Source organism: Canis lupus, chromosome 20 (genome assembly GCF_048164855.1).
Source record: "Canis lupus baileyi chromosome 20, mCanLup2.hap1, whole genome shotgun sequence".
Classification (NCBI taxonomy): Eukaryota; Metazoa; Chordata; class Mammalia; order Carnivora; family Canidae; genus Canis; species Canis lupus.
The window spans coordinates 46,725,694-46,869,872 of NC_132857.1; the positions used below are offsets into that span (position 1 = coordinate 46,725,694).

Sequence of the window (144,179 nt, forward strand, 5' to 3'; positions counted from 1 at the left end):
GGATGGATAGAGAAGGTTTAAAAAAAATAAGATAATAAGAATTCTATCACGTTTACATTCTAAGAATTAAGATATTTCTCCAAACAAATGCAAAGACTTTCATTAGTGTTTTTCTCTCAACAATGCTGGTTGAGAGATGACTTGAAGGCAGAGTTTAATAAGTATTCAAATATTTCTGTTTATGTCTCTCTTACAATTACAATATGTAATCTTATATTGACTTTGTGCTTTCCAATTAACAAGCTATTTTTCCTGCTTTCTTCTAATTTTTCTCCTCAGAAAATTTTTGCTTACACAGATTATGGTTTTTCCTTAGTTTATTATGTATAACTTTATGATTATGAAAATATTAATAATAGCTACCATTTACTGAGTCTTAAAAGTACTCGCCAATGTTTTGCAAAATGGTTGGTATAGATTGTCTTATTACTTTCTCACATCATCCCTGGGAAACAGCCATAATTATTTCCACTGTGCAAATCAAGAAACAAAGCTTAGAGAGGTCAAAGTAATGTGGTCTAGATCACACAGCTAGATGTACTGTTATGCTTGTCTGAATTCTAAGACAGTGCTATTCTCCTACACTCTCCTGGCTCCCTGAAATGCTTGCTGTCTCAGTGATCCTCACAGGAGCAACAATAATGTTTAGGGTATGATCCTTGCTTATTTTGAAATGTCCCATGTCTTGCAAAGTATTAGCATCAGGACTCCTTGCCACACATCTGACCGACGGGGGGTGGAAGTGGTGCTGGGCTTGTTATCCATCATGGTTCAGGTGGACCAACAGGACCAAAGACCTATTATTTCTGGACCTACCCATTTCCCCTACAGGCTTGTGAGCCCTTCAGAGGCAGTGACCATGTATTATGCATTTTGTACCTTTTAAATGTCTTATATACATAAAAGGGCATTTAGGGAACATTTCTTGAATAATTACTGAATAGTAATATTTAAAAATAACATCAAGCTAAGAGACTTTCTTTTTTTTTAAAGATTTTATTTATTTATTCATGAGAGACCCAGAAAGAGAGGCAGAGACACAGACAGAGGGAAAAGCAGGCTCCCTGCAAGGAGCCAGATGTAAGACTCTATCCCAGGACCCCGGGATCATGCCCTGAGTGGAAGGCAGACACTCAACCATGCCACCCAGGTGTCCCACTAAGAGACTTTCTTACGGTTATATAAGTAGTGCTAAGCTTAGGCCCTACTTAGTTGCCTTTAAAGAAAAGAATGTCGTGGAGAAAATTTTGAAGATTTACCTATATAGGGTGTTACTTTAGTATAAAAAATGAAGGTAACAGTGCTGCCATCCCAGCCATAGCATTAAGATATTAATTCTCAATCTCTCTCCCTTTCTCTCTTGTTTTGTTTTTATTTTTAGTTCTCATTTTTTGAGCACTTATAATGTGCTGGGCATTGTTTGAACTGTGAATTGTGTCAGATGCATTATCTTATTTAGCAGTCCATTTAAGGTTGTGATCCACATTTTATAGATGAGAATATTAGGATTTGAGAAGTTAATAAATTTACCCGTAGTCAAGTAACTTGTAAGTGGCCAGGATTTGAATCTAGGTCTGTGTTACATCAGAATCCACATTCTTAGGAACTGAATTGTAGTGTCAGGATTCTTTTAGAGTCCCAGAAGAACTGAGACTTCACAAAGGGGTATTCATGTGTAGGTTGGACATGTTTTACCACTGCCCTTGTTTCAGATACCACCCCCACCCCCAACTAGTTCGGTTAAAGTCTGTCTGACTTAGCTTTCCAGATCACCAGCTCCTCTCCAGGTAAAGAAACCCTGGCTCTAATCTGGAGACAGCCCTCAGAAATTCAGGGAATCATCCACATGGAGAGGGCTGGTTGCAGCCCAAGAAGAATCTCAGGGCACACACAGCTTGGTAGCCTGTCTGCCTGATGAGAAGGTATGATTTTAAAGGAAGAGTCTCCCTAGAGCCAACAAGAAGTAAAGCTCCCATACTCCTGGGTACAGGTGATATACTCTACCCATAGCAGGAGTTCAGGCAGGTGGTAAGCATTGGCACCTTCCATCTGCCTTTTGGGGGCGTGGGGCCCTGGTGGTCTCTAGGGTCTGAATTGACTCCTCTGAGGACTCTGCTTAGGTCTTATTCCCTCTTTGCTGACCTACAAGCTAATTTCTTACTTTCCCATATGCCATCCAACTGTCCCCATTATCTCAAACGTGGGGGTCTTTTTTCACTTTTATTGGCAGAGAACATTTCTCTTTCCGGTCACTTACCTTCAATCTTTTGCTTTTGCACTGCAAACTTTGTCTATCCCTTTGACTGCCTATTTTCCTTCATCATTTCTGCTGTCATCACTTCCTTGCTGCAAAGAATGCCCAAGATGCTGAGTGAAGGAAAGAACCCAGGGATAGAAGGCAATAGCCTAGAAATGAACACATGAGATACCCTACAACAATATTATCTTGACACACACTTTGATATGAGATGTGACTCATCTGGAGGATAGTAAGTTATCCACTGGCCTATGGCAGAGAGGAACTCTGCCTCTGCCAGTGTTCTGGAAGAAACAGAAAGTGTGGTCATGTGAGATCTAGTAAGCTTTACCTTGAACATCATCTAGGAGGACTTCAGGTTAGGGTTATCAGATTTAGCAAATAAAATACATCATGCTCAATTAAATTGGAATTTCAGATGAATTATAATGATTTTTAGTATATCTCATGTAGTATTTGAGACATACTCATGTTACTTATTGTTGTTTATCTAAAAGTCATGTTAATATGGCATCCTGTATTTTATCTGGAAAATCTATCCTGAGTTCATCTGGTTAAAAATGAGTTTATTGATCTAGCTTATAGGTATAACCAGTTAATACCAGTATAGCTCATGCTACTTGCAGGTAAAATATGTTTTCCCTGCTTTATTTATCTGGCTACCTTTGATGAGGACTTCTCATCATTTGGTTGGCATTAATTTGACCATATCCTAAGCGTGTCCTGAGTCTTGAGTCTGCTTGCTTTCTGATCTAATATAATTATCAATTAAACACCATTTCTGAATTAATTACACTAACCATCTGAGCCTTCAAATTATTCACAACCTAAGCAGGTGTTCACCTGGCTGTCTATCATAACTGTATCTCACTGGCCCTGGACCTATCTGAATGCCTGTCAACATGACTCAACTAAAGGTAGCTGTAGATGGACTGGTTCAGAAATGATGAAGGGATTGCGTCAGTTATCTAATAAAGAATCACAAAATTCCAGTGGTATGCAACCATAAAAACATTTAGCTCCTGGGTCTGTGGGGTTCATCTGATCTGGTCTGCTCCCTGGGATCTGACCTGTGCTTGCTCATGCATCTATGGCTGGCTGTGCCCCTGCAAGGTAGAGCTGGTGAGGTTGGCTGGATTTGTTTACAGGTCATCAGGCTGGGGGCTGATCTAAGATGGTCTCACTTAGGAAAACTGAAATGTCTCTTGCCTTTCCTCTTGGAGGCTGACCTGCTCTCATAATACCAGCAGAGGGCAAGAGAGAGCACATATGCCCAGAGCTTTCTAGCCTGGGCCTGTGTCACATCTATTAACATCCAGTTATGGTATCAGTCCAAGGTCAAGGAGTGGGTTAACAGGCTGCTCTTTTAGTATGAGGATCTGCAAAGTCACATTACAGAGGGAGTGGAGGGTGAGGAAAAAAAAAATGTACTATCAATTTGACAAGAAAACCATAGATAGTTCAACTTCCCAAACTCAAGTAATTTAGAATTAAAAAAAAAAAAAGATATTACCTTAGTAAAAAAGTAGCATTAAGTGTGGCCCTGAGGCAGGTGACAGGGACAGAATATGGGGTTGGAATGAAGTCAGGGTGGCCAAAGCAGATCACTGCAAGCATGAGATTAACAGGTGGATAAAATAGGAGATAAACCTGGAGAGTTAGGGCGGGCCAGAAAGTACAGGTCTTGCTGGTCTTTAAAAAAAATAATCACTTAGTGAATCCTTGTTTTATAATTATTTTACAAAATTCATAATGGTTTTGTCACTTATCATTGGGTATTACTTTCTGCAATTGTACAATGAGAGATTGCATTAACTGAAAACTTAATAGCTTTGGGACTAATCTAGCTAGCAAATGTGGATTTATTTGGGCCAGAAGAGTGTTAATTAATTTTTTTAATGCTTTATGAGAGTGCTGTTCTTCAAGTTTCCACAGAGTTGTTATTCTAATCTTTTAACTTGCTGCTTCACACATTTATATTTTCTACCTAGCTCTCAAGGCATTTAAGCTTGAAATTCCTTAGTAAGGTAATTTTAGTTCTCTCTCAATTCTATATTTCTCATATCAGGGAAGGACGGGTATAAATCTAGGGTGGCACCGATTTGAGAGAGAAAACAATTAGGTGAAAAAAATTTACATAATCCCTCTGGAAATATCAGTGGATCAAAACAACCTCAGGTTGGCAATGAAACAACCCAAACAAGTTGCTTAATTAAAAGAGCCAACATTTTGGGGGCCAAGATGACAAAGGATCCTTGTCTATTTGTCCCAAGAGAAAGATACTAATAAATGAGAATACAAATGAATAAGCTGTGTAGAAATTATAACTAACTGAAAGCACTATAGGACTAGGATCAGGGAATATTCTTTACCTGAGTATCTTTCTTTTATTTAAATTGAACTCTGAATTTCTTAAAAGTTCTCTACTGTAATTACTTTGAAGTAAATGCCATGATATCTTTGAAAAAAGAACTGTATGCGGAGATGAAGCAAAGGATCCTTGCCATCTCAAATTATACTTTCCATAAGTGAGAACATATGTTTTAGATGTAACAGATTTCAGAGAATTATCTTAGGCATGGTACGCTAGAGGCACACGGATTGAAATTCATAAAAGATGCAAACTTGCATGTCTATATGTTGTCTGCTAGACAAGGGAATTTCTTGCCAACCTTTGGCTTTAGAGTCTCCTACAATGGTGCATCCACATCTGTTGTATGAACCAATGGAAAAATCAGGAAGATGTTTCAATCCAGAAGATTTTCACTTGTAGGGCAGTCAGAATAATATTATTTAAGGTGTAGGTTATAAAATATGTTTATTCTTGCTGTTTTAGAAAGATATTAGGTCCATTGACTTTTTACTGGCCAGTTGGGAAGCACCTGAGACAGTTTGAGGTGAAGAACACTGCAAGCATCACTTACTGAGAATCAGGAAGAAGTAGAGAAAGCTGATCCTTTCTTCACACACAAAAGATAATTGCAGTCATTGAGAAATAGATTTTTAAGTTTTGAGTTCAGCTGATAATTCCAAATTGGGAACTAGGGGAAGTCAGCAGATTCTATAAAGGATCTGTCAAAGGTTAGACCTTTCAAAGATAGGACCAGAACACCAGGCAGGGGCAAGTGGGACAAATTCACCTACCAACTTACTAAATGTTAGGGAAATACTTAATGGATGAAGTGTGCCCATCCAGGAAATCTACTCTTTATTTATTTATTTTTTAATTCACTTTCATTCACTTATTCATTCATTTTAACATTGCCAAAGTAACTTTTAGCTTAATATCTATGTGATTGCCGCATAATAGAAAAACAGTAATTATTTTGAGTGAAAGAGTAAAAAGAATAATAAAAAATAAAAAAATAATAATGATTGTAGGAAATACAGAGAAGCAAAAGAGGAAGGCAAAAGACAACCCATCACCATTAATATTTTGTTTTGGAGTTATACTATACATAATATTTGCTAATCTTTTTTCCCCAGGTATCAGTTTCCATGATACTAAACGTGCTTGCAAAAAACTAATTTTTAGCCCCTGAATAGTGCATTCATATTGTTTCTAGAAAGCAATTTATAGATTGCCTACAAAAATCTCTAGGCTATTAATCTCTTTATTTTATAGTCCCCATATTTTAATTTATTTACATGATTTCAAAATTCTAACAATATTTGGATTATGCAAAGTATTAATGCTCATTGAAAAAATTTCAGATGTACATAAAAATATAGTCTTTTCTCAATTATAAGATAATAATTGAAATTTACAGCAATATCTAATAACATTTTTTAGGAAAAGATATTTTCTTACATGTGTTTGTCAATTGTAAAACACAATATGATTTTAGAGTGAGCGGAAACATATATCTCAGATTTGAGGACTTACAGTATTAATAACAACCACCTTGAGTATGTGTGAAGGATAACAAATGTACCCAATGGTGCCAACAACCACCAGAGGCTTATGAAGGAGGTATGATGCTGGTATTATTATTTTAAAGAGAAGGGAATTTCATACTTAGAGATGTTAAAAACTTTTCAAGATTACACAAAAAGAGGTAAAATCTAAACCCAGACCCATCTGAAATGAGAAAGCATTTTATTTAATTTAATTATGTATATATAACAGATAGATAAATAAAATATCATATATAGAATACTTTAAAACAAATATGCTATATTATAAATAATATATGTAAGAAACATGTTATATATAGCAGATATTATATATACATTAGATAAGTATGTTATTTTATAATAGTAATAAAATATTTTTAAAGTATCTATTATATAAACATATAGAACAAACAATATGCATGCAATAAAAATATATAAAGTTTGCCATTTTAGTAATTTTTGTGTATAATTTAGTGATGTTAGTTACATTCGCAGCATTGTGCTAGCACCATTATGTATTTCTGAAAGTTTTTCATCACCTCAAACAGAAATTTCATCACCATTAAGCAACAACTGCTCATTTCTTTTTCCTCTCAGGCCTTGGTAATCACTATTTTCTGTTTCTATGAATTTGCTTATTGTAGATATGTAATATAAGTGGAATCATCTAATATTTGTTCTTTTGTGCCTGGCTTATTTCACTTGACATAATGTTTTAAATATTCATCTACATTGTAGCATTTAACAGAACTTCATTCCTTTCTATTGCTAAATGATATTCCATTTTATGTATACATTATGTTTTATTTATCCACTCATCTTTTGACAGATACATGGGTTGTTTCCATATTCTGGTTTTTGTGGATAATGTTGGTGTAAGTATCCCTATAATATATCAGGAGTGGAATTGCTGGGTTAAATGGTAACTCTGTGTTTAATTTCTTGAGGAAACACTAATGTTTCCTCAGTGGTTATATCATTTTATTTTCCTAACAGAAATGCAGAGGGCTTCAATTTACGTTTTTGCCAACACTTGTTATTTTTTATTTTTTGATCCTAGCCATCTTAGTAGGTGTACTTAGTAGTATCTCATTGTACTCTCATTGTACTTTGATTTATGTTTTCTTAATGACTCTTTATATTGAACATCTTTTGATGTGCTTAGTGGCCATTTGCATATTCTTTGGAGAACTGTTTATTTGGAGAAATGTCCTTTGTCCATTATTTTTAAAGTTATTTTTATTTTTGTTGTTGAATTGCAGGAGTTCTTTATATATTTTGACTAATAAACTCTTATTAGTTATATGATTTGCAAATATCTTCTCCTGTTCTGTGGATCATCATTTTACTATCTTAATAATATCCTTTGATGCACAAAAGTTTTACATTTTGATGGGGTTCAAATTATGTATTTTTTTTCTTTTGTTACTAATGCTTTTAGTGTCATATCTAAGAATCCATTGCCAAATCTGAGGTTAGGAAGATTTACTTTTATGTTTTCTTCAGGTTTATGGTTTTTACTTTTTTTTTTTTTTTTTTAATAGGCCTTTGATCAATTCTGAGTTAATTTTTGTATATGGTATGAGGTAGGGGTCCAATTCCATGTTTTTTGCATGTGGAAATCCAGTTGCCCCAGCACCACTTGTAAATAGAGACTGTTCAAGTGAATTGACATGACACTTCTGTTGAAAAATTAGGTGGTTATAGGTGTATTGTTATTTATGGCCTCTCAATTTAAATCCATTGGTCTATATGTTCATTCTTATGCCAGAATGATACTCTTTTGATTACTGTAGATTTGTAGAAAGTTTTGAAATAAGGACCAGTGAGTCCTTCACTTTTATTTTCAAGATTGTTACAGTACTCAAGGGTCCTTGTAATTTCATGTGAATTTGAAGTTTGACTTTTCCATTTCTGCAAAAGGGCTATTGGGATTTTGGTAGAAATTGCATTGAATATATAGGTTACTTAGGGTAGTTTTGACATCCTAACAATATTGAGTTGTTCAATCCATGAACATGAAATCTCTTTCCATTTATTCAGTCCTTCTTTAATTTCTTTCAGTAATATTTTGTAGTTTTCAGTGGTACAAGTCTCACCTTCTTGATTAAATTGTTCCTAGGTATTTTACGATTTTTGATGGCCTTGTGTATGGGATTTCTTTCTTAATTTCCTTTTTGAGTTGCTTATTGCTGGTGTACAGAAACTTAACTGATATCAGTGTATTGATATTGTACCATATAGCTTTGTTGAATTCACTTTTAGTTTTAGTATTCTTCTTATATTCTTCTTTCTTTACTTTTTTTAAAAGATTTTATTTATTTATTTATTTATTTATTTATTTGAGAGAGAGACAGAGCATGAGTGGGGGAGGGGCAAAAGGAGAGAGAGGCAGACACCCCACTTGTAGGGAGCCAGACTTAGGAGATCCCAGGACCCATGAGATCATGACCTGAGGCAAAGGCAGATATTAACTGACTGAACCAACCAGGTGCCCTTTCTTCTGTATTTTCTAAAGTAGAATTTAGTCATTTGTGAATAAAAATAATTTACTATTTCTTTTTTAATTTGGATGCTTTTGTATTTTTAGTGAATTTATTATTATTTTTAATAAAATAAAATTCAACTCTAATCTTATCACTCAGTGGAGATAATTGCTGACAACTTGACAGATATATTTCTAGATGCTTTTTCTCACCATTCATCCATCTTATCATTCATATTCTTATCCATATTTCTTTTTAATTATATATAATATGCATATATTTTATATTATATGAATATCATATATATTATAGTAATGTATATTTAATATTACATATTTTTCCTTAGGAAAATATCCATTTTATTTCTGGTTGCAATTGCTTATTTAGACCTAACAGAACTTTATGAAAATCTTCAATAAGTCAGCTCTTCAGTTTGAATTTTTCCTAATGCATTATATTTATTATTTTATTCTTCCCACTTACCTCTAATTATTTTTCTAGATTTGTGATTTAAACTTTTACATTTATTCATTCCTTATTTAAAAATAATTTCAGATTTTTACTTGTCTGATTATAATTTTAATGATTTTCCATATGTAGTTTTCTCATTGTAGGTACATTTCCTTTACCTGTAATTGCGGTTGTACATTTTACTTTGGCTTATGAATTATTCAGGCTGTTTAATTACTGTTGGTGAACTTTTTACTTATAAGTGGAGATGGAAGATCTGGTCTATAGTTTATGATAATTGGTAGATTTGTCTCCACTCTCTGTAATTTAGTTAAATGCTATGTTTGAAGATGTTTCTTGTGCAATCAACCATTCTAAAGCCTTTCTAGTGTACTTCTGATCCACTGAGGTGGCATTACCTTCCTACCCCCAATTTATGCTGGAAATTTACTATTTTCATTAGATTCTAAGTTTGTTTTTTTTTTTGTTTTTCTTTCCCACATTGACCCCCCCCTTAAAATAGAGATTTTGACTCTTTTACTCACTGGACTGCTACCACCAATCTGGTTTCCTTTTCTGCTTCATAATATTTTTGAGAGGACTTTCCAGGAATATAGCTAATAATTGCTAGAAGTGGGAGAGAGGGCAAAAGACCACACGCTAACAGTTCCAAATAGTATCAATCAAGAGTTGTAGAGATGACTACAATTTTTCTCACTAGCATATCCCATGGTCTTAGAATTTGGGGAACATATGGTAATGGAAGAAGACAACAACCCTCCTTTTGTCAGGCATTCTTCATCTTGTGAGTGGAAACCAAGATATGCCGTGGCCTGAAGATTGTGATGGCTCCTTATATTTCTGTCATATAATCTACTGTTACTGTTATGAATCTTTTGTGGAATTGTCCAACAGTCCTATATTTAGATTTAGAAAATTTCCTTCATTGTGAATGTTTTTGAAGGTATTTAGTAGGCATTTTTGAGAGATTATAAAAAAAAGAACTATTGGCCAGATGATATTTTTGAACTTAAAGATGTTACATGGAGCTTCTTAAGTGTACATCTCAGAGTCTGAGAGTAAATGCAGTGTGCTCATAGATACTTAGAGGTAGATATACTTAGAAAAATCCAAATGATATAAAACAATTGAAGCAGGTTAGCAATGCTCTCAACACTCAGTGCCAATGACAGGTTTCATTAAAATAACTTGTGTCACTTAAGAAAAACTGGTTAGAAAAGAATATGACTAATGTGTAACTAAAGGTAGAATAATAAAATATATAAGAGCTTATTAGAGATAAGAGACATATGTATAAACTTTAACCAAGTTAAATATTAGAAGTCCCATTTCTAGAAAATAGGAAAAGTAGATATTGATTTGCTTTAGTAAGCATTAACTAAACATTTTTGTTAGAGCCTTTAAGAAAATTAACACACACATTATTAATCTTCAGATATGATGTATTTTCAGAAAGTTGCCCTATTCATAAATTTTCAAGAAAAGATCTGTGGCAGATTGTATTATTAAAGAATGGGAACACTATTTTATTCCTTCCCCTGTACACCACTTAAAACAAAATCTTGATACTTTTCCTATAGGAAGATTGGGAAATATTGTTTTTTTTTATTCCCCTTAAAATAGGACAGACTTGTAACAATAGCAATAGTGATGTTATATGACATCTAGAGCTAGGTTATGAGAGACAGTATAGTTCCTACCTGGTTCTCTTGAGTTGCTTACTTTAGAAACTCAGCCACCATGCTGTAAGAAAGCCAGTCAGCCATATGGAGAGGACACATGGATGTGTTCTAGCCAACAGTTCCAGCTGTATCAGTCAGTATCAACCACCAGACATGCTGTGGAAGAGTCTTTGAGTTTCCCCAGATGATGCCATGGGAAGCAGGGACAAGCTGCATCCCCTGAGCTCTGCCCATATTATCTCAGGTTACAGATCAACATAAATGATTATCGTTGGATTTTGTTGCTAAGTTTTGGAGACAGGGGTTGTTATACAGCTATTGTTGCATAAAGGGGATAAGATCTATTATATAATCAATGGTATAACCTTGCCATGTCATTATGGATATTTCCAATTTGCATGTCAAGTCTAGAATATATATTTTAAAAATATCTAAAATATCTGACCCAGCCTTCTTAAATATTGAGAGACTGTTGTATTAGTCAGCTGGTATGGACCAAAATATACACTGAGGAACTTAGATAGAAACTTTAGAACTTAGGTAGAAATGGAACATAATAAAACCACTTCTGAGAGAGTATTAAAGAGCAAAATGGTGAGGTCTCTGGTTCTGCTAATGTTATACTACAGTAATTTGTTGAGTTGCATAAAACAACTACAAAAACACCTTTTTTAAGGATAAAACATTAAAATCCTTCCCCTGAGTTTGGAAATGAAGCAGCGATGCCATAATTACTTCTATCTAACTTATACTATAGTCCTGATGTAATAAAATGAGAAAAATAGGTGTAATTGTGAGAATTAGAAAGTAGAAGTGAAGCTTTATTCACTGAAGATATGATGTATATGTATAGAAAATCCAAAATATTTTATAGAAAAATATAATTAAATTAAAATTTTAACAGCATATAAGGATCCAGTTTACAATATAGTATATCCATGACATCAAGCACTTTTGCTTTGCTTTGCTTTCCTTATAAATACTGTGAGGAAACTAAGTAGTTTAGAAGCATACATTGGACTTGTTTGGGACCTTCATGCCTTTACTAAGTTATGTCCATTTGTGGAAATTTTCCTTTTAAGAATTGATAGAAGGATGGATGTAAGTGAATCTGGGGTTATATCCCTCAGCAAAGCATTCAAGGGTGACTTTTATTTATTTACTTTTTTGGATAATTCATTCTAAAGTAACATTTGTTTTCCCAGAGATAGTGAAGATATGGGGGGGTAGGGAAGAAAAGCACAAATGAGTAGACTGACTCCCTTATATTCAGCATTGTGGTAAGTTCTGACTATAATGACATTCACTGGATGTTGTGGTTGAATTGTGTCCCACTAAAATTCCTACTTTGGAGTCCTAACCCCTCAGTGCTTCATAATGTGAGGGATCAATTTTGTCCTATTTCTGCCAGTCTTCTCTCCAGCATTAGACTCCCCTCTTTAGTCCAATCCTCTTTTATTTTTATGACTTGGGATTGTTTGAGGTTTTCAGAATGGAAGACTTCCATTTATTATCATTAAAAAGAGTTGTTGTGGATGTAATTAATTAAGATGATGTCATATTGGAATAGTGTGAGTCTCTAATTTAATGTGATTGATGTCCTTATAAAAAATACACTATAAAAAGAAGGCATGCTCATAGGGAGAAGACCTTGTGAAGATTAGTTATGCTACCATAAATCAAGGACCTACCCAAAGTCAGGAGAGAGACCGGGAACAGATCCTTTCCTAGAACTGTCAGATGGAGTATGGCCTTCCTGAAACCTTGGTTTCCAACTTCTAGCCTCTGGAACTGTGAGACAATATATTTATGTTGTTTAAGCCACTGAGTTTGTGATACTTTATTATGGCAGCCACAGCACAATAACATCGTGGACTTGTGAGTCTGTCAATATTACAATGACCTGAGATATATGACCTATCTATTATTTATATGGGAGAATTATCCTTCTGAGCATTTAGCAATAAGGCATGTACTTTGATTTGTTTTCTGGGAAATAGGAACTGGTGTGCACTATGGTATCTGTGAATTTATTCACTCAATGATTATTTGTTTGTGTACTAAGTGCAGGTCTACAAGATTAAAAAGATAATCTAAACAAATGTGGCAACTGCCTTCAAGAAGTTTTCTGTTTAGTGGAGGCTATAGATATTAAAGACATTGTCAAGAACACATATATACAACATATGTATGTAAATTTACTGTCCCTATTATCACTAACTGGGATAAATATTGTGAAGTAAGGGCTCAGAATACTCTGATAGAGATAATAGAAATATCTAACCTAGCCTTGGATGATACACTTCCTCAAATGTCTGGGCCCGTGATATTTAACTTGAGATCTGAGTGATTTAATGAGTTTACCATGAGGTTGAAGATCATTCTAAGCAAAAGAAACTGCATGCGCAAAGGCACTAAGGAATTAAGAATTAAGAATAAGCATGGCATGCTTATTCAGGAGCCAATAAAGAGGTATAAGTAGCATTCAGGGCATTCTGGGCCATGCTAAGTACATTGGTCATTGTCCTTAGGCCATTGTAGTTTTTAAAACAGAGCAAATCATTACTACATTTATGTTATAACTTTAGAGTTTTAACTTTAATATTTATGTGCATTTTAATACATATATATTTTAAATGACTTACTCATTACCAATTATTTCACCTCTAACATCTTTAAATGAGAACAATTGCCTAGAAAGATTTATCGTATTTATCACTGGTCTTTTTCCATGCTTTGTTTAACATCAGATCTCACTTGTGCTTCATGCTTGAGGATTGGAGATCTACATTCCAGTCTAAACCACTTTCCCCCTTTTCCCTTGTCTGGATCACCACTTGGATGAATGGGTGGGGGGGAAAGGGGCCCTACATGAGAGTTTTCTAAGTACCACAAAGCCATATATACAAAGTAAAAACATAAAAAATAATATAAGAAACCTATTTTATCCTTTTATACTGTCTTCAGTCATCTTTTCTGTAAGGTTATATAATGTACCACCCTTTTGGCTAAGACTTGGTCTGTGGAAGTTCCTGTTACTATATTAAAATGTTGATATTCTACATGGAAAATGCCATTTATTATTGAAGATCATGCTATTGATTCTTTACAGAACAAAATATGGGATAGATAACTTATCATGGGCATCACCTATTGTAAAAACATCTGGACTAGAACAGACTTTCCCAGGAAAAATGTTAACATTTACCATATTCTATCAGAATTCTTCAAGGATAAGGAAGCTCAAAAAGAGAAGAATTAAACGAAGAATTAACGTGCACCCAAATTTACTAAAAAAAAATAAGTTTTATCCCTGGAGTTATCAAATGCTTGCCTTGACAGTTTTTAAATGTTAGGAATCATTGGACAGGCTGGGAACTCGGTCTCATTGACCCTGTGATGACTTTGAAAGTCCTGGAAGTAGCAGTGTGTCCATTGGAGAACCTGGAGATTCAGTTTCATGAGCTGGAGGATGCAGCACCAGAAAGGGGTAGAGGTAACTGCTCAGATGTTCTTCCGACCCAATGCTACACATGGCTCTGCTTCAAAGTGCTTGCTAACCGTCAGCCAACTGTGCTTTGGGAAGATGAATGACTTTGTTATACTTAAGTAAAAATAACTGGGAAGAAACATTGTTAAAAACAAATAAGAAATCATCCAACAAAAATCCAGCCTTAGAATACATGCCAGAGCCATAAAGAAATGCTTAGGGGATTATCCCCCACAGTGCTGTTTCTCTCCAATAAAGCAGGTAATTGAGAGCTAACCATATTGATTTTGGATTCAGCTCTAGTCAGCCACACTAATTAATGAACTTGATTTGATATTTCATACTTGGACTTAGGGGCTTATCAACACATTATGCAGATTTATGGAAAATTGGACACAAATGGATACTTGGAACAAATAGCCCTGATGATTTTTAAAATCGGTCTGTAATATTTTACCACTATTTTGGATTGATGATTTTTTTCCTTGCATATCAGAGCTTTTCTAGGTACCCTTTGGCTTCATCCTCTCTGGGTTATTTGAAGAGTTCTTCATTCTCTCTCATTTGTGGGGATTGGATCAATTTTGTCCTATTTCTGCCAGACTTCTCTCCAGCATTAGACTCCCCTCTTTAGCCCAATGCTCTTTTATTTTTATGACTTGGGATTGTTTGAGGTTTTGAGAATGGAAGACATCCATTTGGAAAAAAAAAAAAAAAAAAAAAGTAGAGTTTGTTAATGATCAGGAAACAAAAATAAATAAATAAAGTCTTCTTTCCAGTGGCATATGGCAAGTCTGCACTTGACACCAGATTTTTAAAAAGAGGTAAATGTTAAGTATCTCAGATTTGGTTATTTTTGACAAAATCTCTTTTACAATTTTAATAGGTAGTGAGCTTTAAGAATGTCTACAAAATATGATAAGTTGAGGGCATGGGGACAAAAGGGAAAGCAACTAAACTGCGAGTGAAGGAGCTGATTTCTGTTTGTAGGTCAAACATGTGTTCTTGCTTAGAGGGACAGGAGTAATTGTCAGGCCAGTTGAGGGTGAAGGAGGCTGGAGACACTGGCTGGCTTTGACATAAAATTATACTGTCTATCTTTAACTTGTCTGTCACATGTATCAGTCTTTCTTTATTCTTTTCCTCCTGGGCATCCTGAACTTCAGTTGGCCTGATAAGTCTTCTGGCTCTCATCAGTCTGATAACCCCAATTTCAGGATGAGTGATAGGTCTTCTATTAAAGACAAATGGACATTCAGATTGACCCAATGGGGGCACCTTGCTCAGGGTTTTGAAATTCATTCTTTTGATTATTCGTTTCAGTAAGCCAAGAAGGCAGGGTTAGAAAGAAGGTACAAATGAGAAATCTTTCTTTTTCTTTTTTTTTTCTACCTCAGTTGTCAGTCAATGGGACACTTTTAGCTTTCAATTCTACTTTCATTTCTTTCCATTATCCATCTTTTCTATGCCATTTTTCTTCCTCCATTTTTTCCCTCCCCCTCACTTTTTATTAAATCTAGATCTATTTATACTCAACGGTATACAAGATAGAGGCAATTGCAAAAAGATAGGAGGAGATTGGTCTAACAAGTTCACAAGCTTTCTTGATGGATTTCATTTTCCTATAAGAACCCAGTAGCAGCTGAGCTGATTGTGTTTAACTTGTAGGCTTAGGTAGCAGAACTCAAGTCACTGCTAAACCACAGCCTTCAAGGAAGGAGCTGGGAGTAAACCCCTTGATCTCTCTCTCATCACACCTTCCAGTCTCTTCTGGGGCCTTCCTTTGGCTAAATTCAAACAGAAACCAGAAGGTATGAGAGCCTGGTTTATATTGTCTACTGAGGTCAGACTTTTCTGCCTCAGAGCAGGATGAAGAAAAGTAGAAAATAAACAGAGGAAACAAGATAAAATATGCACAATAGGGCATGAGAAGAGGAAAAGGCAATTACGGGAATTTCCATTTTAGTTAGACCTAGATAACCTCATGCGGGCACATCTATTATTGTTTCCTTTCTTTGGGACCCCTCTAAAATAATGGTTTATTAGCTTTATGGCTATGAATGACTTTTTTAGTTAAGCATGGGTTTGTGCCTAACATTATTCTCTTTCTCCCTAATTTCTGTATATATTCTTCTTTTTCTTCTCCATTTGTTTCTTTTACACCTTATTCGGACTCAGTGCATGTCCAGTCTCTTCTACTGCTGAGCTTCATTTTCGCCTGCTTCCTATAGTATTTAATTCCTTTACTATTCATTTGACACATTACTGTATTTTTCTGGGACTTTAAAAAATAGTGTATATGTCCTTTTTGTCTGGCTATTTCTTTGTGTCTCTTGTGCCCTTAAAAGTTAATGCTTTTAAAAAATGCAGACTAGTATGTTTGATGATATTCTGTTAACATGGGAAACATAAACCACGAAAAACTGACAGCAACTGCATACTCAAAAATAAGGCTTAAAAAATTCCTAGAAACTAAAACAATGCTCCCAGTCTTCTATATTCTTGCTACCAGGTTATTTATTGCTAGAACTTTTGAATCCTACTTGGTGCCGCCAGGCAGACTCTTGATCCTGCTCCCTTGTAGCTATGTGACCCAGTCAACCGATTCTCAGCTTCTTCAATTAAAATTGGAATAATGATACCAACCTTATAAAACTTTTTATTTCAAGAATTGAATGTGATATGCTAAGAAAAGCATACTCACCCACGTTTGCTGTCACACACACTCAAAAATTTTCTCAAAAGTTTAAATGAAAGCAAGGGTCCAACCTTGTTATTTGTAAAAATCATAGACAAAATGAAATTCAAATCGTATTCCAGAAACCATATAGAATAATGGAGGTCTTTAAATTTCCTTGAATGGACCAGTCTCAATTTATATTTTTCTATTTTCATTTTTATAGTGTATTGTGCTGAAAGCCACAGATTTTTACAATAAAGACAACACTGAACATCTCTCTCTCTCGATCTCTCTCTCTCCCTTTTATCCACGTGTTCCTTGGTTTTCTCATCAACCTGTTAGGTCTCTTTGCTTACTTCCTCCCTCACATCTCTCTCCCCTCTCTTGGGCCTCATAACTCTTTCTCTTGCATGGAAGTTAGATTGTTCCACGTGAATTTCACTCCTATGAAAGGGGCCAAAGGTATAATTCAGTTAAGGAGAATGTTAGTGAAACCATTATTTCCAGTATCAAAGAGCACCTGAGTCCACAGAGCTCCCTTGCTGTCTATTCAGCCTAGAAATCTCAGTACTGCATTTATTAAAGTGCATTTAGTATAAGCGAAGTATCACAACATATCTTCTTTAAAAATAAAAACCAGGTTTTCAAAGTCAAATTTGTTGAAAATTTCCTCTTAGAGATACAGTACGTATATTACCAAAGAGAAGACTCTGAGAAGTGTACAGTAAAAAATAACAAGGTTATCTTTAAAAATAAATTTTGAATCCATTACTTCCCAAACTGAATTAACCATAGGCTAAGATTGTTCCCTATTTATATCTTACAAGATATTTTGGGAAACTCTGATCTAGGTCATATTGTATAAACTATGGAGAAAATATTTTCTTAGCAGCTGACATAACTACTTTTTTTTCTCTCAGGAAATGGACTTTTAGTTGAAATTTCTGCATAACATAGGATTGAGATGAAGGGCATTGGGGTAGAAAGACCTGATGATTGGACAGAGGAAGGGTCAATTAAAAAAAAAAAACAAAACAATGAAGACTGGATTGCAATGCAATTAGGATTTGGGGAAGACCGAAATATCTAATAATTAATTTGCTGTGTGACATGGATTATAATATTCTCCTTTCCCTCCTCCAGTTTTTTTCTTTTGAATCTATAACATTCATTAATGCTTTGTGAAATTTATTTGATTTTGGAAAATGAGATAACATACTAAGTTCTGTTCCATGGCTAATACATGATAAAAACAGAGGTTACACATAGAAGAACAGATACTCAAACTTCTGTGGAAGAAGATCTTATTAATGAAAGTCGTAGTACTGAATGAGATGGGAGCATTCTAATTTGTCAAAAGAGAAAAAGCATTCAGATATGGGTATGTGTAGGGAGAGATTTTGAGGACAATATTCAGTTTGGTGCTAAACTTCCTACATGTTATCCAAAATATTCCTCTTCTGCATTTTCCTGTCAGAGTGATTGTCCTGTTTCTTGTGATTAAAAGCCAGTAACACCAAAACATCTATTTCAAGGACTTCTGTTCCTGTAGCACTTGTTTTCAGACCCCCAAATAAATATCTGTCTAGGTGAAGAAAACCTATTTTCAGTGATGTAACAGTAAAAGTTTAAAAACAGTCCCTCTGAGCAATCAAAAAAAAGGGCTCTGATTTTTAGTATTTTCCATTTTTGTGGTATAAGTACTTCCTTCTACTGTGGTCAATTTCAAACTACTAGTGTTGGGAAGAGATGAATGGTAGCATGTTGATCTATAGTATTTATATCATCCAGATACAACAGATATAAAAAAAAAAACTTTAAGAGTATAAATAATAGTAAAATATTTAGAAAGCCTGAGTTTTGAGTATTAATTTTGTTAATTAAAAATTACAGAATTATGGATTTATGTAATTTATTTTTATTTACTTTTAATAATGGGTGTGTTTAAGAGCAGGGTTACAAAATTCCTGAAGATTGAAGGGTTGGCTCTTATGTACAGGTATGAGCTTCCAGCAGCATATTACTGCCTATATCCATAAAAGATGACTTGAGGATTACTAACAGATTTCTCTACTTCAAATTATCTTCCAAGTTATCTCCTTGCCCAGAATTCATAATGTTTCTTGTTTTTGGCCTTAACACCTTGGATATCCATGATAAAATGTAAATGGATTGCCCTGGTGAAGTAACTGATAGTTATTGAACCTGCTTCCAAGTGAATGGAATACACTCAGATGATTGATACGGTGGAGAAAGATGAGAGAATGTTTGTGGTACATGTGCTAGTGCTTATGGAGGGCACACACTGAGAAAGAACCAGAATCAGAGAGCTCTGGCATGCTGGATGGAGAAAGGTCATACTCAAAACCCTGACTTCTAAAATGTTTAACTACAAACATTGGAGGCCATTTTTATTTCTGAACTGTGATTCGAACTAGTCATGCTTTGAATACAACAAACAAAAAACCAAAACCTTCTTCACATACTTTCAATAAAGCAAATCAACATTAATTCTATATAGTCGTTTTGGTTCATGAAGCATGTGACAGAACAAGATTATGGCTATAAAAATTAACATAGAAATAAATGATCCCAAGAGGAATCCGTGCTTTTGGAGAGGGAAAACAGGACTGATCCATAAGGATTCCCAGGTTCTAAGTACCTATTTTTTCCCCCTAGGACCCTTTTCTTTCTTTGACATTTTTGAGGTTACAGCCAAAGTTTTCGCAGAACAAAAGTTGTATCATTACAGAGTCTCTATAAATATACCAAAGCATATTAAAAAGGGAGTTTGCAAGGTCTGATTTTTGCCACAGGATCTTTAAATGTGAAAGACAGGCATAATATTAACTAACTCTCTCAAGTGCAAATACATGTAATGAGAGCATGGTTTGTATTCACACACCTAGTTATCAATCTTTTCCCATAGATTATAAACTTTATGAGAGCAGAAATTGTTTTGTTTAAAATATTTTTACCCAGTGTCCAGTGCAGTGACACCAAAGTTTCTGTGCAGAAGACACAAGTCAGAACACTCAGTTAATATTTGTTGGATGAATGAATATGTGTTACCTTTGACATAGTGTAATTCAGTTAACTTAGTCTCGATTAGGTTTCTCCATTTAGCACCTGTGTGACTACTGACAAGAATTGTAACATTTCTATGTCTAAATTAACTTGCCAATAAAATGAAAATCCTAATAGAATTGCCTCATATGGTTGTATTGAGTTTTAAGTGAGGTAGTTAACATGAAGTCTTCAACTCGGTAGTGTGTGACTTTTGAAAAAAAGTCTTAATTGATGTTAGCTACTATTGTTCTATCCATTGACAAAGAGACATGGACTATATTTCTTGCCTCCAATGGATAGTGTATAATAAGTACAATCATATCCAAGATATTTTATTGTGTTAATACACACCTCAATTAGGCAGTAAGCCCCAGGATTTTGACGTTAACAAAAATGATGGGAAAATCATGAAGGTTTCTAAAATTTTATCAGCATGAACTTGGAGAATTACTGAGACTGTTATGTTAAAAATTATTTTTCATACCCTCTGATAGCTTAGCATATAGTATAATAATATGGATGTTCTATAAATGTGAAATGAAAACATTTTATATTAACTGTCAATGGGAAATAAACTCTCAGGTTAGTACCTGTGAAATGCTAAGCTTGGCTTGTTAACTCAAATGTGCGGCTATTAAACTAAGGGGCAAAACTGGATTTCTTCATGATCGTTTCACCATTTCTTATTTAAATATGCTTTTAAAATTCAGACCATCACCACCTTAGTGTTTGACATAACACATTTGGTTGACTTTTATCTCTAGCAATAATGATGGTTGAAAATATCACTACCGTTATGCAACAAATTGTATGTTCTTGTGATGTGCCCTTAAGCAGCCTGTCTGCTAAGTAGAACAGCAAATTACTGGACTTAGGTAATCTTTCAGCAGCTTGGTATTTGTATGTTTTTAATTTTCAAAGCAATTATAGAGCCTTCTGCTTGAAAAGCCTGTTGCGTAGCAGGCAAATAGAAAAGATTGTCATTACTTCTCTTTAAGTCTTGAGATACATTTGTTTTGCTGGGAGACAAGATCTTTGCTGTGTAGTTGAGATCCAAATTTAGAACCTAAATTCTTTCAAAAATTTTCATGCAGACTTTAGATCTTTCCGTGATTTAGAAGAATTTTTGTCTTTCAGAATGCTGAAGTTAATATTATTTTGTTGAAATTATAAAAGGGATTGAATTGTAAAGTGAGGAAGGGGTTGTTGAGAGAGTTGGAAGTCACAATTAATTCAGTAGCGTGGAGAGAGCCACGTCTGTGGGTTGTCGTGAGGGAGGTCGGTGTGAATTTCTGTGTATGCCAGTGCAATCTGTCGGTCACATTCTCCAAGTTTGAATATATATACTTTCTGATCTCTTGCAGTTCATGTCTTTTAACTAGTTTTGAAAACAGTGGGGATATGAATTTGGTATATGTTAACACTGGTGACCATTATTGCAAATTGATATTTTTCTATTCATAGGTTCCCCACTAGTTTTACAGCTTTAAATGATAGGAATCGCATCTTGTAATTTTCACTGAACTTTAGGCACAGTGTGCTCTGCTTTTCTCAAGTCTGCTGCAATGTGATGTTTCTTTGCCAGTATTCCCTGCAGATCAGGCGTCAGGGTGTCATTTTAGCACTGACTTCATGCAGAGGCAATAAATATGAAACAGTCTCTGGAAATTATAAGCAGAATCTTGCATAATTGATTATGGCTGTAATTGGTGATACCATTGGTATAATGTTCAATATTCCCTGGAAAAATATTAGTCAGTCCTCCGAGTGAATGAGAGCCAGGAGAAATATAGACACCACTATTGAATGGGTCAAAACCTGTCTCAATGGAAAAATGTTTGGTACATTTAATCTAACATGTACAAGGGCATCAACCCACCAGTATTGTTAATTCGGGTCTACTTCTGGTCATAGGAAAGTGATCTTTCTCTCTAAAGGTGGGAGGCCTCATTCCCTACATGTAACTCTTTGATAAATAAGAGTTAGTTGGTACCTAGCTTTTCTTTGTCATAGCTAGGTTGAGTCAAAAGATTTGAGCTTTTAGAATGCATCACAGTTCAAACATACTTGAATACTTCATTTTTCCTGAGTTTTGTATATATATTAAGTTTATGTTTATTTCATAGTACGGCTATGCACATTTGTGAGATGTGACATGAAAACGAACTTGGCTGAGTGGCACATAGCACACATTCACCTAAGAGCTCATTGTTCATGGTTAGGTAAAGCCTAAGACACCCAGCTATGATGCTCCTGTTCTATGCATGCTGGGAATATCTACTGAAAGCTTGAACCACCCACTCACTATTTCTAGGTTTTCATCACCTGGCTCAGTCAGTTTCCTTTCTGATTATAAATTCCAGATAAATAACATTGCTTTCTTTTCTGTGAATATGAGTGATTTTTTTTTTCTTTCTTGAGTCCTTGCTAACAGAAGTTCTCTTTCCTAAGAATGCCTTTTAATCCTGTTTGCTTAAATAAAAATTAAATCTGTTTTTAATGCTTCGGTTAAATTTTAACCTGATCTATGGGCATTCTTTAGTAACTGGAAAGCATGGAAAATAGGTAATCTTCAACAAATATGTGCTAGATAAATTAATGAATGAGTGAATGAATGAATGAATGAATGAAGAGTTAGAAGGGATCAACCATTCCAAATTCTATGATGTTTGCTCATTCCCACCTGGTCACGAATGTAAAATATCATTTTATCTTCTTTACAGGAGTAAGAGACTTGTGGGTAGAAAATGTGTCATCAGAATCTTTATAATTCTGTAGAAAAAATAAATTAGTTGTTTGTAAGAAATGACCAGTTTACTCAAGTCAAACAGTAGATTAATTACCATAAATGTGGCCATAGACTTCTCTTCACTATGTATTTTGCAGAACTTTGGAAAAAATATTTAACCTCCTGAGCTTCAGCTTCCTTGTATATTAAATGAGGTCACTGACTAAGGTAATCTTGAAGAAAATTTTCAGTTTTGGAAATATGATTCTAAAAGAGAAGAAAAAATATATCTGAGTAAGACCATATGAAAGTGGCAATGTACCCCTAAATATCCATATAATGGAGTTTTCCTAATGTGTCAAATACAGGCCACTGAGCAAATTAATGTGGAAAGTGGGAATCAGAGTTTAGTGACTTGCCAAAGGCAGAAACATTTACTAGAGAAAATGATTCTACCAGAAAATACAGAGCTAGTAAAATGGGTGAAATAAGTTATATCAGTTAAGTTTCTTTATGTTGCAAATAAGAGGTAAAAATTGAATGCAGCTTCAATAAAAAAAGAAATTCATCAGCTTCCATAACTGAATAGTTCATAAATTGCCTGGTTTAAGGCAAGACTTGGTGTTATAGCTCTAAAGATTTCAGAAATGATCTGTTTTTTCTTTATCTCTTTTCTTGCCTATGAATGACCATGGCAACTAACAATACCCTGTTAGATGTTAACACAATGAAGTTTGAATTCCAAATTTCATATTTTACACCAAAAAAGCCAGAAAGAAATGGTAGCATTATGGAAGTGATTGTCCCAGAATTCCCTGATAAATGTCTCTTCACATTTTATTTGCTTTATTTCAGTTATGTGTTGCTCTATGAATCATTGCAGTCAGGGAAGTAAGATACTTGATAGGCTTAATCCAATCAGGGCCTATCTCTGGGGTCTGGGGTATGGGATCAAGCCACAATGACTAAAAATCAGGGAAAGAAGATTGTCTAAAAAAATTTTAGGAAAACTTTTCAATAAAGAGGGGGAAATAGATACAGGAGAACCAAACACAGATAATCACTAAGAAAGTCATTTTCTTTGTTAATTTTTCTCATCAAACATTTGCTGAGTATGTACTATGTAACAAACACTGTTAGCAAGTAGGAGCTCAGGCTACAGAGAAGGCAGTCAGCAAAACCTATGTGTAAGTGAGCAAAGTGCTCCCTCAGGAGAAGCACAGGCATCTCTTTTATGGGGCACTGATCAGGAGCTGGGCTAATTACCTTATACTTAAATTTTAAAGAAGTTGAATAACCTGCTCAAGATCATGCTAATAACACTAGGCCAATCATATCATCATACTACCTAGCCTTTGCTATTCACCGATTCTAAGCAAAGATAAATTTGTTGCAAGGAGTTCAGGTCATCATATATTCAAGAAAGAGATGGATGACCAGGAGTCTAAAAAGAAGAACTAGACCAGTTCTAGTGAGGATCTCACTAGCAGGGATTCATGAAAACACTTTTTAAAACTGCTGTCAGATGTTGTACTGGCACAAAAACAGACACATAGATCAATGGAACAGAATAGAGAATCCAGAAGTAGACCCTCAACTTTATGGTCAACTAATATTCGACAAAGCAGGAAAGACTATCCACTGGAAAAAGGACAGTCTCTTCAATAATTGGTGCTGGGAAAATTGGACAACCATGTGCAGAAGAATGAAACTAGACCATTCTCTTTCACCATACACAAAGATAAACTCAAAATGGATGAAAGATCTAAATGTGAGACAAGAATTCATCACAATCCTAGAGGAGAACACAGGCAACATCCTTTTTGAACTTGGCCACAGCAACCTCTTGCAAGATACATACATGAAGGCAAGGGAAAAAAAAGCAAGAATGAACTATTGGTACTTCATCAAGAGAAAAAGCTTCTGCACAGCAAAAGAAACAGTCAACAAAACTCAAAGACAACCTACAGAATGGGAGAAGATATTTGCAAATGACGTATCAGATAAAGGGCTAGTATCCAAGATCTATAAAGAACTTATTAAACTCAACAGCAAAGAAACAAATAATCCAATCATGAAATGGGCAAAAGACATGAACAGAAATTTCACAGAGGAAGACATAGACATGGCCAACAAGCACATGAGAAAATGCTCCGCATCATTGACCATCAGGGAAATACAAATGAAAACCACAATGAGATACCACCTCACACCAGTGAGAATGGTGAAAATTGACAAGACAGGAAACAACAAATGTTCGAGAGGATGTGGCGTTGGTGGGAATGTGAACTGGTGCAGCCACTCTGGAAAACTGTGTGGAGGTTCCTCAAAGAGTTAAAAATAGACCTGCCCTACGACCCAGCAATTGCACTGTTGGGGATTTACCCCAAAGATTCAGATGCAATGAAACGTCGGGACACCTGCACCCCGATGTTTATAGCAGCAATGTCCACAAGAGCCAAACTGTGGAAGGAGCCTCGGTGCCCATCGAAAGATGAATGGATAAAGAAGATGTGGTTTTGTATACAATGGAATATTACTCAGCCATCAGAAAGGACGAATACCCACCGTTTGCTTCCACGTAAATGGAACTGGAGGGTATTATGCTGAGTGAAATAAGTCAATTGGAAAAGGACAAACATTATGTGGTCTCATTCATTTGGGAAATACAAAAATTCATGAAAGGGAATAAAGGGAAGGGAGAGAAAATAAGTGAAAATATCAGTGATGGTGACAAAACATGAGAGACTCCTAACTCTGGGAAATGAACAAGGGGTAGTGGAAAGGGAGGTGGGTGGGGGGTTGGGGTAACTGGGCGATGGGCACTGAGGGGGACACTTAGCGGGATGTGTACTGGGTGTTATACTATATGCTGGCAAATTGAACTCCAATAAAAAATAAATAAAATATAAAATAAAATAAAATAAAATAAAATAAAATAAAATAAAATAATAAAATAAAAAAATAAATAAAATGATTTCACCTAAAAAACAAACAAACAAACAAACAAACAAACAAACAAAAACAAGTGCTGTCAGAATGATTATGGGCAACTCTTACACTAGATGGTGACAAGAGAGCACTGAGGAGGGTAAGTGAGTGTCAAAGTATATATCTATGAGACAGTGGGCTTTGGATTGAGTATTGAAGGAGATACACAGATGGAGAAGGGGTAAGAGCAGACAGAGGTAATGTATAAGAAAGGACACTCACGCCTAGGGGTATGGAGGATCAAGATATAGGCAGGGGCTTTCAAATAGCTTCATGTGGTTAGACTTTAGGCTGTATGTGGGGAACTGATACGTGTTTACCTGGCAAACTAAGCAGGTGTCCAATTATGAAGAGCCTTTTATGTAATGGCCAGGAGTATGGACTTCATCCTTCAAATAAAGTGACTCATTGAAAGATTTTAGTGCAGGAAGTGACATGTTTCAATTTACATGATTGGCATTATAAAGATAATTAGAGGAGGAACAGAAAACAGATATGCAGAAAATAAATTGGTATCAATGGATAAACAAGAAACGAGAGGAAAATAGAAAGTCTATCATAATACCCATATTTCATTCTTGTGTGATGATACGGTCTCATCTTAACCTATCTCCTAAAAAAATGGAGGAGGGAAGGGCAAAGAAGATCAAGTTTGAATGGGAAAGGAAATTTTGGATATATGCTTTAAATGCCTTCAAATGAAGATATCTAGTTAGAAGCTAAGATATGAATTAGATAAAAGTTCACAGAATCGACAGTGAAAATATAGGGGTGACCCAGGAAGATACGTAAAGTGACAAGAGCAGAAGGCTAAGGATGGCACATTAGGGAATATTAACATTTAAGGGTGGGTATGAGGAATAAAATTTAGCAAGACAAAGGGGAGGAAAATTAGAAGTGTTATCTTAATCAGGATTACCAAAAATACACAAAATATTAAAACAAACAAACAAACAAACAAAAAACCCCCAAACCCACCAAAACCCAACCAAATAAACAACAGTATTAAATGCCACCACAATTAGAAAAAAAATATCAGAGAACTATTGATTTTGAGAAACACATGAGTAAGTAGCCACATCCAGGGAGAAGTTCTGTAGCTTGGTAATAGCAGAAATCAGACCTTAGGCTGAGGACAGGAGGTGAGGAAGTGAAGACATCAAGGGTTAACTGGTTCTGCTCAAAGTTTGCCCACACGAGGGAAGAGAAAGAGGGTGGCAGGACAAGGGAAACGATGATGAAGGTTTTCTTAAATGGCCAGTATTTGAAAATAATTGTATGCTGTGCTTAAAAAAATATCAGGATGAAAAGGCTGTGATGGAAGGAAAAGAAGATAATTGATGGAAAGAAGTCCTAGAGAGGGAGAAAAGAGTGGGAGCAGTGGCAGTATTAGGCTTGGACGGAGAGAGGGGTGTATTGATTTCAGTCCACAGGCCAGTGACATTTGGCTCTGTCATCATTACAGACTTGAGTTTCTAAAGAAGAAATTTCTGAGCATTTAGATAGAATTGTGAAAAGTCATAATGGAGGCATTTATGGGTTATAATACCCATCATGGAAGATATTAATGTCATATTAGCCAGAGTGGAACATTTTATGACTTCATTTAGGAGGTCTTATTTCTAAAGTGGGGTATTGGCATAAAGGAGATTTTCACTCTTAATGTTTCTAAAATTTCAAAAACACCAGGCTGGCCTGATTCTCTCCAGATGCTGTTTTTTTTGCTTATCTAATTAAATCCAGATGCATGGTCCAGCTTGAAAACAAAAATAGGTATGATAATTATTTAGCTGTAAATTGCAAAGAAAATGATTTACCTCTGTGTCTGAAATTCACCAAAAGAAATAAAATTCAAGTATTTGTTTTGTTCTTCAGCTGCACCTGTGTTTTAGGAAGTGCGAAGCAGTATAAGAAAAAAAATGAAATGGAAAAAACAAGCCCTTATGGTTTCATTGAGTTAGAAGTGTGTGTTTTAAGAAAATAGTTCATCTGCAATGTGGTTTGACACCCCATTGTTTAAGAGAACTCTCTGTTGCTCTATTGTTTCCTTCCTGCAAGCTGATATGCAGCAGGAAGTTCCAATGTTTTGTTTTGTCATTGGAATGAAAGGAGGGGTAATAGAGAATTAAAGGAACCTATGAGAGTCCTTGTCTCTTATTTAAGTTTGAATAATTTCATTTCTGTATGGCTGCCTTTTAATGACAATGATTTTTAATTATTCTGTTCCTTACTAAAATGTCCTTTTGTTATTTCTGCTTTAAACTTCATGTGCTCTCCAACACACACACCCTATTTTTTTTTTTAATGACATTGTCTATATTTGCAGAGACTTACAAAGTGCTTCTTTATAGGCTCTGCCTCTTAGCTAGGTTAGCACCTGATTTCACAACTTTCTCTGAGGAATTTAGTGTAAATTTTCCATCAGAACAATCCAACATATGTGTGCATGCGTGGAGTGTGTATAATAAGTTAGCCTTATGGTGACCAACCATCCCAGTTTGCCTGGGACTGGGTTTCCTGGTATGTGGGATATTTTGTGGTAAAACCAGAAAAATCTCAGGCTGACACCAGTTGGTTTCCCTAACTAGCTAACCACCATTTTTCTTCCTTATACACAGCCAGATTTACCCTTGAGGGGATTCCTTTTCACACTGACATAGCCTGATAGAGTGAACAGAGGCTCTTAACACATTCTCCACTAAATAGTAAATGTCCCATTTATGTAATTGAAAAGGAAAGCAAAGACTTTTGATAACTGCAGTTCTGTGTTTTCTCCCTGGTGGATTTGTGGCCAGACTTATAATTCCTGATTCCTAGGCAATTCCCAAATTACCTTGGATTCTTCCAGTCTTGGAATTCATTTCTTTTGACTATACTCCAAAAACCTTAACTGGTATAAATGGTTGCCATACTTGGAATCCAAACTACAATTTCTTCCAGAGTGTTTGTCGAAGAGAAGGAATGCTGTCCAGGAATGTCTAGAAGGATGAGCCTAGTGATGGAGCTATTTTATATATGAAGTGCCCAACAGGCTGCTCTGCAGCAGTGTTCACCCCTGACTCATCAGAGTTCACAGGAGCAACAATAGTTCACATTCCTCACTTCCATCCAAGGCCTGTGCCAATCAATCTACTAATTCTGCTAATTCAGTTCTCTAGTGATAAGGTGGTAGAGAGGACATTGTTCAATCCATGCCGACACCTTACCGTTAATGGCTAGGAAGGTGTGCTTGAATTTTTCTGTCATTAGACTTCCCTTTGTCTCTATCTAATTAATTTGAGTAGACCGCTAACCCAATGCACCAACATACCTGTCAACACTAAAAACAGTAAAGGCTAAACACTCAGTGGGATGCTAAAGAGATTTTTCTTGCATTTTTACCTGGGGTAGAAAAACTGGTTGAGAACTTCAGAGCTGGGAGGTGATTGCTAAAGCTGCTTTTATGTTATTCTTTTATACCAATACTCACACTCTCAATTCTGTCCTAGATTGTTCATTCTAAACTTTCTAATATCTGTTATATTCTCTTAGAATTCAAAGGAGAGAACATTTTCAAGTGTTCTGAACTTATCCTCTAGCAGAAAGACCATTATGCAGTAAATAGAATTGGTGACTATTTGAGAGAAATGTAGATAGTACATGCAAAATCATTATGATAATTTCTAAGTCTCTGCTCCCTGGGGAGCAAGATGTCTTTTATGGCTCTCCTTTAGAAGCAGTCGACTTCTAATACCTGATGCTGTTTCTTTTGACTTGTGTTTCCTCTCACTTAGCCTTATTCTTCTTATCATAAAGTATTAACAATTATTTGAAAGATGTGACTCTTCTCAAATTAGGTGCCTCAAAGCATTGCATCACTGAGGCATGTTGAAGCAGTGCGAATAGTGGTTAGGAACTTCGGTTCTGGAGCAAGACACTTCGGTTTGCATTCAAGATTGTCGTTTGGCAAATGGGCAGGCAATGTAAGCCTCAGTTCCCCAACTGATAAAATAATGATAACAATGGTACCTACCTTGCAGGAGCATATGGATTAAATGTGGTAATATGTGTAATCACCTGAAATGGTGCCTGGTGATATATGTAAAATTGTGCATTCAAATGTGACAGAGAATTCTTTGAGATCCATGAAACCCAGTAACCTAAATAGTCCTTAGTCGGTAGACATGAGAAAATGATAAACTAAAGATGTATTGGATTCTTGGAGGTCTTGCTAGAAAGCTCCAGTGGGAGGGAATTAGGAAGTGACTTCATCTTATCTTTTATATTTTATCTTATACTTTACCTTACACTGTAAATCTTATATGCACACCTATTATTACTGTTATACAAAAACAAGTGAATTTGGCTTACCTTTCTGGATCTGGTCCATGATTTTTCTCATGCTTTATTTCTGACTCTACTTTCCTTTGTTGTGAATTTGGGTGTTATGTGTACGTTCTCTTTATTTAAAAAAAATTCTTTAAATTTCTTTTTCCTTTTTTAAAAAAAAAATTTTAAAAGGATAATCCAAATTAAATCATTCTATCCTCAGTAGTAGATCTATAGTTTCCCTCAATGGGAAACATCCCCAGCTGCCAAGAGATTATGTAAACTAACCTAAGTGTTCGAGACTAAAGAATCGTGACATATCGTATCAACAAATAGATGTGTAACTGCCTACTCTAAGCAACAGAAAATCATACTTTCCCATTTAAATAGTGAATGTCTTTTTCTGAGACATAAGTAATCATTGCATAGATTGAAATACTTCTGTGAAGAATAAAGTACTTGATTTTGGCTGGAGATGAAGTTGTGATGCAGGACAGAATAAGAGAGTACTTTTCCTGGTAGATGCGGTCTATAGCTACTGAGTTAGGTTTGAAGAGAAAGAAATTAATTTCTTTTGGGATTTTCATCATGATTATCATTTAGAAGATTTTTGTTTAATGTCTAGTTACACGTAGCGCTGCACTATGTGAGCTAAAAATAAAGTCTTAAACAACTTTTTAAGTGCTTATTGTTTGAGATCCTTCAATTGGACTATGAGATACCGTAGATGAAGGCATTTAAAAGCCCACTGTCATAATCAATATAAGTGTTCATTAATTGATGCATTAACTTACTCATTGTATTATTGAATGTGTACTCTGCAACGGGCACTGTTCTATGCTCTACAAGTTCAGCACTGTGGAATAGACTACGGGTGACCGATTTAGTATAGATTATTACTTTTTTTTCACTAGCAGAAAACTGACCTTGTTTAGTGTAATTTGTTTAGATAAAAATAAAACAAACAAAATCTTAGGATTTACAGCAACTAGAGTTGACAGCATGATTTGGTTCTGACCAGTAGGGTGGAAATGAATACCTGTAGGATGGATCTTCTAGGGAAATTGTCAGTTTCTTGCTTAAGGATTCAGATTTAGGTAGTCCATGCCTTTACTTTGTCCTTTCTTCACTTTCTTGCCTGGACCTGGCATGTAGTGCCTGAACTATAGCAGCCATATAGTGTCATCAGAATAAAAGGCAAAGAGAGCTTAGCAGATAGAAAGAGCATGGGTCCCTCTATCACTTCTTTGAGTTTCTGGACTATTTCTGGACTACTTGCTTCCAGGTTTTCTGTTGTCTGAGAAAAATAGGCTTCTTTTTGCTTAAGTGTCTCTTATTAGTTTCTTTTATATGCCGCCAAATATAATCCTTGCTGATACAGGGAATAAAACACACAAAGTAGTTGATCAACAATAGGCAGAATGGTGGGAGAAGTGATTTATTTGCTATCCTTAGTAGGGGATACAAATGTTTACATAAGTGAGCCTGGATTATGATTTTGCAAAGGAACAATGTATGAAATATACTTTATTAAGAATTTGAAAGCACATAGGATTTGTTATAGGCTCAGTGGTCTGTGTGTATTTGTGCCAGTGAATTATGTTTGGTCGACCTAAGCCTTTTAAAAAATATATTAACCAGATATATTTAACCAGTTTCTCTCCTGTTAATAATATAGAGGACACCAATAACAAGCTATAAACTAATAGGGGCTAGGCAAAAGGAGATCAGAGGTGGTATGACATTGTTTCTACTCTTGAAGAACTTACTATCTAATTGGACAAATAAAACAAATACATAATACAAATTAAAAATACTTAATACGCTTTATAGTATATAGAATATGAAACTTGGAGCTTATAAGTTCTGTTAAAGAGGAAAATAAAGTTAGTTCCTAGAGACACAGTAAAATAAGGAAGGTCTCCTAAGCAAGATAGGTCTTGAATAAATTAATTTGGTGGATGGAAGGACGGAAAGAAATGGAAGAATATTTTTGAAGTTAAGACAGGTTTATACAAAAGCCGTAATAAGAGCAAAGCAAGTCATTTATATACAATATGAATGTCAACTCTCCTGGAGCAGAGATCCCAGAAATTAAGGTTGTTGAGATTCAGAGGCCATGATAAGGGAAATATATCTGGGTGGGGCCCAGATGTTTCTGAAGATTTCCAAAAGTCATATAAGAGGGTTTGAATTCTATAAATAGATAATGAAGAGATAATTTCTTTTCCTCTCTCATTTCAATAGAAAAAGTTGCTTTTCTGGAATTTGTCTATTTTGTGTCCTTCTGGTTTGGTCAAAGTGAAGCACAGAATTAAGTAAGAATGAAATAATACATATCTGAGATTTACAACTTAATGAAATTGGAACATTTTAGTGGAAAATTCTACATCGTATTTATCTCTCCACCCATCCCCAAATACAAAAACAACACAACAAAATGATTTTTTCTTTCCCTTATCCCTTTCTTTCTATTTCACTCTTCCAGTTTCCTTTTTTATTTTTTATTTTTTTTATTTTTAAGCAAAAGGTTTCTTGTACATCAAATGGCTCTTTGAAAACAACATGCACTGAAGTAAAAGCAGGTCAGCCCTAAAGGAAAAGGCGCACTTATTAGAGAACACACAACTGTGAATAAAGAGAGGGAAGCCTTTCCTTCTATGAAGAAAAAGTTTCCTAAAAGGGCAAGGAATGCTTTTGAACCCAGTGACAAGACTGTCTTTTAAATCCCCAAAAGGTCATATAATAATTGAGATTCAGTGTTTTTTTAAACAGCAACTTCTACTAAGTGAACTAGTAAAAGTGAAGCACTTAAATTAACGGAACTGAGCATAGACCCAAACATCCTTAAGGCAGAGAATGACTTTTGCTTTGACTCTCTAAACTTTCATATCCCCAGTGACCATGAGCACATGCCCCAAAGTCATTGCAGCTTAAGCACAAAATACATGAACTATTAGAAACAATTTCAAACTTTGGTTTTCATATTTCTAGAGCTGTTTCTTCACAACAACTTTGGGATTTTTCTCCACCAGATTCCCTACAGCCTCAAAATTCTAGTCCTATCTCACATTGCTGATTTCAACTATCCTCTCTGGGAAGTACTTCTTCCCACTAGCATATATTTTTCTGCTTTGAAGTCTTTAGTTATATATATATATTATATATATATATATATATAATATATATATATAAAAAATAAAAATATATATATATAAATATATATATATATATAAAATATATATATTTTTTCCCTTTACCTGGATTGAGATTTTTACCTGATCAAATACTAACTTCTTTCAGTACTTAGCTGAAAGCTCTAATACTTTTGTTCCATCTCATGTTATGCATTTCCACTTGGAGCCACATCTCTGTGCAGAGATCTTTGGCAGGCCTTCGCCATATACCCACTCCTGTGGCTGGTGTCAGATTGACACTTTCTGTGTCTCTAGGACCAATAAGAGGTGAAGGGCAGTTATGTGAAGGATGGCATTCTCAGAAGTGGGGATGAGTTCTACGTAGACAGAGTTCCACCTCAGATGGCAAATACGCTTTATAAGTTGCCTCTGGCTTTTTCTCTCTAGTGACAGCTTGCAGTTTTATTTTACTTAAACCCATTGTGTTCTGAGATAGGAGGTGGGGCATGGCCATGTGCGTAGAATCTGGAATTTGTGAAGATTCTCCCATAGCTCCCAAGTTGGGTTAATCCAATCATGAATCTTTCAAGTGTCCCCTTTCTATCATTTGTAAAGGTCAATAGGATGCATGCAAATCATACTGCATCAATCCCTACTAACGAATCACAGAGAATAGTGATTCATTGGAATTAGCTGTCATCATGCAAAGATGTCCTTATAAATTGGCAATTCACTGATTTCCCATTTGTAAACAGAGAATTCAATTAGAAGAAATATTCCATTAAGAAGGAATTTTTTTTTAGAGGAGGTAAACACTAATTGAGGCTTGTTAAGATTTTAAAGATAGGAATCAGCACAATTCAGTAAAAGAAAATGACATTGACCTTGGTTTAATTGTTCCTGGATATGTAACAATCAACAATTTTTCTCCGGTCATAATATGCATCCAAAAAATAAAGAACTTTAAGAGAGCTGTCCTAGAAAAAGTAAATGATGCTAGCCAGAAAATGATTAAAAATAGAGAAGGGTCATGGAATTAGCAGGAGATAAGACAAGTTGAAATATATCTGTAAAAATTAAATTGTTACAATTGTTACAAACACAAAATGTTCTGATTAATGAGGAAATGTGAATTTTTTATTTTGGTGAAATTCACATAATTTAAAATTTACCATTTTAACTATTTTAGAGTGTACAGTCAGTGGCATTTATGACATTAACAATGTAATGCAATCATCGCCACTGTGAAGCTCTAGAAGGAAACCCCATATCCATTAAGTAGTTTCTCCTGATATACCTCCTTCCCCAGACTGTGGAAACCATAAACCTCTTTTTTTTTCTCTATGGATTTCTCTAGTCTAGATATTTTGTATGAATAGAATCATACAATATGAAGTTTCTTGTATCCGACTTCTTTCACTTGGCATTGTTTCCAATATTCCTTCATATTGCAGCATGTATCAGTGACTCGTTCATTTGTGGTGGAATAATATTGCATTGAATGGACATGCTGCATTTTGTTTATCCATTCAGTTGTTGATGGACTTTTTAAGCGATTTTCAGCTTTTGACTATTATGAATAGTGGGGCTATAAGCCTTTATGTACAAATTTTTATTTGAATACCCATTTCCACTTCTTTGGAATATATATCTAGGAGTAGAGTTGCTGAGTAATATGGTAATAATATATGCTCAATGTATTGAGGAACTGCAAAACTGTTTTCTTTAAGTTGAAAAGTTAGGTTATTGATTGGAATTTTTTTTTTTTTTTCATGTAGGTATGTTGGCTATAAATTTTCTTTTGAACACTGCCTTTGCTGTATCCCACGAGCTTTGGTATGTTGTGTTTTCATTTTCATTTATCACTATGTATTTCCTATTTCCCTTGTGACTTCTTTGACCCATTTGTTGTTTAGAAGTATATTGTTTAATTTCCATATATTTGTGAATTTTCCAGTTTTCCTTTTGTTATTGATGTTTGGCTTCATTCCATTATAGGTGGAGAAGATAATTTGTCTTCCCCTTTAAAATATTATTGTCACAAATTACATCATTATACATTGCCCAATAATATCAATCTATAATAATTATTTTTTAAGATTACTTATTTGAGAGGGATAGAGAGGTGGGGAGGGGCAGAAGGAAAGGGAGACAAAGAATCCTAAGCAGGTTCCATGCCCAGCATGGAACCTCACACTGGACTTGACCTCATGACCCTGAGATCATGACCTGAGTGGAAATCAAGAGTCAGGTACTGACTGAGACACTCAGGGGTCCCTAGATTTATAGTTATTTTTAGGCATATTCTTTAAAATCATGTAGGAAATAAAAAGTGGAGTTACCAACCAAAAGTACAATAATGTGGTTTTGGTATTGCTTAAGTATTTACTTTTACCAGGGATCTTTATTTCTTTATAGCTTCCAGTTACTGTTTCTCCTTTCTTTATGGATCCCCGTTATGTGTTTGGTGCATGCAATAGTGTCCCAGAATTTTTCTTAGGCACTGATCATTTTTATTATTCAATTTCCTCTCTCCTCCTCCAACTGGATAATTTAAATTGATCTGTTTTTGGTTCATTGGTTCTTTCTTCTGCCTGCTGCAACCTGATATTGAACTTCTCTAGCAATTTTTTTATTATTATATGATTTCTAGCTCCAGAATTTCTATTCGGTTCCTTTTCATACTTTCTATCTCTTTATTGATATTTTCTATTTGGTAAAACACTGTTCTCCTTATTTTCTTTAGTTCTTTGTTTGTGATTTACTCTATTTCTTTGAACATATTTAAGAAGTTGATTTACAGTCTGTTTAGTACATCCAGTGTCTGGGCTCTTTTCAAAAGTTTCTGTCAATTAGTTTGTATGTGTATGCATGTGCATGTATGGGCCATACTTTCTTATTCCATTGCATTTTTTTCTTTTTGAGATTTGGTGACTTTAAATATTTTAGTGTGGTAAATTTTGAACTCAATTCCCCTCTCCCCCAAGAGCCTGTTGTTACTACTTGTTGTGGATTGTAGTTTATTTGTTTATTTATTTATTTTTTAAAGATTTTATTTATTTATTCATGAGAGATACACACACACACACACACACACACACACAGAGAGAGAGGCAGAGACACAGGCAGAGGGAGAAGCAGGCTTCCTGCAATGAGCCTGATGTGGGACTCAATCCCAGATTCCGGGATCACACCCTGAGCTGAAGGCAGATGCTCAACCACTGAGCCACCCAGGCATCCCATGTAGTTTGTTTATATAGTGACTTTTCTAAACAGTTTGTAAGGACTGCATTCTTTATCATGTGTAGCTACTCAGTTTTATTTTCTATCAGCAGAGTAGTTAGCCAGTTATTCAGAGACTTTCTTTAAATGGAAAGTCAAACTGTAGTAGTTGCTGCAGTCAAAACAATACCAACTACTACAAAAACAACTACAACAATCTTCTGGTCTGTATAGATTGGTTCTGCTTTAGGGCACTCCTTCAATGCTTAGGCTGGCTGTTTATGTCTCTGCCTTAGCTTTCACTTCCTGCTTACATGTGCCTGTCAGTCAGAGGTAAAAACATATCTTCCCATGTCTCTTCTGAGTCTATCCTGGACATGTGTCCGGCTTTGGTTTTCTAGATTCTACTGTGTATGCAATAATTTTTTGAAGATCTTATTCAGTTTTTCTTTATCCTCTTTCACAACCTTTCCTTTCTCATTATTTTTGGTTTTCTTACTTCTTGCTCTGCCTTTTATCTGTTGCTCCATGGATCTGTGGAGTATATTTGCTTTCCATGCTTTCAGTAAAACCCTTTTCAGGGGTACCTGTAAGCTCTGAGGTGGGTAAGACAAAGGAGTATTCCAGAGCTGAGCTCTCAGGGAGCCATCATACAGTCAAAATATACAACAATAATCTTTGAGAACAAGCTCTATATTGTTCCCTCTGGCATCAACAAACTGTATGAGAAGTGTGGGTTGCCACGTCATTCCCACCAACCGGCTGGGAAGGGAAGGATGGTAGAAAGGTAAGTTTAAATGGTTTCTCATGTAATTTCAGTGGCTTTTTTCTTCATTAAGCACATTCTTGGTTCTTTTAAAATTTTTTATTAGATTTCAGGATCCCAAAACATTTGATTTTGACAGTTTTTGCCAGGTTACTTATTGCTTTGGTGGAAGAAATTGTTCTAAAATTCCCTAGTCTGTTATTTTCAGGGACATCATCCTTGGAAATGACTTTCATATGTATAATAAGAAAGAAGAGAAAAAGTTAGAAGCATTAAGAAGAAAGAGAACAAAGGTCATTTTGATAGATATGCTGTTAAGGGTGATTTTTGAAATTGTCTTCCGGAGTGAGGAATTATCCATGCCAGACAAGAGGTCCATGCTGGTATTGGGAACTAGGTACATGGATGCTGAGGACTTCTATGTGATATTCAGAAATAGGATGGGCCACTGTGGAGATTAACACAAATTATTAAGGGCACAGATGTCTACACTCAGCATGTAATTTAAACTCTGAGTTGTAAAGGTGATTTGTTCTTTCTCTTTTTTTTTTATCTTGACAAAATCAAATTAAGGTAAATTCAATTCTACCACAATATTTTCTTTTCTCCAAAACCCTCTTACAAGCAAAACAAACGTATATCTTAGGCTTTCTGGTCTGTCTCATTTCCTCAGATGTGAGATTCTGCTTCTAAATTAGATTAGAGCCTGTGTGAACAAACAAACTGAAACTTTACTTGACCTTTGGTTATATTCATTTTTCCATGTGAGGCTGTCTAAATTTTTTTTTTTCTCAACTCTGTCTGTCTCTGTTTTTTTGCATATACATCCTACAACATCAGACTGCTGATACCTGAAAGTAAATGATTTCAAATAGTCTCCAAAGTGATGACATTTTTTTGAGAAAATTCATGGTAGTAAAGATCAAGTTAATACTTCTCTAAATTATGTGGTATTTAAGTTTAAATAAGCAGACAATGGAAATGGAGTTGTATTGGGATTAAATATCCCAGTAATAGTTCCAGTTCCATTCCCATCTACCAGTGTGATCTAGGGGCTTTAGTCTTCTTAGATATAAACACTGATTGGCCCTTTGGTATATCTTTTGACTTGAGGAATTAAAATGGCATGACACTTGCAAAGAATTTCTAAGATCTTTGTGGCCAAAAGAAGGTTTAGGGGTGAGGCCAATAAGGAAGGCTTATGAGTATACAGTGATGGAAAATGCCTACAGAAAGGCACAGGATTCAGCTATTAGGGGTCTGGAAGCCATCTCATTGAGTTCCAATTAATTATGGGGCAAGTGTTGGTTTTCCTAGGGGTTTTTTTCTTCCACTCTCCCCCCCCCCCAATTTTTTTTTTTAATATTTTATCTATTTATTCATGAGAGACACAGAGAGAGATGGACAGAGACACAGGCAGAGGGAGAAGCAGGCTCCATGCAGGGAGCCTGATGTGGGACTCGTTCCAGGTCTCCAGGATCACGCCCTGGGCAGAAGGCGGCGCTAAACCACTGAGCCACCGGGGCTGCCCTCCACTCCAAAAATTTAATAGTTATTCTTCAATATTATTAAATAGTAGGGTCAACTTTCCCTCATTTAAACTTTGTTCAAATAGGAATCTAAAGAAGGTCTATACATTGCAATTGGTTAAGTCTCTCTCTCCCCCCCACTTCTCTTTAACAGCTTTATTAAGATATAATTCATATACCATGCAATTTACCTATTTAAAGTATACAATGCAATGCTTTTTATTATAATCACATGGTTGTGCAACCATCACCACAATCGAATTAAGAACACTTTCATCAACCCAAAAATAAACCCTGTACTTATTAATAACAATTTTTCATTTCCTCTCAACCAATCCATAGCCCTAGGCAAATACTAATTTGTTTCCTGTCTCTATGGATTTATCTGCTGTGGACATTTCATATAAATGAAATAAAATCATATAATATGTGGTCTTTTGGCATCTTTTACTTAGTGTAAATTTTCAAAACTCATTTATATTGTAACATATATTATATTTCACTTCCTTTTTTTGCTGAATGATATTCTATTGATGGACATTTGGGTTTCTTTTATTTATTTTTTTAATTTTTAATTTTGATTCCAGTATAGTTAGCATACAGTGTTATATTAGTTTCAGGTGTATAATATGGTGGTTCAATAATTCTATACATTACTCAGTACTCATTATGATAAATGTACTCTTTAATCCCCATAATCTATGTCACCCATCCCCCCACCCACCTTCCTCTGCTAACCATCAGTTTGTTCTCTATAGTTAAGAGTCTATTTCTTTGTTTCTCTCTCTTTTTTTTCTCTTTGTTTTGTTTCCTAAATTCCACATATGAGTGAAATCATATAGTATTTATCTTTCTCTAACTAACTTATTCTGCTTAGCCTAATACTCTAGATCCACCAATTTTGTTGCAAATAACAAGATTTACTTTTTATGATTGATTAATAGTCCATTATATATATATGTTTCATACATATATGATATATGTTAATATATATATATGTTAAAAAAGATAATATCTATGATCTTTTGCCCATTTTGATTGAATTATTTGTTTTTTTGGGTGTTGAGCTACATAAGTTCTTCATATATTTTGGATACTAACCCTTCAGATATGTCACTTGCATATATCTTCTCGAATTTAGTAGGTTGTCTTTTAGTTTTGATAGTTGCCCTCACTGTGCAGAAATTTTTTATTTTGATGTAATCTCAATAGTTTATTTTTGCTTTTATTTCCCTTGCCTCAGAGACATCTAGAAAAATGTTACTATGGCTGATGTCAGAGAAATTACTGCCTGTACTCTCTTCTAGTTTCAGGTCTTATGTTTATGTTTTTAATCCATTTTGAGTTTATTTTTGCATATGATGTAAGAAAGTGGTGTAGTGTAGTTATATTCTTTTGCACATAGCTGTCCAGTTTTCCCGACACCATTTGTTGAAGAGACCTTCTTTTCCCCATTGGATATTCTTTCCTGCCTTGTTGTAGAATAATTGACCATATAATCATGGGCTTGTTTCTGGACTTTCTCTCCTATGCCATTGATCTATGTGTTTATTTTTGTGCCAGTGCCATACCATTTCAATTCACATAGCTTTTAAAATATAGCTTGAAATCTGGAGTTTTGATGCCTCTAACTTTATTTTTTTCAAGATTGTTTTGGCTATGCAGTCTTTTGTGGTTCCATACTTAGGATTTAGGTTCTGTGAAGGATATTTGTGGTACTCATACATCAATCAGACTGATAGATCACATTAATAAAAGACAAGAGCCATATGATCCTTTTGATTGATGTGGAAAACAATATTGGACAAAATATAGCATCCTTTCTTGATTAAAACTCTTCAAAGTGTAGGGATAGAAGGAACACACCTTAGTATCATAAAAACCATCAATGAGAAGCCCACAGGGAATATCATTCTCAATGAGGAAAAACTGAGTCCTTTTCCCCTAAGGTCAGGAACACGACAGGGATGTCTACTCTCACCACTGTTATTTAACATAATACTAGAAGTCCTATCCTTAGCAATCAGACAACAAAAAGAAATAAAAGGCATTTAAGTTAGCAAAGAAGAAGTCAGACTCTTATTCTCTGCAGATGACATGATACTGTATATGGACAACCCAAAAGACTTCATCCCCAAATTGCTAGAACTCATACAGCAATTCAGCAACACAGCAGGACACAAAATCAATGCACAGAAATCAGCTGTGTCTTTATACACTGAGACTGAATAAAGAGAAATTAAGGAATTGATCCCATTTACAATTGCACCAAAAGCCATAAGATACCTAGGAAAACCTAACCAAAGAGGTAAATGACCTGTACTCTAAAAACTACAGAATATTTATGAAAGAAATTGAGGAAGACACAAGGAGATGAAAAAACATTCCATGTTCATGGATTGGGTGAATAAACACTGTGAAATGTCTATGCTACCCACAGCAATTTACATTTCAATGCAATTCCTATCAAAATACCATGGACTTTTTTCACAGAGTTGAAACTAATAATCCTAAAATTTATATAGAACCAGAAAAGACCCCTGAATAGCCAGAGGAATGTTGAAAAAGAAAACCAAGGCTGGGAGCATCACAATGCCTGACTCCAAACTCTATTACAAAGCTATGATCATCAATACAGCATGATACTGGCACAAAAACAGACACATAGATCAATGGAACAGAATGGAGAACCCAGAAATGGATCCTCAACTCTATGATCAACTAAGCAGAAAAGAATATCCAATGGAAAAAAGAGTCTCTTCAACAAATGGTGTAGGGAAAATTGGACAGCTACATGCAGAAGCATGAAACTAGACTATTCTCTTACATCATACATAAACTCAAAATGGATGAAAGACCTAAATCTGAGACAGGAAACCATCAAAATCCTAGAGGAGAACACAGGCAGCAAATTTTTTGAACTTGGCCATGGCAACTTTTTGCAAGACACATGTCAAAGGCAAGGGAAACAAAAGCAAAAATGAACTATTGGGACTTCATCAAGATAAAAGTTTCTGCATCACAAAGGAAACAGCCAACAAAACTAAAAGGGAACCTACAGGATAGGAAAAGATATTTTCAAATAACATATTAAATAAAAGGCTAGTGTCCAAGATCTATAAAGAACTTATCAAATTCAACATCCAAAAAACAAACAATCCAATCAAGAAATGGGCAGAAGACATGAACAGACGTTTCACCAAAGAAGACATAGACATGGCCAACAAGCACATGAAAAAATGCTCCACATCACTTGCCACCAGGGAATACAAATCAAAACCACAATGAGATACCACCTCACATCAGTGAGAATGGCTAAGATTAACAAGACAAGAAACAACAGATGTTGGTGAGGATGCGGAAAAAGGGGAACCTCTTTCACTGTTAGTAGGAATGCAAGCTGGTACAGTCACTCTGGAAAACTGTGGAGGTTCCTCAAGAAGTTAAAAATAGAGCTATCCTAAGATCCAGCAATTGCACTTACTGAGTATTTGCCCCAAACAGTGGATGTAGTGAAATGATGAGACACATTTCCCCCATCAGTGTTCATAGCAGCAATGTCCACAGTAGCCAAACTATGGAAGGAGCCATGATGTCCTTCGACAGATAAACGGATAAAGAAGATGTGGTCTATATATACAATAGAATATTACTCTGCCATCAGAAAAGGTGAATACCTACCATTTATATCGATATGGATGGAGCTGGAGGGTATTATGCTGAGTGAAATGAGTCAACTGAAGAATGACAATTATCAGATGGTTTCACTCATATGTGGCATATAAGAAATAGTGAAAGAGAGGAAAAATTAGAGAGGAAGACAAACCATGAGAGACTCTTAACTCTGAGAAACAAATGGACGGTTGCTGAAGGGGAGGTCGGTGGGGGGATGGGGTAACTGGGTGATGGGCATTAAAGAAGGCATGTGATGTGATGAGTACTAGGTGTTCTACTATATGTTGGCAAATTGAATTTAAATAAAAAAGGAAAAAATGTTGGCATTTTGATAGGGATTGCATTAAATCCATAGATTGCTTTGGGTAGTATGGACATTTCAATAATGTTTGTTTTCCAATCCATGAACATGGAATATATTTCCATTTGTTTGTGTCATCTTCAACTGTCTAATCTTTTTCTTTTTTTCCAAAGTGCTTGTATGCAATTCAGCTCATTTGCAACATTTAATAAATAATGCTTGGACGCAATAATTTTCTTACTTTTTGGAGAAAAATAAATTTAAATGTAAACCTTATTAAATAATGAGGTTTACAGTTGCTTGCCAAACAACAATCATAAAAGATAATCATGTTTAAATTTTCACGACTGACTTGCTTTTGTTGTTATTGAACTATACATTCCTGGTGTGATTCTGAGTTACATAGCTATTCCAACTAGAAGCTGTTGAGATGTCACTTGGGTACGTATTGCTTTTGAAGTCTCTTTTGGCTCAGAGTTAGTGATAACATAGGTTACTCAGTCTCTTGCTTTGGATGTAGAAAGGTAGGAGAGTTCAAACATTTTTGAAGGTTTTTTTTTTTTTTTTTTTTTTTTAATCTACACCCTAAAAGGAAATGTTACTGAGATAAAGAGAAACATTTCATGAATAGTTGTGTCAGCATAGGAGCATGTTATTTTGGGATAAAACTTATGAACTTTTTCTGTTGTTGTAAGATATTTTAAAATACCATAAAAACAGATGAAGAGAAGATGTTTCTCTTAATTCCAATAGTTTTCTTCTTCCTGTAGTGCTTCCCAGGAGTCAGGTTTAGAGTTGAGCCTACTACTACACTGTCTAGTTATTAATGATTCTATTTCCTCAGTGGCCCAGATAAAGTTATAATCATTTTCTTCCTGTAGGTCTTCGCTTCAGTGAGAAGATGAGTGAAAATGGATATATCTGTCCTCAAACTGGTAACAATGTCTCACCTTCATCCTCTGCCCCAATTTATCTCTGTCAAATAGAAGTATTTTTGTTTTCATCTAAAGACTAAAAGAAGGAAAAGAAATATTCTCTTTGTGGATTATGTTAGTCCAGAGTAAAGTCAATCACTCTGCCTTATTAAATGGTTAAGAATAGAGAGAAAAAACTACACATTCACTGAGTGATGAAATGTTTCCTGAGAACAGAGGCAAAGGCACTGGAGGCATTTTAATAAATATATATTTTTTTTCTTTTCTATTCAGAATTTGAGAACAAATACTTTCCCAACGTTTTGAAAACACACCTGGGCTTCCAGGTCTCTGGTGCTTTGAAGTACAAATACTACAATAGCCATTGGGATCCATGTTCTATCAAATCTATGATCTAAAAGTGGGATAGGGGCTGTTATAAAATCATAACTAATGAGCCTAACTGATATTTAATCCACATGAAAGTGCCAAGGGCACCCTGATCATTCTCAATTGATTTAAGCTTTATCAAAAACAAAGCTGGGTTAAATCAAGGATTGACTTTGAAAGAACACTTTGAGGTTTAACAGTGGAGATTAGCCTATTGGGAGAAAATAGATATGCTAAAATTTTGTTTTGTGTTTAGCCAATATGCCAATTATAACCATTATTGCAGTAATAATCTCCATAAGAATTGTGGTATAAAATGAATCCTTTTGAGTTTCCTTGAGTATTTACAAAAATAAAATATAAAATAAAATAAATTAAAATAAAATGAAATAAAAACAAGCTCGAGTCCTTTAACTTTGAATTCAAGTCTCAAGAAAAACCAGAGTTTCTCTGCAGCGAGTCCAGGCTTTAGTAAAGGCCACATTATCACTTAAGCCTTCCTATGGTCCAGCATATCTAATCATATTTGTCATGTTTTTGGCAAATGGAAATGCTGTATGGAATCTTTGGAAAGCCCTAATTCAAAGCCCGAAGATTTTGGAGAAAATCTGTATTGCTTCCTGCAGTTGTTTTGAGAAAGAGCTACTGGATTGTTACTGGGCCTTCATAGAGATTGAATTCCTAACCAAGAGACATCAGGTAACCCCATGTGCCATCATAAGCTGGATGTTTTCTGACATACCATAAATTTCCGCATGCTCAGCAGTAATATGTCATTAAAAGAAAATGATCTATAAGAGTTTGAACTAAGACAAGTCCTGAAGATATGAGTAATTACCCATATGCTGATACTGCTCAAACTGGGCAGCTATAGCCCCTCTTAGGGGTGCTCTCTGTATGCCAGAGTGAAAGAAATTCCTCCCACTGTAAAAGCCCTAACACAATTCCTATGGTTGTCCACTATGCCTGTAATGAGGGATGGCTAGAGCTAAGGATTTTCACTGATTTATGAATAATTACTAATGTTATAGCTGGATGGTCAAGGACTTGAAAGAAACCAGATTTAATAATTGGCAATAAGGAAGTCTATGGAAGAAAAGGATGGACCTCTCAGAATGGGAACACACTGTGAAAATATTTGTGAAATCCATGTGAATACAGATCAAAGTTCATCCACCACAGAGGAGAATCTTAATAATCAGGTGGACAGAACAATACATTCTGTGGATAACCTTTTCCAGTATGTTCTCTAGTGCTTATCAACTAACTCTTGAATCAAGTTATCATGGTGATGGGGATAGACTACACATGACTTAACAGCATGGAGTTTTTCTTTCTAGTGATGACCTGACTAATGAACTGCTTACTACATAATATATCAATAGCAGAAATTAACATTTGGTCCCCAACATGGTACATTCTTCAAGGGGATCAGCCAGACAGATTGATTATATTGGAACATCGTCATTGAGGGAGTAGAGACTTGTTCTCATTCTAATAGACACATACTCTGGATATGGATTTTCCTCTCCTGCTGCTTTTGAGAGCATCCCCATCTGTGGGGCCAGAGAATACCTTATCCACTATCATGCCATTCTGTAGCATTTCTTCTGATCAAAAAACTGACTTCATAGCAAAAGAAGTATAGCAACAGCTTACGCCCATGGAATTAACTAGTCTTTCCACGTACTTCATCAACCAGAAATTGCAGAATTAATAAATATGTGGAATGGCTTACTGAAGACTCAGTTCCAGTGCCAATTGGGAGGCAACACCCTGGGAGGATGTGCTTCTGACATACAGAATGAGTATATATTTGGAAGCAGAGACCTTTACATGATGCTGTATCTGCCATAGCCAGAAGACATGGACCTGGGAATCAAGGATGGAAATGAGGGTGTTTTTTCTCACTACATAGCCAGTAATCTCCCTGCAGAATATTTGCTTCCTGACTCAACAACCTTGAACTCTGTTGGCTTGGAAACCTTAGTCTTTAGGCTGGGCTTGCTTCAACTATGGGACATAATGTTGGTTCTATTGAATTAGAAGATGAGACTGCTACCTGGCCAATTTAGTCTTTTTATGCCACAGAGCCAACAGGTAGAAAAAGGGGTTATTCTGTTTGATGGAATGATTTACTCCAATTACCGAAGAGAAATTGGGTTGTTGTTACACAAATGGGATAAGTAAGACTAAATCTGAAATCCAGAGGTTCTTCTAAGGATCTTTTAAGGTGTTTCTTAGTACTTCCATGTCCCAAAATAAAGATTAACGAGGAAACTACAGTAGCACCCCACCCCTCTAAATGGCAGCATGATTGAGAAATCAGATCTTTCAGGAAAAAAAGGTTTATATCACTCCACAAGGTAAAGAATCTTGACCAACTGAAGTTCTGGCTAAGGGAAGGGAAATATAAAATTAGTAGTGGAAAACAGATGCAATATATATGAATTATATTCTTGTGAGGAATTACAGAGATGAGGAATATATTAGCTTTATATAAATATTTTTGTTTGTTATATATGTTTATTGCTATATTCTAATAATGTTTTTCTCTCATCTCTTTTTAATTTTTATTTTATATACATGTTGTTGGAGGTTAATTTTAAAATTTAGTTTTAGGCAACAGAGTATTTTCTGGAATTGTGATAGAATTTGGGAAGTATTTATTAAAGGTTGTAATGGATATAATGACTATTGAAATTGTGCTTCTCCTTATTTTGGGGAGCAAGCAAGAGCTTCTTTACTTGTAAAGAGAATATTTTTATCTTGTTAGAAAATATAGAAGAATTTTGTTATTGCAAAGAAACACGTGTGGAAATGTGAATATGGAGGCTGAGTAGCCAAATTGTGAACTGTCTGTCCTTTTTCGATTCACCTTCATTAATTCCTCTGTGATTATGAGGATGAGCCCTGTAAATATTTATTTATTTATTTACTTGCTAGCTATCATGAGAGGGCACATCAGTGGAGGGACATTGGGGCAGAAGAGTGCTCTGATGTGCTTCTCTTGGCAGGCTCCCAAAGTGTGCACCACTTCTCCATCACCAGGCTCTTGAACTGCGGGTTGAGCATCATCAGCTCCTGTCCTGCAGGGGTTTTCTCTAGGACCCGGGGCCTCCTGCACATGTGACCATCAGTATCTAGCAGCAAGTGGTCTCCCTGTCACTCCCTTGGACACTTTTGCCCCCAGTTCTGAGGTACAATCTCTCCCTGTGGGGGGACTTTTCCTGGCATTTCAAGTTCTGAGAATGTGTTAACTTAGTGAATGTTCCAATCTGTATCTCAAGCCCTGACAGTGTTGGTGGGATATGTCTGTGCCCCTTCCATGGATATTCTCTGTATCTATGCTATTGCGTTTTTTTAGTTTTTTTTACTCACTACTAGAGAAACCCTTTGTTTTTTTTTTTTTTTAATTTTTATTTATTTATGATAGTCACACACACACAGAGAGAGAGAGAGGCAGAGACACAGGCAGAGGGAGAAGCAGGCTCCATGCACCGGGAGCCCGACGTGGGATTCGATCCCGGGTCTCCAGGATCACGCCCTGGGCCAAAGGCAGGCGCTAAACCGCTGCGCCACCCAGGGATCCCGAGAAACCCTTTGTTGTGCCATTCTCTCTCTCTCTCTCTCTCTCTCTCTCTCGCTCTCTCTCTCTTTTTTTTTTTTTTTTTTGCCTCCTGATTGGATCTTGACTGATAGAGTTGACTAAGTGGTTTCCTGCTTGACTTAAAATATAGCATACCAGAAGGACTCTTGCCCTTGAAATATTTTCCATTACCTGCTATAAATGCCTGGAGTTTCATATCTGCAGACCCATTAGGTTCATAGATTTTTATGAATATCTAGATGTTGGTTCTGTGCTATGTGTTGGGAGGTAAAATAGAGTCAGTTTTCATTCTGCAAGGCTTGCAGGGCAGACATAAGAAAAGTCTTTTAAATTATATATTTCCAGAGAGTTAATAGATTTAGCCAACATATAAACACTAATATAAGTTGACTTATGTGTTGTTGTTTTCCCTTACTGGGCTGTTAACTAATATTAATGGAATCAAGGTATAGGTGACGTTTTGCTTGTTTTAGGTTAGGTGCAATGAAAAACAGAAGGGAAAAGGGTAATTAATATTCAGAAAATTTTCCAATTCCAAAAAATCAATTACGAGCTCACTGGTAGGAAAATTGGAAAATATTAAAAAAAATATGTAAAGTTAAAAGTTTTAATATTTATTCAGCTCCTTCCATGAGCCAGGAATTAGACTGGATTCTTTTACATATTTTAGTTCACAAATGGTCTAAAAACTACAAATTATGCATATATGTACTTTTTGTTTTGAACAGATGATGAGGTTTATATTCAGAAATATTAAGCAACTTCCTCAAGGATTCAGAACTGGGCTTAAAAGCCCATGACTCTACCTCCAAATGTCATGCTTTCTCATTCTGGAATACAGCCTCCCCACATTAGTCAGTGAGTCTCAGTCCCAACCCAGTGATAAATATTTTGACTGACTTCTTTCTAATCTCTTACTATGCATATGTAAGAGATATCTGCATTTGTAATAAATATTTCAGATATACTATGCATTTAATATTGCAGCCTTTTTATTTTTAAGGTTATATCATATTTCTCCACATCTTTAATAATGGCTTTGCAATATTATTTTACCACTCTATGAGTGGTTGAAATTTATGCTCTAACCACTGTTTTCACTCTGACAAATAACACCTCATATTTTTTTGTGAATCCTTTGATGCCCTTAAGATGATTTTTGTAGAATAAATTCCTAAAGGTGAAATGATAAAATCACACATTACAGCTATTTGTAATGTTCTTGACACACATTGCCAAATTTTTATTGGAAAGATTGTAACAAAATACTAATAATGAATGAGGGTGCATTGTATATTTTTGTTTTAATATATTGGTTAATTTCACTGGGAAAATGTGGATAACATTATTTCAATAAAAAAGCAGTTAATATATTTTTTAAAAACTGAGTTATCGCTGAAATTAAGGGGAAGTGAATTATATTATCTTTTGTCTTGATATCTTTAGAAGGTCTTTTGCTTTATAGTAGATATAATAGACCATTTTATATCTGTGATTGCTATCTTTGTTGAAAAATTTTTAGGCCTTATATTTGCTTTGAATTTTGTTTATAGCATTAATACTGTTTCTCATTTTTGTCAAATCTATTAACAGCTTTGTTATTGATCTAACTATGGTTAATTTTTAAAAAAATGTCTGCAACAACTAGGGTTCATATTAATATTGCTTATGTTTTTCTTTTTTTATTATTAAAATATTTACATTTAGCCTTTGATCTTGCTATAATATATTTTGTTGTATAACTTGAGGTAAATGGTAAGCATCCAAGTCTTTTTTGTTTTGTTTTATTTGTTTTTATTTTTTTCTCTATGAAACAAAATTTTAATAAATAGCTCTAATGAATAAGAGGATATTTTAAAGTGATGGAATAGTTGGTTATGTCAGACCTGGCTGGGGTCCACCATTGAGAAACTTAGATTAAAAAAAGGTCAGCATAGGACAGTAGGTTACATTGGAGGTGAGGAGAGTGATAAATAATATCCTGCTGCCATTTAATGACTGCACAATGCATCAAGCAGTTGGTTAATTGTTATTCACATGTTGTTTATCTCACAAAATCCCATTAATTGTATTTTATTATCTTTGTTTTAAAAATGTCTGGGGATGTCAGTAAATTAGTCGGTTAGTAGACTTGTCCAAGGTCAGTAAACTAGAGAATGTCAGAACTAGCATATGTGAAGCATGTACTTTTTAATTTGAACATTTTATTGTGAGTATGACATGATTAAACTTTTTATTCCAAAAGTTTATGTAATATAAAACTGTATAAAGTGATATACTTAAATACCCCTCTGTTTTCAATTTTTTACATAAATAGGACATTATTATTCATTCAACAAATATTTAGAGACTGCCTACCATGTTTCAAACTCTCTTTTAGGGTATTTCTGATTTTGTGGATAGTACACTTGTTTTTTCCTTTTAAAGATTTTATTTAAAAAAATATATTATTTATTTATTTATTTGAGAGAAAGAGAGAGAGTGAGAGAGTGAGAGAGAAAGAGCATAGGTTGCAGGGAAGGGTAGAGGTAGAGGGACAAGCAGCCTCTCTGCTGAGCTGGGAGCCAGCTCAGGACTTGGTCCCAGGATCTTGGACCATGACCTGTGCCCAAGGCAGATGCTTAATCAACTGAGCCACTCAGGTGCCCTGTGGATGGTACATTCTTGTATTGTTCAAAATTTGTATTTTTATCTTGTTTATAAGTTAGTAAGACTTGGGGCACATGGGTGGCTCAGTGGTTAAGCATCTGCCTTGGCTCAGGTCCTGATTCCTAGATCCCAGGATTGAGTCCCGCATCGGGCTCCGCACAGAAAGCCTGCTTCTCCCTCTCCCTATATCTCTGCCTGTGTCTCTCATGAATAAATAAATAGCATACTTTTTTAAAAAGTTAATAAGACTTGTTTTGAAGACTTTGGCATATCTGTTTTTATGCCTATCTTTGTAGCTCTGAATCTGATTCTGTCTTTTGTCTCTCTCCCTAGCATCTTCTCTGCGCATACTTTATTCTGCTTAATGGCTCCATAATATTTCACAAATACATATACTCTTTATAATTACTGATGAAAATTTAGACTGATTCAAGCATGCAGCTTTTAAACATTTCTGTGTAAATATTTGTATACAAACTTGTGAGAATCTTTTAAGATAAATTCTTAGGACTGAAAGTATGGAGTCAAACGGTTTGTTTTGCATTTAAATGTATAAAACTATTTTACCAATTGACATTCTTATCAACATTGTGGGAGAGTTCTCATTTCCTTTATTCCTTACAAAAATGGATTTTATCAGTCTTTTGAAATTTGCCAATCTGAAGTAGGAAAAATGATGTCAATGTGTTAATTTACATTTCCCTGATTCCTTCATATTCGGCTACATTTTTTCAAACATAAAACATTTATTTGATGAACTGTAGTCAAGATGATGCAATACAGAACCAATTCTATTTCTTCTTCCTGCAGCCGACTTTTTGAGACCAGTCCTTGAAATCATTCTTTGCCTCTGGATGAAATCTGGAGTAAGTGACATAGATTTTCTGGGTTATTCTTTCAGAACATTCTCATCTCAGTAGTTTCAGAAATTCTGTGTTGTATAAGATCGACACCAACGCTTGTTACTCATTTTAAAACTCTTCCTCTCTCCCAGCTGGAGATCTTTAGTGGCCGAGGAGCCATATTTTATTAACTCATCTCTTCATTCTTCTGTCTCCCCCATTCTCAATCAATTTTTCTAGCCCTTCAAAGGTTGAGTTTAGTGTGAAAGAGGATTAGGAAAAAAGACACAGTTCCATTATCTTGGTAGACTTAAAATCTCTGGTTAGTGTTCTCTTGGCAATGGGTATAAAAACCACAATTGTTTTGTTTTTCTCTGTGGGAGGCTTTTTTCATGTCCTTGGTATTTCCCTCTGAATCGAGCCGCCTTGTTCTGGCTTCCTGAACCTGAGTGACACCTGTTCTCCATGCTCTGGGTTTTGGAGTCTCCTTCCCTTTTGCATCCTCAGGCTGTTTTTGAGAAGAATCCCCCTTTTAAAGTAATATTTTATTAAAGCACACGGGCCACACAGGAAAGTAGATTCTTAAATGTACAACTTTAGGATTTTTCCCAAAGTGAACATATCTGTGTATTTACCACTCAGATGAACACATAGAACCTTGCCATCTGAACAAGAAGACGTCTCTCTGCCCTTTCCCAGTGACGGCCAGTCCTTAACATAGTCATTGCCTTGGTTTGTAAATAGTTTTACCTGTTTATCTCTAATAATTTTTCTTTTTTTTTTTTTTCTAATAATTTTTCTGATGTCAGAGCCCTCTTTATCTCATTTAGTATGGGGTCAGCAGCGCTCCTTTGGTTAGTGTTTGCATCACACACTCTTCTCTACCCTCAAACTTTCAACCTCTGTGCCACATCTTCCTAAAGCAGCATGTTTGGTCATATTTTTAATAGTCTTGCCATTCGTTTCAGTTATCCAGAATGTTATTTTTGTAATTTTATTGTTCATATATTGAGTTTAAATCTATCAGCTTCTGATTTCTTTAAAACTATCCCAGCTGTTTTATGTTTCTTCTTCTCTCTTTCTTTTCAGCTACTCAAGTATATTTGTTATTCCATTTTCCTCTTCTATTATGTTGTCAGTTTCATATTCTTCTACTACTATTTTTTAATTGGTTACTTTTGAGATTACAACAGGCACAAACTTTTTCAAGTGCTTCAGGAATTTACTACCTCTTACACATTCTGAGTAATGCAGAACACTTAATTCTCAAAAAACTTTAATTCCATTCAAGCCCTCCTGCCTTTGTATTTTTGGTTTCATGTATTTTATTTCTACTTTAAATCCCTCAGTATATTATTATTTTAGAATTTGTATTCACCTTCAGTTACCCATATAGTCACCATTTTTTAAAGATTTTATTTATTTATACATGAGAGACACAGAGAGAGAGGCAGAGGGAGAAGGAGGCTTCCCGCAGGGAGCCAGATGTGGGACCCAATTCCAGGACCCAGGGATCACGCCCTGAGCCAAAGGCAGATTCTCAACCACTAAACCACCCACATGCCCCAGTCACCATTTTAATTATGGAGTTACATCATTCTTTCCTGAATTTCCACGGTCTGTCAAGCATTGTATTCCTTCTGGATGAAGAAATCCTGTTCATCCTTTCATCTTGTTAAGTTTGATTGGCAAGATAATTGATTTATGTCTCATTATTATCTGGGAATATTTTTATTTGATATTTGACTTTCAGTTGGCTTTTAGCAAAATCATTTTATTGTGCTCTATCGTCTTTTCTTTTAAGAAGTCAGCTTTTAGTTGCAAAATTGCACCTTTTAAAGCAAATGTTTTTCTTCTATCTTTCCTTGGTTCTGTATAGTTTTACTCTGATATACTTAGTATAGTTTTTGTTGTTGTTGTTTATTTGCTTGCATCCTCTTCGGAGCAAATGATACTTCTTTACTCTGTGACTTGGTATGTTTCATCAATTCTGCAAATTCTTAAGCTATTAGATTTTTCATATTAATTCTCTGCCTCTCTCTCTCTTGAATTTTTTTTGAGACTCAAGTAATATCTATGTAGAATTTTTTCATCTTGTCTTATGTAACTTTGAGATCTTTAACCCTTTTCTATATTCTTTGTATTTTTATATTTATATATAATATTTATATAAATATTTATATATTTATATATTTTATATTATATTTGCTTGTTTTCTCCTCTTCGTACTCAGTCTGCATATGTTCCGTTGCTCTATCTTTGGGGCACGAATCCTCCTTGCACGAATTAATTCCATCAATTACATTCTTAATTCCAGTCAAGTATTTTTCATATCTAATGTAATCTTAGTTCTCTTATAGTTTATATTTCTTTTGAGAAATTATTTATATTATTATCTCTTTTCTTAAACAAAGTAATCATTCTTGAATGATATCTATATCTGATAACTGAAATATCTGAATCACCCTGAAGATCTCTATTTCCTGGTTTTGTCTCATGTTGTCTTTAGATATACTTGCTGTTTTTTTTTTTTTTTTTTGCTGGTTTTTGATTGAATGTCAAGTATTATAAATTAACTGTAAACAGTCTAAATTATTCTTTATTCCATCATAGAATATTATTTTTATTTTCTGCTAAGCAGTTAGAACACAATCAGATCTCATTAATACAAGCAGTGATTAAGTATTTTCAGAAGTTTTCTGTTTCAGGATTGCTTTTACTCTTAGAGGATCATCTTTAAGTGATCCAAACTGAAAATCTGAGATTTTTGCAAGGGTCTCTCCATCTCCATCTCCTTATTCAATTTTATTCTCTTCCACCAGGTATTCTCTTCCATTTATGGCAGATTTTTGCCATAAATCTGCTTACCTTCTCTGCCTCTTACCAGCTGCTTTTTCAGCTTCTCTCCCTCTCTCCTGAGCTGCCTAAGAATCATGATGCTTTGAGGAGAAAGATGATCAGATTTTCAGATTCCTTCTCTGTACTTTGCCTCACTCCTGGGTCATGGACATAAAGTTCTGATTTGTCAGTATGTTCTACCCTAAGGCAGCTGCTCCTCTCTCTCTCTCTTTCTCCATTTCTTTCTTTTTATTTTCTTTTTTTTTACATATTTTATTTATTCATGAGAGACAGTCAGATAGAGAGAGAGAGAGAGAGAGAGAGGCAGAGACACAGGCAGAGTGAGAAGTAGACTCCCTGCAGGAAGCCTGATGTGGGACTCGATCCTGGGACTCCAGGATCACGCCCTGGGCCAAAGGCAGAGGCTCAACCACTGACCACTCAGGGGTCCCTCTCTCTCTCTCCATTTCTTAGTCTTTCTACCCTTACTGCTGTTTACAAATTATCATGGGATGTATGGTCAGCCTCAGGGAATTTCCCTTCTACCTGGAATCTCAGCCTCTCATATTTATGCTGCCTTTATAGTTCTTTCACGCCCTTAATCAGGTGATTTTTGTATTTGATCCAGCTTTTCTAGTTATTTTTGATGACTTCAATGGTCTACCTCAGAATAACCTATCCTAAGTGAAAGCTTGTAGGTTTCCTTTTGTGGTAATCCCAGTCTGATTCTCCTTCCCATGATCCACTTCTACTGACCTCTGGAAGCCTCTCACCTTATTTGAAGTAAAGAAAAGACAGCCTCTCCTAACTTGCTGAAAAGCTACTCAAATTGCACTAACCATTCTTTCCAGAGAAATTTCCCCTGAGGCTTCTTCAAATTCACTTCTGGACAGACCAGAGAAGGGTGTTTGTCTCCCGTGGGAACACATTTTTGCCTGACGCCTTTGCACATCTCTTCATAGCACTCTGTTTAGAATGAGGGATACTTGAAGTCTATTGTTTTGTCATAGTTTCCTGAGTTTCTTGGAAACTTTGGGACAGAAAAGTTGTGTTTGCCATCCTGTTGCATATTTGTTGGCAATTTTAAATTCTTGTCTTTGAGTTGCCTATTTGTATTCTTTAATCATTTTCTTCAGCTAGCTTTTTTTTTTAATTTTAAAAACTAATTTGGTGTTATTTAGTGTTAACTAGTTTCCAAATATGTTTTTTAAGTTTGCCACTTATTTTAAATTTTATGATATCTTTTTTACAACAGGTGTGAAGTAGAGGTCTAATATTTTATTTTTATTTTTCAAAATGCATCCTGCTGGCACAAAACCACATAGTAAATCATGTATCTGTTCACAGTCATATAGTCTCTCCTTTAACTTAAACTGCATTCAATCTCTTTCTTCAACTTCCAAAGCAGAAATTAATAGCACCTAGAACAGTAAGATGCCTATTCTTTTTCCAATATTGATGCTCTTATGTTCTTCTTTTTCATTTATTTAGCACATGAAAGATAGAGTGGAAACATCAAATAGTCATAGTATCTAACATATATTCTGATATTTTTCTTCTTTTTAATCATAATCTTCTTATACTTTTCCTTTTTAATTATTAAGTCTCTAATATGCCAATGTTAATGATATCAACCATTGTTTTCGGTAAGTGTTTCTTAAATAACTTCAAAGATGTTCCCATTTATTTCTGTCTTAGTATGGTTAGCAATAGCTTTTTTTGCATCCAGGTTGAGAATAGCTTTTCTGTATCCATGAAGTTGATTTTTTTCCTTTTACTATCTTGATGCAATGAGTTAATTTAATAACGTTTTAAAATGTTAAATAAGCATTGACATTCTTAAGAATTTCTTTAGTATGATTTCCAATATTTTGTTTAAATTTTTATAATTTTAGAACTAAGCAGTATATCTATATCATCTATTATCTATCTATCTATCTATCTATCTATCATCTATCTATCATCTATATGCTATTCCTGTCTGCTTTTGAGATCATGGTGAAGTTAGGTTCAGAGTTTGTGCAGGGATGCTTTCCACCTTTTTATTCCTTATTCTCTGAAATGGTTTGTAAAATAAAAGAATCATCTTTTTGTTAGACACTAAAAGTGAGTCAGCCTGATGCCTATTTCAGGGATAGATTTTTATCTAGAATCTCCAGTTGCTTCTAGGTGTGTTGTACTGTTTCATATTTTCTTTCTATTCTTTAAGGCAATTTTGGTAATTTTCATTTTTCTAGGAAGTCATTGATTTGATCTGGATTTGACAATGTGTGAGTACCTGTGGCAGTTCCAAGTGTCAAACGATGGAAAACACTTGGGAACCCTCCAGATTTTCCATAATTTGCTTTTCTTTCCATCTTATCTCTCTTACTGCTTATTTTGGTCACATGGAATTTTACTATCCAATTATTACTTCTTCATATTATTTAAACATTAATTTATTAGAGGATTTAGTTTTTCACTAATAGTTGTTGTATTTTATATTTTTTATCTACCCTGAATCCATATTTATATGTTGTGTATAGTCTTAAGCAATTTCTTCATACATAGTCTTTGCAACTTCTTAAATGTTCTTATTTTTTCCTCACATTTGTACATTAACTTAGTTGAGGAACTTGAGGTTTTTCATTTTTGTTTTTGTTAGCAATTAAAGTTGTTGCTCCCTTGTGATCTAGCGTCCAGTGTTTGTAATAAAAAAAAAGTTGGATACCAGTTTGATTTTCTTTATTTAATCTCTAAAAATCTTTTGGGTTTTCTTCTTATCTTTCAAGCTCTGAGATTTTACCACAGGATTTTTGCTTCTTTGGAGAATAGAGATTCTGTTTGTTAAGCTTGATCTTTCTATGTCAAGGTAATGGTTTTGGAAGACTTGTTATCTTCCTATCTATTTTGATTTCCAGATCCTAGTGGATCTGGTTGTTCTGTTTCCAGCAATATCTCTGCCAATTGTCAATGGCAGGCCAGCAGCTCATGAAAATGTGTGGAGATATCCCATCTTTTTTATGGTCAGTTGTTACCACAGACATGACCTTGTCTCTCCATCTTCAACTCACAGGTCCAGCCTAAGAGCAAAGGCTGGTGGTGCCTGAGGCATAGAACAAGTCCTTGCACTTGCACTATTCAGCCACCTGGCCTGGCTGCTTCAAGTGCAGTTCCCAAATTAATCACCATCATAGATATCTTAGTAACCCTTTCTTTTTCTTGTGTTCATTTTCTATACTCTGAGACCAGAAGTCCCCGATACTCTCTTATTTTCATAAAATACTTTTAGACATTTTAATCATGCTTTTCTGAAGTTTTTATTTCTTCATGGATTATATCTTTCAACAATTCTTCAAAAGATTTCTGTTCTGTTGATGGCTCTCTGTTGTTTTGCCCTCCTCTTATTGATTTTTCTTCTTCTTCTTCTTCTTTAGCAATCCAGTGTGTTACTTCATGGTATTTATAAGTATGGGGCTCACTTTGAAATCAGTATTTGGAAGGTGAAAGTTAAGTACCAGAACAGAGCAGAGGGGAGTGGCAGAGAAATAAGGTATGGAACAATGTGATTATATATCTTCTCTCTGTCAAAAGTTTAAGGGGAGGCTAAGCCTGTCCACTATTAATTTTGCCTTTCCATTATCTTATTTTTAGCAAAGATGCTTGTTCAATCTCTCCACATTGCAACATTTAATATCAGCACAGTCTGTGGAAGCAAAATATCTTGATTATAAGATTACTAGTGAAAACAATATTTTTTGAGGGGCTTTCATTTACTCTGACACATTAGTGTGATGATATCTTCTCTAAAAAATTACTGAATTCACACTATTCTACATCTACTAAAGGATTCTTTGTATCAATAAGCTGCAAACAGTACAAAAGGATTCTGTCCAAGAGTGCTTGCTCCCCAAGGAACTAGACATTCTTTTTCATATTTAAGTCTAATAATATATATTTTTTCATGCTTAGCTTAAAAAAAAGCGGCTACCTCCTGGGTTTTTATTTTTGTTTGTTTGATGCTCAATAAACATGTTTTGAAAATCAAACAGTATTGCCTCTAATAGAGTTTTAGTCTCTTTCTATCTGGTTGTCGAAAATAATTATAGTGACTGGGTCCTGGGTGGTTCAGTCGGTTAAGTCTGGGGCTCTTGATTTTGGCTCAGGTCATGATTTCAGGGTCCTGGGACCCAGTCCTGCATAGGCTCTTCCCTCATCAGGGAGTGGGGTTGAGGATTCTCACTCTCTCCCTTGGCCCCCTCCCTGGCCCCAATCCCTATTCATTTGTATTCTCTCTCTAAAATAAATAAAAAATCTTAAAAAATAATCATAGTGACTTATAGCATTAGGCAAGATTGGGTTAGAGTCCAGGAAGAATTGGTTTTAGGTAAATGGTTCTCAATCTCTGAAAATGATGGAATCTCATCTAGGTGTCTTCAAATATTGCACAATTATTGTCTATTTTTATGGATGATTGATGTTTTAGTTGCATTCCACTTAAACAACAAAGAAACCTGTTTTATACTGTCTTAAGCTGAAGTACAGAGGTAGGGTGGCTTCTAGATTCTCTGGAATATGTCCTAATCCATGTTATGTCCTTATCTAAGACTTCTATATAGATTGCTGTAGCAGTTCCACATCACTCACCTAGGTACACCAATACCTAGAAGAAGTCACCTCATTCTGTACCATTTTCCTAGAGGTCACCCAGAAGACTAGCCTAAATGCCTCATTAGGCAGCATTGGTTTACATGCTCATTTCTAATCCAATCAAGGGGAATGGAATTATTATGATTAGTTTAGACAACATGGACTCTCCAAGATGGCGTCATGTTCCCCTGAGCTATATGTCTTTGTTGAGATGGGAGCTCTGTGAATTTGATTAGGCAAGAAGAAGGGGGTCAAATGGATATTGGGCCCACTAAATATAATAGTGTCCAATATATTAGTAGTAGGGAAACAAAATGGATTGAATTTTTTTTAAGAAATGTTTTTAATTAAAAAGAATTAAACTGGTTATATTAGGGAAAGCACAATTTCTGTAATCTAAGAAGCAATTAATAGTGAAGAACAGAATTAGATACCTTTTTGGCTGATGATGTATTTTAAAAAGCATCCCTTATTAAACGATGATGATAAAGCATTTGTGAGCAAGGTACAGCATGTAATAGATATTATCACATAACTTATTTTTTCCTGTTTTGACCCCCTAGATACACAAGACATACATAATATAATTTCCATATTCATAAGTTGAAACACTTTCACTGTTTACTTCCTTTTATTACTTACTTTCTGAAGATGCTCTATGTATTTCATTAACATGATTGCATTTGGGATCAAATGTGTTCTTTCAGAGAAAATAGTTCATGAAGTATATTAAAATGCAAGTATATTTTTGGTATGAAAAACAAAATACAACTGGAGAGAAATAACCTTCAATTTTCAAAGAATCAACAGTTTTATAGGACACCTAAAGAGTAATGATCCTTGATAAGGACTTAGGAATTTTATCAAGTTTTACAGAAATTTTGAAAAATCTGGAATGTCACCTCAAAAATCTATTGTAATCTTTGTAATTCTGTGATTCTTGCTTCTTTTATGAAACAAAGGATGCTAATTATTTTGGAAAGCATAAAGTTTAGAAACAGGAACTTGGTCCCAGTTAAATTTGGTAGTTATCTCTCTAGCCCAAATATGAGAATGTATATACTATGACCTACAGTTAAGGATCCTCCAAATACTACCAGGTACTCAGTTTTACTCTACATTGTAGAGTCAGTGCAATCCTTTGGGAAAACCATAGTAGGTATTTGGTTCTATTCTGAAAAGGCTTTATGCAGATCTTTTCTTTATATAATCTTTTTGTTTTGTTTTGTTTTAATTTTTTATTTATTTATGATAGTCACAGAGAGAGAGAGAGAGAGAGGCAGAGACATAGGCAGAGGGAGAAGCAGGCTCCATGCACCAGGAGCCTGATGTGGGATACGATCCCGGGTCTCCAGGATTGTGCCCTGGGCCAAAGGCAGGCGCCAAACTGCTGCGCCACCCAGGGATCCCTCTTTATATAATCTTAAACTTTCTGTTTTGATTCATATCAATTTTAATGGAATCCAGGGAAGCCTGGAGGAAGTCTGTGATCACGAGGAGAGAGTTGGGGGGACGCCTGGGTGGCTCAGTGATTGAGCATCTGCCTTCAGCTCAAGGTGTGATCCCAGGATCCAGGATCGAGTCCTTCATTGGGCTCCCTGCATGGAGCCTACTTAGCCCTCTGTCTATGTTTGCCCTCTCTCTCTCTCTCTCTCTCTCTGTGTCGCTCATGAATAAATAAATAAATCTTTAAAAATAAAATGAGGAGAAATGGGGATACGCTTCCAGTGCTGCTATTGCAGAGCCTTGGGTCAGACTTTGGCAAAATTGTCAAGATAATAACATGTTTGTCTCTGGTGATAAACATCTAAATTATATTGTGGGCCCCATATCAAATCATCTTGAGAGGCATATTAGTATTTTCACCATTGTGTTTAGAAGATAACTAGGAGTAACATAAAGTCATGATTCTACTGCCAGTAATTTATAGGCCCAGGACAATGTCATACTGAAGATTTGTTTTAAAATACTGGCCTTTTAACATCTGAAACATTGCACCCTAGAGTGACTGCTCTGGCATATAAAAGCATATAAATTGCTGGAATACTCCCCAAAGTATACCATTCTATGTAAATCCACAAAAATGGTGTGTCAAAATGATGTTTATTTTTTCCTAGTTGTTTGAGATGAACTTAGTTGCTCTGAGCCCCACCCAATATGAGGCATGACAACTACCTTCAGATTTATTTTCAAGAAACTTCCATGATGGTAAAGAAACTGTGCCTGGCATAGTCCCTAGTAAGCACTCACTACATATTTTTTGAAGTAAAATGCAAAACAAAACAAAAAACCTCCACTTAAGTCACCTTTAAGACAAAATGAGAGAAAAGAGATCCACTAAGAACTGAAGGAAAAGGAGACACATCATAAGGATGCTGCCTTTAGCAGTAACAACATCTTTAGTTTATACAGAATTTAAATGAATGGAGTCAGAGCTCAAGGCTGCTAGAAATTTGTGAGGATAGATAGAAGTATGAGAGGATTGAAAAAAATAAAATAAATGAAATTATAAAAATGAATATTGTAAAAAGTTATTCTAAAGAGCATTTTGTTTGTATTTATTTCTAAAAGCTAAGCTGTGGTTTACAAAATTTAGTGTAAGAAAGAATCAAAGAGGGGGTTAGGTGAAAATGCTTTTTTGAGGGGATTGTGATATATTCTCATTTATTCTGATCCAATGGGTGAGAGTTTAGCAGAAAATCTACATTTTTAACAAGCATCCTTGGTGATTCAGAAGCAGGTGGTTATGCAAACTTATTTTGACACTGAGAAACAATAGTCTGTGTATAGGATTTAGGGATAAATAATTAGATTTTTCATGTATTAAAGGTTGTTAATTTTATGTACTCTTAAGAAAAGATGTACAGGAAAGAAAAGTTGGCAGATCATAAAATATCACTTCTAAGAGAATTTCTAAGATTTCATCTACTTTATGTACTGAATGTTTGTGTCCCTCTAAAATTCATATGAAGTGTCCTTGTGCTAGTATCTCAGTGGCCACATGAAGCAGATGATAACATCTAACTGGCTGGGGGTGATTTTAGGCTTTTGGAAGAATAATGGTGATTTTTAGTGAAGTCAAAGACTTTGGCACATAGGCTTTCTGGGTAAATGACAAGGACCACAGCCAGGCCAGGGCTGCTTCATCCATCTAAGAATCGCACAAATGCTTAATATAATTAGGAGTTAGATCACAATAAAAGTGATATGGACAAACTTTTCATCAGTCTCAACTCTTCCAGGATCTAGAGTCATTGCTTAACTGAGTGCTATGGAACCAAAATGGGGGTCAAACTTTGGTATTTCTGAAAATCAGGCTAATGAGCTCTTAGACCATTTATAGATTTTGTCCTTCATACTAAGAGTAGGAAATTTTGAATAAAAAAAATGGTGCCAATTATGTCACATTTTATAAAGTACACTTATGTGGAAAACAAAATGTTAAATTTCTTGTCTTTGGCTTCAATTCCATTTTAAAAATATATATTAAATGCCAATTGTGGGGATCCCTGGGTGGCGCAGCGGTTTGGCGCCTGCCTTTGGCCCAGGGTGTGATCCTGGAGACCTGGAATCGAATCCCATGTCAGGCTCCCGGTGCATGGAGCCTGCTTCTCCCTCTGCCTGTGTCTCTGCCTCTCTCTCTCTCTCTCTGTGTGACTATCATAAATAAATAAAAATTAAAAAAAAAAGCCAATTGTGTGCAAAGTACTGCACTCTAGGAAATACAGAAATTCAATTTCAGACTATCTCATGGAGTAGATAGGCTCAAATACCACAAACTATGATGCAAATTAGACCTGTTTGAGTTCTCTAATTGCAGGAGTAAAAACAGAAGCTAAGAGACCAGAGAAGCACTTTGCAATTGAAGTGACTCTCTTAAGTGTGCAGGTGGTAAATAATTTTGTATAAGGTAATCTGCTATATTCTTGAAATCTTTATACTTTAAGCACCTCATTACTCATTCCAGCATTGTTAGAGAACAAGGATTTGTGTATACATAAATTTTCTAGACAACTGTTGCTTACCTCCTCAAGCACCAATTCCATTTTCAAGTATGATTTTTTAAATTTATTATAAAAGTAATGGAGAATAGTATAAAAAATGAAAACAAAATAGTTAAAATCTCACTATTGGGACTTCTAGCTTTAGCTCTGACATAAACATCTTGAAAGCTGTTACTCTTAATCTTACAACAAGGAAAGGGTGGACAAACTAAAAATCAAGACCTGGGTGAGGGGACGCCTGGGTGGCTCAGTGGTTGAGCATCTGCCTTTGGCTCAGGTTGTGATCCCTGGGTCCTGGGATTGAGTCGCCTGCTTCTCCCTCTGCCTATGTCTCTGCCTCTCTCTGTGTCTCTCATGAATAAATAAATATAATATTTTTTTAAAAAAAGACCTGGGTAAGAACTGGGGTCACACAGCAGTCTGCCATCCTGAAATCTGGAGAGAGAGAGAGAGAGAGATGCATTCAGAAGTCTAAGCTAAAGCAAGAAAGATAGAAAGATAGATGATAGATAGATAGATAGATGATAGATAGATGATAGATAGAGAAATCAAGATCTACTTACCTGGGTCAAAATGTACTGATGCCATAAACTGGTTGGAACATTTAAATGACAACTTTGGTGAATTCCTAGACCCAAGTGTGGACTAACCTGAGAATGAATCTCTTCTGAGCTGATGTCTTAGGAGAGTCTACAAAACTTTCCTGAGCTTTCCTCCCAGGAACTTTACTAGATTCTTTCTGTGAGAATCTGAGAAAAAGTCCCTCATGGCTCTGGAAAGGGAAAGAGAAGAATAACCAGAGTCATCCTTATAACAAAGTCCCACTCTCTAGGTAAAAAGACTGCCAAAATTCAATTCTGATACATTATTTCAGCTGGAGAAAGGGAATCCCTCCTTATTCCAGTTCCCTCTGGTTTTCCTACCTCACCAAAGGAGAAAAATACTCAGTAAAGGACATTACTTCATTGAAATAGGTTAGTAATCCTTCAGGCAAGGAAAGGAGTAGGGGGCAGAGAGTAAATTTATACCAATAAAGAAACCTTGTGATGGTCCCATAACCGAGACACAGGCTCTGTAAAAGACTGGAATTTAATTGGAAGATTATAGAAAGCACCATGCCAACAGGGCTCTAGAATAAGAGTAGATTGCAGTTTAAAGATCTTCAAGGTACAGACTGTATTCAAAGAGCAGTTCTTAGGAAACCCCAAAGGATACAAAATTGAGGATACTAGAGGAACTTAAAGTCTCTGGCACCCACAGCTGAAAAAAAGATAGTCTAAGGTTGTCTAACTTCTAGAAAGATTAACATGAGTCCTCACACTAAGAGACTATTTAACTCAGTTCCTATCACCTGATACAATATATCCAGTTTTCAACAAGAAAGTATAAGACATGTTAAAAAACAAGAAAACCTCACTCTGAGAAAGCAAAGATTTTATAAAGAAAGGAAAGGCATCACTGAAATGAAGGTAAAATAAACTTCTTTATTTTTCTCATTCTTAATTAATTTAAAAATATAACAGCTGTTTTAAAAAACAATAGTTACAATATTTTACATGATTATAGTGTATGGATGTGGATAAATGAAATAAATGGGCAGTAATGTTACAAGAGATAAGGAAGAAATCTAATTCCTCTGTTACAAGTTCCCTGCACACATATATATATATATATAGTGGTATAGTTTATTTGAGGTTTTGCTTAGGTTAGTTAAAAATGGATATTGTAAACTCTAAAAATAATAAAGAAGTATAATGCATATGCTAAGAGAGGAGATAAAATTGAATCATGTAAAATGCTCTATTAAAATTAAAGAAGGGAGAAGAAAAAAGTGGAAATAAAGAGATAAAGAATAAATGCCAGGAATAGAAAGGTACAGTCCTGGTAGGTATTAATCCAACTGTATCAATACTCACTTAAAATATGAATTGTCCAAGTACACCAATTAAAAGATAGATTGTTAGAGAGGATAAAAATAAGACACAACTATAGGTTGTCTGTAAGTAACCCACTTTAAAGTCTTAAGTTAAAACTAAAAAGATGTGGGCAGCCCTGGTGGCTCAGAGGTTTAGTGCCGCCTTCAGCCTAGGGTGTGATCCTGGAGACCCAGGATCGAGTCCCAGGTTGGGCTCCCTGCATGGAGCCTGCTTCTCCTCTTACCTGTGTCTCTGCCTCTCTCTCTGTGTCTCTAATAAATAAATAAAATCTTAAAAAAAAAAAAACTAAAGAGATGAAGAAAGATATGACAATGATGAAAAAGAAAGCTGGTATAGCTACATTAATTTTGGTCAAAGTAGACTTCGGAACAAGGGAAATTATCCAGGATAAAAAGGGACATTATTTGATGATAAAAGGGTCAATTCTCTAGGAAAATAACAGTCTTAATGGTTGTACACCCAACAAGAGCAAAATACATGTGGCAAAAACTGACACATATATCTGAAAAAATTATTGTTAGAGACCTCAGCACCCTTGTGTTAATAATTGATAGATCAAACTGGAAGATCTGGATATAGATGACTTGAGTAGCTATTTCCATCAACTTGATCTGACTGGCATTTTTATAGAACACTCCACCCAGAATATATATTTTTCTCAGGCTTATGTGGAACATTCACCAAAATAGACCATGTGCCGGTTCATGAAATATACCTAACACATTTAACACTAGAAATCATACAAAGTGTTCATTACACTAAGTGAAAGATGCCAGACACAAAAAACTATGTATTACTCATCTTTTACAAAATTTAATTTGGAACACCGATTAGAATTTCATTAGATTTATATACATTAAATTTAAGAGAATGACCATATTTACATTAATGAATCTTTCTTTTGAAACTATCATATTTACATTAATGAAGCTTTCTATTGAAATGATTATGACTATTATTATGATATGACCCCAAGCTGAGCTGTATATATTAACCTTATAAATTTATTTCTAGATATTTTGTAGGATTAAAAAAAGACTCTTTGGCAAATGGATAAAACTCTTATTTCTATTATTTTATAAATTATTTTTATTACATTTATATTAAATATATATATATATTTTTTTAGCTGAGCAACTTGAATTTTTGATGTAAGGATGTGTATCATCTGAAAATTGTATTTTGGCCTTTATTTTCCAAAAATGTTGAATAGTATATCTTTCTCCTCTTTCTATATGAGCAAAACCAATTGCTTTTATTTAGGAAAGTGATATACTCCTTTCCTTTATGCCTCTCTGTTTTCATATTGTTACACTTTAAAAGATGACCCTGTCATAATTATGAGAAACCATGGCACCTATGTGTATTTTTATTTTTCTTTTGATTGCTCTTGCCTGTGTTCTGTTCATTCTACTAGACACTAAAGAGGCAGATTTGACTTGTTTTATTCTCCATTGACTCATTATTTTATAATTCATTACTCTCATATCTGAGCATTTTTATTTCTCTTCTATTTTTTGCTTTGGGTTTACTTCATGATTATTTTTCTAACTCCTATGTTGGATATTTAACACATTTTCAGTTTTTCTTCTTTCCTGGTGAATGAATTTAAGGTTCTAAATTTTCATGTAAGGAATAGTCTAGCTTTAATATGTAAGTGACAATATGGTCATTTTCAAGATCATTCAGGTCTCAATAACTCCTACGATATGTTTTAATTCCATTTGTAGTTCATTAGATATTTAGAATGTATAAATTTTCTAAACATATATTTTTATGTTATCTATTCTATTAGTTTCTAACTTAATTGCCATGTGGTCCAAAATATGGAACGTATATTTTTTTGAAATCTATCATAACTTGTTTTTTTTTTTTGCCTTAAAATGTAGCTAATGTAAATAAAATTTTCATGTGTACTTGAAAAAAATGTATATTCTTTAATTGTTAGATGTAGGGTCCTATCTATGTCCATTAGATAATGTAAAGTATTTTCATATTTTTCCTGCTTGACACATCAATAACTGAGATAGACATCTAAAATAATTTGTGTACTAATGAGGCCACAACAGAGACTGGATTTTCATTCTGAATTGATTATATCCTTTTGTTTGTTTTGATTTGTTGTCTTTAGTTTCTTATTTATTTCGGTAACCACATGCATGATGAGTCAGTTATGCAGCCTTACTTCCTATATATCTTATAGACTCCACCAAGATTTTTCTTCTTGCTGTGATGCTTTCTCTAAGAATATTATTAAAAAGTGCTTCATGTGGTAAGTCTTTGAGCCCTTGCATACCTGAAAACTTATTTTCCTTCAAGACTTGCAATGATAATTTCATTATTTTCCTGTATATCAAGTTGCTTTGAGCATGCTGATGTTGATCTGATTCATATTTCTTTTTGGTGCTACACTTTCCCTTCCAATATCCTTTAATAAATTTTTACAATTTCTTTTGCATCTGATGCTCTTAAATTTTGTAGTTATCATTTATCTGTGCATTTATAGTTATTTTCTCCATCCTTTTTGTTATTTAATCTTTAAATCCTAAGGTTTTTTGAAATTTTTAATTCTGGGAAAAACTTGGTCAATATTCCTTTAAATATTACCTCATTCCCCCCCCCCCCCATTTCCTTTTAGACTCCTAGTGCATGGCTACTGACCTATATCTCTAGCTTTCATAGCTCTCAATTCTTCCTTTGATTCTTTCTTTTTATCCCTTCTTGATGAATTCCGAGGCAGATCTTTGAGTAAATCGCCCAATTCACTATTTTGTTCACTATTCTGTTATTTAGCTGTTTTCAATTTGTTACATAAACTCCTGTACTAAGTGATTTATTTTAACCACTCTGTTTTTGTTCTCAGAATTGTTACCCCGACTTAGGGATTTGCATTTAATATGTGCAATAGGAACCTCATCTCAGTGGCTTAACCAAAGGACACTTAATTTTATAACATATAATAAGTCTGAAATAGATTGTTCAGAATTTGTATCGTAGATTTATAATACCTGTAATGACTCAGGCCCCTTTTATCTTTTTCTGCTCAGCTTTTACTATCCTATGACTTTATCTTCATGTTTAACCTAACTTAGTATCGGTGCCAGCACTGCATCTTTATCCCAGATAGAAAGGAAAAGAGATGGCAGAGGGCAAAACATACCTTTTTAAAGATGTTTTTGTAGATGTCCCATCCAGTAATTCCTGCTTTTGTGTCGTTAGTCACTACTATTTCATATACAGCTTCAAGGAATGCTGGAAAACAGTTTGTTGGCTGAGCATAGGACCACTCTGGAAAATAAGTGGACCCATGTTGTAAAGAAGGAAAAATATATGTTAAATAGTCAAGTGGCAGGATCTTCACCAATGTTTATGAAAATATGGTTCTGGAACTTAATATGTTTCTGATCTAAATATTCATTTTTTAGCCCCCAAATATCCTTTTATTATGTTTTTATATTTTTCTGTGCCCTCCTACTATTGAATAATTGTTGAATTTTCTGAATTTACCCTTTTTGTCTTTTATTTCATCTTCTCTACCATTTTTTTCTATCCCTTTACATTATATTCTCTGAGAATTAAATAATTCAATCATGTATATTATTAGTTCACTCTTCACTTTTATTTAGACTTTCTATCAATAACATTAATAACTTCTGTTAATTTTTAAGAACTCTTTCTTGTGCTGTGATTATTCTTTTGTCATAGAAATGTGATCTTCTCTTATGAATATCATATTTTATAAAAGATTTACAAGGATATTAATTTCATAATTTTAAGTTCTTTTATGACTTATGAATTAAATGTTTTCATCAGTATTTATTTTTCTGCTTTTAGGTTGGTGTTGTTCATCTTATTTACACTAATGATTTTCTCCTAATGCTTGGTGATTCTTGGTTACTGTTGTGTTTATATCATGCTTATAAATGAGGAACTAATTTATTAGTTTTGATAAGTTGATTGCAATTTTCAGAACACTGGGAGTTATCATTTCCCTGGATTCAGGTAAGTTGTGGTCAGAGGTACTCGGAGATTCAACAAGTCTGCTTTCTGTGTCCCAGATTCCATTTCCTTGGGAGGATACCTACTTTGCCATCTCATCGCCCCCCCCCCCCCTTTTTTTTCCTGTCCTCTAGGGCTTATCTTATCTGGCCTATGTAGAAGAGATGTCTGATTTAGAAAGTATTTTTTCCTGCCTTTAGCCTGAGAGCAAATACTACTTTTAGCTGCTTTGACAATAAGTCCTACTATTCTCCAGTTTTTAAATTAATTTCCCCTATGGTGGCTATGTGGGGCCCCTTCTTCTTCCTGAGCCTGATTTCCAATACCAGGGGCTATTCTCCTGCTCTTCAGTGATCTCCTGTCTTGCAGGGCTGGGGCTGCTATGTTGTCATAAAACTTATTTTGTATCTTGCAGACACTTTTCAACATTTCTGCTCTAGTGATGCTGCTGAAAACTGCTCAGTTATCCAGTGCTTACCGGGGATGTGTTTTTCTTCTGGATATGACTTTTGCTATTTATAAGTGAGTCTTTGGAAAGGCCAAAAGGTAAATATGTGTGCCTGGTCAATCATCTGGAATCAGAAATAAAAGCACCTTTGCAGTACTTTTCAGCAAGAATCTCATCCTCATTATCCAAAGGTGGGGGGGTGGAGTGAGAAATATTTATGTACAAAAATGGTCAGAAAGAGTGAATAACAAGGCCTGTGAAGGAAATTCCTTTGGGTTTTTAGGTAATAGCAAGAAGAACCGAAACACCTGGCAATGGAAAAGTTTATGTTGTGCCATTAGAGGAGGTTAGGAGACAGTAGTGATATCACGTGATGAGACAAAAAGACTTGTCATGAAAGTAGCATTTGAAATCACCCTTGAAGGTGGGCTAACAACCCCTCCTGGTTTGTCTGGGATTCTCATCATTCTAGCACCAAAATTCCCACATTCTGAGAACACCCTCAGTCCCAGACACACTTGAGAGGTTGCTCACTCTATTGCAGATGCATTTTTGGTAATAAATTCACATGGGAGGGAAAGCTTAGGGCTTACTGTACATGGAGAATAAAGGCCATGCTAGAAATATAGTTTGGAGTAAGAAATTGGGAGATGTTAGGTATTGGGATCTTAGTTTAGAATTTATTTTATGGGCTTAAAATATAAGTAATATAGTAAATTATAGTAAAATATAGTAAATAGTATTTGCTATTATACTACTAATGGTAACAATTTCTTTAAGAACATCATCAAAATACACAATGTCATAAAGTCACTTTTGGGGTAAACTGATCCTTGGAAGTTTCCTAGGGAAGAGTATCTTTGGACTCTGATTTCATGCTGGGATGATCACCTGTCCCAAAGAAAACAAAACAAGACAAAAAAACTCTGTTTCATTTTGCCTCTATAACAAAAATACCATAGGTTGGATGGCTTAAACAACAAACATTTATTTTTTTCACAGTTCAGGAGGCTGGGAAGTCTAGATCAAGGAACTGGTAGATCTGGTGAAGACCATCTTCCTAGTTTTCAGATAGCTATTTTTTTTTTTTATTGGATCTTCATGGGACAGGGAAAAGGAGAGGGAGAGCAAGGGATGAGGGGAGAGGAAGAGGAGAGAATCATTCCTAATTATAAAGGCACTAATCTCATTCATGAGGGCCCTACCTTTATGACCTCATGCAAACCTCACAAAGGCCTCACTTCCTAATATCATGACATTGAGGATTAGAATTTCAATATGTGAATTTGAAGGGCATAGAATCTACAACAGGCTCTTACTAACCAAGTGTGAAAATGATGCTAACTGGAAAGCTAATTGCTACTTGGGAGCAGGCTATCCAAGTACTTGGTTCTTGAAGCTATAGTTCATAAAATGGAATGGATCCCCTCAGTAAGCCAAAAAAACAAAGCAGAAAGTTGCTTGGTTGATACATACTTATTTCTCAATAAAGTTAAAAAAAACCCACACCACATTTGTTGGAGATATTATCAGGCATCCTTGGGGGAAGATTACAAATGCTTTCTACTTGTTTGAACCTGACAGTTTACTTTTCTCCACTATGTGATGCCACTAGCTATACCATATACATTTATTTTCTAAAATAAAATTTCTCCTCTAGTTATTAATCAACTCACAGTATCCATTTATTAAACTTTTGTTGACCCTCAACCTCTGATTTCCATATTTCCAACACACCATGACAACTGCATGACACTTCTACAATATTCAAAAACTCACCATTCAATAAAGACCCATCTTATGTTTGCCTCTGAGAATGCATCCAGATTGTTAATTTCATGCATCATATAGGGATTTCCATCACACATTCTGAAGGTGTTCTCCTTCTAACCTTGCTGGTTATACCTTCTTAGTTGTCTACTATGTCTATTTTACTTTAAGGCAAGACTATTTTCCACAAGAACCATAAATATCACCATTTTCAAGCATAGGCTAAATTTGAAAAGATGTGATGTTAATTCAATCTAGTTGACCAAAATTCAATTTACTAGAATCACCTCTTGAGTTGAAACATTAAATAACTTGATGGAATTAAACTACGATATGAGTGAGTGGACATTCAAAATAACTAATAGTCCCTCTAGATTTGAGGGTAAAGACAGTCTAAAGCATGAGAAAATTAGTATTGTCTTAAATTTCTGGTATCTTTACAGTCCATAATACTTACACCAAACTGTGATGTATGCATTCTAAGTTGTACCATTAGAACTTCTCTAGCTATAAAACAAGGCAACATTTTTTTTTTCTTAAATTTCAGCTGAAAAGGGAACTGAAGTAAATGGTACTGTGGAGAAGACAAATCTAGGAGGTATTTGAGCCTAAGTATCTCTGTCTTTTCAAGTCCTGACATGGGACTGCCTATGAGAAAAACACTTTCCAAAAAAAATTGAAGGGCAAAAGTTAAATATGGTTAGGTTTGACTATGAACAAAGAGAATTAACTTCAAATATTTGTTTTAAAATATTTTTCTATACCAGTCTTGCTATTAAATGACTCTAAGTAAGGTAGCTCAATGTGATAGTTAGAAATATGGATTCATAATTCTGTAATGTCTGTTTCTAAATACATAGTATATATCTCTTTGCTGAATATAACTTGTGTTCTCCTATTAGTTGGGATAAGGTTGAATAAGGACAAAAAAAGATCAAGATATGTCAAGACTAGGAGTCGAGTCAGTTCTGTGATAAAATTATAACCACAACTGCTAACATGCTTGAGATCATGATTTGGAAGGGTGGTATTTTGTGTATAAAGACAGTATCGAGTTACTGTGAGCTAAAGAGATAAAATTAAGGACAAAATCCTGTTTTTCATATTCAAGATTTTAAGTCCAAGTAGGAAGATTGAGTGAAAAGATAGTCAAAGTCAATGTATATAGATTAGGAATATCCTTTAATCTAAATAACAGTCATTGAGAATATACTCAGTGTTAGACACTGTGGTGACTTTGGAGACACAGCAGTTTTCACTCATGGCTGACCAATTTTTTTTATGATACTCTCTTTCGTAGTAATCATGATACTTTTCTACTTTTTTCCCAATATTCTTTGACCACTTTGTTTTTAGGATTTTTTTGTTTTTTGTTTGTTTGGTTTTTTTTTTTTTTTTTTTTTTTGGATTTTTTTCTTCCTAACTTGCACTCTATTTAAATTTTTTTTTTTCAGAATGTCTTTTCTCTATTCTCTTCTCTTTTTATGTTCTCTCCTTTGGTATCATTACCACCCTCATATTTAAATAACCAGCCCCCATCACTCTTCCATGCATGTTCTAGTTTCTGTCATCAACACCAAGATCAGGGGTTCCAAATCCTTGCTACATCAACCAATGCTATTTTTTCAAGCAATACAGAAGTTGGGAGTCCAAACCTTGATCCAAGTTGTATGTTTTCTAGCTTTGTTTCTTGTTTTGTTTCTTGGAATAAGTTTTCCCCATTTGTAAAATGGAATCAGTTACCTCCCTTCAGTGATTTTTTTCAAGAATACATATATATGAAGATAAAATGATTACTGCTTTTTAGATGTAAAGCAATTGTTTTGCACCAGATGAAGCTAAACTCTGAAAATTTTCATCTTGTTATATTAGAGATGAACCAACATTCTTTTGAAACATGAATATATTTTATCTTGTATTTTAATAATTTGACACTTCTTTTATCTCCACCCTGAACCCACTCTTTGCCTACAATTTAAGAATGGGGGACTTGTATCTCTTTAGTGCTCCAAACATTAACAAATCAGAGGCATGCTCAAGTGGTTGTTGAATTAACCTTTTTATATTTGAGAAAGAGAAAACTCCTAGATTCTATTAAAATCATCATTTGTTAATAAAATGAGATGCATTAAAGTTTTTCAGAGAAATCTATATTTTTTTTTTTGATGGATGAGAATTAAATCTGTGCGTGGCTTGAAGGTCTGCAGGCAGGCTGCACCTGTTTGGTTGTCAGTGCTCAAATTTGTAACGCCAGAGTAGGTGTTGCTTCTCATTGTCAAGTATTAGAGTAAGCAAACTACACTTTCTATCAATCATACGTGGCATGCATTGTGTGTGCCTGCTGCCTCTTGAAGCTCTATTAAAAGAGTATAACACTGGACGGGAACTGTCAAAGATTTAATCTACCTGTGTCCGCCTCCTTCTGCATCCCAGTTGAATCATAGACTGATGAGAGATATTGGCATGCTGACAATACATAAGAGGGGGAAAACCTGTAGACATCATTCATGCATTGTATTTTATTTCTGTTTTGAAAGATTTGAGTTCCACATTTTGAATTTCCACATTCTAACTGTATACCACATATGCAAATTTGTGCTAGCAAAAAGAATATGTAGCTACTTTAAGATTCATGGTGCTGGTAGCAGTGAGGTATTATTTTTCTAAAAAGCTTGACTTTGTTTAATGACACTGTGTGCTTCCTTGTTCATTGTGAAATAATCTAATTCTCTTTTTAATAGGAAAGGGTGATGACAAAGGCGTAGACACACAATCACCACCAGCTTTCAATGGGAAGGCTATTATATCAAATATTAATTACTTATGAGTTAAGAATAATTAGGTGTGAAAATTTAAAAAGTGAAACTGGAAAATGGAAATAAAGTAAATATACCCAAATTCAGAAAACAAGCACCTTGCTTTATCTGAAGGGATGGACTCTTTCTTGTCATGTCTCTCTAGCTTCTTCATGTGTATCTTTAAATAACAAACTGTAACCAATGTAGAGAACAAAATGTTGAACTATTAGTTTTCAAAATATCCAGCATTTCTTGGAGTGGCCATTTATATTGTTACATTGTAAAAAACTGACAATCTGTCACTGATGTTTTTATAAAGTCATTTTGTAACTTAGATACACTGTTCTTCAGAGTTAACACAATATGAAGAGAAATTAGAACACTACAGGATAGTGTATCCCACAGTCCCTCCCATTCACGTGTCCTAGGTAAATTTTGGTCAATGTTGGGTCATCAGTTCATGTTTAAACATTCTGATAATTCTGGGGGCACCTGGGTGGCTCAGCAGTTGAGTGCCTGCCTTCCTCTCAGGGCGTGATCCTGGGTCTAGAAATCGAGTCCCACATCAGGTTCCCTATGGGGAGCCTGCTTCTTCCTGTCTATGTCTCTACCTCTCTCTCTCTCTCTGCATCTCTCATGAATAAATAAATAAAATCTCTTAAAAAAGCGTTCTGATAATTCTGAAAGTGAGAGTATTCTAAATTGTGAATTTAACACAGATCAGAATGCTTTAGCTTTTTGAAATGTCAACGATAGAGTCCACACTGTGCTGTAAATGTATGTTATGTATAAATATAGTTTTTCATATGGAATTAAATTGTACTTTCTTGTGAATGTGACTTAGGAAAACCTGAATTATGGTTGTTTGAACTCTATGATTAGGAAAATGTTTATAAGTATTATTAATTATATTGACCACAAAAGAACCTTAGTATTTCTCTCATACAGTGTCTTATTTTTAATTATATCTTTGAAATAATAATTTCTTTTTTACAGAAGCCATTAGTCCTGAAAATCAAGGAACATTCAGATTATTTCAATACTTTTGACATGTTGATAGATAATTTTATGTTATCAACATGAATGGATTAAGGGGATGGCTGGTTAAACATTATTTTAGGATATATTTCTGAGGATATTTCCAGAAGAGAGAACATTTCAGTTGGTAGGCTGATGAGAGTGTATTGCTCTCTCCAGTATGGGTGGGCACGATTCAATCTTTTGAGGATAGGACCTGAATAGAACAAAAAGGTGGAGGAAGGTAAGATTCCTTTCTTGCTACCTATTAAACTGGGGTGTTAATCTTCTATTGGTTCTCTTTCTCTGGAAAGCTCTGACTGCTATAAACATATGAATACAATCAAATACTATATAATTACCAAAAATCATGATGCATTATTTAAAAATGTATTTTCAAAGATAAAACTCAGAAATATTAAGTAGTGTCTACTTTCTTTCCTTTGGGAGGATTTTTCTTACTTGCATTTTATATTTTGATTATGCACAATCATCTATTGTGATTGTGCATTAGGCCTATTTTTCCTTATGGGACTGTTGTGTGGTCTACTTTGTAGAACCCTCCTTGCCAAATGTAACTCTTGCTTCTATTCTGGGACCCAGTATTTCATATTTCAGGCCACATGAAACTAAAATTTCTTAATTTCTCAACGTGGGAATCTTTCCCCATGTTAGTAGGAAATATTTAACTCCACAACCATTATTGTATAGATTTCAGATCAAAATTCCCTGCCAGTTTCCTGACCAAAACAAGCAAGATCTTAGAGTCCATATATTAAGATAAGGCCTGACTTCTCAGGGACTGCTACTTCTTGCATGAAGGGATTTCTTTTCTTTTTTGTTATAGAACTTGAATTAATATTTATATTTGTATTATTGTTTTAAATTTTTTTCTAGGATTCATCCTCTTTTAGAAAAAAGAAGGAAAGTCTTTATTTATCTGCATTAAAATGAGTTGGAAGCATCAAAATGAATTTCAAGTATACAGTGTACACTAGAAATATTTACCTTCTAAAACTCTATTTCTTCCAATAGTGGTAAATAATTATCTGTTTTCTGGTTATAAGGGAACAAATAACTTCATTTCATTCACATAGCTTACTTTTATAATTATGCAAGACCTAAAAAATGGGCATTGTTACCCAAACATCACAAACGAGTAAAGAGAAGTTCAGAAAAGCTAAGAAACTTGCCCACAGCCACTCAGCTAGTGACTGGCAAGAGAAGTTTGGAATCTGAAATTGTCTGATTTCAAATACTCTTGAGCTTTCGGGCAGATCTTGTAGCTGCCAATAAAATCAATCCAACCACTGAGCTGTCTATGATAAGGCCACTGGTCACAGTGACTCTTTTCTATATCAGATACAATGTAAGGTACTCCAATAACATTGTTCACTTAAGACAGCACACACTTCAGAACAAATTCTGCATATTTCAGGGGCGGGGCAGGATGGCGGAGGAGTAGGGTCCCCAAGTCACCTGTCCCCACCAACTTACCTGGATAACTTTCAAATCATCCTGAAAACCTATGAATTCGGCCTGATTTAAAGAGAGAACAGCTGGGATGCTACTACAGTGAGAAGAGTTCGGCTTCCAACAAGGTAGGAAGACAAAAAAATAAAAATAAAAAAGCATCCAAGGGAAGGGGCCCCCACGAGGAGACGGGCTAAGGCCCCCCCAACCCCCCGGGAGCCTCCAGGACAGGAGAGCCCAGGCCTGGAGAAGTGGGAACTTTAGCAATTTTCCCGGAGGGAAAGGCGCTCACAGGGAGCTCGGGCAGGATCCCTGGAGGGGCAATGGAGGCCCCAGGTCCTGGGGTCACTACCAGAGGAGGTGCGGCCCAGGGGAAAGCGCCCCACACTGCGGGCCGAGCTCCCTAAAGTGCTGGAGCCCGGGCCTGGCAGGGCCTTGGGAGGAGCTTGGAGGCTGCTCGGGGGCTGTGTGGCTCCCAGAGCGATTCCAGGGGCACAGGCCCCCGAGCCCAAGGCGCCAGGGGACACAGCCCCCATCCTGCGCTCCCCCCGGGACAGGCAGAGGAAGGGAGGGCCCAGGACCGCAAGGACGCTCCTGCCCCCAATGGCCCCTGAGCTGTGCAGTTGGGCCCCCTGCCCCGGGAGCATCCAGGCCCCTGAAGACGGGTAGCTGCGGTAGTTACTGCAGGAGCTGACTCTAGGGCTGGAGAGCTGGCCGCCACCACAGTTGCTGTTCCTCCTGGTGTCACCCTGTGCCTGGGATGGAGCCAGGCTGCCAAGGTTAGAGGCCCCATGGGATAAACAGCTCCCACTGAGCTGTGCACCTGGCAGGGGGCAGGGCAGCTCCCTCAGGTGCACACACCTGAGACTCAGCACCACAGGCCCCGCCCCCAGAAGACCAGCTAGAAGGACAGGGTAAGAACAAGTTCTTGACCCAGTAGCACTGGGAAGCTCCAGGGGAAGTCGAGGGATTTACAGACTATAGAGCCAGAGGATACCCACCTTGTTTTTTTGTTTTTGTTTGTTTGTTCCCTTTTTTTTTCTTCCTTATTCCAGCACAACTTGTTTTTAGCCACTCTGCACTGAGCAAAATGACTAGAAAGAAGAACTCACCACAAAAGAAAGAATCAGAAACAGTCCTCTCTCCCACAGAGTTACAGAATTTGGATTACAATTCAATGTCAGAAAGCCAATGCAGAAGCACAATAATAAAGCTACTGGAGGCTCTGGAAAAAAGCATAAAGGATTCAAGAGACTTCATGACTGCAGAATTTAGATCTAATCAGGCCAAAATTAAAAATAAATTAATGAGATGCAATCCACTGGAGCTCCTAACAATGAGGGTTAATGAGGTAGAAGAACGAGTGACTGACATAGAAGACAAGTTGATGGCAAAGGAAAGAAGCTGAGGAAAAAAGAGAAAAACAATTAAAAGGTCATGAAGAAAGGTTAAGGGAAATAAATGACAGCCTCAGAAGGAAAAATCTACATATAATTGGGGTTCCAGAGGGCGCCAAGAGGGCCAGAGGGCCAGAAAGTGTATTTGAACAAATCATAGCTGAGAACTTCCCTAACTTGGGGAGGGAAACAGGTATTCATATCCAGGAGATAGAGAGACCTCCCTAAAATCAATGAAAACCATTCAACATCCCAGCATTTAATACTGAAACTTGCAAATTCCAAAGATATAGAGAAAATCCTTAAAGCAGCAAGAGAAAAGAGATCCCTAACTTATATGGGGAGAAGTATTAGGTTAACAGAAGACTTCTCCACAGAGACCTGGCAGGCCAGAAAAGGCTGGCAGGATATATTCAAGGTCCTAAATGAGAAGAACATGCAGCCAAGAATACTCTATCCAGCAAGGCTCTCATTCAGAATAGAAGGAGAGATAAAGAGCTTCCAAGATAGGCAGAAACTGAAAGAATATGTGACCACCAAACCAGCTTTGCAAGAAATATTAAGGAGGACTCTGTAGAAGAAAGAGGAAGTCCAAAGAAACAATCTATAAAAGCAGGAACTGAATAGGTATTATGATGACACTAAATTCATATCTTTCAATAGTAACTCTGAATGTGAATGGGCTTAATGATCCCATCAAAAGACGCAGGGTTTCAGACTGGATAAAAAAAGAAAGACCCATCTATTTTCTGTCTACGAGAGACTCATTTTAGACCTAAGGACACCTACAGCCTGAAAATAAAAGGTTGGAAAACCATTTACCATTCAAATGGTCCTCAAAAGAAAGCAGGGGTAGCCATCTTCATATTAGATAAGTTAAAGTTTACCCCAAAGACTGTAGTAAGAGATGAAGAGGGACACTATATCATACTTAAAGAATCCAACAAGAGGACTTAACAATCATGAATATTTATGTCCCTAATGTGGGAGCTGCCAAGTATATCAATTAATAACCAAAGCTAAGATATACTTAGATAATAATACACTTCTACTGGGAGACTTCAACACGGCACTTTCTGCAAATGACAGATCTTCTAAGCATAATATCTCCAAAGAAACAACTGGACCAGATGGATTTCACAGATATTTATAGAACTTTACATCTGAACACAACTGAATACACATTCTTCTCAAGTGCACATGGAACTTTCTCCAGAATAGACCACATACTGGGTCACAAATCAGGTCTTAACCAATACCAAAAGATTGGGATTATCCCCTGTATATTTTCAGACCATAATGCTTTGAAACTAGAACTCAATCACAAGAAGAAACTTGGAAGAAATTCAAATATGTGGAGGTTAAAGACCATCCTTCTAAAAGATGAAGGGTCAACCAGGAAATTAGAGAAAAATTAAATAGATTCATGGAAACTAATGAGAATGAAGATACAACCATTCAAAATCGTTGGGATACAGCAAAAGCAGTCCTGAGAGGGAAATACATGCTTGCAATACAAGCATCCCTCAAAAAACTGGAAAAAACCCAAATACAAAAGCTAACCTTGCACCTAAAGGAACTGGAGAAAGAACAGCAAATAAAACCTACACCCAGCAGAAGAAGAGAGTTAATAAAGATTCGAGCAGAACTAAATGAAATAGAGACCAGAAGAACTGTGGAGCAGATCAACAAAACCAGAAGTTGGTTCTTTGAAAGAATTAATAAGATAGATAAACCATTAGCCAGTATTATTAAAAACAAAAGACAAAAGACTCAAATTAATAAAATCACAAATAGAAAAGGAGAGATCACCACCAATACCAAGGAAATACAAATGATTTTAAAAACATATTATGGGCAACTATACACCAATAAATTAGGCAGTCTAGAAGAAATGGATGCATTTATGGAAAACCACAAACTACCAAAACTGGAAGAGGAAGAAATAGAAAACCTGAACAGGCTGCTAACCAGGGAGAAAATTGAAGCAGTCATCAAAAACCTCCCAAGACACAAAAGTCCAGGGCCAGATGGCTTCCCAGGGGAATTCTATCAAACGTATAAAGAAGAAATAATACCTATTCTGCTAAAGCTGTTCCGAAAGATAGAAAGAGATGGAATACTTCCAAACTCATTCTATGAGGCCAGCATCACCTTAATTCCAAAACCAGATGAAGATCTCACCAAAAAGAAGAATTATAGACCAATATCCCTGATGAACACAGATGCAAAAATTCTAAATAAGATACTAGCCAATAGGATTCAACAGTACATTAAGAAGATTATTCACCATGACCAAGTGGGATTTATCCCCAGGATGCAAGGCTGGTTCAATACTCATAAAGTAATCAATGTGATAGATCATATCAGCAAGAGAAAAAACAAGAACCATATGATCCTCTCAATAGATGCAGAGAAAGCATTTGACAAAATACAGCATCCATTCCTGATCAAAACTCTTCAGAGTATAGGGATAGAGAGAACATTCCTCAGCATCTTAAAAGCCATCTACGAAAAGCCCACAGCAAATATCATTCTCAATGGGGAAGTACTGGGAGTCTTTCCCCTAAGATCAGGAACAAGACAGGGATGTCCACTCTCACCACTGCTATTCAACATAGTACTGGAAGTCCTAGCCTCAGCAATCAGGCAACAAAAAGAAATAAAAGGCATTCTAATTGGCAAAGAAGAAGTTGAACTCTCCCTCTTTGTAGATGACATGATATTGCACATAGAAAATCCAAAAGCCTCCACCCCAAGATTGCTAGAACTCATACAGCAATTCAGCAGTGTGGCAGGATACAAAATCAATGCCCAGAAGTCAGTGGCATTTCTATACACTAACAATGAGACTGAAGAAAGAGAAATTAAGGAGTCAATCCCATTTACAATTGCACCCAAAAGCATAAGATACCTAGGAATAAACCTAACCAAAGAGGTAAAGGATCTATACCCTAAAAACTACAGAACACTTCTGAAAGAAATTGAGGAAGACACAAAGAGATGGAAAAATATTCCATGCTCATGGATTGTAAGAATTAATATTGTGAAAATGTCAATGTTACCCAGGGCAATGTACACATTTAATGCAATCCTTATCAAAATACCATGAAGTTTCTTCAGAGAGTTGGAACAAATCATCTTAAGATTTTTGTGGAATCAGAAAAGACCCCGCATAGTCAGGGGAATATTAAAAAAGAAAACCAGAGCTGGGGCATCACAATGCCAGATTTCAGGTTGTACTACAAAGCCGTGGTCATCAAGACAGTGTGGTACTGGCACAAAAACAGACACATAGGTCAATGGGACAGAATAGATAGAGAACCCAGTAATGGGCCCTCAACTCTATGGTCAACTAATATTTGACAAAGCAAGAGAGACTATCCACTGAAAAAAGGACAGTCTCTTTAATCAATGGTGCTGGGAAAATTGGACAGCCACATGCAGGTGAATGAAACTAGCCCTTTCTCTTACACCTTACACAAAGATAAACTCAAAATGGATGAAAGATCTACATGTGAGACAAGAATCCATCAAAATCTTAAAGGAGAACACAGGCAACACCTTTTTTGAACTTGGCCACAGCAACTTCTTGCAAGATACATACATGAAGGCAAGAGAAACAAAAGCAAAAATGAACTATTGGAACTTCATCAAGAGAAAAAGCTTCTGCACAGCAAAAGAAACAGTCCACAAAACTAAAAGAAAACCTACAGAATGGGAGAGGATATTTGCAAATGACCTATCAGATAAAGGGCTACTATCCAAGATCTATAAAGAACTTATTAAACTCAACAGCAAAGAAACAAACAATCCAATCATGAAGTGGGCAAAGACACGAACAGAAATTTCACCAAAGAAGACATAGACATGGCCAACAAGCACATGAGAAAATGCTCCATATCACTGGCCATCAGGGAAATACAAATCAAGACCACAATGAGATACCACCTCATACCAGTGAGGATGGTGAAAATTGACAAGACAGGAAACAACAAATGCTGGAGAGAATGCGGAGAAAGGGGAACCCTCTTGCACTGTTTTTAGGAATGTGAACTGGTATAATCACTCTGGAAAACTGTGCGGAGGTTCCTCAAAGAGTTAAAAATACATCTGCCCTACGACCCAGCAATTGCACTGCTGGGGATTTACCCCAAAGATACAGATGCAGTGAAATGGCAGGACACCTGCACCCCAACGTTTATAACAGCAATGGCCACAAGAGCCAAACTGTGGAAGGAGCCTCGGTGTCCATCGAAAGATGATGGATAAAGAAGCTGTGGTCTGTATATACAATGGAATGTTACTCAGCCATTAGAAAGGATGAATACCCACCATTTGCTTCAAGGTGGTTGGAACTGGAGGGTATGATACTGAGTGAAGTAAGTCAATCGAAGGACAAACATTATATGGTCTCATTCCTTTGGGGAATATAAAAAATAGTGAAAGGGATTAAAGGGGAAAGGAGAGAAAATGAGTGGGAAATATCAGAGAGGGAGACAGAACATGAGAGACTCCTAATTTCGGGAAATGAACAAGGGGTGGTGGAAAGGGAGGTGAATGGGGGGGACTGGGTGACGGGCACTGAGGGGGGCACTTGACCGGATGAGCACTGGGTGATATGCTATATGTTGGCAAATTGAACTCCAATAAAGTGAAAGGATTAAAAAAAATTCTGCATATTTGCCTTCAGAGAGGTAGTTAAGAGAACTAACTCTTGAATCATATGTCTGCAGCTCAAATCCTAACCCTGTGTGACCAGGAATAAGTTATTTAACCTCTCTGAGCTTAGTTTGCTTATCCACGAGGTGAAGGTAAGTAGTATTTCCCTGATTAGTTTTGGTGACATAAACAACAAATATATAAATAGCACTTAGAATAGTACTGGACACTGAGTAAAGAGTTTAATACATGTTAGTTATTATTATTCAAATGATCCATATGGAAATATCTTGCATCAGTTAGTCTATAATTGACAAAATATTTAGTATGCATCAAATATGGCAACAAAATTCTTAAATTCGTGAAATGCAACGTGTTTACCTTTTTCCAAGTGGATCTGTTAATTAAAGTCCTTTCTCATTAGCAGCTGTGCCTTTTTTATAGCAAAACTTTTTTTTATACTTTCAATTTGTGAGAAGCTAAGAAGCATATGACAATTTTAATGAGGCTCCTGTCTGCTTACATGAAATAAAAATTCTTCCACAATTTTTCTAAACTTAAAGTTCTCATTAGAATTTTAATGCCTGTGTTTTACTCTTTTTCAAACTATCACTGACATCAGCACTGAACCTTTTACTGTGAAGTTTAATTTATATGTTGGAATGCCATGAACACATAAATATGCCTCATAACAACACTATATGGAATGTACTCTGAAATTGGAAATCATAGAAGTTAGTAATAATTTATGTGTTTCTCTGGAGTATTTAAATCTTCACTGATATTAAGTTCTTAATAAGTAATTTCTGATAACATTTCAGTGACCTGTCTCCTTAACGTTTCTTTTTCATTTAACTAAAGACCTTTCTTCATGGGGATGGCATTAATCCTAATAAGATGGAAATAGTATTTCTGCTTTTCTTTTTTTTTTCTCCCACAGCCTATGCCATCTGAAAATTTCTGTATTGAAGGCTTTCCCATCAAGTGGAAGCAGATTCAGTAATTTCAACTTCACCTGCAGATGCTGGATCCTCCTCTATTCAAAGTACTATGATACCTGTTGTAAACTGAGAGAAGCAATCAATAGCTAAGAGTGAGGGGTCAGTAGAAATGTTAGTCTCAAGCACTTGGACAAGATTTAAAATAGTACCATGAGGGATTAGCTAGGGGGTGAACAAGTTATGGATAAAAGGATATGTTAAAATTTAAGTCCGACTCTCAATATCATTTAATAGGTTTCTTCAGGAGGAATCAGAGACCTAAGATTGACTAAGTGGAGGATCAAAGAGTGTCTCTATGTTTCTAAGATTGCTAAAATGAATTAAAAAGGCAACAGATCGTTAGGAACATAGGAAAGATTTTCAGCCTATTGCTTTCCAGGAGATGAGGGGAAAGAGGATTTATCAGATTGAGTGAAAAATGATAGAAGTGATGTCCAGGAAGTTATAGATTAGCAGGAGAAGGTTAGCACTAGGAAATTTTAGCTATCCAAAATTTTCAGAGAAAAAAGAATGACTCCAAATGAGATGGTGGAGAGATGAAATATTATCTTCATTGCTTGACATCTTGATCCATTCATCCGTCAATTTAATTAGGCACTGAAGAATATCAAGTCTAGAAATGGACCCAGACTTTATGGATCTGAAGAGCATACATTTTTGGTGTCCTTAAGAATACAAAATTTCGGGACTCCTGGGTGGCTCTGTGGTTGAGCATCTGCCTTCAGCTCAGGGCATGATCCTGGGGTCCTGGGATCAAGTCCTGCATTGGTTTCCCCACGGGAAGCCTGTTTCTCCCTCTGCCTATGTCTCTGCCTCTCTCATGAATAAGTAAATAAAATCTTAAAAAAAAAGAATACCAAATTTAAAATATATAGTTATAAGTATACGGGTAGGTAAGGCCCTTGGAAGAGTTCACGCAATTCAGAGGACCTGAAGCTAAATTTGGATTAGCTGTTCCCTAAGTTCACCTCTTGCTGAGTGCCTGCATTCCAGGTAGTGAGCCAGACACAGTAGATCTATGGAGGGAGACTGAATATCTTATGTAAAACCAGGCCTGAAATGCACATAGTCATGGACTTTATCAGTCAAATATACATCTACCATGTTATTCTGAGTAGAGAAATGATTTTGTTTTCAATGGCAATGATGTATTTGTTAATGTCCTAAGGATCTATGGATCTATGGGCCACACATGGGCATCTTCAGCATATCGCTTGCTGTTACATTTTTCATAAATGAAAGGATAGCAATGTTTCAGTGCTCAGGCAATATTCCATTATTGCAATATAGCAGTTGAAGTCTCTTGATGGTCCAATGATTTCATTGTAAGCAATATTTTTCTTCTACCAGACTCTACATAATAATTAATTAAAGTTTTTCTTTCTGTCTTTTCATTTCCTGTCCACTCCAAAAAATGGAATGAATCAGAAATAATGAGGGGGAAAGAAAGACAAATAAAATGTCTTAATAAGCCACAAACAACAAGGCATTAAATAAACAAAGTGTTTGTGACATTATCACTGTAGCCTCTTTACCTTTGCTCTTGAAAGAGAACATCATCTTGGGTGTAATCTTACTTCATACAGAAATCTCTCTATATCATGTAATATTTTATTAATATAATAACAACAATGCCATTGATAATAGTGGAATAATATTTTACAGTTACAGAACACTTCTCTTCAAGATAAGTGGGATAACAATAGCTCTGATTTCACTGCTTATTAAAACAGTTAAAATAATAGGTTTCTGATTTGCATAAGCTGCAGATTAATGGTGTTTACTGAGCAGTGGAAGTCGTACTTATATTCAGAATGCCAATGACAGGAGACATGAAAGTCGGAGGCATCCCGTCCTCCTGTAAACCAGTCACATGTTTATTTTTGGCAAAATGATAAAAGCACATTAGCATAGCAACTCAGTCAAGCTTAATGCAGAAATAACTAATTGAAAATCCTGGAGGTTCATGTAAGAATGAAATGAGTACTTTGTTTATTTAATTAAAGCAAAAGTAACTTTTTAATGACCCATTTAAAACCAAAGACACTTGAAAAACTGAGCAGGAAGTTTATAGCCTTATTGAAAATTGCAAGATTGCTTTGAATATGTAAATAAAGGTTACAAAAAGTGATAATGCTATTATAAGCTCCCACAGGAGAAAAAAAATGCTGTTTCTTGATTTTACTCTTCCTTCCTTCCTGCCTGCCTTCCTTCCATCTGTTATCTATCTATCTATCATCTATCTATCATCTATCTATCTATCTATCTATCATCATCATCATCTATCATTTGTCTATAATCTGACTATGTGTCTAGCCATTCTCTTTATAATAAAAGATGGTATCCTTCCTTTAACGTGGACATCCCAGAGAAGGAGCGGCTCCCTGTCATTGGATACACCACAAGGGGAAGATGAATATAGTGTATTCCAGCCATAACAGCCTGCACTTCTTTCCAAGGCTGTTTTTTCCCCCTAGACCAATCCCCGGGTCCTTCAGACATAATGAATGAGCTTAGAGACTTGCAAGAGATTCAGTATCATTTGTATTTTATCCTAAAGGAAGAACTGAACCCTTTGACAGAGATCAGTATGCACAGAAATGAATACTTCCTGTAATGAAGTGTTGAAGGTGACTTATGTCAGTAATTGATACAAACATAGTTTTTTAAGGCTAGAAAGTTTGCTCCCTAGGTATTTATTTGTTCTATCTTGGATTTTGTGATGGTGAGCTAGGTCTTGCAATTTTTGAAAGAGGATTTAAATGAAGAGCTCCTTCAAAGGCTTATCAGTTTAATGTTTTATTCAAGTTAGTTTTTCACCCTCATGAATAAAGAATGATTAAATATATGGTAATGTATATGGGGGGGTTCAGTTTTGTGATCTGCATTCTAGGCTTGAAAGTGTACATATAATTACTTATTCTTATACAAAAATATGCCATTAATTTTGAAGAATTCGAATAGAAATTCCAAATCTTAGCAAATTTTAGAACAAAAAAACCTTACAGAATGTGGCCTTAAGATCCTCACCTTCACATACTTCCATCTCTTTTGTGAACATTCTACATTTTGCCCTTGGTAAATAAATTTATTCCTCTGGATATTTGCTTCTATGCCATGAAATTCAATGACTTAACTCATGTTGGATTTTCTCTAATGGTTAGATGGATTTATTTTCTACTCTAGCATTAATAAAACATTTGGTACCATTTTATCAGTATCAAGAAGGGCAGACCATCTCTAGGCAATGGAGAGAATGTTCCCCATATGTTGTCTTGCTTTGACTTACCAAACATAGACTGACAGTAACGATTTTTAGGTGTCCATTTATAGGTTCACCCACATTCTGTTTTGATTTGTTTGTTTAATTGTACACATATTCAATGTAAAAACCAAAAAAAAAAAAAAAAAAGTGAAAACAGTGCAGGCCAATACAGAAAAATTTAAAGAAGAAATCAAAGTTCCTTGAAAGCTTGCTAATTAAATATAGCACCATGAACATATTCTTTAGCACTCTCCATACATTTCTCTCTGAGCACACACACAATTTTATATTAATAGGATTATATTTATTTATTAGTTTATTTATTATTCTTCTTATTAAATGAGATTAAATCTATAACATGATTTTCTGGTGGGCCCTTCAGCCCTGCATCCTTTTCCACTTCATTGGGTTCACTACCACTCACATCTGAGACTACCTGATGAGACTACCTTTCTTTCTAGGCTGACTTAGTCATACATACAATCATACCTATACAGATTTGTTTTCTCATTTTGTTCTCATTTTGCATATTTAGTTTTGTTTATAAAAATTGGATCTCATTCTATACATTTGTCTGTAACTTGCTTTTCTCACTTAACAATAAATCCAGGCATCTAGGTGGTCTCCCTTTCATACATTTTACTTTGTTGTACTTTGCAGATACTATGTCTTTACAGATTGAAAGCTTGTGGCAACCCAGCACTGAGCAAGTCTGTTCGCACCATTTTTCTAACAGCATTTGCTCACTTAGTGTCTTTGTGTCACATTTTGGTAATTTTTGCAATATATCAAACTTTTCCATTATTACATTTGAATTGCTGCGATCTCATGATAAAACTTTAATGGATGAGGCATTGCTTCTTATGGATGAGCAAAAAAAAAAAAAAAAGTGGTTTCTTGAAATGGAATCTACTCCTGATGAAGATGCTGTAAAGATTATTGAAGTGACAATAAAGCATTTAGAATATCACATACATTTAGGTGATTAAGCAGTGACAGGGTTTGAGGGGATCGGCTCCAATTTTGAAAGGGTTCTACTGTGGGAAAATGCTTTTAACAGCAATGTCATTACAGAGAGATTGTGAAAAGAAGAGTCAACGGATGCTGCAAAATTCATTGCTAGTTTTTGTTTGTGTGTTTGTTTGTTTGTTTGTTTTAAGATTTATTTGGGGCACCTGAGTGGCTCAGTCGGTTAAGCATCTGGCTTTTGGTTTCAGCTCAGGTCATGATCTCAGTGTCCAGGGATCCATCCCTGCCTCTGACTCTGTGTTTAGGGGGGAGTCTGCTACTCTCCTGACCTGTGCACATGCATGCTTGTTCTCTCTCTTTCTCTCAAATAAATAAACAAAATATTAAAAAAGAGATTTATTTATTTATGAGAGAGAGAGGAGCAGAGGGAGGAGCAGAGAGGGAGAGAATCTTAAAGCAGGGTCCACTCTGAGTGTGGAGCCCAATGCCAGGCTCAGTCTCACAACCCTGAGATCATAACCTGAACCAAAATTAAGAGTCAGATGCTTAACCAATTGAGCCACACAAATGGCCCTGAGACCTAATTCATTTTTAAAATTTGCCTTTTATTTTCAATGTATATATGGTTTATTCATTTTCTTATTAATGAGCATTTAGTTTGCTTATATTTTTGCCCTAAAAAACAATATAATATACATTCTATATGAACATCTGTATTGACTTACTCTTTTCCATAGTGGAGTAGATAATCCAAGAATGAAACTACCATGATAAAGAGTAGTTTCAATTTGAATTTTAATATTAATTTCCCTAAGAATGTTGGATAGCCTCTACTCTGAATTGCCTATCCAAATCTTTGCCTTTTCTTTCTTCAATTAATTTTTTTGTTTTTATCATATTTTAGGTTCTTATAAAAGATTTTGCATGTGTACATTTTAATCATTTTCCTTGTTTCCTTTACAATATTTTTCTCCAATTAGTTAGTCTGGTAGGATCTCAAGACAGAGGAGATGCACGATTGATTCTGTCTACAAGGTAGAACTCAGATCTAAGACAGGAGAAGCCTAGTGTAAGAATCAAATCGCCCTGATTACCATAAAAATCAAAGCCATCAAAGAACAATGAACCTGCTTTCATGTTTTTTTCTGATAAACTGGGCTTTCTTTTTTCCCCCACTTGTCAATTTCCCTATTGTTGATTACATATCTAATACTTCCTTTGGTTTCCTTATGGCACCTGGTTGAGGGGACCAAATAATACAAATTCCATCTTTGAAGCATCAGTATCTGAAGTAAGAACTGTGGGTCTTCCTTTCGATAGGCAAAATACTTTTAAAGATTACTGAGAGAGATCACTGGACTAATGAGTGTTTTTATTTATTCAGGCACTAAGCTAATCATAGCTTATGTTGGCTTTAAGAGAAGTTAAGGGTACAGAACTTTTAGGACTCAGAGAACTAAAGAAAGACTTACTTGACAATTAAAAGATAAACTCACTGCTCTCAAGGAGCTGTAGTCTGTGAGAAGTTACACACACATACACACACATTAAAATGCATTAAGAGCTTTGCCTGAGGTAAAGCTGGAGTGTTAATTAGGTGGAAGAGAATGTCAGGCATTAACAATGGAGAGTTTTGGGCAGGCCGGTGGCTCAGCAGTTTAACGCCACCTTCACCCCAGGTTTGAATCTGGAGACCTGGGATCGAGTCCCATGTCAGGCTGCATGGGAGCCTGCTTCTCCCTGCCTGTCTCTGCCTCTTTCTCTCTGTGTGTGTCCCTCATGAATAAAAAAATAAAATCTTAAAATGAAAACAAATAAAAAAAAACCGTGGAGAATTTTGCAGGGTCCAGTATGTATACTTTCCTGAGGTGAGGACCAGTACAATTTTATGACCACTGCATATGCAGTGCCTAGTTCAGTTTCTGGTTCCTAACTGTTCATACGTAGTTAGTGACTGAATGAATAAAGGAATGGTAAGAGATTTTTGTTTTCTTTTGAAAGTCTGTGAATAGAGAAGTATTATGCTTAGATTAACACTTTAAAAGTATTTAACTTGTATTAGTAGACAAATTGGATTATGAGGGGCTAAATGGGACGTAGACTAATGAAGAGGATGTTTCAGTAACTCAGGAGCCAAATGATGGGAAAGTCTGAAGCTAGGACTTGAATATAGGTGGGAGAAACAATTTGAGAAGCAGTTTAGTTAGTAGAATCCATATAACTTGCTAGTTGATTTACTTTTTTCTTTTTCCTTTTTTTAAGAAATAGAGTAAATGTTGGGCTAAAGGAAAGTCCTAAATTTCTGGCTTGGGCATTCAGTGGATGAGATTTCCATTGAACTAAATAGGAGAAAAAGGTGGAAGATGTTGGTTTTAAGTTTGAGTGTTGTGACAGTGTGCATACACACCTGGAGCTCAGGAAATAGGCAGAGTCTTAGCTTTGAAAATCCTAATCAATATGGCACAGTATTTGAAAATGTTGCTTATGATGAGTAGCAAAATGAGGAGGAAAAGTATGGAAGACAAAGATCAGGGTAATAATATCTAAGGAGTGCAGGAGAAGTAGTTTTAAAGAAATGTGAGAAGGAGTGAACAGAGAATTAGAATGAAGAGGAGAAAGATTATTCTTTATGTCGACAAATAAGTAATTGATAGTGTTAAAGTCAACAAATTAAAAGGTATTCAGTGTATTGAGCATTGTCAGAATAGTTTCAGTACCATGATGGGGACCAAAGAATAGTTTTAGGTGGTATGAATGCCTGGATACAAGGCAAGATAGGCAAGGTAGAGATAAACCACTCTTTGAAAGCATGGTTGAAGGAAAGGTTGATACACATCCATGTTTAGCACATAATGGATGCTCAAAAAATGTTTGTTGAAGAAATAAGTGAGTACCTAGGCTCTGAATAGTTCCAGGCAACATGATTATTAAATGATGAAAGAGACATAAACATGTTTTTATGTTGAAAGATATGGAGCCAAAGAAAAATGAAAAAAAGTAATATAAAATAATGAATGGAGAGTAAACAAAAGGAATGTTTAGGACATAGACAAAATAATTCACTTTGCATAGGAAATAGGAGTAAAGATCTAAACAGACACTCAAGTGTTAACATATTTGTAAATGGAGGCAGGAGGTTGAGAGCATTTGTATGATAGTGCCCATTCTCTCTATAAATTAGGAAACACAGGCATGGGGCTGAAAGAAATGAGAGGAATGATTATAATGATTTTGGGGATAATGATAATTGGAACTGGTCATGGACAACTGGGACTGACCAACAAAACAGAGAACCCAGATGGCTTTAGATATCAAAAGTCTGGTGGGGCAAATTGCTCATTTTCTTGTGCATTTCTCCAGCTATGTACATCAATACAATAATAGATGCAGAAAGAAGGTGAGTGGATTGATGATTTCCTAGGGTTTTTAGGTTTGGATCAATGGAAGGACAAAGGCATAAAGGAATGGACGGTGCTGGCAAGACAGGTTTACCATATATAGGATCTTTACTTGAGAAAGAATAAAATAAAACCAGAAGTTTATTGAAAGATTTAGTGGTAATTAGATAGAAAAATTAACTGCACAGTTTCCTAAGGGATACATATATCTTAATTATGTTATTATGATATTAAAAATTTGAAATTAAGGTTTCTAAGATGGATTATTACCAGCACTTGACAAGATCCAAGGAATTGCTGAAGTGGAGTGGAGATATAATATAGACATATATACATGTACACCAACTGACTATAATGCGATATTCAAAGTTTTACTTCATTGAGACAGAGGCATCAGATGCATAAATACTTTCATATATATAAATAAACATGATATATTATCATAAATATATGATATAAAACATATATAAAATCTGGATTCACAGATTCTTAAAAATGGCTATGCTTCTCTAGGATGAGGGGCACCTGGGTGGCTCAGTTGGTTAGGCATATGACTCTTGATTTAGGCTCCAGTCATGGTCTCAGGGTCCTGAGATCGAGTCCTGCATCAGGCTCCTGGCTCAGTGCAGTGTCTGCTTGAGATTTCTCTCTCTCTCTCTCTCTCCCTCTACCCCTCATCCTGTTTTTTTTTTGTTTTGTTTTGTTTTTGTTTTTGTTTTTGTTTTTTCCTTTCAAATAAATAAGTAAATGAGCCTTTGGCAGTCTGAATGAACTGCCAACATACTTGGTAGGTAGTTTTTACTTATTATGTGATTCATACCTGCTGTTTAAGAAAAATTCAAACACATCCATGAGAGCTTCAGTGAGGAGAATCCTGAAGAAAATGTTAGCATTAAGGAGGTTTAGTTCCGATGTGGGCATCGTTTTTAATTGACTTTCATCATAGAGTGTTGCTGTCAGTGGTCTAACAGATTCTTTCCTTTTTCTCTACTTTTTAGCACAGCCCTGTGCTGAAAATCTGACCAGCAATTTTTACCTGCAAATCTGCAATCTCCTGAAATAATATTTGTTCAAATAGCATCATTCTATTCTAGATAAAAATACTCCAGCTTCCTCGCAAGAAATAGTGTTATTGCAAGCTTGAACTATTGAAAAAGTAATATTGCCTCCAAGGGGGTACGCCATCTTAATAAGACATATCTTCAAGACAACGAAAAATGTACTTTCCAAATCCTACATGCGTTATAAACCACCACTTACGAAACCTTTGTTCTAAAGTGTTGCCAATTTTACCTGAGGCAGGCATTTTACTGCATTTAAAAGGTCTCCAAGGATGTTGGGGAATCTTAGGTGAACCTGCAGGCCTGGTGGATATAATGAAAACTAAACTTTTTGTTTTGTGAAGTTTTCTCAAGGCTTTTCTCCTGGGTATTGAAATGTAACTTCCATTTTGCTAGTCTAACTTCACCATGTAGTGCGAGCAGAAATTATAGGAAAAGAAATAGCTGGTGAATATAATAAACAAAAAAATAGAGCTCTCTCCCCACCTGCTGTTCTATGGAAGGACCTGATGGTAGAAATTTTGTTAATCTAATTAAAAATAGATGCCAGCGGTCCATAAACATGAGACCAGTATTATTTTTGGAATCTTTTACTTTTGTGACATACTGGCTGGTTAGCTCTAGAAAAAGATTTTGGGGCACCTGGGTGGCTCAGTGGTTGAGCATTTGCCTACCGCTCAGGTAGTGATCCCGGGGTCATGGGATCGAGTCCTGCATCAGGCTCTGCGCAGCGAGCCTGCTTCTCCCTCTGCCTACGTCTCTGCCTCTCTCTGTGTTGCTCATGAATAAATAAATAAAATGAAATTTTAAAAAGAAGATTACCAAACCGATTTACCCCCAAAATTACTGCTAATGTCAGTTTTTCCTCTCCTTTTTTTTTTTTAATTTTTATTTATTTATGATAGTCACAGAGAGAGAGAGAGAGGCAGACACACAGGCAGAGGGAGAAGCAGGCTCCATGCACCGGGAGCCTGATGTGGGATTCGATCCCGGGTCTCCAGGATTGCGCCCTGGGCCAAAGGCAGGCGCCAAACCGCTGCGCCACCCAGGGATCCCTTCCTCTCCTTTTAAAATTCTTTCTTTCCCAGTGAGTCTGTGTTTTATTCAAACTGACGAAGTAAACCAATTCACACTAGGGTGCTAATCCCTTACCATGTCCCTCTTTCCAGAGATATCTTTTGTTTATCTTCCTTTATATATGTGATCCTTTTTATAATTTATTTGTCAAAAAATAAAATTTTTGAACAGGAACTATGCCTGTAGAGCTCTAGAAATATAGAAGCAAACAACACCTTAAAGATCCCTGCTGTTAAGGAGTTTACATTCCAATGGAAGTCAGACAACAGCACTCAGATTTCATAATATACATACATATGGCCAAATGGAAGGTGCTGAGAAGAAATTAAAACAGGGTAAAGGAATAGAGAGTGGCTAATGGGCTTTATAAATCTTGTCCCCAAAACCAAAATCAGACGATAATCTGGGTTCATTATTTAAAAAACTTAAACACCAACTTAAAGAACGTTAGTAAAATCATTTAATTTCTATTCAAGTTGACACAAAAGAAATGGTAACAAAAATATTTCCCACTTGAGAGAATGTGACAATAGCATGATACCAGGGAAATGCTAGTGTTATATTTGGCTCCCTATTGGCATCAAAATTTTAATGGAGAAACTGAGAAAATATCCTTACTGATAAAAGGAGGAATAGTGAGAACAAAGTGGTAATAACGTCTAAATCTCCTCTGTCCGATATAGCTGTCATTGACAGGCATGGACACTGAACACTTGAAAATGTGGTTGGCCCAAACTGCCATGTGCTATGAGAGTAAAATGCACCCCTGAATTTCGAAGATTTACTATGCAAAAAAAAAATCGTAAAATAGCACATTAATTGTTTTTATATTGATTGCATGTTGACATCATGGCATGTTGTGTATACTGGATTAAAATTAGTTTCATCTGTTTCTTTTTACCTTTAAACATATGGCTACCAGAAAATTAAGCATTGCTTATGTGGCTCATATTGTATTTCTAAGGAACAGTGCTGTTTGAAACTCTCCAGCCTTAAATAAGGAATAAGCAAATTTTTTCTGTAAGGAGCCAGCCAGTAGATATTTACTGACCAAGAGAAAAGAATGGCAGATATGTAGTTCGGTAGCCATTTCAAGTACAACTATGTAAAAAGGCAAACGTCATACTTAGATTGCAGGTGACACAAAAATAGATAGTGGGGAGCACTGGGTGGCTCAGTTGATTGAGCATCAGACTCCTGATTTCCACTCAGGTCATGATTTCAGAGTCCTGGGATCCAGCCTCAAGTCATGCAGGGCTCCATGCTCAGGGAGTCTGCCTCTGCCCTTCCTCCCACTTGTGTGCACACACACTTTCTTTCTCAAATGAATAAATCTTAAAAAAAAAAAAAAAAAAAAGCTAGTGGGCTGGGTATGGCCCTCAGCCCATTTCTGCCTTAGTAAATTGTGGAAAGATGAAGGAGTTCAGAGCTCTGGGGTCAATGTTGATTCTATCACCGAGCCAAAAAGGCCTTGGGCCAGACTTGGTTTCTGTTTCTTTATCCTTGTTTGTAAAATGAAGGTGTTAACATCTACTCCTTCATGGAATTTAGCAAGATTTGATAGAATTGGTTCGGAAACCACTTGGCAAATGTGAGATAGTCAAAAAAGACTAGGGTATTTAGAAAGCACATCTTTTGCAACAATACATTACACATGCACACACATGAGTTCCTTATAAAAAGGGGGGGCATGAAATGGGTTGTATAATAACCCATTATTTAAATTGTTAGAAAACAACAAAATTTACACTTGTAAATTACACTTGTGTTATAATACATGTGTCCTGACTCTCTAAAGAAAATTTGCAATCCCTTAAATCTGATTGCCCCCAAAATGTCACCAAGAAGCAGTAAGAAGCTCTCTGATGGTGAAATTTCAAACACCTGGGTTGGGGACCATCTTTGAACAATGGTCCTATTTGAAATGTCTCACAACAGAACACACAGTAAAGATCTTTAATATTGGGTGCTTTTGAGTCTTGCTTCTGTCTTTTTAGGAGTGAGAGAATTATCAGATCTCCACATGGCACTAGTATTCATGGGTGGAAGGGAAAAAAAAAAACTGGATGGAAAATGACTCCCTAAACTCTCTAAAAAGTTTATTTTTAATATTAGGTAGTTTAATTTTAATATTTTCTCTAAATAACTTAATTTTAATATTTCTTTCATTAACCACAACAGCATGCAAATGAACAGAATGCAAGTATTTGTAACAATGTGTATGAGACAGGTGATGTATTTAGGATACAGATAATCTTTGATGCCTGGATCACAGACTCCGCAAGATCTAACAGCGCTCAGGATGCACATATGCACCACCTTAGAGCATGATACCCATCCCATGAGATGAATTCATGAGAAATGTAGAGTTAATTTCATTTCCACAGTAATAATACTGACTTACACAAAGGCACCCTCATTTGCTGCCACCATGTATCCTCCAGGAGTGTCCCTAAATTCCATAATCCTCCTTCAGTTTTTGATAGTGTCCCCATTCTTCCATGTGTATCGTATCACAATCTCACTGTGAGCTTTGGCCTTTTGCAAGCTAGCATAAATACGCATTGATACTAAGTGTCTCTATCACTGGCCTCATAGACACGGAGAGGCAGAAAACAAAACTAGTGGCCACGGTTTCAGATGCTCATGGCTCAAATGCAATTAAAGATGGGCTCTGATTCTGAATAGGTGTCCCTTTGAGAATTTTCAAAAACTCATTTTTAGCACCGTTGCATACGATACGCCATAATTGCCATGTAAAGTTGTTCTACAAAATTTCAAGGTTTCTACACAACTTAGTAAAAAGATTAAAGACTCTGAGTTGGGCGGGGGGTGGGGGGAAATCAGCCCAAGTTATAAGCTGCCTTGTTAACTGATTGAAATGTTCATCTGTCAGCATTCGTTTAATGCCCAGAACAAAGCACAACTCCAGATCTTTCTTTGTTACTTGGTGTGATTCAATTATACTGAAGGTCAGTTTTTCAAATTAAAAAGTATCCGCTCTTCTCGCCATCAAACTTAATTATTATCAAAGTCTTGCCCTTATTATTTATTTGTCTGTTTTTATGCTTAGGTGAAAAGATTGTGTAATATTATCCTACAGAGAAGCTAAAGCTGGACAACTTGGATTCAAGTTCAAATTCTGGAGTTTCCTACGTATCAAGATCCTATATAAGTTATTCAGTTTCTCTGGTCTCAGTTTCATCTGTAAAATGGAGACAATATCTATTTTATAGACTTATTAGAAGGTTTAAATCAGTTAATATTTATATAGTGCCTGGCATGGAAAGACCCCATTGGAGCAGTTGTTAATTATAGTACATAGGTAAAGAGAACAGATCATAGTGGTCTAGGACTTAATTGGCATGATTGTGTAACTTTTTATTTAGAAAACTTTATAAGATGGAACACATAGGTGGCTCAGTCAATGAAGCATCTAACTATTGCTTTCAGCTTAGATCGTGATCTCAGGGTTGTGAGATCAAGATCAAGCCCAGTGTTGGGCTCCCTGCCCAGCAAGATCAAGCCCCGTGTTGGGCTCCCTGACCAGTCTGCTTGAGATTCTCTCTGTCTCTCCCTCTTCACCTCCTCTGGCTCTTACACACACTCTCTCTGTCAAAATAAAGAAAGGAATAATAAATAAATAAATAAATAAATAAATAAATAAATAAATGCCTTTAAAACATAGAAAACCTTATAAGAACTCCAATTTGATATGGAATTTAGTATATTCCTATAATTTAAGGAGAACTCCTATAATTTAAGAGGAAAATTTTCATTGTAAATATGAAGATTATTAAAATTTTAAATTAAAAGAAATCCTAGAAATGTTAAAAATCCAACTTACCTAATTTAATTAATGAGAAATTGAAGCCTAGAGAAGTATAATGATTTACCTAAGAACACAAAACTACTTAGTGACAGAGCTCAGATTACAACCAAAATATTCTAGTCTTTGATTCGGTGTTTCTTTTCAAGGCACCCTTCTGACTCAGTTAAATTTTAACAAACAAATGTATCTATGGCTTCAAAGAATTTTTCTACATATTTCAGTATCTAAGTGTGTAAAGAAAAAAGAGTGAAAAAGGGCATATTGTGACTCTTCAAACCAGGAATGTACATTCTTCCAGTTTATAGTTGCCAAATATGATTGAGGATACCAGTTGTGTTGGGTTTCAGATAAATAGAAAATTTCTTTTTAATAAATCTGGCCTATATAATATTTGGCTGTGACATACTTATCTGAAAAAAATGTTTATCCGAACTTAAAACACAACCAGTGATCCTGTATTGTAATTTGCTAAATATGCCACCGCTATCTAGTCCCCAAAGGTGGTTTTATCAGTGAATGAATATAAATGGATTAACAATTTCTGTATGGACAGATAGGATAAGATCTAACCCAGGTTTGTGAGTTTTTTGAAGAGGGATAAAAGTATCAGATTTGTAAAGGGGAGGTATTGTCATTACAACCTCATCCTGGACTTAGATATATTTGTGATATTAATAACAACGGCTAACACTAAATGCTCTCCATGTGCCAGACTTTATAATAACTGTATAGCAAGACACACATGCGAACTTGAGACAATGAGGCAGGAGGATATAATTCTTTGCCAGATAGAGCAGCAATTTTTTTTTTTTTTAGAGCAGCAAATATTTTAAGCAACAGTACCATGAGCCCTATGAGGAAGATGAGGCACTGAACACTTAAGAGATTCACCCACTGTCATATGGTTAGGTTTTGACTTGGGCATTCTGAGTCTATAGCCTGTGTTTTTAACACTCTACTGTCTTCTTGCCATGTGGGGACAATAGCCTGGACAGTCACCTATACCTGTTAGCACGCACACTGAGCATCTGGATTGTGATCAGAGAGGATCCTGGCAACCTCCCTGCGATACCAGCTTCAGAAAGACCAATAGTTCCCTTTGGGGGCCTTGCTTTCTTCACTATGTACAATACTGTAATTGAAACAGAATGTCGTTTTAGTTGTGCTATATAGGGTTTTAAAAAATGTATAAATAGTGTCCTGCACTTTAAATAGGATCCATTAGCAAGGCCCAGACACTATTAGCCGGTGAAATGACTTTCGGGTTCCAGATGTTTGTACACTTTTTTCCCCGTGATTCCCATGATTGCCACTGAGTGGTTACACCTCCTTTACCAAGCTGAATAATACATCACACTTAAACTGACATCTCACCAGAGACAGAATGCTTCTGGAAGGCCTTCGAGAGCCTGAGCTGTTGAAAAGGAATGGATATTAAAGTGAAATATTAGGCCACATAGTGGAGCATGGCTTGTTGCATAAGAATGTTAAAATGATGTTATTGGCAAGTTTGAGAACACAATAAGGAGAAGATGATTATAACAGTTAGGAAAAATGACGTCTTATGAAAAATTCATTTATTACCTTAAATGGCTTGTTCATAATTGTAACCATTTTCCCATTGTGGTAAGAAAACATAAATCTTTTTTTTTTTCCTTCATGCTCAGGTAGGTGATTTTTTTTCTTTTCTCCTTTTTAACATCCTTTCAAAACAGATCTATTTGCATTTTTCTAATTGATGAGAGAAATAAATTTTACTCAAATCAGCATCAAGCGAAACAAAAATTTGCATACGGTATTTCTGAGAGGAGATTCTGAGAACTCTTGCCTGGTCGTGTAATTTTACAAGTACATTTTATGGCACATAATTTTACCATAAACAGCCACTTTCCATTCAAGCATTTGAGTCATTCAGAGCAAGGCTTTATTGAAGGAGCATTAGGAAAAATCGGTCCAGACTTTTAAACTTTTCCTTCTGGAAATGCACATGAGCATTAAAGAGGAGGCCAGCATTGAGCTTGACAACACATCATATATTCTTCTCCAAATAGGGCAGGACATTTTTATTTGTGAGTATGTTATGGGATAACTTCATTCCATTTTTTAAAAATAAGCCTAACATAAGAACAACGCCAGAGAGTTTTAAGAGTATGCATTTTAATACACCCTATTCTCCTTTGCCAAATGAATATACTCATTTTTAAAAACTCATTTCCAGCATGTTTTGGATTTACTGGGCTTAAAGTGCTATGCCAGAGCCAGCAGACACACAGCTGGCAGTGGCTACGAATATGAAGATGAAGAATGGAACAGAGTCATTGTTCTCAGCCTTAGCTCATATTGAAATCACCCGCAGAGATTCACAAACTCCTGCTGCCTGGGTTGCATTCCTAGCATTTCTGATTTAACTGGTTTGGAGTGCAATTGGGGCACCAGGATTTTAAGCCTTCCCAGGTGATTCTGATAGACAGCTAAGGGCTGTGAATCTCTGGAATCAGAATTGAGGGAAAAAAGCTTATGTTCAAGAGTGGGACAGACAGAGATCTTGTGCAGACATGAATGGCCTCATTCTGAATTGCCAGTCACCTGTTCCTCCACCTCCTTCCCTGACTGCTGGTGTCTTCCTCCTCTTTTTCTCTTCCCTACCATATACGGCGTCCTTACTATGTCACAAAGTGCCCTACGTGGATTCTCTTACTGAATCCTCAACACAAACATATGCTTTAGATAATATTACTTCTGTTTTGCAAGAAGGACAGGGATGGTCAGACAAGTTTAGCAGCAGGCACAAGTACTGTAAATTCACGATGATTTTGTGCTTGTGTCTCTGTTTTAGACATGAGCCCAGAAATGTATTCTATTCTTTTTATGATCCTTATATGGGTAGGTGCTCTTTTCTGAATTTTTATTTTTCACATTTCAATTTGTGTTTGTGAAATTAAGATACTATGGAAAGTTTAGAGACACTCTTCTTCCAAGTATTCTCTCTCTAGTTTCTTTTTATTGTATAGAGCCCACTCCTCTTAGGTACCTAATAAGTACTACCTATTAGGTAGGACTGAGCATGGTTTTCTCCTCATATACAAATATCCCTAAGGAGAGAGAGGAGTATGGCAACAGAGTTAGCTATTAACATTTTTTTTTTTTTTTTTTTTTACAGTATAACCAAGGCTTTCCAAATTCTACTCTGGCTTTCTATCTTGGGGCTTGGGGCTTGGGTCAAGTCTAGTAGATAGTGGTAGTAGGGGGGACAATAAACATATCTGAATGATTAGATGCCATCCTTTGACATGTTCTCTGTAGTGAGACAATGGCAGTTGCACAGAAACCATCTCCTTATTATGAGTAAACTCACCTTTGGTACTCATCCTCTTGGCTTTAAATCTTAAGCTCTTATGCATGTGCTTGCCAGTATTTTGTACATACTCACATTTTTGATCAATAACATTCTTGGTCTAATGTGCTTCTGTATATTTTATACAATAAAACTCTTTCTAGCATGTGCACGGATCATAAACAGCTAATAAGTGATAAAGAAGAAAAAAAAACCTTAAGGAGTGGGGGCAATCTGGAGACACTTGATGATATAAAAGAGGTGGAATGCTGGTATGGATGGATTATCTGTTTGTCTCTCTATTTTGCTTGTAAGGGAAAATATGAGAACAAAACTCATTTCCTTCAAAATTTATTTTGTATCTCCTTAGGAAATTTTGGCAGCTCAATGTTATGAATTTATACAAACATAGCAGGATAAGTAGTTTATTTTGGTTTTGTGTTCCACCCAAATGATGATAGTGGACAATGATCACTTTCATCCACAGTGTGACTGTGTTTGCTGACAAAGAAGAAGTCACAAAATGATTACCTGCCACTGAGTGAGATTATAAGAGTGTCTTTAACCAATGAGTGCTATTAAAAATACAATATATGGTCATATGACATATCTTCTAATGATTGTTCCTCAGGTTGCTCATTGTCATTAAAAGTCACCTCAGAAATTTAGTCCTGTGGGGCTTCTATTATTCTAAAGATTTTGAAAATATCTCTATGGCGTATATTTTTCACAATTACTGCATGAAGATGTTTCTACTTCCGCAATAGTGTACATGAAGATGTTGGGATTTTAATTTTTGGTCTGAAAATGTTCAGTGATAAGACCAAAATGTTATGCTAAATTTGAACAATCTTCAAAAGCTCTGTGTGGAGGAATTATCTCTGATAGTCATTCTTTTTTCTAAATAATTAAGGATCAGTTTTCACCCATAGAGGAAGCCCTGATTAGCTTGGGATAAAAGGCCTACTGGATAAGAGAGAAGCAGAAGCTATGTGTGTTGGAATTCTTAAACCCTGTTATCTGTCATAATGGAAAACAGCAGAGGCGCTGAGTCCCTCTCTCATTTTAAACCCCTGATCTTCGATTCAGTATAGAATAAGCATTTGCTGCATTCATGGCAATTCCAAAGAACACTCTCCCCAAGGCATTTTTGAGTCAGACTCTTGATTGCAACAGGATCACAACAGATCTGGGAGAGAGAAAAAGGAATTCCTTCTAGTTTTTATTTTCCAAAATGACAAGTCAAAAAAAAAAAACAAAAAAAAAAAAACCAAAATGACAAGTCAGAGAAGGTGCTTCCTTTAGTCTCTGATACTGAAATAAAAGTTGCTTGAATCTTTCTTTCTTGCATTCCAGTCAGAATATATTATAACTTAGTTAATATATTATATTATATATATAATTATATAATATAATATATTATATTAGGCTCAGTCAATATATTATAACATATTTTTCTTACTCCATCCTTTTGACCTTAACTTCACATGCCTCATGTTTGGGACGGGAGCAGATACATAGCAAGGAGCAGTGTACATACAGTCAGTGAGGCCAAAACACGTTAATAAGGAAGGGAGACTACGATTACAGCAAATTGCCAAAAACTTTAAGGATTCACTCTTGTAAGATGGGAGATCAGGTTCGGAAGTTGCCAGGTGACTGAATATCTCGATGTGATTTAGTTATAATAGGACTGGATGTGAAGTGGCCTTTGGAGGCAAATCCAAAAGGAGAATGAGTAAAGTAGTTTGAACAATAAAAATTACATTGGAATAAGAATATCACTTTGCAAGGTTAGTCTTGAAGGGCTGCTGTCTCGTGTGTAGCTAAGCTGTACAATACTTCATAGTCAATTTTTTCATAATTCACCATATGATTGATTTAGTCATTTGAAAACTCTGATGACTCTTCTCAATCTATACAGTCATGTCTCTGGCAATACATGGTAATTCAGTTTGATAAGAAAATCTGTTTAATATTTATAGACTAACCACGGTGAGTTAAACTAACATAAGTAGTGGTGGTAGTTATGACAGTGACAGAGTGTGCTATTTCCAATACTCTCAATTTCATATTTTTAACACCACACAGAATAATCTAATGGGAAGACTGGGGGGCAATATGTGGCCCCTATAGGCCCTTTGACTTGATTTTACCCATGATCTTCACTAACATTTCAGATTTCTTTGTCTCAATTGCCAATTCAGCACCAAGTCCCTGGGATGGTATTAACTCAGTTTTATATCATTGGAGGTTGAATTTAAAAGCATTACATCTGAGGAGGGATGTCAACAAGATAGCTGAAAGAGGCCCCCTTTGCTCATATGCCCCCCTTAACAATAATTTGGCATCCACCTACAAACAAAAGTGCTTTTGTGAGAGTTGTGGGATTCAGATAGGAACCCCCAGTATGGTCCAAGAATGAGGAGAGCAATATTGAGAAGAGAAATCTGCATCTAGGTTGCTGACTTGCCAACCACTGTCCCAGTGATAAACCTAAAGACACTTCTACACCCTTGAGGTGCCATTTGGCTTTGGTCTACAGTCCCATTTGGCTTTGGTCTATTGCCAGCACTATATACAAAGGGACCCAGGAAGAGTCTTGCCCACCTGTATGTTGAGTAATAGGCATACAGATCTCTATCCTGACAGTAGATCCTGAATTGCCCCATAAACTGTCTCCAGTCCCCTTCGCCATGGTCCAGAAGCCCCTGAAGAACACTGAATTAGACAACCACTATGGGTGAGAGAGGCTTTGTGAAAATCCATGAGTCTGGTGGAAGTTCCAGCACACTGTTGGAGCAAAAATAATCCAAGATCAAATGTTTTAACAAAGTTGATAAAGGAGATGAGTGAGAGGAGGAGGAGGAGTGCTATGTCAAATGCTAGAGGAGATGAGTGCTATGTCAAATGTGAAAACAGTAAAGCAAAACCTCAAGGCACATGACCAAAGAAATGTGACACCACCAAGGGAACGATAATTTTCCAGAAACCAGGCCCCAAACCACGGAGATCTACAATTTACCTGATAAGGAATTCAAAGTAGCTGTTTTATGGTGGTTCCAGTGACATACAAGAAAATACAGAAAGACAATTCAATTAAATCAAGAAAACAATGCATACGCAATATGAGAAGTTTAAAAAAGAGATAGAAATCGTCAGAAAATATCAAACAGATTCTGGAGCAGAAGAATACAATGAACGAAATGAAAACTGCAATAGAAGGCATTGACAGTATAATGGGTTAGCAAAAGAAAGAAGCTATGAAATACTAGACAGGATCTCTGAAATATCAGTTAGAGGAGAAAAAAAGATAAAATATATATTTGTTAAGCCTACATGAACTATGGGATACCAGTGAGAGAAACAATCTGTGAATTCCTGGAGTCCAGGAAGAAGAGTCCAGGAGAAAAGAGCAGAAAGCTTAAAGAAACAATGTCTGAGAATGTCCCAGATCTGGGGAAAGTGTTGTAAAGCCAAATTCACAAAGCTAACAACAGATCATTCCAAAATTTCAATTAATTGTGTTCTCCAAGACACATTATAATAAAAACCTACAGAAAGATCATTTTTGTGCCTAAAACCAACAGAAAGATAATTTTTTAAAGCATCAAGAAAGAGATTTCTCTCACAGAAGTGGAAACCCCCCCCCCCCAAAAAAAGTTAATTTTAATGGGTTTCTCAGCAGAAACCATGCAAAGAGAGAGTAAGATAATATATTCAAAGTGCTGGAAAAATAAAACAAAACAAAAAACTGCCAACCAGGAATACTTCACCTGCCAAAGATGTCCTTCAGAAGTAAGGGAGTTCATCACCACTAGACCTTCCTGGCAAGAAACAGTGAAAGAAGTTCATCAAGCCAAAAGAAAAGGATGTTAGTTAGTAACATGAAAATATAAGAAAGTATACAGCACACTGGCAAAAATAAGTGTATAGTCAAATTCAGTAATACTCTAATACTGTAATATGATGGTGTGTTAACCCATAACTCTAGTATAAAGGTTAAGAGACAAAAGTGTTAAAAATAAGTATAGTTACATAATTTTTTAATAAATACATAATATAAGTAAAGTAGAGGTAAATTATGATATCAAAAATATGAAGGAGGGGAGTAAAGTATAGAGCTTTCATTTGCCATCAAAGTTAAGCTGTTATCAGTATGAAATAGACTGTTTTATCTATTGGATGTGTTATGTAAGCCTCACTGTAATCACAAAGCAAAAACCAACAGTAATACACAAAAGATAAAGAAAAGAGAATCAAAACATACCACTACAAAAAATTATTGTCATAAAGGAACAGCAATAAAAGAACTATAAAACATCCAGAAAACAATTAATTAAATGGAATTAAAGGTCCTTACCAGTCAGAATTATTTTATGTGTAAATACATTTAATTAAAAAATCATATATATATATTTATATAATATAATTTATATATATATAAAATATTATTCAGGCATGAGAAATAAGAAATCTGACGTTTGCAACAACATAGGTGGAACTGGAAGGCATATGCTAAGAAATAAGCCAGAGAGAGAGAGACGAATACTGTATGTTATCACTTATTTGTGGAATCCAAAACCATCAAACTCATAGAGACAGTAGAATGGTAGTTGCCAGGAGTTACAGGTGGAAGAAATGAGGAAATATTGGCCAAAGAGTACAAATTTCCAATTTTCAGAGGAATGTATTCTGGAGATCTAATGTCCACCATGGTCTCTATAGTTAACAGTACTGTATTATATATTTAAAAGTTGCTAATAGAGTATATATTAAATGTTTTTATTTTAAAAAGGTAATTATGTGAAGTGATGGAGGTGTTAACTAACTCCATGCAGTAATCATTTCACAATATATACGTGTATCAAATTATCGCACATACATCTTAAACTTCACACAGAAAATAATAAAGTGAGTCTCTTGTAGAAAGAAAATATTACGTTGATATTATAGATTTAAAATTTCCTTTCTAAATGGAAAATGGTGTTATTATTAATAAAATAATAATAATACCACATAGGCAAAACTATGGTAGTTACTCTGATAAGCTTTTAATGAAAAAGAAATACTTAAAAAATCTTAAGTTAATCATTGAAGTTCAGTAGAGTTTCCACAAGTCAAAATGAAATTTGTTGTAGTGGGCAAGGCGCCTCAAATTTAGGGGAAATGCTGCAAGTCAGGGAATAGAGGAAAAAAGTTAGTTAAAATCCTTTTAAGTCCTAATTAGGCCACTTGTATCACTAAATGAAAAAAAAAAGTGATATAAAAGTGTTATTCTACTTTTCTAGCAATGGAGATACTTTGAGGATTATTTATTTTTTTTAAAGATTTTATTTATTTATTCATGAGAGACATAGAGAGGCAGAGACACAGGCAGAGGGAGAAGCAGGCTCCATGCAGGGAGCCCGATGTGGGACTCGATCCCCGGTCTCCAGGATCACGACCTGAGCTGAAGGCAGACGCTCAACCACTAAGCCACCCAGGCACCCCTACTTTGAGGATTATAAATTTGAGTAAAAATATCAAACTCAATATAATCATACTATAGATTTTAAAATATACTAATATTGTATAGATGCTGTAGTCTCTGGAAATCCAATAATAAACATTAGTGAATTTTAATCATAGAACTTATCACATATTTGGTTCATGTTAGTGCTATCACGCCAACCAGTTTTCAGCTACTGTGTGTTAATCTACAGGTGTTCAGAAAAATATGTATATTGATAAATCTATTCAACTAATTTTTATATGATATTTTAGAAGGAAAATACTCCTTTTCATGTTTTTTCTTTCCTTTTTTTAGAGTGGGAGAGAGAGGTGGGGGAGGGACAGAGGGAGAGAAAAAGAATTTCAACCAGGCCTCTTGCAGAGCCCCACTTGGGGCTCAATCTCACAACTCTGAGGTTGTGACCAGAGCTGACATCAAGAGTTGGATGTTAACTTGACTGAGCCACCTGGGCGGCCCTCCACGTCATGTTTTAAATGTATCATTTTCACTTTGGTGAAGAGTGAAGGTTGGCCAATTAAAGGGAGCTGTAAACTTTCCAGGGTTTACAAATACTATAAAATTCTTAAATCATACAGATTCCTCTTGTCCCCAGCAATTGGCTTTGGCAGATGTAAAATTGATTTTTTTTTTTGGGGGGGGTGTTGAATCTGATCCAGCATCCCAGCTAATTGGAAAACCATGCTTGTGATATAGCATGTCTTTAAAGTGGTCAAGATAGCAGATGGTTTCTAAAGCAAATTAAAAGCTAACAAGCCCAGTTGGGGCATGTCTGACAGCAGGACTTAAAATGCAAAGGGGGAAATGGACAGAGTTCTGCTACTCTGACAAAGGTGGATTACACGGATCTGTTTTCTGTTTTGAATGGAAACCTGAAGGGTGTATCTTTTTGCAGACAATCTTTCATTAAAGTGAAGCTCTCTGCCTCTGATGCCTCTGTTAAGTCTCCTCTATATTCCTCCTCTAGGGTTTATATATGCAATCTTTCAAGTTGAAAGTGGTTTTTTAAAAGATATATTTATTTATTAGAGAGAGGGGAAAAGAAAAAAAAAAAAGAGTGAGAGAGAATATGCATGAGCAGGAGGGGCAGAGGGAGAGGAAGAGAGAGTCTGAAGCAGACTCTGCGCTGAGTGCAGAGCCCAATGCAGGCCTTGATCTCATGACCCTGAGATCATGACTTGAGCTGAAACCAAGAATCTGATGCTCAACTGACTGAGACACCCAGGCAGCCCTCAATTTGTTAGTGTTTTCAGGATGTGTAGGGCACTCAGGTCATAATTATCATTCTTTGTCCTCCCCGCCCAAACGATGATTTCCTGACCTCTCTTTACCTGTAGCTACTTCCCCAACACACCCTGGTGTCTAACAAACCGGGATGTTTGTCTAACTGTGGAGAAGAGGTCTCACACTGACTCAGTCTCACTGCTAGAGATGGATAAATCTAAGCAGTCTGACATGACAGCAGGGGTCTGAGCTTTGTCACTTGTGTCAGACACAAGGGCCATCTCCTTTCATTTGCTTACTCAGCATCAGGAGGAGACATGATAGGCAGCTTGGTGGATCAGAATTCTCTTCCCTCTCAAGCACATATCATGGGGATTTCCCTGGGAAGAATGATTCCATTAATTTAACCAAGAAATTTTGACAAGGTCACAGGAGCCTGCCATGGCTATTTTGTAGGAAAATAAGAATAATATATTTTAGGTTCAAGTTTAGTTGGCCACCAAACAATTCCCTACCTTGGCCCGAATAAGAAAGTTGGTCCTATTTGCTGCATTTGTCACTAGAGGTGTGGATAAATATTTCACAGTACTCATTTTACTTTGGTGACATGAGAGTTATCAAAATTATCAGCTCTTTAGGTTTTTCTTTAGCATCATATGAAACATGCTAGACATTTCTTTGTTCTCTGGGACTTACATATCTCACTTCGTGTACTAGGAATGCTGCAGACAGTTGGAAGATATAGATTGGCCAACTGGTATTTGACAAACCCATGACACTATTGGTTTTACTAGATGATCAAGAGTGCTGCATTGTTGCCACTCATCCAATATATCTAGTATACTAAACATTTTGGAACATGACTGCACATTTCTGGCTATTGGTTTGATTTTGATACATTCTTCACTATATTTCCACTCTACAAATAGTTGCAAAAATCTGAATATTTTTCAGTGCTATTATTCAGAGATCACATGTCATTTGGGGAAAGTCTAGATGATTAATAGTTTTAGTTTCTCATTTGGATACATTTTATTATAATGCAGGCACAACTTCCTTTGGGGACCCTATCAATTCAGGGAGATAGCATTTTACTTCACTAGAATTTTTCATTGTTTCACTCAAAGCCTATATGAGAAACACCCTCCACTGGCCATGTAGATGGAAATACTGATTTACCAAGAATCGCTTAAGAAAAAAAAAAAAAAAGATGACTGATTTCATCTGTTGTAGGACGCATGTCTTTCTTTGCAACTTAGCTGAGCTTGATACCACTTGATTTGGTATGGCAAGTATGTGTATTACAATGAAGAAATAGACATGAGTTTTCTGCTTATTGCAAATTCTTGCTTTACTGCCTTTTATATTTCATGAGTCAGTGCCAATCAAAATCTTTTTTTTATAGTTTGTAGCTTGTATTAACTTTGTAGGAAAATCGTGGTTGTGTGTTTCACAGGTAAGGAAATCGACACTTCAATTTTTCATTTGTTTGGTCAAGGTCCTTTAGCTGGTAAAGCCTAGAAGTGAACCAAGGCTTTTCCACTAGACTCTGATGATAATACTCTGTTTACTCAGAAGCATTAGTATACCCCCTAAGTCCTACATTTCATAGTTTTGACTGTTGAGCTTTTAAATGTTTTTGGAGGGGCACCTGGGTGGCTCAGTCAGTTAAGCATCTGACTCTTGATTTCATCTTAGGTCATGATCTCAGGGTTGTGACATTGAGCCCCAAGTTGGGCTCCATAGTCAGTGGAGAGTCTGGTTGAGATTCTCTCTCTCTCTCTCTCTCTCTCTCTCTCCCACTGCCCCTCTCCTCTGCCCACTCTCTCTCACTCAAATAAATAAATACATCTTTAAATGTTTTTGGAATTTCTTTGAGACATGAGTGAAGCAGTCATCTGACCCTTGCTGAAAGCAAAGACATGTGACTCTCCTTATCCATGCAGGCATCATAACCATGCAGTCAGGCCCTTATGCAGTGCTGGTTAGTGTTGAGAGGTGGGGATGGAACTATTTGAATAATCTTTTATTCAACTATGAACAGCTTGTTTCAGAGGCTGTCTCTCTGGAAAAACCTCCAGGCAGTGGTTGTTTTAACTCACCTGCTTTGCCTTTTGTATGAACACTTTGACAAGTGGAAAATATACACAAGATGAAAATTCAGTAATTCCAAAAGAGGAAGAAGAATCTTGAGGAGAACTATATTTCCCTTCCTCCTCTCAGGTACTATTGATCTTTTTTAAACCAAGACATCTAGACTTGAATTTGATCTCCAAACTTAGGTGAGAACATCGTCTCTGACAAGTCAGACTTCTGCCCCAGGGCTGGCCATCAATCTGAACTGTGCTGCCAGGCCTTTAACCTCTCCATCTTTGATGCAGCAAACCATGAATACAGCAAAGACATAACTGTGAGAACATAATGTGAAAGGCTCCCTCATTTTCTGGCTCTGGAATATTGTGGAATCTTGGGTTACAAAGGAACATTGTAAGGTTTTCTAAGTGATTTTCCACCATATTTTTAATATAGACCCTCCTAATGAGCTAAGAGAATATCCCCTATTTTCAGTTCAGCCCTGCATGACTAGGACAAAGCTAGAGTCTGAGCTCTTCTTCTAATTAATCCCCGGATTTTGTGGGTTGTACATTTTTAGGAATTTGAGTGATAGTAAATGTTATTTATTAACCATCTACTGTGCTAATTACTTCATAAACACAATAAACACATTTAAGTTGTACACGTTTATGAGGTAGATATTTTTACAGATAAGGCACAGAGATAAATAACTATCATGTTTATTGGTTATCATATTTAATAACTTGTGGAGTTGGGTTTCCAGCCCAGGTTTGTCTCATTGGAAAGATAATACTCTTATTAGATCATACCATGCTGTTTGAAGAAAACAAATTTTTTTCTCCCATAATTTTCTTATCTTTTTTTTCTTGATTAAAGCAACATATATAACTTTTTTTATTTATTTATTTTTTTTTTATATATAACTTTTTTTAGATTATTTATTTATTTATTCATGAGAGACACAGAGAGAGAGGTAGAGACACAGGCAGAGGGAGAAGTAGGTTCCTTGCAGGGAGCCTGATGTGGGACTTGATCCCTGGGACCCCGGGATCATGCCCTGAGCCAAAGGCAGATGCTTAACCGCTGAGCCACCCATGCATCCCCTAAAGCAACATATAACTGTTTGCTGCTCACAGTTTCAAAGACCATATTTTCTATCTTTGCTGATGTTTTTGAAGTCTAAGTAGATATTTACATACAACGCCTCATTCCTGCATTCTCTTCTAGAGCTTAAGCTAGTTTAATACCTCCAATTTAATACAGTGAAACCCAGAACCTGTGTACACTAACATTTTAAATTTTACATCCTAAATTGAGTCCTTTTATCAGTGCTAAGATTTCTTGTACCAGAATGGGGGATAAAGTTCTCTGAGTCATCTTCATATCTACCCTAGGATACCAGTGCTATTATGTGAGGAGAGAGGAGAAATTTAGAGGAATGGATAAAGATGTGATATATATTATTAAGCCACACACACATGCAAAAAGAATGAAATCTTGCCACTTGTAACAACGTGGATGGACCTAAAAGATCTAATGCTAAGTGAAATAAGTTCAGTCAGAGAAAGACAAAAACCATATTATTTCATTCTCTAAAACTATTTTTAAACATTGTTTACAAAAACATTGGGTAGATTTGGATTTGTCATTGGAGTATGTTAAAACTGCACTAGTGCACTTAGGTTTAACCACGATAGCACCTTCAGTATTCCCTGAGGATATCAAACTTCCTTATTCCCAGGACTTGGTCAGTCTGTTTTGCTGTACCCCAAAGGCTCTTCCCCTAGTTCATTCTGAAAATATTTAGTCCTTTTTTACAGTTCTGTATATGCATGCTTCCCTGACACTCTCTCACTTTCTTAGCCCTATATCTGTTTTGTATTATATCTGCATCTGACTGTGAATCTCTGTATTTCTGAATGTATGTATTTATGAATCTATATGGCAAATTACCTTGACACACCTCAGTATAAGCAGAAGCTCTTTCTTCCCCTCTGAATCCAAGAAGCTAGCACAGTGTATAGCACTTAGTAGTCACTAGATAAGTTTACCAATTAAAATGAAGCACTCTAAATTTCAGAATTATATTATGGGTTGGTTTATGAGATTCTGGTGGGTTTCACTAAAGAGAAAGATGTATTTCTCAAGGAAGCTGATTACTGAACATCAGTGTTTTATTGGGATAGCTGAAACAGTGAAGAAATTTTGCAATCATTTTTTGTTAAGGCAAAATCTAATTTTCATTGTCTACTTCTTAATAACAAAAGTTTATAGCTTATTATTTTAAGAACTTAAAAGGAAAGAATCACTAAGATAGCATATAAATAATAAAACCATTAAAACTGAATTTCAGTATCCCTTGACATAGGCATTATTCTTAGCCAGTCAGTTAGAAAATGTTTTAACTAGTAAGAGACATCTTTTTTCTTGTATATGTGTCTTTGTATTCTAATGTGATAAAGAAACTTGGCTAAAGTACTCATGGAAGACATATTACTTCCTTCGAAATACAGCTGTAATAGTTCTTACAGAGATAGAGTACAAAGCCAGTGCTAGATGGCTCTAGACTGGGGGTTGGCATGCTAGGGCTTATGGGTCAAACCAAATCCATCATCTATTTTTGTGCAGCATAGGAGTTAAGGATGACTTAAAAAATTTTAAATCATTGAAAAAAAACTCAAAAGAAGAATTATGTTTCACATCATGTGGAAATTATATACAATTTAAACTCTAGTGTCTATAAATGAAGTTATATAGGCATTGAGCCATAGCCATTCACTTATATCTTGTCTGTGCTTTGTTGTTGCGCCACAGTGGCAGAGTGGAGTAGTTTCCACAGAGGCATTATGGCCCACAACTGTAAAATATTTATTATCTGACCTGTTAAAGAAAGTTTGCCAATGTGTCCTCTAAAAGACATGCTTCTAGTGCGTCTTCCATGTCCATTTATCTTGGGAGATGTGTACAATCAATCAACACCTCCTTGCTACACCGGACAGTCTGTGTTCAGGATCTCACATGGTTATATGAGAAATCAATGAGATTCAGTTCTAGAGTTCCTGATAAATCTAGCTTGTGTCATAAAAATAAACAGGGTTAAAATGTAACCTCTATTCTTGTTTGTCCGGCACATTTTAATAAATAAGGATGAATGGAAAATATTCCTACAAGACTCAGTGATGTGTCACAGAGATAAGATGAATTTATTAAACCAAAGTATTTTCATTTCCAGTAATCCACTAATTATTCCTAGTTATCATCCAGCTCTGCACCCATTGAAATACACTCGTTTTTATGACTTCAGGAAAAAGGTAGCTGTAGACTGGAACAAGAAATTAAATATTTGGCTTTGCCTTACAAAATGGTCTCTCATATTTAAGCATCTATGAGGATTGAAGCTTTGGGTTTGCAAAAATGAGATTTTATTGGGAGAAAAGATTTTATAAAACAATCAAATGTCTGAGCCCCAATAAGGTAAAAATAGAGTCAAGCCTCATTTTTGACCTTTCTGCTATTATTCAAGGAGAAGGCTGTATTATAATCACCAGTTTGCTAGGAAAGTAAGAACTAGGAGAAGGGGGAGAAGTAAGTAGGAGGAAAGAAAGGCAGGAATGCACAGGATCTGGCAATATCTTTGTTGTATTCCTTACCTCCTCCTCTAAGTTTTAACCAATGGTTAGGTGATGGAAATATTCAGTTAAGTTTAGGGACGCAAAAGAGCAGTAGTCTCTCTCCTCAGTCCTTCAGCAAAGCTTGGAATACCTGGAGTCTCATAACATGTTCAATATGGCTGAATCCACACATCCAAGCAGTCTCTGGGAGTGGTGGCCCAGCCTGGGCAAACCTTTCTGATCCGTTATGCAGGGACCAATAAGGGCTCTAGCAGTATCAGATAAAATAAAATAAGCAGACCGAAATTATACTGTAAGAACTCTGAAAATTAAACTGCTATTGGAACCTCGGAACAAAAGTAGGTCAAGACCTCGAGTCCCATGTGACACCTAAACAGAGAGACTTCCTGCTAAAATCAAACATTTTAATAGGACATAGACCCTCAAAGAGTAATAGACAATATGTTCTGGATGCCATAAAAATCACTTAACGTATTAAGAACCCAGGAAACAAAAACTTGAAAAAGAGAATCAACTGATAGCACCACTGAGATGAATTAGATGTTAGAAGTATCTGTCAAGGATTGTGAAGCAGCTATTAAAATGTTGCTTTAACAATACATTATAAAATCTCTTGAAATGATGAAAAAATTAAAATTTCAGAAAAGTAATAAAAATATCACCTAAGGAAAATTATAGAACTGAAAAATAAAATAACAAAAATAAAAAGAATTACTAGATGAGCTCAGTAGGAGACTTCTGTTTTTCAAATCTTGGAGCCACATAACTTAATTGGAAGAAATAGCAAAAAAACAAAACAAAACTTAAGTAAACACTTTGCAAGGCAGTATTGCAATATACATGCCTGGCACGGTGACCATGATGCTGCTCGGTGGCTACAGGGAAAGTGGTCCAGTCTCAGTTCTCACTGCCATCATCCAGAGTGAATATGTCAAAGAGGTACTCTGTGATGCCAGCTTTGGGGGTCCTTATCTTGTGCAGATTGGTTAGATGGCCACCCACTCTGATGAAGTTGACCTGCTCAAGCGGGTAGTAACTCCTCAGAAAGTTATCTAAGTGGGACTCACTCTTATCGGTGGCCAACTGGTGAGGCTACAACAGAATAATGAATATGAGGACAAAACGACACAGATAAACTAATATGAACAACAGAGAGAAAATGGATGATAAAAGCAAATACAAAACAAAAACAAAAACAAATACTTGAAGAGGGACTCAAGCCCTTGTGGAACAATAATAAGAGATCCAAAAATTATATCATCACAGTCTCATAAAGACAGGAGAAAGAGGGTGGGATTGAAAGAGCATTTGAATAAATATGGGTACTACCTCCCCAAATATGGTGAAGCACACAAAACTACATATCCAAGAAGCTGTGTGGACCCCAAACAGGTTAAGCTCAAAGAGATTCATGTCAAGATATATCATCTGTAAATTTTTGAAAATTAAAAATAAGGAAAAAATATTGGAAGCAACCAGAATGAAACAGTACATTACTTGTAGACAAATGCTAAATCAAATGACAGTGTATTTTTCATTTGAATCAACGAAGGCCAGAAGGAAAAGGTAAAATATTTTTTCCAAGTGCTGAAAGAAATGTCAAAACAAATCCTATAACTTATGTAACTAATCATTTAGAAATGAAATAAAATAAAGATGATTTCTAATTACATAAAATTAAAAAAATATCTCTAACAGACCTACCCTCAAAGATTGGCTAATGGAAATTTTTAAAACATAAATGAAATAACAAAATAAGTTTTGGAGCATCAGGGAAGAAGAAACCAACAGAAAGATCAGAATTATGAAAATATACAATAGACTGCCTTTTTTTAAATGAGTTTAATAAATTGCACTTGATGATTGAAGCAAATATTATAACATCAGACAATACTTAGGGCGAAAATATGTAAAAATGGGTAAGAAAGGGAGCAAAAAGCAAGTGTGATTTCCATACTTCACTCAAGTGGTAAAATGCTAATACTAGCAGACAGTTTTAAGTCAGAAAAAATACTGAAGTACCCAAAACTGCCACTACAAAAACTATACAGAGCATGAAGAATAAATCAAGATCAGATGCCAAAACTAGTTCTAATACTCTTCGGAAAGGTAAAAAAAGAGAATCAGGGACATGAACCATCAGAAACAAATAGAAAACAAAAAATAACATAAAATATATTAACTGCTTACATATCAAATATTAAATGAAAATTATCTAAAATACAAAACAAAAGACTAAGATTAGCAAAGTAGACCCGAATGAGATCTTTGTGAAACTCATTACAAATATAAAGATACAGATAGATTGAAAGCCAAAGAATGGAAAAAGGTACAATATGCACATACAATTTTTTTTAAAAAGCACAAATAGTATAGTAATATCTGGTAAAGTAGACTCTAAAACAAAAAAATATATTTCATATGTGAACGATATTTTAAATATATATAAAACAATTTTTTTTCAAAATATGTGAAACAAAAACTAATAGAGCTAAAAGGAGGCAAAAAAATGTATATATACTTGAGGACTTTAGCACTTGGCCCTAAGAAATTGAGGGAACTACAAGGCAAAATCAACAAAGGTATAAATAATATGAATGACATAACCAACCAGTGGAAACTAATATACATTGAACACTTCATTCAGGACCTAGAATATATATATTTTCAAGTGCTCTAGAACATTTTTCACAATAGAAAATATGCTGTGCTATAAAACAAACCTTGAAAAATTTAAAAGGTTTGAAACTGCAAAATGTGGTCTCTGATCATAAGGGAATCAAACTAGTAATTAAGAATATAAGACAATAGGAAAATCTCTAAACATGTGGAAGTTAAACAATACACTTATAAATTATCCAGAGATCAAAGAAGAAACCTCAATAGAGATAAATAAGTAGAATTGAATAAAATTGAATATACAACATATCAAAATTTATAGAACACAACTAAAGCAGCGCTAAGAAGGAAATTTGTAGCACTAAATACATTAGAAACAAGGAAAAATTTCACATCAATTATCTAAGTCCGTACCTCAACAAAAGTAGAGCAAAATAAACCCATTCAAGCAGAAGGAAGAAATAATAGAGATAACAGCAGAAATCAAGGGCATCGAATAGGAAAACAAAGTAAAAAACAAAGAAGAAAGTCTTAAAAATTCAATAAATATGATAAACCTACAGTGAGAATGACAAAAAAAATAAAATGAGAGAAGATACTGATCACCAATATTAGGAATGAAATAGGATCTAGCACTACAGATCCTGCTGCCATTGAGAAGGTAATAAGGACATACTATGAACAACTTCATGCTCATAAATTTGACAATAAAAGAAATGGACCAATTCCTTGAAAATTCAACAAAGGTGAAATAAGCAATCTAAATAGTTATGACCATGAAAGAAACTGAATTTATATCTAAAAGTTCCCCCAAAAGCATTTTCAGGGCAGCCCGGGGGGCTCAGCAAGTTTAGCACCGCCTTCTGCCTAGGCTGTGATCCTGGAGTCCCAGGATCGAGTCCCAGGTCGGGCTCCGTGCATGGAGCCTGCTTCTCCCTCTGCCTGTGTCTCTCTCTCTTTCTCTCCCTCTCTCTCTCTCTCTCTGTGTGTCTCTCATGAATAAATAAATAAAAAAAAAAACTTAAAAAAAAAAGACATTTTCAGTTCAGATTGTTTCACTCTAGTAAGCATTTTTTTTTAAAGATTTTATTCATTTATTCATGAGAGACACACACAGAGAGAGAGGCAGAGACACAGGCAGAGGGAGAAGCAGGCTCCGTGCAAGGAGCCCGACCTGGGACTCGATCCCAGGTCTCCAGAATCAGCCTGGGCTGAAGGCAGGTGCTAAACCGCTGAGCCACCCAGGGATCCCCTCTACTAAACATTTAAAGGAAAAATAACATCAATTTATTCATTGTTTTCCGGAAAGTGGAAGGGGCAAAACTTGTCAACTCTGCATGAGGCTACTGTTACCTTGATTCTAAGAACCAAACAAAAACAGTATAAAAAAATAAATAGAATTATGGACACTATTGTTCATGAAATTAGATGCAAAAAATCTCATTAAAATATTATTAAACTGAATCACACATTATATAAAAATAATTATATACTTCAGCCAAATGAGGCTTATTATAGATATGAGAGTCTTAACAAAACTTAACAAAACATGTACAAAATATGTTTGCTGAAAATAAAAGATTCTGATAAAAATTAAAGAAGTAAATAAATGGAAAGAATCATAGATTGGATCACTCAACATAGTAAAAATGTCAACTCACCAAAGTGACCTATGGTTTCAAAGCAATTCCTATCAAAATCCCAGAATATTTTTTATTTTTTAAAAGATATAGACAAACTTGCTCTAAAATATAGGCAGAAAGGTACAGACAGGCCCTAGGATAGTTAAAACAACAATATTGACAAAGAATAAGGTGGGATCAAATACTGCACTGATATTAATACTTCATATAAAAAATACTTCATATATAGCTACAGTAACCAAAACTGTATAGCTTTGGCAGGAGGATAGACACATTCATCAATGCAACATAACAGAGAACCTAGAAATTGATCAGTAAAATATGCCTGATTTTGATAAGTGTGCAAAAGCAATTAAGTGTAAGAAGGATCAACTTTTCAACAAATGGTGCTGGGAATCCATTGGCCAGAAAGCTGAAACCTCACCTTTATACAAAATTAACTCAAAATGGATTGTTGACTTAAGTGCAAAATGTAAACCTATAAAAATATAGTAAAATTCCCTAAGTAAAAATTTAGAAAATAGGAGAAAATCTTTAGAATCAACTCTAGGTGAAGTTCTTAGACATATCACCAAAAACAACTGTGACCCATAAAAGGAAAAGTCAGCAAATTTGACCTTAACAAAATTAAAAACTTTGCTCTATGGAAGCCCATGTGAGGAAGATGAATGGCAAGGTATAGTATAGGATAATCACCTCTGTGACAAAGGGGTAGGATCTTGAATATACAAAACTCTCAAAACTCAACAGTAAAGGAAAAAGAACCAATCTGGCTATAAATGGACAAAAGACATGGATAGAAATTTCACTGAAGAAGATATATAGATGGCAAATAAGCATTTGGAAAGATGTTCATCATCGTTAGTCCTTAGGCAAATGTAAATTAAAACCACAGTGATCTAGGTCTACATATCTATCAAATGGCTAAAATATAAAATAGCTTGTAAGTACAAATGCTGGCAAGAGAAGCTGAAACATTGAATTACTCACACATGGCTGGTGGAAGTGTAAAATAGTACAATCACTTCGAAAACGGTTTCTTAGAAAAAAAAAAAAAAAACTAAACGTGGAAGTAGGGTAAGACCCAGAAATTGTACTCTTGGCATGAACCCCAGGAAAATAAAAACTTACGTTTACACGAAAGCTTTATGTAAATATTGTTAGCAGCTTTATTTGTAATAATCAAAAACTGCAATCAACCCGGCTATCCTTCAACTGATGAATGGTTTAACAAACTATGTTGTACACACACAATGGCATACTACTTAGCAGCAAAAAGAAACAAATTATTGACACATGTAACAATTTGAATCGCTCGCTCTCCAGGGAATATTATTGACCAAAATAACAAAACAGCCCCAAAACCTGAAACTATTATCTATGATTCCATTTTTATAACATTTGAAATAATGAGTTTTAGAAATGGAGGACAGATTAGTGGTTACCTGGGATTAGAGATGGGAAGATGGGGACAAGAAGAAAATGGGTGTAGTGTAAAAGGACATACAAGAGTCCTTATGATTTTGGAGCTACTTAGCATCTTGACTGGTGGTAGATAAATGAACCCACACAGGTGATAAAATTTTATAGAACATAATATATACACACATATGTATATAAGTAAAACTGGGTAAATCTGAGTAAGATTGGTGCATTATACCCATATCAACATTCTTTTTTTTTCCATATCAACATTCTGATTATGATATTAACCTATAGTTTTGCAAATGTTCCCCTAGGGAAAACTAGGAAAAGCATACAAATAATCTCTTCGAGTTATTTTTTACAAGTGTATGTGCATCTTCAATCATTTCTCCAAAATTGTAATTAGAAGTATTCTGAGACATTAACAGTCATTGTTGATAAACTATTTCCACAAAGAGGTTTTTTTGAGGAAAAAAAAAAAAAAGTCCTGTGAAATGGAGGGATCTCCCAAGATCATAGACTGTGGCAGCCCCCTCTATCATCAGTAGTAGGTGGCAGCACAATATTCCAAAGTGCAGGCAGGGGCAGTTTTACCTCCACATCTACCAGCACAGGGTGAACAGACTCAGATCAATCAGCAAGAGACGATTGAATGAGACCAGGAAAGACCAGATATGTGCTCCTTCCCTGGAACATGGGCAAAGCCTCTTTCCCCACCAGTTCCAAAACTCAGATCTTTGCAAGAAGGAAGCACCAGCCTAGAAAAGTGCAGAAACTGAAAGACTGAAAGACTCCTGAAAGACTCCTTTCCTAGAAGGGCCTGAACAGTCACATGGACACTGTCTAAAATACTGCTACCTGAATCTGGCTAAAATATAATTGGGTTAGACTGGGTAGCCAGGAATGGAATAGTGCAAGTTAGCCATTTTAGATGGGTGTTAACCAGAACAGAGTTGAATTCAGTTTTAAAAACTAGAGATTACATACATATTTGCATAATCTGGCTCATGGATTTTAAGTGTTCACCGTAGTAAAATAATTCCACTGTGCTGAATATATTTGAAAGTGGAGCCACACAGGTGATGAGGAACATGGTAAGTCTGAATAAGTCAGCTTTCCCTCAGCATCTGGTTCAGAGCATCTTTGGCAATCTGTTCCATCCCTTTAGAATGACCATGACCTTGAAGACGAAGAAGCAAATGGTTCAAACCCAGAAAAATTCCTGCCCACAAATTACTTATGCTCAATTGAGGTAAATGAAGCCCCTTAGCCATAAATTAGACTGACAATCTATGTATTGCTAGTAACTGGTGTGGAACTACCAGCTGCAGAACCAGGGTTGGATAAGCAAAGTTGGATTTTGAGCTGTCTTGGGATATCTAACCTAAATATGAGGTACATTTTCTGGATTTGTATCACATAATTTTTGACCATTATTTTTCCTTCCTTATGTCAAGGGATTTGGAAGCCTGTATTAGCTTCTGCTAAATAATGTAATACGAGCTTGACTCTTTTTCAGTATTTTGAATATAAACCTGCATTTTTAGCTATTGGAAATAGTGTCTAGTTCAATTGTTCTTAATCTTTCCCCTTTTGTTATTTTCCCCTTTGACCTCATATATTAAACTGTTTAGTTCTGCATATGTAATCTTTAGAGCCATTTATTACTGAGTATGCAACACAAGTATTGAATACCAATTGTCCAGTTTCCATTAGGCTTTCAAAAGTCACTGGGCCTAGTTTTTGAAGCTTCATTATCACCTTTAAAAAATAATTATTTCTCACATCCAGAAAATCACGGTTGAAGGGGAGCAGAGTCGGCCATGCCAAAATGTGCCACCTCAGCCTGTGGAGTGTTTTGAGCTGAAGGCATTAAGACATAGCAGACTCAGAAAAGCCTTTTAACTTTTCCTTAATTGCCTAAAAGAATTTAGATGGTGCATCTGTACCAGGAAAAAGGCTATTTCCAGAAATAACCTTATGTCAGAAAGACTTATCCGTATGATATGGCACACATTTGTTTACCAAACATTTGGTCTTATCTTCCTGGGATTGTCTTCCTCCCTTTTGAAGCCCTAGACCTTCTCCTTTAGCTCAAGATGCTATATAAACCTCAATTGCCTATGTTTGAGTGTCTCGTTGATGAGGGGCTCTCCTACATATGTAATTATATTTGTTTACTCCTGTTAATTGGTCTTATGTCAATTTTATTATCAGGCCAGCCCACTAACTTAGAAAGGAAGAAGGGAAAATTTTTACCTCCCCAGTACAATCTTACAACCACTGTGGCACTGGCACTAGATGCTTTTTTTTTTTCCCAGCAATTCCTAAGTCATCCTCATTAGCATGGCTAAAATAACCTGATACAATATCCTATAGTTGTAGGATTTCTTCATAGAAGGCACATTTGATGAATAGATACTCACTTATGCATGGCTTGAGGCTTCTTAGGAAGCTTTCCTCTGAGTCATCCCTGCTTTATCTAGAGTGAGACGTAGGCCCAGAAAGGATACCTTTATGCCAGCCTAACATTGGAATTTAGCTGGCTGGCCTGCAGAGAGGTCAACAGAGGTCTTCTTGGTATTGTACAGTGGCCCATGACTCAGACTTCTGCATTTATTATTGCTCTCTCATGCCTTTAGAAAATGTACATTGGTAAGCAACTGCTTTTGCAACACATGAGAAATGACAGCTTTAAGAGATAGCTGGAACAATTAAACTCAACGATTACTGTTAAAATTCCAGCCATGTAGAAGGCATTATAATCAGCATCGCAGAGGATTCACAGATGAGACAGGTAGATTCTCTTCCCTCTGATTGCCTACCATTCAATATCATCTGTAAGTCATACATTTTAGTTCATATACTTTCATGTTTATCTTGTCATTGGATCCTTAAAATATTTATAGATGAGAAAGTTGAGGGTGGAGAGCTATGACTTGCCTAAAATTATAAAACTAGTGTGTAGTGGGCAATGCTCAGTCTTAGAACCAGGTTCTCCTGACAACTACCCAGCCCATTGATCCTTCTCCAAACCTATTTCTGTTAACATTGTCCAATACCTGTTTGGATTTCTAAATTAAGGGCTTTAGGGTTTTGTTTTGCTTTGTTTTAGTACATTATCTTTTAGAGAATAATGTATGCTTGATGTGAAAAGTAACTGAAAAAATTCTGATGCCAAGATGATATATTCACATCAAAGCATTCCAATTGTTAGAAAAATTGATACCTCATGTGTTATGCTTATTTTATCTCTAAAAGCGATAGTAGATTTGAGACCAGGTTATTATCAGTGTTTCTCATAATTAATTGAATGCTGGTAGCCTGCTAGAGAAATAAGCATATGATTACATCATTAAAATAATGAAATATTTATTATTTTTAGGAAGGATTTCTTGATCTTCTTTTCCTAACAGACTCTCTCATTATCTTCTATAAGTATTAGTTATCTTACAGTAAAGTGTTCTTAATGCCAAATGTTCCCATGAAAAAACAATGCTCTGCATTCAAATTATTTTGCACTTAGGGTATCTTAATAAAGTTGTACTATTAAGCAGTCATTGAGTCAGTGTAGTACTTTAAGGAAAATAGACAAAATAGACAAAATGAGAAATGTAAATAAATTCAGGTAATGGAAAAGAGGCTGGACATCCAGAGATTCTCTCTACACTTATTTTACTCTAAGAACCCTTTCTTGCAAAATTCAAGGAGCTTGTCTATAAAAGCTGTGGTCCTCACATAGCAGCAAGAGTAGAAGCCAAAGAGTTCCTAAACCTGGAAAAAAGTCCAAGATACGAGGACCAGAACAGATGTAATTGGTTGAATTGCAGAACAAGCGGTATAATGACTGAAGGGCCAGTGGAAGAGATTAGCCAGTCAATGAATGGCTTTAAGTAGTGGGCACTACTTAAAGAAATATTGAAACGAGAATATGGATACAGGAAGAGAAAACAAAGGCATGACAAATCAAGAAATTAATAGAGCAGAATGGGGGCATTAAACGAAGTGAAGCAAACATTAAACACTTCCTCTAGACACTACTAAATCTCTGAAAGGAAGAGACCATGGATACGTGATTTTATACATCTAAGTGAAAGGTAAAGGTGAAGTCAAATGGTCAGCAAGGATCAAGACACTTTACAGGTGTGTTAAACGTCTATATCGTTTAGTTTTTCACTTTGGCAACATAGGCTTCGGGGTTAATTAGTCAAAAGAAAATATCTTTAGTTGATGATGAAAGTGAATTATTTTCTTCAGATAAATCAAAGATTTAAATTTCAAAATTACTAAATAATACATGCTCACATACGAAAGGTCTCCCTCTCCTCAACAAGAAGAGAAAACAACCTGTCATTTTTTCCTTCAGTGACTGTGAGCACCTTAGTTAGCATGGATAACTTTTCCATATGGGTCTTCAACCTGACAGGACCATGTTCACAGGTAGTTGAACTTCAACCATATTGTTGAATTTATTGTTGAATTCAAACTCAGTGGTTGCTATTTGCTTTGTAGCAAATTCAGAATCAGCGCAAAATACCAATCTTTGGTTTCCCAATTTCTATCACATTTCACTGTGCAATGTCCTGCTTTCATTAGCTAGTAAAACAGTCTGCTTCCACAATTGTTTTAACTTTGATACTTGTCTTTCTCTTTTTCTTCTCTCAATTATCTTTGTTTCCTACTTTTCTTTTTTATTCCTATAGTAGTTTCAAGTCATGACAGGCATTGTGTGCTTCATCTTCTAAAATGGTATGAATTTATGGTATTTCTTTTTGGACCTGGGGTTTTACCATTATTCTGTAATTTTTTTCCTCCTAAAGTTAACACAACACTAAAAAAATAAATTCTAATTCATGTTAAATTTTGGAATGTGAATATTTTTAATATGTTCTTACTTATACATAATTGTAACAAATTTAGAACCCTTCTAGATAATTTGCTCATTAAGAATACCATGTAGAAAGTCTCAGCTTCCTCATTTTGTAGACTACCTGGTTTGTATTGCACATTAAACATATTCAATAAGGATATAGTTTTATCTTTTATGTCCAGTTCATCAAGTAGGTGATGGTTGTTCACGAATCACATTTTAATCATTATAGAGCCATATCTTAAAATTTAAAATTTCTTTTTGATTGACCTGCTAATTTCCCCTAGAAAGTGCATAATTATTTGTTCTTACTATTTTTGAATTACCTCCCTACCTTTTTTCTCATCTAGCACTTTCCATAATGAACCTACTAATTTTATACTTTAATATTTTTGACACTTTAATGTATTATTTTACTCCCTTTCCTACTTATTTTTCTAAAAACATGAGTATATTTCCTAGATTTTTATGGCAGTAGGGGATGAAGTTCTACTTTCCTAAACATTTAATACAAGTAATAATGAATAATAAAGGAGGCAAAGGACAAGTTCGTTCTAGACCATTTCTTCCCTCAGCATTATTCTTCACTATTTTCAACAATTTTATTTTTTCTCGATATATAGCAAATCACCTGTCATTTGTGGAAAGTGCTCTCTATGGAGCTGTTTTGATGTTGTAGTATGTTTGTATTCACACACTATGCTCTTTCTTCTCTAATATATGTTTGTGACAGCTCAGAGAGAGTCTTTGCCATAGATCTTGGACTATTTGGGTCTCCAACCTTTTTTAATCCAAAATCCTTTTTTACAACTGAGAAGCACTGTTTCAAAGTCTCAAATCATTTTTTTTTCTTTTTCTATCATGTCAACATACATGGCATGTATAATAATAGCCAGTTCCTCTCTGTCTTTGACTGGTAAATTAGCCACCTCTTCTTTGATCTTCTTAAACTTACAAATAAATTCCTCTCCCTTTCTTAATAAAAATATTTCTATGTAACTAAAATGTTGCAGAATTAATACTCAGATATTCCTTCTAATGGAGCCTGCAAGGCTTATCATTTTAATTTTTCTCATGGGGTGAAGGGTAGGACAGACAACTTTCAATCATCTAGGAAAAGCCTGAATGATAACAAGCCGGTGCTATTCTTACTTTTTACTTTTGTATAGTCATAATTAGGCTGTTGAATCATATCTCTATGGATACCATCTTTTTAAAATTTGACATTTTCACTTAGTATTAAATAACTGAAACCCAACACTTAAATAAGGGAACAACATTGTGGTCTAAATCCCAGAAATATATAGATAACTAATATGCTAGTGAATACATGAGTCTGGATACTTTAGAATGTTATTTCTCTCTCAATGAAATAGAAAACAAAGGCAGGTTTATAGCAGAAAAAACTAGTTGCTTACTCATAGCAATTTTTTTTCTTCTTAGTCATCCTGATTTTATTCAGGACAGCAAATATGTTCACCTAAGATACATTTTCAATCTCCTTGTAGCTATGCAAGTCTGTGTTCCTAACTCAATGAAATGAAAAAAGTGAATTCAATGGGTGGGACTTTGAGGAAAGCATCTAAAAAAGAGTTAACTAAGTTTCTTTATGCTTTCTGGAATTCATACATGATGGCTGGAGTTCTAGCAGCTAGAACTTGGGAATCAATAGATCTTTAATAGCCATAGAACCACAATACCACTGAGATGTCTGCTCCCAGACTTCTTTTATGTGACATTTGAATAATGTCTAAGACTGATTCTAACTGAAAGAAAATCAAAAGAAAGGAAAGTGTGATTAAGTTCTTCAACTTTCTATTTTCATTTGAGTTAAGTTTTACAGCATGATCTTATAATTGGTTGCTGTTTTCAATTTGCAAGTATAACTACTTGTATCCACATATAAATTCAAAAATACAAGTGCTCCTGGAATTAACAGCTCAAGTTTTATTTTACCCTTAGAATATATATTTTGATTCCTATATAATTTTTTTCATGGCTATGATAATAATAGCTGTGAGTCAAACATATCTGGGTTCAATTCTTGTCTACACAATTTACCAGCTGCATGGCCTTCAACTTAAGTTCTTTAAGCATCAGTTTTAAATGAGGCTTATAACATTTAATTCTCTACATTATTATAAATTTAAATAAAATATTCTTCTAAAGTATTTATAACAATACTTGTGTAATAGTCTTAGTGGGAAACACACACATATGTATATGTGTGTGTGTATATATATATATATATATATAACATATATACCTCAAACTAATGTAACATCGTGTGTCAACTATACTTAAGGAAAAGAAACTAGAAATAAAAAGTAATACTAATATCTTGATATATTACTTGTCACATTAACAGTGAAGGCTGGGCATCTGGTGACTGGCTCACACTTATGTTCCATCCAGTGGGGCTTTTTACTTCTTTTTCAATAGTCTGTGTTTGTAGTCCCTTCACCATGTGAGATAGCTTGGTACCTTGTATTATAAATGTTGAATAAAATCAGAGGAAATATGGAAAAAGAAAGAATGTATATAACATTATTTCAATAAATAATGATTACTGTGATCATTGCTATAGTCTGGTCATCATTTTACACACACTTCTGCTCCTTTGGTTATGCTTCCTCTTTCAATCTCTGCTTTAAACATCTAATTGCTCCAGTAGATAGTAATCTCAAATGTCATATGGAAAAGTCTTTTCTTATATATTTTATTAATTTGGTATTAGTACTTAACTTTTTTTTAAAAGATTTTATTTATTTATTTGACAGAGAGAGAGAGAGAGAGAGAGAGAGAGTGAGGGAGCCTGATGAAGGGCAGTGTTTAGCTCTTATATTATTATTTAAACACTCATTTTCTATCTTCTAGCTCTACTTTTAAGTACCTTGAAGACCACTGCTGATTACCACAGTTCTTTATAGCTCTCTTAACAATTGATCAATGATATCCATGGAATGGACATCCAAAATGCGTTTGTGCATAGATAAATGGACTAAGCATACTTACTTATGGCATAATTTCCTTAGCTTAAACCCTGAATATTAGATTTTTTGTCATTGCTTTAACAAAGTTTACCCCAAGACTGAAGTTAAACTCAAGAATTTCTATCATAGTGTGTTTTCCATTGTTGCATTCATGGTAACCTGCAAACATTTCTGACTTTCCTGTTTTAATTTCTGTCTCACAATTCTCTTGCCCAGGTCATAGCACTAGAGGTCCTCTACTACAGTGCCACTGAAAATGTGCTTCATGAAACAGTCCTGATCCACAAATTCCATGTTACTCACTGGTCCATGATGAGATAATTACAGAAATTGAGATAAAACACATAAAAACTTTTATAACAATTTGGTATTTCGTGGACATACAAATATATGATCCTTACCCCTATCTCATTGATCTAGATATAAACTACTTTCAGTATGCATAATGAGTTGCATAGTACAAACTATGAAGAAATCATGGACATTTGGACAATATATAGGTCCATATGGATTGAGAATGAAGCACATACACACAAGATCTTTTACCACAGATAGTTTTGAGTTGCACTATATTGACAGACCCTGAAACAAGAACTCACAAGATGTTAGACTCAGCCTTTGCTGAAATAAAATTTGCGTAGGTGTCTATGGCTTTACATAGTTTTTCTTTGCCCAGGCTCTTATAACATAGTCTAGTATTCTTTACCACCTCTTCTTCCAAATAAATTGCATTGAATTGTGAGTTACCAGTTATTTTCCAGTATCAAAGTCTGGATTTTCAAGGGCTTTAGGTTCACCAGTATTGACTCTCATCAACATCATGGCATACAGTAATGAGAATCCTTGTGTTATGGATTATAAGTTGAAGAAAGACACAATTGCCACTGTACCTTTAATTTTTCAAAACTTGCCTGGTGCTCATTGCCACCCCCAGGTCTAATGTTTTTCTTCTACTGAGTACAAAGAGATCATGGAAGCTAATTTTAAATTAGCAGTAACAAGTTATGGTTTTATGTCATTGGCTGCTCACTTTCTTTCCCCTCATACTCCCAACTGTATGGTCACTGACATTTAGTAGACCTTCATTATAAATTAGAGTCCTTTCATTACTTAATATAAATATGCTTTTAGGCCTCTTTCATTTTCTCATGTAACTAAGTCAATTCATATTATATATAAATAGAGATAATTGTTCAAGAAAGTGAGCTTGAATATATTGAGAACGTGTCATGTGCCTAACATTGTGCTAGTGAGTATTTCGGATATTAAAAAGGTTTTTTTGATCACTTACTTTTAGATTTATTTCCTAGTTAAGGGTCTAAACAGGAAATATGTACTGAATATCTACGTGCAAGATACTTTGCTAAATGGTTTAAAAGTATAGCAAAAGCATGTATGTCTCTGAGGGGAATATATTCTAATATTCTAAGATATATATTAGAATATATTCCTACACATTCTATGTCCTACACATGTAGGACAAAGAATAAGACAAAATAATATCCATGCTGTCAAATCCTTATCTGGATCCTGCTGTTTTTAATTCTTTGCATGTTAAAAGTTCATTTTAATGGATATAATAATTTATTTTAATGCATACTGATTATCATATTATTATAATCCACGTGGATTGAGTGCCTGCTGTCTGCCAGGCAATGCTCTAATTGCTTCTACCTGCATTAGTTTGTTTAATCCTCAGGATCACTCTGTGAAATGGTGCTATCATTAGTTTCATTTCATAATATGCTTACTCTTAGATTTAATACAAATAAAAGTATTTACTATTTTTTAAAGTGGGAAACTAAGACAAATCAAGTGATTTAACCAAGATTTCATAACTGCATAAAGTAATGAAAATAGACATGTAAGGAATTGTTCTACATGGTTTTGATTTGGCAGAGAATACATAATTCATTAGAGCAAATTACAGTCTCCCAGCTTGACAACAAGGATGCGTTAGTATTTGGAAATCTTCTCTAACCACAAGACAATTGGAAAAGGCCTGCACACAACTTTCAGATGAATTAATTATCTTATTAAATGAATAGTTATTTGGGTACCTACTATGTGGTAGGAATTGTTCAAGACATCAGCATTTACAGAGAGAAATGAGATGGACAGAGGCCTCTTCCTTATATCCTGTAGGCTCTAGAAGAGGGTTTGGGTAATATCCACCTGCACCATGTTTTCCTAAATGAAAGCCATCACTGTAGATTATTTTAATAAAAATGTGGTAAGATCAAATAATTTTACCTCCTGAGAGATGGAAGCTCTTTCTCCATTTTCAACATGATCTTCAGTCACGTGTTATCTCTTTTAGCCTTTTCAACACTCTTCCTCTGTGTCCTGTGATTGTTCAGTCATAAAACTCAGCCATATAGTATGAGACTCAATTAAGCTGTAATGTAATAAATTCCAGCAGACGTTTGAAAGAGCAATTTCCGGATACTGAGTTTAGTCACACAGCCACTTTTTTTTTTTTTTTTTTTTTTTATTTATGATAGTCACAGAGAGAGAGAGAGAGAGGCAGAGACACAGGCAGAGGGAGAAGCAGGCTCCATGCACCGGGAGCCCGATGTGGGATTCGATCCCGGGTCTCCAGGATCGCGCCCTGGGCCAAAGGCAGGCACCAAACCACTGCGCCGCCCAGGGATCCCACAGCCACTTTGTTTTATATGTCAGTCTGTTTTTGTCTCTTTCCATCTGTTTCTCACTCAAGCTGATCCCCCTGGAAGAAGCCAAAGGTTTTCCATGTTAGGAGGCAGGTGACACCTCAGCCAACACTTGAACATGAGGGTACAAGGCAAGGATGTCATTCTGCAAAGTTTCAGAAGCCTGGGGTTCTGCTACATTTGAACTAGGTTAGCTGAGGAAACATTTAATTTAACTGAATCTCAGTTTCTCTACCTACAAAATGGACCTACAAAATGAGGACAAAAATAATAATAAGATACCTTAAAGATGAAATAAGTCATGGACTACTTGAACAAGTGAAAGTCATGTAGATGATAAGGCAATGTAATAGAATGAAAAGAAGAAGGATTTTGACACCAGGCAAGTAGAGCTAATAGAATTAGCTATTAGTTAGCTAATAGTTTAGTTTAGCCTAGAGGTTCCTGATTCAGACTGCCTGGGTTCAAATCCTAGCTAACTGGTTGCCAGTGATACAACTTAAGGCTATTTGTGTGATTTATCTAACTCTCTCTTTTCTTATCTCTAATATGTTAATAATAGTTTTACCTGCCTTTGTTTTTCTTTTAATTTTTAAATGAGAAAAATAAATGCCCTTAGTATAATATCCTAAAATGAGCTTGCATTTATTATGTGTTTAGTGTTCTAAATCATAAGAGATTTAGATTTATTTAGTGTTATAAATACATAATAAATCTACATTTTATTATGTAGGTAGTGTTTTGTGTGTTTCATAAGTACCATCTTGTTTTGTTTTTAATGTAATTAATGTAATGGGTACTATTATTACCTGCATTTTATAGATGGAGAAACTTAAACACAGAGAGTCATGTAAGTTGCCCAGATTTGTTAAAGATAATAAATATTGGAACAAAGTTTAGACCTTTAAGTTGTGAGTCTAGAACTTATGCCTTAATATTGTGCTTTACTGCCTAAAATGATGGGAAGAGTGGGTATAGAAAGGATGGAAATCCATTACCCTACATTCCAATTTACTACCTGTGTGGCCTTAGGCGACTTTAAACATTCTGGGTCTCAGTTTCCTCACCCAAGGATGAAAAAAATTGGTTGTGTGCATTGAATGTGAAAACATATGGAAAAGCAAAGTGTATAGCCTGCATATACACATAAAGAATATGAAAGATAAATTAACACCTGCCAAAGTATGAGACACAAAGTAATTTCTTTGACTTTAAATGTTATTTTCAGAGTTTTATGTAGTTTTTTTTCTGAAAAAATAAAAGAAAGCATAAGACATACATATTATGTGGTATTTGAAAAGTATAAATACCTGAAAAGAAGAATCACCAGTATTCCACTCAGAAGCCATTCCTTGAATTGCCAGAATAATGTGCAATTAAAGAATTTTAATAATTTTTTTTCTTTCTTCCTAACACTTCAGTGCAAAGGGGAAGACTTTATTGTGCAGCACACAGCAATCATCTTCACATACCTCCATCAACACAGAGAGTTCTCTGGCTGCTCCTGTTTGGTCTGAGTTTCTGTGGCTTAATGGCTGTCTAGCTTCTTAAAGGCTCTCAAATCTCCTCCCTCCTCTTACTCATGCCCTGTTGTAATGTTTGTCCCTTCTGTACAGTTGGACCTACTGACTCACTTCTGATTAATAAATGAAGGGATGTAAAAATGAAAGGATATTACTTAGGATGTCTTGGTAGCATGACCGTAGCATGACAGTAGAAAGTAGCATGGCAGCCTGACAGTAAAAAGTTTTTCAAAATTGGGCCAGCACAGAGAAAACAGAATACCCAGAAGGAGAAACAATAGCAAAAATAGAGTTTGAAACCAAATGGAGCTTGCCGAAGCCAGCCTTGTTCTTCTGTTTAGGGCTTGTTCTTTGGCAAAGTTTTCTATTATCTGCAGCCAAGGATCTTAAACGATCTATTAATGCCTGGTTTTAAACCCATATATAAAACATTTCACCCTAAAATATTGTCATTAATAAACTAGCAAATATTCATTAAGTGACTCTGGCATGCACAGCAATGTTTAATCTCCAGTTGGATAAACTACTATTAGCTTTAAGAAATTAGGACTCAATCAAATGAAATATTACCAATCCAGTGTTGACTTGCCACTCAAGATGAAGAAAGTTCCTTAAAACATTTTATACAGAACATTTTTCAAGATAGTCTCTCTCAAGTAAGTTAAATAGTCGCAATTTAGTAATTTGTTATATCATATGATCGCTTAAAATATTACTAGGTTAGGATCTCATTCTTTCTTTGGGTGTGCAGAGGAAAATTATGAAAGGACATTAGCATCATTCTATCCATTTTGAAGTCATAGTCCCCCTATCTGCATTCTGAAATATCATAAGAGATTTAGAAAAGGCTTTTACCGAGGAAATGAGGCATTTATCAAACAGATTTGAATTTGCTTTAGGTTGTGTTTAATACAACTAAAGTCCTTAGCTCCTGGCTATGTTAATATAATTTAAAGGTGACCATAAAATTTTGTTCTCTGGAGCTAACCCTTTGAAAGCTAGTTGCTTTTTAAATTAATATGAATAATACATGAAATGTAGATGGAGATTTTTCTAGACTCACTCTATTGCATCATTATCAAGACATGGCAAATAACTGCTAAAGAAAGAGGTTCAAAAATAAAACAGGGTAGCATATATTATGCATTCATATTATTGCTGCACATCATTTTTTCTACTAACTTTTGAAGTACATGACTACTGAAAAATCATGGAAAATATTGGTTGTAAATGCATCTCATGCCTTAAAAACTGAACGAAATTCTTAGCTTTTCTGCCTGATTTAACTGATGCATATAACTGATGCTCATCAGTTATATGGAGTTCTCACATATAATTTACCATGTCTAATAATTAAAATAATTAATATAAAATGTTTTACAATGTAAACTATTTCGAGCACTATCAAGTCTTTATTTGATATCTCAGTGGACGTTTAGGATACCCCATTGTCTTCATTCTATCAATATTGAGTGTAATATACAAAAATCAGAAGAAATTAATTTTAGATTTTTAATGTTTTCATAGCAATGACTTTCTATGGTTGAATTTACATTAATAACATCTGGAACAGACTCATGGGGTTTAAGTAGTTTGATCTTCAAAAATATGTGTAATCTTCAGAACAACAGTTTGATATAAATAGACATCCTGAGGATTCTCAGAAATACTTGGTAAAAGGATTAGACTTTCCCTAATTAGGCTGAATAATGATGCTGACTATGCCTTATGATTATAAGAGGTAATCCTCTGATGTGTGAAGATACTAGGGACTCTTGGGTTCTCTGGTTGATTGCAATCTATTGGATGGATGTGTCTTAGTTTAATCGACGAGTCTTTTCTTGGGTTATATTTCAGGCATAAAATGAACAGTTTAGTCAAGTGTTATTGTAAACAAGAAAAGTCTCTTAGTATCCATGAATCACAGAAGACACATGTCTATCCAGCTCTGTATCATTGGCTACGCTGTCCAAATGCAGAGTTAAATTACATATGTATGTAATACAGTTATTATGTATAACACACACATACACATATCCTTTGATTAATGGGCCTAGTAAAACTCCGGGTCATAGTTTCTTACTTAAAATTATTTTTTTAGATGTTGAAAATCTTAAGTTGTTCTCAATTTTTACCCTACAATTTTACTTTCTAGGGAGATTTCCAAGAGATATTAACATTTGGTTCATATGGGTCCAGAGGGTTTCACTGGGCAACTCTACTAAACTTTCAATTTCCAGATAATCCCAAATGATATTTATACTCTTCCAGAGAATAGAAAAAAAAAGAAACTTTCTACGACAACAATAGCACCAATGAAGTCAGAGTTTCTACTTAATAGAAAAACACAAAGGCATTCCCATGGAGTCAGGGACAAGATAAGAATATTCAATATTTTCACTACTGTTTAACATTATATTAGAGCAGAAATTCTTAGTTTATGCTACTAAAGTTTTGGCTGGATAATTCCTTGTTATGAGGGCTTTCTTGTACATTTTAAGATGTTAAATAGCATTTCTGGATTCTCCCCACAAGATGCCATTAGCACCAGTACCCTGCAATCAAAAATGTCGCCAGAAATTTCCAAATATTCCTTGGGGAATGAAACCACTTCGGGTTAATAAGCACTAGATTAGTAGCTTTAACCAATGAAATTGGATGAGATAAAAACATAACAACATAAGAATTGGAAAAGAATAAGATGGTTTAGAAAACTACCGTTTACAGATGGTATTGTTATGTATCTGGAAATTGTATGATAAGAACACAATGAAAAATCACTAAGTTAGTAGGATGTTAAAATTAATATGCAAATTCTTTGGTCATATACAAATAATAATTGTTTAGAAAATATAACAGGAAAATAATTTATAATAGCAACAAAACATATTGGAATAAATATGAAAAATGTGTGTGAAGAAATTCTAAAACACTTCCATAAAGCACACAAATAGTTTTCAACAGATACAAAGACACATTTTTTTTTTCTTTTTTTAAAGATTATTTATTTATTTATTTATTTGTTTATTTATTTATGAGAGACACACAGAGAGAGGCAGAGACACAGGCAGAGGGAGAAGCAGGCTCCCTGCAGGGAGCCCGACATGGGACTCCATCCTGGGTCTCCAGGATTAGGTCCTGGGCTGAAGGCGGCGCTAAACCGCTGAGCCACCCGGGCTGCCCCACATTTTTTTCTTGAACAGTTCCACTCAATATCATAAAGATGCCAATTCCCTAAGGTTAATATATGATATAAGATATCAATAAAATGTCAGTACCTTTTAGTGGAACTGAGTAAGTTGATTCTAAAGTTCATATGGGGATTAATATACCAAGAAGAGCTAGGAAAATCTAGAAAGGGGAACAGTGGTGGAGTGTGGAGACAAATCACTCCCCCAGAGAGTAAAGTTCTGTATCAAATGATTGTAAGTAAAATGTGTATTAGGGGGACATAAACTACTGGAATAGAATGAAAAGCCCAGTAATACACTCTAGTACATATGTATATTTAATATATGATAAAATTTGAATCTAAAATGACTAAGAAAATGACAGATGTATTGAGACCAGAGAATAGCCATTTTAGAAAATAAGAATCTAGATCCTTTTCTTACACAAGACATCAGAAAAAAACTCTAAATGAGTAGAAAATAAAGATGTGCAAGTGCTAGAAAAAAAACAACAACAAGAACAACAACGATAAAAAACCCACAAAAAATCCTCCCCTTACAATCTGGCTGTGGAGAAATTAAAAAGCTTGACAATGTACTTTGTAGAGGAAATGGGCATTCTCATACATTGCAGATAGGATACAAAATGTTCCAGCTCCTTGAAGGAACGTTAAAATACCTAACCAAATTACATATGCAATTACTTTTACAATCTATATCCCATTTTAAGGAATTTTCCTGATAATATAATCAACACATACAAAATAATATATCTATAAGGATAATTATTATAACATGATTTTCTTTAGCAAAAAGTTGATGCAACCTAAATGTCCGTCTAGGAAAGACTGGTTGATTAAACTAAGACACATCCATCCAATAGATTGCAATCAGCTGGAAAAAAGAAAAAGCTGTGGGAGATCAGTATAAACTAGTCCAGTACAAATTTGAAAATAAATTGTTAAATTAATTATAGGACTTTGTGAGAATATACCTTGTAGGAAACATGTAACTATTTATAAATATGTTAAAATATTTTTTTTGAAAAAAGAACACAACAAAGATAAGTTGGAACAGGATGAAAAAAGTATAATAAAGAGAGTAGTTGGGGTTGTAGTTTAGAGAAGAGAGGGACAGTAGTGAGACATTTCTGAGTACATATTTTTACAGGTTGACTTGAAATAAATGTATCACATATTAAAAGAACAAAATTAAATGAGAAAAGATAAAATGAATAGATATAAACACAGCCAACTTTTAATAAATACTAACTTCAAAGTTTAGAAGAAAAACACAAAATCACCCAACTATTAATTTAAATAAATTGTGTATCCTACAGTCTAACAAAATCCTTTAAAGATATCTTCCAAGGACAAAAATAATCTCAATAAAAAGGCAAACTTAATTTAGTAAGTTTAATGTTGTTAATGAAACTGGTAATTCTGAAAGTATTATCTGTGTTTGAAGAAGAAAGAAAATGAATATATATATTTGTGATTTAGGGAAATACGGTTTTCAGCGTAGAAGATATGAAGTGAAGGAAAAGAAAAATTAGCAACAAACTCTAGATGATTAGATTGAATTGGAGATTTCAACATGAACTCAGGATTTTATTTTTGCTTTCATTTTTTTTTTTTTGCAACATGTAATTCTTATAGTGAGAAAAGCATGGATTTTCCTTATTCCTTGTGCATCTTACTATTCAATTCTCTCTCAACATAGGCAACCATCATTCTGATTTCAATGATCATAGATTACTGTTGTATGTTCCAGATCTTCAAATGAATTGAATCATGCATATGTACTATTTTATGTCTGGCTTCTTATATTCAGTATATGCCAGTGAGAGATACCTACATTGTCTGTATCAGAAGTTTATTCATTTTTACTCGTCGAGTTTCATTATATTAATATGAGGATTCATCCATTCTCTTTTTGGCAAGCACTAGGCTTTGCTTCTTCTGTCCAGAAAAATTCTGTTCTCTGGGTTTCATTATCCCTGTTGTGATTTGGAAAGTGCCCTTGGGTACTTCAGGCTCACTTCAGGCTTTTCCCTTGTCACATGGAATCACAAATGAATGCTGTTTGTTATCCAAAGCTTAAAAGCAGTTATGTCATATACTTTGCTCGGTTTTATAGTTGTTTAAGGTAGAGGTTACATCCAATACCTGTTACTTCACTGTGGGTGGAAATGTAATTCAATCAGGACTTTAAAATATATGTATATTTGTCTATTCTGTCCACAAAAGGGTCTAGAAGTAATGATAGTCCAGTAGCAATGGGCAAATTTAGTCTCCATATCACCGTTTTTAAGTGCTTTCCTCAAAAAAACAAACCAGAGCTTCACAGAGAGATAATGGATTCCAGGTGTGTACCTGAACAGAAGTTGATCCTGGGACCTTTTTTTATTTTTTATTTTTTTTTTATTTTTTATTTTTTATTTATTTATTTTTTCTGGGACCTTTTTTTTAATGCCAAAAGTAAAGAAGTACTCAAAAACTGTTCAGGTATTCAAAAGAACACAGGAAACCCCCTGCTTGAAAAGGTCCCCTTATGAAAAAAATAGGCTCAAAGGATATCCTTTCATGAGTAGGTATATTTGAATATGGCTTGTATATTATGTGATATCATGGAATCAATTACAAATTTGAGAGTTGAAAATATTTTGTGTTTTTTCTCTTCTGATATAATAATCGTTATGGTTGTTAGACATAATATTAATAGGTATTTCTGGCACTGTATTTCAAGCACTTTTTGAGTATTTTACCTACATCAACTAATTTAATCATGAAAAAACTCTGAGATGGTTATAATTATTATCTCAATTACATAGACATCTATATTACTTTTCAAATTTTTCTCTTCTGGTATAGAGCAAAAATTTTTCATAATATCACAAGTGTTTCAAAATCATTTATAAATAATTTATCGTAATAAAATTCCCAAAAGTCATTGAATTAAAAAATAGTCTTACAAATATATTAGAATTTTATACATATAAAAATGTATATACAAACCTTCCTCAACTTACTATGGCATTATGTCCAATAAACCCATCATAATTAAAAAATACCAAGAGTCAAAAATGTATTTACTACACCTAACCTACGGAACATCATAACTTAGCCTAGCCTATCTTAACTGTGCTCAGAATGTGCCCAACACATTATCCTACAGTTGGGCAAAGCCTATTTTATGATAGCGCATTTAACATCTCATATAATTTATTGAAAACTGTGCTGAAGGTGCACAACAGAATGGTTATATGGATACAGAATGGTTATAGTGTATCAGTTGTTCTCCCTTATGATTGCATGATTGACTGACAGCTATGGCTCACTGCCACTGCCTCACAAGAAAGTATGAATCACATGCCACTAGCCCTGGAAAAAAATCAATATTCAAAATGTGAAGTATAGTTCCCCGTTGAATGCATATTGCTTTCATACCATTGTCTTAGAAGTCTTAGATCAAGGTGCCAAGATGCCAAGATTCTTTCTAGGCCTATGAGAATGAATCTGTCCCATGGCTCTGCCTTAGCTTTTGGTGGTTTGTTGGAATCACTGGAGTTCTTGGGCATGTAGCTATGGCACCCTGATCTCTGCCTTCATGTTCACATGACATTTCCCTTATATGTTTATGTCTAAATTTTCCTTTATTATAAGGACACTGGTCATACTGGATTAGGGGCCCACCCTACTGTAGTATGACCTCACCTCAAATAATTGTATCTGCAATAACTATTTCCAAGTTAGGTCACATTCTGAGGTACCAGGGGCTAGGATTTCAGCAGAGGAACTCTGTGGGGAACAATTCAACTCATAACAATAACAAATGCATGTAGCCCTAAAATTATGATTTCATCTTGCCTATTTTAAAATTTTGTAATCATCTTGCATACGTCTTTGGTGACTTGATTCTTTGCATAATATTCTGTTCCTGAGATTTATCTTTGTTAATACTTGTATCATATTTCTTCTGTTTTATAAATATACAATGATTTATTTATTTATGCATTATATTATCAGTGGATATGTGGATTGGTTTAATTTTAAGTTTTTCTCTAAGAAATGCTGCCATGGCTACTCCTATACAAGTCTCCAGATGCATATTGCCTAGAACTGTCTAGGGCAGTATTTTCACCTAGTCTCTGCTGTATCTGGATTACAGATGTGTGGGCTTATCAACACACCCCTGCCACCCCCACCCTCTACCCCTGCCTCAGCCCTTGGGCAGTAGGCAGCCTCACTCATTACCCTAGTATGCTGTGCAAATATTATCTCCTTTTGTGGACTTTAAAAATGCTAAAAAGTACTGCCTAACAATAATGTTGATGGGACATAAGACGTGTACATTTATTAGATGCTACCAAATTTTAATTTTAATGCCTGATTTTGATGAAGAATTTACCTCCTACTTGCATGTTAATTTTTCTTTATATAGTTTTTGGGCAAGTTAATAGGTAATACAAATTTAGAAGTTCTATATCTTCTAGGTAAATTGTATACTTTTAAAATGTATGGTGACCTTTGCTAATTTAATCATTCTTTTTTACCTTCAAGTCTCTATTTGTGGGTAGGATTTCCCTTATTTTTTTCAATCATTTTCATTCTAATCTCCCTGGCCTTAAATATTAGATATATCACCTGTCAACAGTATATAAATATCTTTAATTTCTTTAAGTAGTCTAAAAACTGAAGAAGTTACTACAATTATTCTTTAATCACTTATTAATTGAACATGTAAAATGGAACAAGTTCTGTTCTAGGTCTTGGAGTACCTGAGTCAAAGGAAAATGCTAAGGTCCCTATTGTTGGGAGGTTTATATTCTAGTGGGGGAAGATAAATAATATCATCAAATAAATAAATGTATGATATACTATGTGAGAAATATTGTGGAGGAAAAGGAAGAAAAAGGAACAGACTTCTTATTAGTCTATAAAATCCCTCTTGGTATATCATTAAACTCACAGATCTTCCCCATACTCAAGGGGAGGGTATTATACAAACACAACGGTCACTAAGGAGTCTTTTTAGAATTCTGTCCACCACACTTCCTTATCCTGTTCCTTTTTCTTCATCATTTCCTTCATCAGTTGACTTGGAGTTAATCAAAAGGGAGATTATCCTAGGTGGGCCTGGTCTAATCACATGAGGCCTTTAAAAGATAGTGAAACATAAAAGATATATTCTTCTGGCCCAGGAGATGAAGTCAATTACCAGATTGAGAGAGGAAAAGGCCACATGGCATGAAATTGAGGGCAATCTCCATGAGTGGATTGCAGGCAATGGTTGGCAGCCAATAAAAAAATGGGATTGCTTAGCCCTTCAGCCACAAAGAGATGAATTCTACCAATTACCATGAGCTTGAAAGAGGACCCTGGACCCCAGATGAGACCTTCACTACCAGCCATCTCACATCTCACATCTCACTGTTGTCTGTGAGATGTGAACAGAGGACCTAGTTAGGTGGTCCCTGGCCTCCAACCCAGGAGAATTGTGTGATACTAAATGTGTGCTTTAAGCTGCTAAGTTTGTGGTGATTTGTTACACTACAATAAAACACTAATATAGGGGGATTGAGCCAGAGAAGACTTTCTTTAGATTTTATTTAAATTCAAGTACTTCACTTATAGTGTATTATTAGTTTCAGAGGTAGAATTTGGTTATTTGTTATTTGCATATAACACAACGGCTCATTATATCAAGTGCCTTCCTTAATGCCCATCACCCAATTAGCCCATCCCTCCACCCAGAGAAGGCTTCTTTATAAAGGCAAGATATGAGCCAAAAGGTGAAGAGTGAATGGGGCACCATTTCAAGATTTTGATAATTTGAATAAAATGCTGAAGTAAATATCAATATTCCAGATTTTATTTATAGAAATTAAGAAATAAGAAAAATCCCAACTCTTTTAAAATTAATAAATATGAGGGAGTATTTGAACAGATAAATTATTTTATAATCAGAAATGTAATCATTATTCTCAGAGACAATATATCAAAGTACAGAAATCTTAGGATAAAGGTCTCTTGAAAAGATAAAATCAAGTATTTAGAGATTTGCAGCAATCAATGCCAAATAGGGTGGTGGTGGGGGTGGCGAAGGGGAGATGAGGAGTCAATGGCAGGAAAGGTTGCTTTCTAATTTATATGATAAATACTTAAATGAATCTCAACCTGGAGAGGAGCTACTTAGCAATTAATCAACCCATTCATCAATGAATAAGTAATTGTGGAGACTTTGCTGCATGTGCAGTAAGCATTCACTTGTGCAAACAGGAGATACCACAGACGTAAGGACATTGGCTTTTCTTTTTTCTTTTTTTAAAAGATTTTATTTATTTATTCGAGAGACAAAGGGAGAGAGGCAGAGACCTAGGCAAGAGGGAGAAGAAGGCTACTTGCAGGGAGCCCCACATGGAACTTGATCCCCAGACCCTAGGATTATGCCCTGCGTTGAAGGCAGATGCGGGACCACCATGCCACCCAGGCGTCCCACTTTACTTAAGAGTTTAAACTCATTTGGGCAAAGAAAACAAGTTCAGTAATTATTTATAAGACCACATGCATATAAGGCCTAGCTTCTTATGTAGTGTGGCCACAGGTTGAAGAACAACAGAAGTAGAAAACAATGCAGACTGCGAGAACCAAGGAAACGTTTATGGAGAAAGTAGCTTCAATGAGTGCGGTAGAAGTGAAGGAAGCACAGGAGCTTTGGAAAACATTACAGAAAGTGGTCAACAACTGAGTAAGGAAGCCCAGTATTCTGATAGCAGCATCAGATTTAGAGATGGAAGTACCACTTAGAAGATGTTGCCAACTTTCTTCACTTCTTTTTACACCAGGCATGGTGTGGAATGATTCTTCTATTTTGATCCCCTCCCCAGTCTTCTACCCCGAAAACCAAATAGCAATAATCTTATTTCATCCACAAACACTAAAGATATTGTCCTAAATATACATGTGAAATACCATGGATTCACGCTAGTGAATGAATAAGTGCATTCCAGAAAATTCGAAAATGTAGAGAGTTTTAGTTTTTAAAAATAGTGTTGAAGTTTAATATGATTCCCTACTAGGGCTTAAGTTCCTCAAGGGAGTAGTTATGATTTGAGTTAGTATTTTCAGTAGAGAGGACAATGAGTATGGCTTTGCAAAATGGATTACCAAAAGAATGATGAATGAATGAATGAATGAATGAATGGCAATCTGGTTTATTTAATCATGTATGCATTTCAGCAGATGGTTGAATTTAGAGGGTGCAAGCCTCACCCTGTTCTCCTCACACCTGTCCACCTTCTCTTGAAATATACTGTCTCCAGGCCCAGCCATGTTCCAAGATGAAATACCACCATGTAGAGTCAGAGCAAATGATATCAATTGATTCATCATATTCTTAATGAGTGTTGGCAAACCCCAAGACTGGCAGACAGATGGGATTCCACAGAGAAGGTACAGATGGACCAGTCAGCCCAGAAGGGAATTTCTTGTTTGTTTGGAAAAGCAAATGTTTCATTTTAATACAACTTCCATGGTTGTATTGTTGTAGTTAATATTTTCAAACCATGAAAATATCTATAGAAATATGAGACTTATTACAAATACCACCTTACCATGTGTTATTTCTTCTTGATCAGACTTCCAGAAGAGATTTTTTTTTTTAAAGAAAGTAGGGCCTTGCAAAGTTATCTATATCTCAAAAAATACTATTATGCCTTAATTTAGAATTAAATAAGGACTCCTGGCATAATGGTCCTTTGTTTTAGCATAGGAGTTTTTTTCTGAGATTTCTTTGAGTCAGACAACAACAAATGTTTAAGGTCTAAAGAAGGATTGGAAAATTATTCTAGGATTAGGAAACACAATCTTTGATCACTTGATTATTTTCAGAAATATCCAGTGTGCAAGGGTGCTGATTATAGAGAGAAAAGATCCTCATGTAGGAACATAAACTCTCAGGGAGACTAAATCAATTGCTTAAGGATGCCCTGATCCAAATGATATATTTTATTCTAAATTTGTGGGTCTGATGAGCTGGAATGGAGTGTGCTATCACAGGTGCTACTGTTTTGCATTGTCTTTAGTACTGTCCTGGGAAGCAGCAGAATCTATGTTTTGTAGAGTTAGCACTTGTTAGTACTCAATAAATATTTAATAGTACAATGTACCACACATATTAATGTGTTGAATATTTTAATTTTCTGCATTCCTGTGTGACTTAGTCAACATTGCATATTAAAGAAAACTTTTTGAAGCTTAAACTTGAGTGAATATAGAAAAGTTCAAAAACTAAGTTGAAACTGTCAATCAAGAGGCCCTCTCCCCCTAGGGTAGATGAGTTGTTTAAATGAGGTGATTAGCTCAATGGAATACATTTATTCATGTGAGAATATGCCCAATGAAACTCTCTGATTGGGGAGAACACACAATAGTGTGAGAGAAGACTTCCATTTAGAACTCACTCAGAATGGAGATAAGGTGGTTCAATTGCATTGTAAGAGTTTAGAGTATAGTTTTATTTTTATGACAATCTGCTTGTTTTAAGTCAAAGCAGCTTACTCCATCAAGTCTAGCTATAGAATTATTTCTCATATATACTACTTATGAGGTAATCTACTTTTCTAGCTAACCACTAAGTCCTGACCAGGATGAGTTCTGTGAAACACTCAATTCGGGATGCCTGGGTGGCTCAGTGGTTGAGCATCTGCCTTTGACTCAGGTCATGATCCCTGGGTCCTTGGATCGAGTTCCACATTGGGCTCCCAGGAGGAGCCTGCTTCTCCCTCTGCCTGTGTCTTTGCCTCTCTGCATGTCTCTCATGAATATATATATATATATATATATATATATATATATATATTTTTTTTTTTTTTTTTTTTTAAGAAACTTCACTCACTTCAAGCATGATTTCACTTACCTGACAGCTTTCCATAAGCGGGCTGGCATAGAAACTCTACACAGCCAGGGGAAGGGCAAATAAAGATGGGTGCTTAGGATGATTTTGACCATCTTGCAGGACAGCCCCCAAACCAACAGGAATGGATTTAGGGGAAAGATGATGGTCAGGGTCAGGCACTGTAAATGACTCCAACTGGCCAGCAACTATGCACACAACCTATTCTGACCTTATTGCTCTACATTGTTTATTTACCCCAGCTTCCATTCCACTTTGATTTTTAAGTTTTTTTTTAAAACCCTGCCTGCTGTAACTGATTATGCCTTAGTTTCTCAAACTCCAAGCACAAACAAATCACCAGAAATCTTGTGAAAAGGCACATCCTGACTCAGTAGGACAGGGCTAGAGCCTGATATCCTAAAATTCTAACAGACTTTTAGGTGATACTTCAGCTACTGCTGTATTAAAAGTTTGCCCGTGAGATGTGAACAGAGGCCTAGTTAGGTGGTATCTGGCCTAACTAGGCAAGAGTCTGGAACACTGGTTATCAACCCTGTGTAGACATCAGAATCATGTGTGTGGCTTAAAAAAAAAAAAAAAAATCACAGATGTGATTTAGTAAATCTTGGGGGACTTAATTTTTTTTTTTTTTTTTTTTGGCGGGGGGACTTATTTATGGTTGTAAAACTCTCCAGGTGACTCTAACTACTAACCAAATATAAGAAATCCCATTGGGAGAGATGTTTTACCATTTGAACATAATCACCTATCATTTTTTCTTCAGTTTTAAAATAGAGTATCACATATGAAATCTGGGCTGGGTAACAGTATTTTCTCATTTGCCCATAATAATAAATATTTACTGGTTTGTTCCCTTGGTTACTCAGCAATTTATACCTTTATTCAAACTATCTTATTATCTATTATTTCATATCTAAATGATTGGGAGAGGGGCAGATAACTTAGCTCTGATGGAGGAGGCAGCAGAAAGGGTCCTAGGAAATGTATTCAGTTCAGATCAGTTACAATAAACACAGCAATAGCGGTGTGGTGATGGTGGTGATCTGGGCAAATGGAAGAAAATCCAAAAAAAAAAAAAAAAAAAAAAAAAAAGGAAGAAAATCCCAAAACTGTAAGCGAGGGAACGCTGTTATTCCAAAATTGTAAGCCAGTGAACACTGTTATTTTTCTAAATTTGTTTAGGGCCATAACTAAAGTTAGAACAAATTATTCAAAACCTAAAAAGAAAAAAAAGAAGAAGTAAATGTCTGTGCTTAAAATCCTTTGTGTTAAATCAAAACCACAATGAGATACCACCTCACACCAGTAAGAATGGTGAAAATTTACAAGACAGGAAACAACAAATGGAGAGGATGTGGAGAGAGGGGAACCCCCTTGCACTGTTGGTGGGAATGAGAACTGGTGCAGCCACTCTGGAAAACTGAGTGGAGATTCCTCAAAGAGTTAAAAATAGATCTGCCCTATGACCCAGCAATTGCACTGCTACCCCAAAAGATACAGATGCAGTGAAATGCGGGAACACCTGCACCCCAATGTTTATAGCAGCAATGTCCACAATAGCGCAACTGTGGAAGGAGCCTCAGTGTCCATCGAAAGATGAATGGATAAAGAAGATGTGGTCTATGTATACAATGGAATATTCCTCAGCCATTAGAAATGACAAATACCCACCATTTGCTTCAATGTGGATGGAACTGGAGGGTATTATGCTGAGTGAAGTAAGTCAATTGGAGAAGGACAAATATTATATGGTTTCATTCATTCGGAGAGTATAAAAAATAGTGAAAGAGAATAAAGGGGAAAGGAGAGAAAATGAGTGGGAAATACCAGAGAGGGAGACAGAACATGAGAGACTCCTAACTCTGGGAAATGAACAAGGGGTAGTGGAAGGGGAGGTG

General features: G+C 35.4%; 1 long non-coding RNA gene across 1 annotated transcript; it reads left to right on the forward strand.

Moving 5' to 3' along the window:
- The first annotated feature begins 1,654 nt into the window (after positions 1-1,654).
- LOC140612118 (uncharacterized) lies at positions 1,655-71,566 on the forward strand. Its single transcript, XR_012013427.1, has 3 exons — positions 1,655-1,922; positions 68,917-69,047; positions 71,267-71,566. It is a non-coding gene; the product is annotated as an uncharacterized lncRNA (long non-coding RNA).
- Positions 71,567-144,179: the final 72,613 nt, after the last annotated feature.